At 35.5% G+C, this 134,437-nt stretch overlaps 6 protein-coding genes across 19 annotated transcripts; 3 read left to right on the forward strand and 3 right to left on the reverse strand.

The window, feature by feature from the left end:
* Positions 1-10,905: 10,905 nt before the first annotated feature.
* On the reverse strand, positions 10,906-24,664 carry LOC105229495 (mediator of RNA polymerase II transcription subunit 1). Of its 2 annotated transcripts, none has more exons than XM_011209823.4 (5): positions 24,111-24,664; positions 22,725-23,905; positions 20,976-21,108; positions 18,990-20,908; positions 10,906-17,086 (listed from the first exon to the last, which is right to left on the reverse strand). In XM_011209823.4, exons 1-5 carry the CDS (start codon positions 24,151-24,153, stop codon positions 15,848-15,850), a joined length of 4,515 nt encoding a protein of 1,504 aa, XP_011208125.2. In that variant the 5' UTR covers positions 24,154-24,664; the 3' UTR covers positions 10,906-15,847. The 2 variants fall into 2 exon arrangements, with proteins under 2 accessions (XP_011208125.2, XP_011208116.2); XM_011209814.4 differs by having other exon boundaries at positions 18,978-20,908.
* Positions 24,665-25,587: 923 nt separating this feature from the next.
* LOC105229484 (NADH dehydrogenase [ubiquinone] 1 alpha subcomplex subunit 9, mitochondrial) lies at positions 25,588-27,528 on the forward strand. The gene is made up of 4 exons (XM_049458849.1): positions 25,588-25,793; positions 25,921-26,359; positions 26,420-26,785; positions 26,855-27,528. The coding sequence occupies exons 1-4, from the start codon at positions 25,754-25,756 to the stop codon at positions 27,246-27,248; spliced, it is 1,239 nt and encodes a 412-aa protein (XP_049314806.1). The 5' UTR covers positions 25,588-25,753; the 3' UTR covers positions 27,249-27,528.
* Positions 27,529-27,909: 381 nt separating this feature from the next.
* LOC105224764 (uncharacterized) lies at positions 27,910-65,300 on the forward strand. 10 transcript variants are annotated; one of them, XM_049458811.1, is made up of 8 exons: positions 27,910-28,265; positions 28,491-28,626; positions 28,893-29,414; positions 52,165-53,094; positions 60,087-60,316; positions 60,394-60,609; positions 61,124-61,933; positions 63,581-65,300. In XM_049458811.1, the coding sequence occupies exons 3-8, from the start codon at positions 29,153-29,155 to the stop codon at positions 64,349-64,351; spliced, it is 3,219 nt and encodes a 1,072-aa protein (XP_049314768.1). In that variant the 5' UTR covers positions 27,910-28,265; positions 28,491-28,626; positions 28,893-29,152; the 3' UTR covers positions 64,352-65,300. The 10 variants fall into 10 exon arrangements, with proteins under 10 accessions (XP_049314768.1, XP_049314770.1, XP_049314769.1 ...); XM_049458813.1 differs by having other exon boundaries at positions 27,910-28,261; positions 28,488-28,626; XM_049458812.1 differs by having other exon boundaries at positions 27,910-28,242.
* A 3,182-nt stretch (positions 65,301-68,482) lies between these two features.
* LOC125778958 (uncharacterized) lies at positions 68,483-69,616 on the reverse strand. Its single transcript, XM_049458868.1, has 4 exons — positions 69,492-69,616; positions 69,322-69,428; positions 69,085-69,262; positions 68,483-69,024 (listed from the first exon to the last, which is right to left on the reverse strand). The coding sequence occupies exons 2-4, from the start codon at positions 69,343-69,345 to the stop codon at positions 68,534-68,536; spliced, it is 693 nt and encodes a 230-aa protein (XP_049314825.1). The 5' UTR covers positions 69,346-69,428; positions 69,492-69,616; the 3' UTR covers positions 68,483-68,533.
* Positions 69,617-74,954: 5,338 nt separating this feature from the next.
* Positions 74,955-121,675, forward strand: LOC105224763 (phosphatidylinositol 4-phosphate 3-kinase C2 domain-containing subunit beta). Of its 4 annotated transcripts, none has more exons than XM_049458803.1 (18): positions 74,955-75,621; positions 82,064-83,421; positions 83,498-83,553; positions 96,282-96,425; positions 96,501-97,121; positions 97,179-97,267; positions 97,503-97,746; positions 98,566-98,955; positions 99,020-100,230; positions 100,894-101,139; positions 101,198-101,483; positions 101,980-102,130; positions 102,208-102,600; positions 102,661-102,861; positions 114,520-114,716; positions 117,656-117,744; positions 119,398-119,547; positions 119,614-121,675. In XM_049458803.1, exons 2-18 carry the CDS (start codon positions 82,103-82,105, stop codon positions 119,791-119,793), a joined length of 5,967 nt encoding a protein of 1,988 aa, XP_049314760.1. In that variant the 5' UTR covers positions 74,955-75,621; positions 82,064-82,102; the 3' UTR covers positions 119,794-121,675. The 4 variants fall into 4 exon arrangements, with proteins under 4 accessions (XP_049314760.1, XP_049314763.1, XP_049314761.1 ...); XM_049458806.1 differs by lacking the exon at positions 74,955-75,621 and adding an exon at positions 75,700-75,930; XM_049458804.1 differs by lacking the exon at positions 74,955-75,621 and adding an exon at positions 81,607-81,864.
* LOC105224762 (uncharacterized) lies at positions 104,874-113,105 on the reverse strand. The gene is made up of 4 exons (XM_011202958.4): positions 112,344-113,105; positions 112,028-112,233; positions 108,615-108,699; positions 104,874-107,517 (listed from the first exon to the last, which is right to left on the reverse strand). The coding sequence occupies exons 1-4, from the start codon at positions 112,405-112,407 to the stop codon at positions 105,017-105,019; spliced, it is 2,856 nt and encodes a 951-aa protein (XP_011201260.2). The 5' UTR covers positions 112,408-113,105; the 3' UTR covers positions 104,874-105,016.
* Positions 121,676-134,437: the final 12,762 nt, after the last annotated feature.

Genomic DNA, 134,437 nt, shown 5'->3' on the forward strand with positions numbered 1-134,437 from the left:
TACTTGGAGGGATTCTAAAATTATGAACATAGTCTTTCTGTCTTTCTTTTTTTGCTCAGAGTATACAAGGAACAAAATTATGTGGATTTAAGGGATTAGGGGGTTACAATTAAATCAGATAATGGTAATGAACAATAACATTTTTATAATGTAAACATAAACAATGTTCATTAACATTTTCTGGTAAAACACAGAGAGCTACTCACCACCGTTAATAACCGCAACAGTGCGATTGAGAAAGAATGAGGCATTGGACGCTGTTAAAACATCGCGTGAGCATAAAAGCTCTCTTTTATTTGAGTCAGTTTAATGCTGAAATAGCAATACAAGGCATTGAGTTGAGTTGAGTGAAATTGAGTTTTTTTATATTTAAAGCTTAAAGTTTTCAAAATTTAAAAGATATTTTTATTGTAAAAATAAAGTTTTATAAATAGTTTAATTACAGTCATAGCAAAACTTCTTTGAGAATAAATGTTAAAAAATGAAAATTTCAATCCTAAATACCGCATGGAAAAAATTTAACCCCAAATTTTTAATTAAATGTTATAAAAAAATTGATCTTGAATTATTTTAATTTATTTTGCGCTTGCGTGCTTCGTGTTCTACCTTTTCAGTTAACTTTTGAAAATAAAATCGTATTGAATAATAACGAAGCGCTAAATTCGGGTGTAACTGAATATTTTATACTCTCTCAACTTGAAAGGATCAAAGGAAATACTTTCAAGTGCTTACAAAACTGTATATTAAAACATCTTGCGAAGGAATGCAACATTCAATATTCGACGAATTCGTCAGTGGATTAAATTAATTTAGGTATATTATTAGCTTACAAATATTGATGCTCATAAACTCACTTAATGTTATTACAATATTTAAGTTCGTGTCGAAGAAAATTATGCCTAAACCATCCTCCACTGAGACAGTGATTTCCGTCTTTCCAGCTGACTTCAAACTCTATGAAATTATGTGAACAAGACCCTTTGGTTGATGTTTTCCACATTAACATTTAACATTTAGCTTCTTCGATTGAGTTTATATCACATATGTATATCTCATTTCAAGAAGATGCTCTTCTAATTTTTGCTGACGCGAAGAAAAAATGTTAGCAATAAAATTCAAATTTGATTGAATGCCATACACGATTTCATCGAATATTTATACAATACATTTATGCTCTACCCCAGTCACACCTGCTACGAATAGCGAGAGAAGTGAGACAATAGAAACACGCAGACTGTGCATTTTCACTGCTTAAAAATAAATTAAATAGCAATAGAAAATGGCGTTTAATCGCCATAAGTCAAAATTAATATTGAGCAAGAAGGTATATGTTACATAACAAAGTGGTTTTTATGTAATAATATTGGGTTGTCAAAAAAGTCTATTTTTTTATATTTTATATTTTCGCTAGTTGGCGGTGAAAGCGCGTAGTTCTAGTTTTATTCGTCGCATCGGGTCATGCTATACCTTTTTGGAAAGCTCATTTCACGCGCTAACACGTTTTTGATTGATTGTCGTTTCCTTTAAGTCGTTCGTGAGTTATAGCGTCGCAAACATGGAGCAAAATAAAGAATAGAGAAAATACGGCATATTTTACAGTACTACTACGATAAAGGCAAAAATGCATCTCAAGCCGCCAATAAAATTTGTGCAGTTTTTGACCCGATACAGTTTCCATTTCCACCACACAACGATAGTTTCAACGTTTTCGTTCTGGTGTAGAGGTGGTCGAAGATGCGCCACGCTCCGGAAGGCCTGTCGTCGAAAATTGCGATAAAATCGCTGAATTGGTCGAAAGAGACCGGCATAGTAGCAGCCGTAGCATCGGTCAAGAGCTGGGCATGAGTCATCAAAAATTCATTTCAATTTCAATAAAAAAAATTCAATAAAAATACCGCAAGACTTTTTTGACAATATTTGTTTTTTGTTTTAAAAGTATTGTCCTACAAGTGACCTATTGAGTGGTATACTTTCCTTTACACATCGATTTTAATTATACAAAAAGTTGTGTTCCCTGTCTCGCCCACAAATGATTAAAGTTTGTTTTTATTAGTTAATGTTGTCTATGTTTCTGATTTCAGCAAAAAAGTAAGGCGAAGTTCGTAACTGGGCATAATCGGACCACTGCCATGTTCACAAAACGCCATTGGTCGAAAAGTAAGCACTAAATTGAGATATAGAACTGTAATTTGGCACAGGGGATCGGAGTAGTAAAAGCCACCTGTGGGAAACAAAATTTGGAAAAGTGGGAGTAACCCCGCTCAGTAATAAGTTTTATGTACTTGTCTCCTATATCACGTATGCTTCTTCTTTTGGCATGGACACCTTTTACACGGTTATAGACGAGTCTACAACACCGCGACAGTCGTTCTTCTTTTTCGCTTTTAGCACTAATTGGAGTTTCCCAGTATAGCCAGGTCCTTCTACACTTCGTCTTTCCAACGGAGTGGAGGTCTTCCTCTTCCCCTGCTTTCCGCGGCGGGTACTGCATCGAATACTCTCGGAGCTGTAGTGCTTTCATCTATTCAAACGATACGACCTAGCCAGAGTAGCCGCTGTCTATTATTTCGCTGAATCCTTGTCGTCGTATATCTCGTACAGCATCATCGATCAGCTAAGATATTCGCCGTTGCCAAAGTCCAAGCGACCATAAATCTTCCGCAAGTACTCTGAGCCCCGTTCACTTGGGAGTGGCCAGATACGATTATTTTGGCTGAAATAGCTCACTGGGTAGCCAAAAAAACATCCTTTTAAATGCGAGCTAAAGTAAGAATGCGAATCATCCCTCAGGGTGGAGAACTGTGTTTGAGGCCCACCACGTTAAAAACTCACCCAATAAAAAGATCAAAACAGCTTCGATTGAGGTTGCAAGCCAGCTAAGCTACAACAACCCATTTCGCCTACCGCAAATATTATAAGAACTCTTACCGACAGAGAGAAAATGAATAAAAACGGAAGATAACCCCTCTCAGCCCCCATTAATGGTACAGTTACAATCTACTAAAAAAATCCAAAACTGCATACAAATAATAACAAGCAGTATGTACCTCGACACCATAAAGTTTCTTCCCGACTTTGATCCTTTCTAGTTGAAAGAGTATGAAATGTTCGCTTACGCCCGAACTTTGCCCTTCCTCACTTGATTATTTTTGATTAAAATTTTTAATCCCGATTTTATGATTAAAAGTTCAATTTCTAAATTTTTGTAAGCAAAACTTCGGAACCTTTTTCAGAAGTTGCTTAAAAATTTTATATCTTTTGTTGTAGAATGCTAGGATACAAGGATAATTAGTAGTTGTTCAAAATATCCATTTTTTGAATATGACAATCAATCAGTTGTCTTCTAAAAAATAATAGTGTAGTGTATAATAGACAACTAACGGAATATATTAAATTAAGATTCAAACGCACCAGTCGCCAAATAGATGGCGCCACCAAGGGGCGCTAGATGGAACGCACTTTGTAGAGGTTACTTTGAAAGCGATAAAATAAATTTGGAGAATACGAAACGCTATTTCTAGCAGAATAATGACCCGAAACGTACGAGTCGGATAGTCAAAGGGTGGTTTCATGTTAAAGGGTTTGCCTTGGCCTTCTTAATCACTGAACCTGACTGTCACAGAGGACTTATAGAGTTACATATATTAAGAATGAACTCAGAAGAGTCAAATCAGGTAACAGTCGTGAACTTTAGGTAATAGTGAAGAATTCTTCGGAAAAAGCACCAGTGAATTATTGTTAGGCACTTTTAGATATGTGCTTATATTGGAACTCAATTTCAACACAGAAAATATGAAATAAACCTTTTACAAGAAATTCGAATATTGACTTCATATCACTATTATGTTATTATTTTGAACATAGCTGTCGCTTTCAAAGTTTTGAAACTGCATTTTTTAATGAAAGTCTAATTCAAACGATTTCATTCAGTAATATGAAAAATTAAGCTTTTGGGATCCATTTTACCAAAATGTATGGCGTTTGACACAAGCTAACATAAAATATTTCTCATCACTTTATACCAATTTAGGATTTTAGATTTGGTCAAATTACTAATCATCTAGTGCCATAATTCAGCCTGGCATACGAACATCTCGGCGTAAAGGCTATTTTCATCAATTTCTACCTGGTCACAGCACTTTGGTTTGAGCCTCGGAAGCATCAAAGATTTTTAGCGACCAAAACAGTATTCTCAGTAGTATCAAATAAGAAACAGCAATAACACAAAAAGAAACAAGACATAGCAAAATCCATACGAGCAAAAACTTCCTCAGTTTATGATTGGAGGTACGAGTAGTATACGATATGTAAATACAAAGTAATCCCATGGAAACATGTTCCTAAATTGAACCATTGCTAGTCTATGTCTACTTCCGTCATATAGGTTTCGTAGCCTCTCACATTAGGTCTCACCGAGCATACCAAAAAAATCGAGATTCTCCGTATTTTTTAGCAAAGTTTTTAAGGGGTCAGTAGGGTAATCTGGCCTGTTTTTTGACATTTTTTATAGAAATTTTTATTTTACAATAGAACTTTTTTCACGTATCATGAGGTATATCGTGGAGTGTATAAACACATTTTTTCGGAATTTTTTGATGACACCTGTCGGAAAAATGGATGGGTGAATGAGATACGTTTTTTCAGTTGCGGACACGATTTTTCATGCTTGGATCATCTGAAACACAAAAATCCAATTTAAAAACCCAAAAAACGCGTTTAAGGTTTGAGGTGTGCACTCCAAGCGCTCCGAGCGCCGAGCGGTATTACTACTTTTGGTCCTTTTTCGAAACCTTCCAATGGTAAAGTGGGTTTCTACATTAAATCTAAGGGTATTAGGGAACAGAAAATGCAAAGAAAAAAAATTGAAGAAAGATTTCCCCACTTACCCCTTAAGATAAAGTTTCCAAACGTAAAGACACTGCCAAATTTTAACAAATAATAACACTGCCATATCAAACTTCGGCAACTTAACAATATTGATTATTACGTTCTGCGAGATACATATAAGCATACCTACGTGATTGTTGTAACCAGCTGGACGAGCATAACATAATTGACATTTATGTGGCACGTACGCAGCTGTCGGTTTACTTGCTCGGCAACAATGTGCACTGAAGTAAAATTTCTGAAGAAAATTTCATTACAATTTCACATTTTACATTTCGTTTATTTCGGAGTAAAAAGTATGTTACAAATTTACAGTTCAAACTAGAATTTCTTTGTGTTGTTATTGAGTTCTGACAATGTTGCCTTGAGTATTTCAAATTTATCCTCCAACAGAGTTGATTCCATGAAAATACACGTTACATATTTTCTCTTGTACTCTTCTTTGACCTCCATTAATTGCGATTTCACTTTATACTACATACATACATATGTATGTATATCTCCAAATGATACGCAGTAATCAAAAGTTAGTATACTCAACAACTCATATAACGATCGTAAGGATCAGAAACATGACAACTGACAACCTCTAGAAGAAGCTTTCGTGGCTAGGAATATTTCACAGCTTCTCGGGTCGATTTCATTTTCCAATCAACATCAAAAACGTTGGTCTACCACCCATCACGGTATGGTATTTTTGTCATAAAAAGCACCTCATAAAATTTTTCAGTCTTTCGGAGGCGGCTCAAAACTAAAAAATCTATCGGACACCACAGTACGAATGAGAACTTTGATTATTTCTTTTTCATACCCTTAAAACTATCGATAAAGATATCTCAAATAGGTTTTGAGTTACAGCCTCCTTAGATTGTATACACTCAGTTCAAACAGCGCCCTCAGTTCATCCTTAAAAGCGCTTTTCTCAAAACTACATTTTATGAATTTGATAGAAGGTTAGGTTAAGTTGGGTATCACGCAATGTATAGACCTACTTAACCTTTAATTTAAGCTGAAGTAATCGTCATACAGGACGTCAACGCATTTTCCGAATTTGCACTGCTAAAATTTTATTTATGGAGGAAAATATCCAATTAGCATCTCAAGTAACTTGAAGCTTTTTTACACATGTACGCAATTATATGGTTAAAGGAAGTTGTATAAATATGTACCATATACGCTCAATACAACGGCGCCAAAAATACAACTGGTACAGGGTACAACATTTGGTATTTCGAATTAAAATTGTACTTATGAGTCATAAATTATAAAAAATTTCTTTTTTGAAGTATTGACTTTGGCGTTATGTGATGAATATTACTTTTTTTAATAACCGCTTGAGAACTGGTTGTTTAGTGAGTACTTTCGATCTAGAAATGAATGTCCAACGATATTTTGATAGCAAATTATGCTACATGAAATAATTCAAGCCTTTGTAGTAAGACTTGACCGTCGGATTAGTGTCCAGAGGTGATCCGAAAACTATGAACTGGAAGAAACAAATTCATGACGTATGAAACTTCATCTATTTAAGGAATCAAAGATTTCACGTTGACTCAATTACTTCTCTTGACTGCAAATCTTTACTAAATGGATACCTAAGGAACTTAGAAAATTATCAGGAATATTATACTAGCTCGTACAGTTATCCATTGGACAGAGATGTCAGTATGTAAGCCTTCATTCATAGATTTGAGGCAACCTATAAAAACTACCAAAATGAGTTACCCTTTTTAACATACGCGTGTATTTTAGGTGCGACCGCTATGTTTGCCACACGTGCCCACTTGAACTAACCAAAAATAAAATTGTTTACACACTTCTGTAAATGATATATCATTTTAATAGGTATGTAAACATGTGTGTCCCTTTTATTTACACACATGTAAACAAATACATGTGTAAGTGTCAGGACATGGATACAAGGTGTATGATGTCTCTAATACAACTGTCAATCTCGCTCGGGTAAGCTGTGGGCCATTTCCAGACGCGCCTGTGAAAGGGGTTAGCCCACATTACCAAAGTATGAACGTGTGTGTGTACCGTTTGACGTGACACATTTTTGTTGTCTCATTCAAATTGTGTTGATTTCAATTGTGGTTACATTTTTTTCTGCATTCTTCTAGTTTCGATTTCTTTTCGGCGCAAAAAGGTGAAGAGCTCAAAATCTCAGTGAACACTGTGACATTTCAAAGGTGTCATGGGTAAACGCACAAGCAATCTCTCGCATATGTGCGGACACCAGACGAAGGTAATTGAGTTAAAAGAGACTTCGGTGACGGAGTTGTGACAGCTACTAGGTGTCGATCACCTCTTCTCCTTCTTTACTGGCGTAGAAACCGCTTACGCGATTATAGCCGAGTTAACAACAGCGCGCCAGTCGTTTCTTCTTTTCGCTACGTGGCGCCAATTGGATATCCTAAGCGAAGCCAGGTCCTTCTCAACTTGGTCCTTCCAACGGAGTGGAGGTCTTCCTCTTCCTCTGCTTCCCCCGGCGGGTACTGCTTTGAATACTTTCAGAACTGCAGTGTTTTCGTCCATCCGGACGACATGATCTAGCCAGCGTAGCCGCTGTCTTTTAATTCGCTGAACTGAGTCAATGTCGTCATACATCTCATACAGCTCATCGTACCATCGAATGCAGTATTCGCCGTGGCCAACGCGCAAAGGGCCGTAAATCTTTCGCAGAACTTTTCTCTCGAAAACTCTCAACGTCGACTCAACAGTTGATGTCATCGTCCAAGCCTCTGCACCATATAGCAGGACGGGAATTATGAGCGACTTATAGAGTTTGGCTTTAGCTCGTCGAGAGAGGACTTCACTTTTCAATTGCCTACTCAGTCCGAAATAGCACCTGTTGGCAAGAGTAATCCTGCGTTGGATTTCCAGGCTGACATTGTTGGTGGTGTTTATGCTGGCTAATGAAAACGCTGCTGTTCAAGTGTTTGGTGGGTGTTATTGGATTGTTATTAAAATGGTTTCTTCTGGTTCTTGAATGAGAAAGATTTCTTAATATTAACCTCGAATTGTTTATTTGTAAGAAAATGTTAACATTTTGTTTGGTTACCTTAACTTAAATAACCCCCTGCAAGACGGAAGTAACAGATTGAGCAGACTCCGAGAGTTGGTAAGGCCCAGTTTACCGCCCTTGTATAGCATGACGATATTTGTCTCCTGGAGCGCAGGCAAACCTTTTGATTTCGGTCTTGATTTTAATAAAATCCAAAACGAGGACATAAGCACCACGGCTTGGAAGGTAGTCGGGAGCAGCGTTGAGGACGCCGGATGGAAACTCAACATCACCGTTGATCATTAGTCCTATAAATTTATTTGGCAGAAGGGACTTTGGCTGAACTACCGAGACATGGCGAACTTAAAATAGTTTTAGAATTAAAAGAGATGGGGAACACTATTAATTAGAGTACATACAGGGAGTAACTAAAACTAGAATCTGCAAATTTTAAAATGGTTTCACAGTTTACTTTAGAACCAATGCATTTATAAGACTGAAGCGTAATGAAGATATTATTTAAACTTCTTATTTTTAAGGGATATATTTCCGTAATGAATGAGAAGCTGCGGTATTTGGCACCAGGGGTAATGCAGTATCACCAGGAGATGAAGAGCCAGATTCCACAATCAATGACGATGGATCGGACATTCCATTGTCCGACCATGAAGAAGTTCGAAGAAATTATATCCATCTGATGAACAAAAAAGCGGCGGGGGCCGATAGGTTGCTATTCATTTAGATGAGAAGCACTCGATTTTAACACTATCGTCCACGTTTACATAAATACCGGATGCCGGGTAGTAATACAACAATTTATATTCGGGAAAACCCCAACACTACGCAGTATGTCTTATTTTCACCTTTAAATGTATGTGTTGCACTTGATATTTTCTTTGTGTCCTTTCACTAAATTCTACCTGTGGCATGTCTATGATTTATACTATATAACACACTATTGTCACTGTTTTATTTTCTTAAACTCGCGTTTATCCGCTAACTCGTGCGCTCCCTTCGGCTGTCCACAAACTACTGACGCCAGCGGATCAGTCTGTCTGAAAAGGAATCGATAGCTGAAATGACTGCTCCACGAAGACGAAAGGTTAAAAGACTCGCTGAAAGCGGAGAGTCCGCCACTTCCACGGTAGTGGATGATTCCACTTCGCGTAGAGAATCGACCGCGGCGTACGGCGCATATCGTAAAAGCGAAGTAGTGACCTCGAAGGAGCCGAGGGGCTTGCCTCAAAATATGAAGCACTCCTAATGGCATTACCGAGAATTTCCATCATCGCGAACAAGTCCACGCCCTTAGAGGAGGTGGTGGATGGCACTCCTTACCGCCGAACAGGTCAATGCCGGCGCCTGCGCCCCCAGCACCTGTGCTGGAAACGATTGCACCGATGAACATTGAAGAACTACTCCGATTGAACGTCTAGGATTTCAGCTCGGAAGCTGGCCCTTGATCAATCCACTATAACAACAACGCATTTGAGGGTAACCAGCTAGGCATCTTATGATGTCAACTACTATTGTTAAGCGCGCCCTTGCTAGAGACTGATGAGAAGGATAACAGTAAAATTGTCAAGGTTCTTGTATGACTGAGAGTGGTATCGGGGAGTATCGTGGTAGTTGTGGTTAATGAATGAAAAAGTGACACTTTGTAAGTTGAATGTGGTGTTTCATTGAAACTGGATGCCGCCCCCAAAATACGGCATAGCTTTTAGATGGGCCTCGAGCCCTACCAAGGAAGTTAGTGTGTCTATTCCTCACAGCCAACTGGTACTGAAAAATGCCTGGCATTTCCAGGGCGCCACACACACCGCACGTTGTAGATACTATACATTTGTGTACTTAAGGAAAACCAATTCTTACTATTTACGGAATCGATAACGAGCTGGCAAGAAAACACAGCGTAGTCTTGCTAGCAATAGAATGAGAATGGGTCACAGCTCCACTGTCTTCGTGCGTTCCACTACTGGCTAACTGGAGTTCTAGCTAGTCAACTAACTAGTCATTGCCTTATCTAAGTAAGGTTGAGAATCTTTAGGAAGTATTTTAAAAGGGCTGTTTAGAAGAAGATGTAGAAACAACAACACCTCCATCCAGATTGTCAGCCATCTTGCAAGGCTGGAACACCTCGGATATCACATTTTCAGTGGTCAGCAAATTGAAGAAATTTAAATCACCGACTGAATGGCTTAACCCCTAGATTTCGAATTAGAATGGAAAATAGAATCTAAAAAAGTAATTGTTTCAAACTCCTCCATCAATTTCCATTTATATTGAAGTGCTCACTTTGTTTAACAAAAATAATTTATTATACCCTGAACAGTGTATATTAAGTTTGTCACGAAGTTTGTAACACCCAGAAGGAAGCGTCGGAGACCCTATAAAGTATATATATAAATGATCAGTATGTTGAGCTGAGTCGATTTAGCCATGTCCGTCTGTCTCTATATATACGAACTAGTCCCTCAGTTTTTAAGATATCGTTTTGAAATTTTGCCAATGTCATTTTCTCTTCAAGAAGCTGCTCATTTGTCGGAACTGCCGATATCGGACCACTATAACATATAGCTGCCATACAAACTGAACGATCGGAAAAAAGTTCTTGTATGGAAAACTTTTGCATTTGACAAGATATATTCACAAAATTTGGTATAGATTATTTTCTAAGGCAATAATGTAATCTCCGAAGAAATTGTTCAGATCGGCTTACTATAGCATATAGCTGCCATATAAACTGAACACATAGTTACTAAAAGAAATGCACCTGTGAAGGGTATATTAGCTTCGGTGCAACCGAAGTTAACGTTTTCTTTTGTTTCTCTTGATTTTTGCAACAGCATCAACATACATACTGCAAACAAAGCTGAAAGGCATACAATTGAGAATTCGTCAAATCATTTCAATTCCACACAAAGTCAAAAATCTTCAAAGTACTCACCACTTTTAAAAACTTGTACGAGTATGCATAATTCCAGCAAACAGTTAGCAGAAACAGCAGCATGTGTTTTTGAAAAATTTTTCAATTCGTTTTTATTTTTTTTACAGTTATTGCCAGTAATAATTTGCTTTCGAACTTAACTAATATTTCAACAATGATGCTTTTTTTCTGTACACCCAACTCTTTTTTTACACGGTTTCTTTTTACACGGTTGAGAAAAATTTTTTATTTGTAAAAATCTAAAAATTGTAATCTACTACGGCTTTTAATCACTGTCTTGTAATTATGTTTGTTTTTACCACACTTAGCACCATTGCTGAAATGAACATACATAGTAGTAACTAGGAAATCCCCTTATTCTATAACTCTTATCTACACATTTTGTTCGCATGATATTTACATTGCTGAAATGGACTTTAGTCCAGTTCGTCACAAACAATGGCGCTTGTTATCAAATAATAATAATAATTATGTACCAATGTTAATAGTTTTTCCTTATTTCTATTCTAATTTTTCTGTTCTTAGTTCTGGATTACCAGATTTCTTTTGTTTTTTGCTTAATCTACCAATTTTTCACCTGTATGAATTATGTATTTTAAGTTTTAATGTTCAATAAAATGTCATATGAACATACAATTTGTATGCACGTCCGAAATTTTATAGTTTTCAACATTTTTTACACGGTTTTTCGAAGTAAATATAGCTCCTTATTTAATCTTACACGGTTTTCAGTTGACATGGAACGTATCCCCCCTTTTTCTATAGGAAACGCCTCTTTTTTTACACGGTTTTTTTACACGGATTTCTGAGGAACGTATCTACCGTGTAAAAAAAGAGTAGGGTGTATTATAACGGATGCGCAATATTTAAAATTTAATATAATTTCAATATTCTTAATAATAATATTGATTATATTTTACAATGTTTTGCATTTAAATGCGTATGTATAGTTGTGTAAGTGTGTTTTGGTATACAATTTACAAAAATCATATTTTTCGTTTAATTTTTGTACTCAATTTTGTTTCTAGCCCAGCCGTTTCAGTCCAAAATCTATCAGAAAATTTCAATTTTATTATTTAAATACAATTTTTATATAAATAGTAATATTTTAATAATATTTGTATCGCTTGTTAAGGCTAGATAGTAGAATGGTTATCGTTAAATAATAAACAGCAATTTAACAATTTGTGTGATGTTTTAGAAGGACAAATTTTCTGCGTTTTATTCTGAAATGGAAATTCTATATACGAAACGCAATAAAATTATTTTGTGTGCTAGTTTGCATACTTTTTTTTTAATAATTTAATCAAATTTGGAAAAACATTTTGGAGAATATGAGAAAGACTACACGAACTTTGTTAATTAATTAGTATGCTATCAAAAATTCACAAAATATTCAAAACCACTAACAATTTTTGGTTATATAATTATAGTACAAAATACTGATAATAAAATTAAGCGCCGTTTTCTGCATGTCTGATCAGGTGTCAGCTGTCAATTAAGTTCTGTTCAAAAAAAAAGGTTCTTTATCGAAAGAAGGAGTCTTGATTAAGTTTACCAGAACTTAACTGATAGATGACTGCTAAGAAAAAACAGATGGCAGACACAGAAAACGGTCCTACATAGATATATTAAAAACTGCTGGCTTAACAGCAACTATTTAAGCATTATTAGATCGATATAACACCATTCATCGCATAATAATCGTTTTTAATACGATTTTTTAGTACCAACATAAGATTCGGTAGAAAAAATGTAAGTCCATATATTTAAAAATCAATTGTTAATAGATAAAACACCAATCTGTTCAAAAACATAAATAAATTGTAATTAATATGTTTTGCGATAACAACTTATGTCGGGCAAAATTATCGACATACATTTTATTTATCACTAGTTAGTCGCAAACATATTGAAACTGACTGCATAAGAGCAAGTTTAAGACACTCTCAATAACCATATCGACATAACACCATTGAACGCAAAGAGTCGATTTTTGTTATCGATTTCTTTGTACAAGATATATTTCCATATAAAAAATGCGTATCGTATATACAAAAATCGTATTTTTCAGTATAACGGCTGTTCAAAAATATAAAACGCAGTCCCTTAAAGCGCTCTCGATAACTATATCGTCATTGAACGCAATTGATCGATTTTTGTCATCGATTTTTTTTGTTTAAAAAATATTTCTATTCATATTCGATTTAAAAATATTAAATTAAAAATAAAAATTGTCAATACATATTGCTTTGTCGCTTTAATTTTCATTAAGATCAAGCTTGCAATACCTAGTCACATTGGACAATAATCGCTACCACTTTCAGTCATAACAAATTTATCTAAAAAGGTTTATTAAAGTCAGTCAAGGTAAAAACTAATATTTTGTTTCTTCAGACTATCTTTAACACTTTAAATCTCTGAAAGGATTACAATTAATTCTTACGAGATACGGCGATAACACCAACATAAGCTTCCCCCGAATTTACGCAGCCCCTTCCTTAGTCCACTGCCGTGTTATAGGTTTTTGGGTTAAACGTCGCCTGCGTAAGAGATTATCCTTAAGATAAGGAAAAAGTACTAGTGTGTTTATCCAAAACAGATTGTCTTTAAGATATGCTAATATACCCAGAACATATAGTAATACAGCTGTGTAATGGGTTTAATGGGTGAACACTTTCTTAAATGTCACTTTAGTGACAGATATGACATAGGCAAAGAAGCAAGTATATACATACATTTCCAAAGACTAATTTTATTTATAGACCTTTGAACAATAGAAGGACATATACTACTACATTCTTGAAAGAATTCCTTTCATAACCGACTATTTGAAGGATGAACGCTTCAGAAAGTTCAATTTTCAGAGAGATCAGATTTCAACTCTGATTGTTCGAGGAATGCTTCTGAAATCGATACTCAAGTTCTGCCTGCAACAGAATATATTTTGTATGAATGCTTTCTTAATCGGTATTTTCACACGAAAGGACATTACTTATACAAGATGCATCTTACTGAAAATAGAGGTCAATAACCAGTAATTTTTAGCCTCAAAGAGCACTACGAAATACTCGAGACGGCTTGTATAGCCATTTTATTCAGTATTTTTTGAAGGTCACCTGCAATTTTTGGATGTTTTTGTGTATATTTTATTTCTAAGCGAACATTCAAATATGTTCCAATAAAGCGTTCCGTTGGTATCCCTTTTGTAGAAACCAAAATCAAAGGGAAAGGGATTAAACGTTGAGATTCGCCAAAAGTAAGGCATAAACGAAGCCAGAGGTTCTTTGTTACCTGACACGTGTAATCTTTGAGAAAGATCTTCATATATGTTAAGTAAGAACTCAAACAGTTATCTCTTACATGCCATTAAAAATATCAATTCTAAACTAAAATGTGAGCATTGTAAATACAATAGAGCAAGAAACAAGCGAAACGATATTTTTAAACTAACAATTTCTTGACAAATATTTTTCAAGAATGCTTGTGTGAGTGGTTGTTTTCTTGATGGTATACGAAAATAGATTAAATAATTATAATTTCAAGGTTATAATAATAATGATTGATATACATATACTATTTTGAAAAAAAAAAAACAAATTTTGAAAAAATATTGCATACTTTTAGGCATTCAAAATTCGCACTGAAAGATATGAATTTTTCTCAGTGCAGTTTTTATTATTTATAGTTAATGTTGGATAAAACATGTATCTTAATATATTATGCACATAACGGAGTGTTGCCTCACTTAATTAGATTCGTTGATTTTACTAATTTTCAAATTTTAAGTACCAACATGCATTTTGTTACTGGAAACTCGTTTCCGAAAAATATTTATGAAAGTTTTCAAGAAGTGATCGGTTTTATAAAGAACAATGTGTTTGGGTATTTAATTTGGATCTGAGAAAATATTGGATAACCCGATAACCCGATTTCCCAAAGTAATTAACTAAGAAATTAACCGTTCCACCCAACACTAGGGTCTACGTAACTGGAACGGAACCGGATTTTTATCCCACTAAGGACTGAAAACTCAGGAATATTTGTTTCCCGCTATAACAACAACAAGAGCTAAGAAGCTTTCAGATCCTATTTATAACTAACAAAGCTATCGTTCGGTCTTTAAAAACACTGCGCCACAATGATAGTTAACAGCATGCTTCTTTTTCTTTTTTTCTAGCGTCTAAACATCAAGTTCATGTCAATGCAGAAACGAATCAAGTTCCAAGGAGACCAACTATAACTGGACTGATGGAGGTGAGCCGTAGGTTAATCAAATGAATGGGGAGATCCAGAATATATTAACTGTTCTCAAAGAATAGTCGTATCTACATAACAGCAGCGGACCCAATTCATATTCGACTAGGATCTTTCTACTCAACAGCATTTCTCAAATCTCTAACAATTACAGATCAAAATCGACTTATAATCTGACTTTCTTTCCATACTATGGATTAATTTTAGAGCAAGTCCCAGACCAACAAAATCGAGCCCTCTACCTATGAGCCATCTTCGAGCAAAAACAATTTGAACTTAATAGTGTTACATTTTTGGAACAAAATTGTTGGTGTTAGATGCTTGTAGATTGTAAATGATATGCTAATTGCTGGCACAATAACAGCAATAAAGTCAAACTTTGCTTTCAGGGTTAGAAAGTCGAAAAACTAAGTCGTTTCGTTCGAATAAACGCTTCGAATGCTAAGAGTAAGAGCTAATTGCAAGCGTTTCTAAAACAGACGGTATCTCGAATAATTGAACAACATATGACTTGAATAGTTTTAACATAGAATTCAATTATCAGACCTACCTAGCGTTATGCCATACAAAACCAGACCGAATTTCCAGTAACAAATATGCTAATAATCTTTAAGTGGTGGCCAAGACTTTAACTTAACCTCATTGGACTCCAGCAACGAGGTGGATCGGTAAAATAATTATTACAATTTAAAATAATACACAAATACTTGGAACTTACAAATAAAAAATTTAAATGTAACTAAGTAATGTCATTTACCACCGTATCCAGCCGACGACGCGGCAGCAGCGTTCGGCATAAACGACGACTCGTCCATGGATTGAGCGACAGCCGACGCTTGATGATGGTAGTCAACTGTTAAGGCTGTCTGGTGCTGCGTAAGCTGATTATGCATTTGCGTGTGTTGTTGCTGTTGCTGCTGCTGTTGACGATGATGATTAGCGTAATGCATTTGTAAGCCTTCGGTTTTTTGTGCCAAATGGTAATTAGCGCTCAAATGCATTGTTGTAACATTTTGTTGCTGTTGTTGTTGTTGCGTATTGTGTAGCGATTGTAGGGCTTCGTTGGCAGGGTTATCAACCTTTGCACCCGTCGTGCTGTTAACACTACTCAAAGCAGGCGAGAGTGCAGTCGGCGTAGTCGGTGCCGATTGTGAGCCATTTGCGAGGTTGGCGGCGCGTTGCGATAATTTCGGTATTTGAAATTTACTATTGAAGCCCTTCATGAAACCCTCCATGTTGGCCGCCATTGCCGGTGAAGCATATTGTAGTATTTTCAACATGTCCGCTTGGTGGTCCAAGCGTGTGGCAGGTGCAGTAGTTGCGGTTGCATTGGCGTTCGTGTTTGCGGTCGACGTTGACGACGACGAAGCAGCAGATTTCTTGGTGGACTTACGTGCTGTGGCGCCACTAGCGCCCAGGTCGCCAAATGAATTTGTGCTGTAGCTTTTGGTCAAGCCACCAGTGGGATTGGTTGATTTTATTGACAAGCTTCCCGATGAGTTTGACTTTTGAAAGGGATGTTTAGATATGGAACCCTTCTTGGACGGTGACTTGGCTGACGCTAACTTCTTAGAGGCCGGTCCACTGCTAACGCCCGGTTTGAGACCCGTATGTTGTTTTTTAGTTGAACCGCTACCCGTTTTTAAACCCTTCCCAGCTGTTGTGGTGGCGTTGGCTGCAGTAGCCGTGTTAGCACTGCTACTACTGCTGTTGCTGTTACTGTTGGCGTTGTTGTTACTAATACTGGTTTTGCCAGCACCGCTCGTCTTGTTGATGGTCAGCTTCAAGCCCTCCTGGCTCGGTTTCACCATATATTCGGTTGAATTGAATTGCTGTGTTGACTCGGCACGTCCACCGCTCTTCGACTCACTGCTGCCAATGTCCGGCGGTGAGTGTTGGAGCGGTGCCGACACTGGCGCTCCCGGGAGCGCTTGCGTTGCTGTTGCTGTTGTTGACGCGACTGACATCGTTGACGCCGTCGAACTAACCTGACAAAAGAATTTCGTATCATAGAGAGTGTGTGTGTGGATAAATTACACGCGGAAAGCGTAAAAAATGAAGAAACGATTATAATGAGTGTGAGTGTTGAGAAGATGGTTTATATGGGCAAATTTGGGTTTAAGTAAATGTTTGATGAGGGAAAAATAGATGTGGGAAAGTGTTGAAAAAAATTATAGTGCATATAAAAATAATATAAGAGCAAGCAAAGTGTGTATAAAAAAGAGATAGAGAGAGAGAAAAAGTGAAGTATAAAATGTTAGTAAATATCGTTAAAAAATATTATTAAGTTTTGTGATATAATATATCATATTAATGTGTACAATTACTTCAAAATCAACAATTAAATTAATTTTAAAATGCTCACCACCAAAAAAAATATATTTTCATAAAAATAATAAGCACTAATTTCTTATTTATTAAATTTATAAACATTATTTATCAAGTTGTCTAGTAACCAGATCTGGTTGTTGGGGCTTGGTGAGTCCCTGTGAGTTAGGAGAGGGCACAATAGACCCAAGGTCGCAGTGCATACCTCGATTAATTCTATCTATCTATCCAGATCTCAATTATGCATTTGATAAACTTGTTGAGAATTATAGAACAACTATTAGAGGTTTGAGTGAATACTTTTTATTATTATTCCCTGCACAGGATGCATTAAGTTTGTCACGAAGGAAACGTCAGAGACCGTTTAAAATATAAAGAAAAAGAGATCAGCGTGACGAGCTGAGTCGATTGAGGCATGTACATCTGTCTGTCTGCTTGTATATACCCGAACTAGTCGCTTAGTTTCTTGTGTAAAAATCTTTTTGTTTGATGAGATATCTTCATGAACATATTGTTCGGATTGGACCACTATAGCATATAGCTGCCATTAAAGCTCACAGTATATGAGCTTCCGTTGGCTATTCCATCCTTCACAAATTTAAAGAAAATTAAGTGGAAGCAAGAAAAACTTTAATTTTTTTATAAAAAAAAAAATCAATAATTTTCATTAAAAAACTGTACCTAACATAACCTCAAAATTCAAAACCAAACGTAATACTTCCTGGAACTTAAAGTAAATGCAAATTAAAGTTAGCTTATTTTGCACAGTGGAAGTTTTTTTCGGTTTTGAATTTAATTTATTTTATTTTTATTTTTTTTAACCACACCTTTTCTAGAAATATATAATTTACCACACTAGCATGCATTTTAATCAAAAAATTAACCAAAAATTTAACGAAAAATCAACCAAAAATAACTTAAATATTAACCAGTATCATTTCCAAATCGCAAATTTAAAACTAAAATAATAAATAAAAATAAATAAGACAAACTACAAGTGTTAGCATGTTTAGACTTTTTATTTATTTTACTATTATTATTAATATTTTTTAATTTAAAAAACTAGAATACAAAGATTTGAAATTTTCAAATAAGAAAACACATACAGTTAGCATTGCAGGAAGAAAGTAAAAAAAAAACATTTTTTCTATGCAAAAATTTAATCGAAATACATTAAAAGCATTATTTTTAGAAAAAATTTATATTTTGTCATACGTGGCCTACGCCTAACGGTATTTAAAATTATTTTCGACAAGTGTTGCATTTTTTGTTAAATAAATTTAGCATAAACACGTTAGCTTGTTTGTTAATTCAATTTTTACATGCTCTGCTTGGTGTACTTTTCTTTTTTGAACTTTATAAGCTTTGAAACAACTTTTATCATTTTGGAAAATAATTTAAACCACTCGGAACAGCAAATGAACCTATAAACTAGACTTATACGCTATGAAAAATAATAAAAATTAAAAAAAATATATATATAAAAATAAAAAAATTTTCAAAAAGATGTGTACTTGCGAGTTGTGTCTACTGAAAATTGTATGAACTTACCGCGCCACTCACCACTTTGCGCATAGCTGCCACTTGTGATGCTGCAACAGCTGCCGCATTCATATCCATGCCACCCGGCGCACCATTACCACTCAATAGCTGGCCAACACCGCCACTAACACCACCAGCGCCACCGCCACTCATATTGTTCACGCCACTATAGCCACCAGCAGACGTATTCAACGCTGTTGGTGCCGCTAAATGATTGATAGACTTCATTTGTTGCATGCCACCAACCACACCTACACCCATAGCTGCTTTCACTGCATTAGCAGCCGCAACACCGGCCGCCGCATTGCCAACTAAACTGCTTGCGGCACCACAACCGCTTTTATCGCCTTTCGGACTTAGACTGGTCGCTGTGGCACTCTTCAGTGTCGACATACTCGGCTTACCCGAAGACCCATGCTTTGGCGAATGCGTGCCGAACGGTGACTTCGGACTATTGGAGGCGGTATTCGAATGCTTCGGACTGCTATAGACGGGCGAATGTTTCGGGCTGGGACGTGTCGAAAGCAGCGCAGCATTGCCGGCAGCGCCAGTGTTAGCGCCGCTTAGCATGCTGCTACCGCTGCCACCTTTTGGTGAGGAGGAAGGTGATGAGAATTTGCGCGCCGCCACTGTGGCAGCGGTCTCGTTGGTGGCAGCAGGTGAATTTTGACGCGAATATACTTTTTCCGGTGGACCCATGGGTGAATCATCGCGCTTCTTTTTACGTTTCTTCTCCTTTTGCGTATCATTGGTTGAAGTTACGTCCAATGGACGCTTGCCACTCACCGTAGACATATTCGGTCCGGTATTTAAACCGGCACTGCCCACAGCTGTCACGCCGCTCGATTTTTTATCTTTATTGGCATTAATATTCGTATTGGTCACGGTGTTAATGGGCGTTATAGTGATAGTGGATGAGGCGTTGACGCCGGTTTGCGGAACATTCGTGCCGCCGGGCAATGTGATTGAAGCGCCGCTTGCATTGGCGCCATTTGCTGCAGTCAATGGAATAATTTCTATGCCGACGGAGCGTTTCACATCTACGCCTTGTTGTTGTGTGGCGCCTCTGCTATTACTATCCGGTGAAATTGGTGTTATGCTGACGCAATTCTTCAAATTTGTTTTATCCATCCAAATGTTCTTGTACTTATCAGCTATTTCGATTTCCGTTTGATTGCCAATGGTATTTTGATCATGCGGTGATGCGGTTTGTTGTAGTTGTTGCTGTTGCTGCTGCGTTTGCTGTAGCTGATGTGCGCTGCCCAAAGAGCTGCTTTCAGCAGCAGCATGGAAAGCTAAATTATTTTGCATTTGACTCTTTGGGCTATCATGAAAATCCTCCTGCTTCACTTCGTTTTTATATTGCAGAAACCCTGCAATGCCGGCAGCGCTATTGCAAGCTGCATTCATACCAACGCCACCAGCACCACCACCCATGGTCGTCGTTGCGGAAGCCATATTGGACATTTGTTGTTGTTGTTGTCGTTGTTGTTGTTGTTCCATTTTAACGCCACTGCCACGCATGCCGGCACTACCGCCAACACCACCGCCCGAATCATTAGGTCCCATGACCATACTAAAATTTCCATAACCAGCATTGCCAGTGCTACCGCAAGGGCCCGTACCACCTAAACCGCCCATGCCGCCGCCAACGCCACCACCGATAGTGCGCTGAAACATGCTCATCGTTTCTTGATCCCAAAACTTGAGTAACGCACGTATGGTCACCGGTATGGACAAACACTTTTCCACAACTTTTGTAAGCTTCAACGACAGCAGATCGTAGTTGTGTGTTAGCGAGTAGAGTGCACACTTTACATTGCCGTCACGTAAATCGAACTCAAGAGTTGCCATTGTTTCCTCGAAGGTATGTTGCAGTGAAACACTGATTTGTTGAAAGGAAATGGCATTGACTTCGAGTATGGTGGTGGATTCCATATCTGAAATGAGCGAATTATAATTATTGTCGGCGGTGTAGTAGTTGTAATATTTAAAGCAATAACTTACCATTACCCATTTTGGACTGTGTACGTACACAACTAGCCAAGAGTGTGTAGAAAAGCGCCTGACGTTTTAGAAAATCTAAAATTTTCGGTACTTGCATAGGCTCCGTAAAAGGTATGGAGGAAACAAGGGTAGCCTAAAATAGTAAAAAATATAACAATTGATGGTATTAAAAAGGAAAAACATTAACTTCAGTTGGACTGAAACAACATATTGTAGAACACTCTTCTCAAACAAAGAAGTAAGGAACTTGATTTTAAGATATCAGTTTATATGGTAGCTATATGTCATGAACAATTTGTACCGTTGATGCAATAAAGTAATTAGTAATGAGCGGGGACTAATTCATTGGGTGGCAGTTAGTGAAAGTGTTAATAGATCCAATGTGAATGGCGTTTCAAGCTTGTCGAAAATTGGTCGCGTCCGTAATTTGGTCGGTATATTGTTTATGTCATCGACGTTTTGGAGGAGTATTCTTCTGATGTTCCTACAAGGCAGGAGGAGCCTCTTCAAGCAAGTGATTGCTTAGAGAGGAGGGTATTACGCTCCTTTAGCATGTAGCATGCGGGCCTCACCATGCAAGTGTTCAATGGGAGACATCAGAAAGTTTGTATCTTTCCCATCTGCGTCCTACAGCAGCAAGAGGACCATATATCGTCGGGGAATTTATAACCGACCGGAAGATTGCTTTGTTTGAAGGAGTACAGACTGTTGAACACACGCCATCAATTCCACTGCCCGACGTCATTGTCGAACAACCATCTATGTATGAAGTTATAGAGATTCCTTCGGGTGGTTGTGAGTGTTTCGAAATATAGTGATTAAATGGTAGTCATAATGTGTCGAAGGCTTTCGACAAGTCCAAAGCTACTAGGACAGTTCTCTCACAGGGCGGTTTAGGCTCATCTAATTGTGCGTTTATGACAATAGATACAATAGATACACACCACAATCAGCTCTTTACGGAATCCGTTCTGGTTTTAGCTAGGCTCAGGTTAACCTGGGAAAAGGAGAGAAAGACTCCCCTACGCTTCCCAGTTTCCACTAATAGTACCACCCTACCGATTTTACATACATCGGGTATGCGCAGATTGGGGCCTTAAGAGAAATAGCCTACACCCTTCGAGTCTAGAGGTTTAACATCATATCTATACCGCCTGAACCGATGGATTTAGATGCCTTTGATAGGTTGATAACTCTCATAACCTCTCCGTCGGTGAAACTAAGTAGTACGCAGTCTTTTTGCATTTTGTGCAGCCGTCGGGTAACACATTTTTTCGTCTTGTCCCCCGAGGGGTACAGTATAAATTGTCGTCTAAAGCACCTCATGCACTTCCTGGGATCCCAGGAGGCATGACCGTCGAATTGGATTTCGACTACATTATCGTCGCCCATGACTTCAGGTGTTCTACCCATTTCCTTCTCTTATGCTGATTTACCAGATGTGCAATCTCCAAGTTGAGATCCCTTATTCCGGAATAACAGGGATCCACCTGACGTAAGGAGACACGCTCATTTGCTAAAACTGCTGTTTCGGCTGGCAATCCTCAAGACAACGGATTCAATGATTGCAGAATTGATTCAGATTTTTTTCGGGGCGGGCCAATCTTTTCAACGATCTAACCTTCGTTGAATCGGTAGTCGATTTATTCGTTATGTCTAAGTCGATTTATCTCGTTACGTTGCCCCAGTTTGGGATATAATGAAAATATTCATAATTTATTATATTCTAACTTAATGAATAACACCCACCTGCAATTGTTTATTCTCCGTGAAGAAGTAGCAATGCGTCTGATCCGGCAAATTCACAAAGAGACCTTTCTGTGAGTTTTTTAACTGTTGCTCTGAAGCGGTTTGCACTACCAAATTCATAATCGACGATATGACAACGTCTTTTTTGTCTGGTGAATCCAAACCGGTTGCGCCGTCAGATGCAACGCCAAGTGGCAGGCCCAAAGCTCTCAAGGTGGCATGACACACAGGCAATGGTTTGTTTAGACGTAGCACAAATGTGGCGGGCAAGAGCATGGAGTTTTGCTGATTCAACGGAGCATATATTGGTATATCAATGCCGGTCTGTGGATCATTAGTTACGCTAACAATCGGTAATATTTGCAATTTATTCGCTGATGAAGCCTCCAGGTTCACTGTCACACTGAAGCCAACATCTTTGCTTGTAATCAAATCGGTAGTGAGCGGTTGCAACGACTTGGTATCCAGTGATAGAAGATCATAAGGTGATACGAAATAGATAAGCTTCATTGGATGACCACCACGTCGTTTAAGCACTAAACCTACTGAAGATGCTTTGACCAATTGCTGCGAATCTTTTGTGAAATTTTGCATTTGAAAAAGATTATATAAGTCGGTTTCCATTGCTTGTAAGGCAACAAAAGCCTTCGTTTTGACTTTGGGTTCTGCATTCAATTGATAGATGGATGATAAACCCTCCAACTGCACAGTGAAATCGGCAAAGTCTCCCCGATTCAAACAATTTACCAATTCACTGCATGACTGCTGTTCAATTTTGCATTCATGATGCACTTTGACATCGGTAAGTGCGCCGTTAGCGTCCAAAATTATTTCCAAAAAGAACATATCGGTTGAAATAAACAAACCCGATGTATCTTCCATGAACTTGAGGCCCAGCTGACGCGATAGACTCTCAAGTCTTTCAACCAGCCCTTGGCGTGATGTTACTTTAATGCAATGTTGCATGCTGTCAAGGCATTTTTGCAAATTAGCTTTCTCAACTGCATCGAGCGCATAACGTTTCTCCAACATGGACATACGCATAGCCTTCGCAAGTTCAGGAAATGATTTGTGTTGATTGGAGCGCGTACGTATGCGTTCCATAAGCAGTTCGCGTTGCCATTGTTTATTTTTCTCAGCAGCGCTTGGTGCAGAGCTGAGCAACTGAGCAGCAGTTGTTGCTGAAAAAGATATTATATTGTAAGTATTCTTCACAAAACAATAAAGTGCTCAATGTGTTATGAATATTGAATACATTTTGATAGTGATGTTATAGAAGAGCTTTTAACATAACATTTGTATGCATAAAATGCATATTATAACTTTATGCAATTAGAATATGTGTACTTAAATTAATAAAATACAATAATTATATTTAACACTCACTAGTTGTTCCGACCGCCGTCTTTGCTACAGTGGAGTTCATCATATTATTTAAAGCGTTTTCAACGTGTAACAAATGCGGTGAATTTAACCAAGAATGGGGCTCCGCTAGGCAAGCCGCCGTCGATAAACTTTCTCACACCAAACCACTTTACTTTTTTTATTTCTTTAGTTACTCATATAGATAACGTTAAATTTTTAAGACATATATTTGCATTACATATCTGTTCTTACAAATGCACAATATTACTTTTTCTATAGTTACTTTTTCAAAATTAAATAAATCCTTTCTTTGCAAAATCGTTGCTTTATTTTCTGCCTAGTTTCGAAAAACACCAGGAATGTGTGAAACTAATCGATATTATACAAATATTGGTAATCGCCTGATAGAAGATATCGATAATAAAAGGTTAGTTCAATCGTCATTTCATTGACTCCGTTGCAAGTTACGACTTCTGAAACCGTAGTCCTTTGAAAGAAAGCCCGTGACTTTATATCTATGTTCGGTCTTTGGGCCTTTAGGGATGAACATCTAGTGTTGTCAAATGACCTTAAGAAACTCAAAAGAAATGGGCAATTAACCGATGAGATAACTTACATATGGCACAAACGACTGAGAAATAGATAAAAAAATTTAGAAATGATATAATGATATTGGAGGATCGTCAAATGCACACTGAACCCAAATAGCAGAAAAATGTATTACAAAACGCCTAGCTCTAAGAATTGTATAGTTATGACGTCAGTTTATGTAATTAAAGGGAAGGCAAGGGTTCAACTTTGGCTCGATCAAATAGAAAACTTCTGGTTAAAAAAAAATTTAATGAACAAAGAACTCGTTAGGGCTGTGGCATCGAGGGTATACGTTTCTTAAGGCATCCGAAAATGTAGTATTTTTTTTAAATATTAGAATGCTTCTCCTGGTATTGATCCTCTGTATCAATGTCTTTATTTTTTATTGGACACAAGATATACTATAAAACATTGAAATTATTTCTTTGAAGTCAACAATTATTACTAAATACTAGAAAACCCTACAGAGATTTTTATCAAAGTTTGTAAGAATTTTTTGGGCCAAGTTGAGATAAATACTTGAAATTCTGGTGTGCATGTTGTGCAACTCGTTTTTACTCATAGGGTTAATAAAGTGCATCATAGGTATGAATAAGTTTCCACGAAGAATGATAAAAACTTCCCTATATTTTTCTGGGATTCCATGAAAACTTTTTCAATATTGCAGGAGTTTCGAGTACTCGTGACTTGCTGAATTTCCTTTATGATTTCTTCCTTTTGTAATTATTGAATAAATTAGAATTCATTGAATTTAAAGAATCGTAAATAACTTTCTTAAACTAAACGAATTAAATATTTTTTGAACTGCCAAACGCTTTAAATTGTGCGTAAATTACCACAAAATCCAAATCCAGCAAAGTCTCAGACACTGTCATTTTAACTCTATTTTCAACAAATTTGTGTACAAAAGAAAAACGTCAAAATTTGACGTTTCAAAATTAGACGTGTGTTGTTTTTTTCTTTTCTGTACGATTGAAATTTTTATTAGGGACTAGTGTTTGCAAATTTTCCTTGGGAGGATAAATAATAGATCGACTTGGATTTAATCCAATCAAACTACGAAATAACTAAACATGGCCTCATTAATATTGCTGCGTAATGGCCACATAGCAAGTAAGTTTAATCGTGCTCAGTCGCCCTAACAGGAGCACATAAATATTATGTAACTTTCATTTTGCATTAAAATGTATACAATAATTTATGTATTTTTTATTAAATATTTCACGTTTAATTAATTCAGAGCAACAGAGCAGCGCTGCATTGAGCGTACTCTTTGTGCGCCATGCTTCGAACTCCTCCGAAGGTCCTCGCCCACTAAAAAGCACCAATGTCAGCACCATGCGTCGTGGTACCGGTGGACGTAGCAGCTTTAATGGTATTGTTGCGACTATATTCGGTTGTACTGGTTTCGTAGGTCGCTATGTTTGCAACAAGCTGGGCAAAACTGGTACTCAAATGATAATGCCTTATCGTGGCGATCACGGAGAAGCTATTCGTCTTAAAGTGTGCGGCGATTTGGGTCAAGTGCTGTTCCAATTTTACGATTTAAGAGATGAAAAAGCGATACGCGATGCTGTGAAGTACTCAAATGTAGTTATCAACTTAGTTGGTCGTGAATTCGAGACTAAAAATTTTAAATTCAATGACGTGCATGTGGAAGGCGCACGTCGCATTGCTAGGTAAGCTAAAGTTAAACTTAATTCAAAGGATTTACCATGTAATTTTTAATTTTTTTATAGAATCAGCAAAGAAGCTGGAGTAGAACGTTTGATTCACCTGTCTGCTTTGAACGCTAGTCCTGAACCAATGAGCTTTGTGCTTGAGGGTGGCAGCAACTTTTTGAAGAGCAAATACTACGGTGAATGTGCTGTTCGTGATGAATTCCCAGAGGCCACCATTATTAGGCCAGCTGACATCTATGGCTCTGAAGATCGTTTCCTACGATACTACGCCCACATTTGGCGTCGCCAGTTCCGTGCCATGCCACTCTGGTTTGCGGGTGAACGCACTGTAAAACAACCAGTTTTTGTGTCGGATGTTGCACAAGCTATTGTCAATTGCGCTAAAGATCCCGATACTGCTGGTCAGGTTTATCAAGCTGTTGGGTAGGTTTTGAGCACTGTTGAATTTACATAATTTCAAATATGTTAAAACACCCAATTCCCATTTTGCAGACCAAAACGCTACCAGTTGAGCGAATTAGTTGACTGGTTCCATCGTGTTATGCGCAAAGATGAAAAATGGTGGGGATACCGTCGTTATGACATGCGTTGGGATCCAACCTTCCTATTGAAAGCCAAGTTCACTGAGCTTATCTGTCCTGGACAACCTATTGGTGAGCTACATATGGAACGTATCGAGCGCGAATGCATTACCGATGTTGTTCGTTCCGACATACCGTGCTTGGAGGATTTGGGTGTACAATTGACCTCCATGGAAGAGCAAATACCATGGGAATTGCGACCATACCGTGCTGCGCAATATTATGATGCCGAATTGGGAGAGTGGGAGGAACCAGCTCCTCCAAAACCGATAGAACATCGGGAAGAACTACGTTTGTTTGCATAAAACCACTATAATGGCAACAACGCTAACAACAGTCAACCAAATAATGAACAACACTCATCATATGAAAGTTGGTGGCGTTGGTGGCCAAACAGCGACTTGAAAAAGAAACATTTGCATCTACGCGAATTGCTCTTCGTTGTACTTGTTGTGCGTTCTTTGTGGTATGGAGTTACATCTAGTGAATTATGGTCGATTATGAATGGTGTAGAAGTTGAAAATGAAAATTTAAAAAACAAATAAAAGTAATTTGGTTAATGAACCGCTATTAAAAATTAAGAAATTTGAGTTGTATTTTTATTTTGGCAAAGAATTGTTATCGATTGGAAATATTTGCCCACAGAATATATTTCGAACAGCCGATGTATTTGTATAAACAATATAAAACTATTGCTTGCATAAAAATCTAATAATCATGTAGGTGTTAGTACTTTGTTAATTATTAAAGTATATAACCTATCGCACTTATTTATTGATTACTTTTGATTTAATTCTTGCATTAAGTTTAATTTATCGATATTTAGAAACATGGAGCAGTGAACATAGCCACTTCTTACCGGCTAACAGCTGTCAGTTGCAAACTAAAGCTGCCATATTAACGAAACGAAAATTTACCTTTCACACCTGAGCAGCTGATTAGTGCTCTCAAAATTGTAGTTGGTTATGTTTGATCATTGCGATTATTTTTACTTTAAACGTGCCGTAGGCCAATAAGAATTCGGCTGTAAAAACAAGTTTAAAAGCCGGTTGCTAAGTTTGGTAATTTGTATCTGAATGTGTACATGTATGTGTATGGCAACTCCTTTGGTTGTAAACTGTGACATCTAGAACCCGGAAAAAAGGCGAGGAAACATCAACGGTTTTTCTACATCGTGAGCCTTTCGTGTCGCTCTGCATTTGTATACACAATTGTTCGGTTTGGTGTGCATTTAACTTGTGAAATTTCTGGAAGTTCTGAAATAAATCCGCTGTTTATTTCTTAATACAATTCGTGTATGTTAATTCTATTTTAATGTGTGCGTAAAAATTGTATATAATTACAAAGTAAATAGTAGTGCTAAGTGCTAATTGTGCATGTGTAATCGTTTGATGCAGAAATATAAAAAAGGCATTTTGATTATGAAATAGTCCGAAAGTTTTGCATCCTAGCAGTGCAGCATAGCGCATATAGGTTTTTTTGTCATGTTGATGTGTTAAATTAAGTTTTTTTCAATAAATATTTAAGTGTCACACCCATTTCAGGAGCCAAAGGAAAAAAAAACAGCCTATCCGAAGTGTTTAGGAAAAATCGAAATCGTGCGAATTACAGAAGAGTGCTAAAACGACGCCCAAGAATAATTGCTGTCCACAGGAAGCTATTGCAAATTTCGCGTGTGGAGAGGTGAGAGCTTTGAAGCTACCGTCAATGTATGCATAAGTGCAGTGCAAAAACAAATTTTATTACAACTATCCCTGCGCAAAAATTGCTTACAGCTATTGCAAGCTTGACACTAACAACAAAAAAAAACGGCAGTTATACTGTTGTGAGTGTGTGCAATAAATAGTCTTGTGCTATTTTTAGAATATCTGCAGTCTCTTGAGCCCATCGCAATTTTCATTAAATTGAACGGCAATTGTAAAAAATAATTATTTTATTCGCGTTTTCAGTGTTACAACAACTAATCAGTTATCAGTACGCGTAACGTTATTGGATAACCCGTTGCTGAGCAGTGCTCACTCAAAAGCTAACCGGATTTTTCACGCGCATATACAATAGCAACTACAATAGTGGTTGCCCTTTTTAGCATATACCAAAAATTTATGCGCTCTACCGCAACGGCGGCGTCAAAGGTGTATAGCCGACGGAGTCGTTACAGTTACAGCAGCAGCAGCAGCTGAAGACAGGTGAAATCCAGCTACGCTTCAGAATGCTATTTGCAGCCTGCACCCCTGCAGCGCCGAATCCGCTGCAGCATACTGCTCATGTCGCCAACAATTTGGGGCAACAGCAGTTGACGTCTCTGCAACAGCTGAAGGATCAACATGCGATGTCCTTATCGTCATCGTCGTCGTCTTCGGCTATGCAAACGCCGGCGCAAATGTCGCCACAACATCAAATTGCAGCAACAGGAAATTCAGCTGCAGCGGTAGCAGCGGCAGTGGCTGCGCGTGCCAATGAGGAGGCTAAGGGTAAGTGCGAATATGTATTGGAAGGGGAAACAGATAAACTTGCAAATGCAGGCAGATGTACTAAATGTATACGCTTACCGTTAGATTTATGTATAATTTTTCCGATATATTTTATTCTACGGTTGAGTAATCTAGTGCATATTTACATTTACATATGTGATATAATATGTTATTTATAATATGTGTTACATGTGTAATGCAATTTTGAAGGAAAGTGACAATGGCCTTTGATTTTAGCTTTTTAATTTACATACCCATTTCACACTTTGTTATGGGCTTAATGCCTGCTTGTATAATTTTCTCATCGCTTTCTATTTGCGTGCACTTGCCGGTATTACCCGAGCGTGCTTTCAATTATGCAATCAGCGAATGGCATACACAAATGTTTGTGCGAGAACGAATCTTGCATATTTTGTTTGCACCCTACAGTTAAAATGTTATAAATTTGAGGTGATTATTTATACAAATCTTCTAGTGCTTTGAACGTTCTTTTATGCCTTCACCACTGTTGGGTCAAATGGCTCGTTAGTAATAGCCAATTATTTTCCATTTTTCTTCGCAAAACCAGTACTCTGTTCAATTGGGCTAATTCGCCAATTATATTATATATTTTTTGTATGTGTATAAGAATACCCACATCTGGTTATAAATATAACCAAAATAAAAACGATAATTTCACAGCGTGTTTACAAAAAAAAAAGAAAAAACAGCCAATTCTTTTCCATTTTTCTTCGCAAAACCAGTACTCTGTTCAATTGGGCTAATTCGCCAATTATATTATATATTTTTTGTATGTGTATAAGAATACCCACATCTGGTTATAAATATACCCAAAATAAAAACGATAATTTCACAGCGTGTTTACAAAAAAAAGAAAAAACAGCTGTGTATAACTGAATGATAGCGTCACGCATTCTTGACAACACAGATTTCTTAATACATACATATGTATGTATATTATATGCATATATAGTATGTAATTGTTTTGGCATTCTAGTTTTTGCTGTAGGTATTTGTAAAAAAACACATTTCTATGCATTATATACAATAATATTTTCTTTTTAGTTGAACTAAATAAAATTTGGCAAAAATAGAAACTTCTGCACACACTCTTGGCGTGTGTAGCTAATTTTTGACAATCATCAATTTATTTCAAAGGCTGTTGACATTTGTGAAACGCAATGTCATCTTATAAAGTTTATTTTACGCACATAAATAAAATCGTCAACATATAGCTTTAAGCCACTCATACATATGTAGGTTTTAAGGACTAAATTATTAATTATAAGTCAAAAAAATTGGCTGACAATTGTGGTATGCAAATAGATCTAATATTTGAATCAATGGTGCGAAAATTATAATATTTTACTATTTTTCAACTGTTTGTATTTAGTTTATTATAACTTCTGTTACAAAGTTTACAATGCATACAGTGATGATAAATTCACAAAAAAACGTGCAGTTGAAGGCATAAAGGGATGACTTCGTTCTCCAGGGGTTCGAACCAAATCAGCCATAAAATCTGTTCCCGAACGCATGCGGCAAATCCCCTTGAAAGGGTTTCGTCTAGCAAGAAGGGTCTATTTTCACTAATTCATTTTTTTAATAAATAATAATTATATAATTCTAACATTTTTTTTGTTCGAAAGAGATGTTTTTACAAAGATTTGGACATTTTTCAGAGGAAAATATTTAAAACACGGTCATTATGACGTCATTTCCGGCAGCCTCCGCGTGAACTGCAAAACTTCTAAATTAAAATACATTGTTTCTTTTCAAAAGTTTTTACAAAAATAATTAATATTTGGGGAAAATATTTCAACGTTTTTGTTTTAATAGTTGTAATTGAACAAAAAATGCTTAATTTAAGACTTTTGTAATTATACTTGTATATCAAAGATCTGTGTAAAATTTCATTTCATATCGCGAGTAATATTGAAAGGCCATTAAAGTATCCTTTTTACAGGTGAAAAATTTCACAGTGGAAATAGATTTTAATAAGTAAAATGACGTAATCTCCCAAAAATTGTAATCGTTTGAAGTATAGCCGTAGCTATTTCCTGTTGTGCATATTTCTTTCACCAGTGCACTTTTGGACCAGTACGCCTTTGAATTGCGTCAATCGTAATTTCGCTAATGTACATGTATAATGACTATGATTCATTGGGTAATACATATGTATATGTGCAAATTGTTATAAATTTAAAATGTGCCTATTGTAATTAGTTTTACTGTGTCTCTAGTATTTGTGTGACATATTGCAAAATAAGCCGAGTGCAGGCGTGTGCAATATAATTGCATTTATAGACATTTATTTATTAGCTGTAAATTTACGTACTCAAATATGTATGTATGTCTAGGCATTAATCAGTTGTTAGGTTGTCGATTTTGTATTCTCTACAATCTGTTCTATAGAAGATCATTTCGTTAAATATATTAATTATTCAACTGCGATATAAGTATTTCTAAGTGCGTATGTATGTGTTAAAGTTTGTACTATTGCATGCATACATCGGATGTTGTTTTCCTTTCGATTGATGTTTTTTTTGTTGTGTGCAACAGGCAAAAATGTATATTTTACTTAATATACGACAGGTACTGTATAATGGCGGATCATTGCTTATATTAATATCTTGTTTATATGTACTTTAGGTATATTAGACCACTTTATAAGGAAACAGTCTGAAATGTACTTTCTGAAGCCACCTATTTTTTTATGCCTCTAAAGATCAAAACTGTATGAGCTGATTATTGTTGGAGAAAATATTCAGTAGATATTGAAGGTCTTTTCGACGCATGGATCTATGCTGGAAGGGATAAAATCCATATACACTCAACAATGATCCTACTACGTTGTTCAGAATATATTGGGTAAATAAGTAAATTGCATCATTGACAATAAATATGGATCTGTTACGAATGTACTGTTTGTATATCTGATAGTCATCTAATCCGTAATCCGATTCCAGTTACGTTAAACCACCTGCCAAAAAAATGATGTATGATCAGGTTCATTTCCGCTACGTACTTATGTAAATACCTACAGGGTTTGTGCGGAAAAAAATGGGACTGAGTCGATTAAAAAAAAACGTAGCGGAAGCGTTGGGATGTCGGGGTTAGGGTGCTGTTCACAAGAAAGGCGGTGTTAGTCGGCCGCCACCGTGTGTAACGGTCTTTTTTGTAGACTTTTTTTTCGTCGCTCCACAAGATATTGCGCTCACTTTTTCTCACCACTTGGCCCGGACCAATTTGCATGATTTTTTGCGAATTGTAATCTTATATCAATTTTTTTTGTTTTTGCAATTATGGTATTCTTCTGGCTGTCCTGCCAGGTAAATTAGCTCGATGTAACCTTCGTAGGGCCATTCGGGAAGATATTTAATGTACCAATGTCGGCTGATATTATCCTTAAATATATCAATGGGGCCTTTTTACCAAGAGTGACGATACGGTTGTCCGTTGTTGTTAATGTCTTTTTCTGTCGACCGCGAGTTTCAACATTCTTTTTAATCCTTAGAGCATTCTGCACGAAATACAATGAACGTACTAATATTTTAGCGATATTCGTAAGACTTTGGCCCTCTTTGCTTAGGTTTAAGATGATACCCTTTTTCTCCGTACTGCAATGCCTTTTTCTACCCATCAGCAACCGAAAGAGCAAACCAATACAATAAATCGTCCGATTTCATTTCATTTATTTAACGCCAATCGGCACTATACATCTAATAACAATTATAATTATAAATAAGACAACAGGCTTAAACATATAAAATTAGAAATTAAACACGTAACCTAGTTCGTATGCTAGTATTTTAATAAAGCTTTTTTAACGATCTTTCTGAGGTTCTGTAGAGATCCGCTGAAGAAGTCGATGTCACCGTGCAGAGAGTTTACCAATCTACAGATTCTTTCCTTTAGGCCATTGATTACATAGTTTTTGTTCGATCTGCAAGGTTTCCTCATCTGTCTAAGGTTAAGCTCATTTGGTACGATTTCAAAGTCTGCGAGGATTTCTGGGGCATCAATTAATCCATTGAAGATTTTGAATAAGAAGATGAGGTCTGCTACCTGCCTTCGAGATTTCAGGTCATTTATTTTCAGGATTTTTCGGACGTCTTCTGTTGAATTGATTTCGTTTCTGTGTCTGTTATGAAATAGCAGCGCTTTGCAGAACTTGTACTGGGTTCTCTCTACTCTGTTGATCATTGAGTCCGTGAATGGGGACCAAATCACTGTTCCATATTCTAGAATAGGTAGCACTAATGCTGAGAATAGGCAGGTTAACGAGCAATTGTTCTCAAATTCCCTACACATCCGATTAATCAACCCTAATACTTTATATGCCTGCGAAGTAATTCTATCGATGTGTTTCTTGAAATTTAGTCTTCTGTCAATAGTTATATCCAGGTCTCTGATGTCTTCAACTTCCGTGACTCTTTGGTCGTTCAACGTGTAGGTTAAAGGTACCTGCATATGCGCACGGGTGAAGGACATCACTGCGCATTTTTTCACATTCAAAACAAGTTTATTTATCTTACACTAGTTATACAGCTCATCTATATCGTTTTGTAAGATGTGAATATCAGAAACGGTGGAAATTCTACGAAAATTGTTTAAATCGTCAGCGTATAATAAGTATTCAGACTGCAGTTTCCTCCCAATGTCATGCACAAATATGTTGAAGAGTATGAGTCCAAGGTGGGATCCCTGGGGAACACCAGATGTGACATCATACTCATCTGGTGTTCCCCAGAATCATCGATTCTTACTTGCAACCTTCTTCCTGTTAGGTACGATCTCATCCATCGTAGTGCATTGCAATTCACTGCATAATTTTTTAGCTTCACCATAAGAGTCTTATGGTCCACTTTGTCGAATGCCTTGCTAAAGTTCGTATATATTGAATGAACTGGAATACCACTGTCCATGGCCTTCAAGATGTAGTTGATAAAAACGTGATAAAAAGACTTACTGAATATATGCGTGATAGGTTCACAGAGCCCGACAGCACAGTTGCGTAGAAATATATTAGGCAGACTATCAGGTCCTGCTCCTTTTTTTTGGATTCAGGGCCAACAGCTGCTTAAAAACTTCAGTGTAGTTAGCATCAAATTCATTTAGCTCCACATTTCCTACAATGTCAGCAGATTGATGATGACCAACTCCGCTAGGGCTCATTGTATAGGTGTCTTTGAAGTAAGATACGAAGATATTACTAATCTCCGCACCCGAATGAGCGGTTAGGTCATTCCATGTCATGGTAGCTGGGACTCCCATGTCGGTATCTCTTTTGTTCTTGACAAACCTCCAGAATTCATTTTTGTCTGAAGAGACTAGATTTTCCACTTTATTAATGTATGATTTGTAGCATATTACACTTAATTTCTTGCTTTCGAGTCTCAGTTGGCTAAAACATCTATAATTTGACTTAATTTTATTCCTCCTATATTTGATATGTGCAGATTTCTTCAATTTAATTTTATTTATAAGTTCTTTAGAGAACCAGCAGGGAAATTTACTTGGTTTCCTCGAATATACAGAGACGTACTGAGAAATACCTTAATGTGCTTTATTATAAAACCAACTAACCATATCATCCACTTCTTTTATTTTGTATAGCTCAATCCAGTTAGATCTTAAAAAGAAAGCATTAAGACTCACATAGTCGGCGTTCTTAAACGAATAAGAAGGAGGATAGTTTGGTATTAGGCTAGGCTGAAAATCCAAGGAGATCTCCAGAGGCGGGTGATATTTATCCACAGTTGTGAAAGCAAGATTGAGAGATCCAAATTACTGAAACATAAATCCAACAGTTTATTATTTTTATTTTAGATGTTATTGAATTGTTGACACTCAATAAGGGCAGTGGTATCGTACAGCAGCTTCTCGCAATCAAAGCGCGGTGTACTGCTGGGCAAATTGTAGTCTCCCACTATCATGATCCTTGAATCCGGAATTTTTTCTCTCAAATGTATTAATGTTTCTGTATGGGCATAGTATATCTCATAATTAGATTGTGGTGGTAAATATACGCACCCAATGATGATACAAGCATTATCACCTTTGATCCTTATGAAGATCCGTTCTAGGTTATTGTTCCCAATGGATATAAGCTCAGCTTTAATTATCCGTTTAAAAGCAATCAGGACACCACCTCCTCTCTCGCATCCTGTCGTAGTATCCCTGTCCTTCCTTAGTGTGATATAAGACCTATCGATGAATTCGTTATTTTGAATAGATGAGTAAAGCCAGGACTCTGTGATACATATTACGTCGTGCGAACTACTTGCTGATGAGGTAGCTTAAAATCTTAAAATAATTAACAATGTACTTATTATTTTGACCACTTAGAAAACGAACATCAACAATCAATTGCCACGCCCACTTCAAAGAGTGGATTCAGCATTTTATTTTTGCTATAAAAGGTACTACCATATCAAATTTAATAAAATCAACCCGTAGTTGCATTTGTGTACTTCACCAAACATTCAAAATTCAATCATGACTGCAGCCTTAAGCAATGTACTTACTACATAAGTACATATGTATGTATGTACATATTTTGACCATATGTGTATATGCTTAGGCATACACATAACATATGCTCAGTCTTATTCAAATGGAATCAACTAGAACAAAATTTTCGAGTTCGTCATGTCGGTCTTACCACACCACGTTTCAAGCTGAAACATGCGTATCTAAAATACTTATTTGGCTAGACTCAAATTTTGTTTGCCAAAAACATGATTTTTAATTAGACACACTGATATACAACGACGAAAGCCAAAATTCTCACATAATGTCTAAGTTAATTAAGAAAATACATACATAAAACATATTTATGTATGTTTTCTCTCTCTCACTTCTTACTTTTTCTACCTATTTAACCGTCATTTCTTATAATTTATTTTTCTAAATATTCGATTATTTTGTTATTATAATATGTATGCTGGTTCTGCTTTTTAATACGCTTTTATTAGCTTCACTTGTATGTATGTATGTATGTATGTATGTAACTTTTTTAAGTGGTACTGAAACGTAGAATATTTGAGAGACACTGTAGGAAGGCGACAGTAAGTTTAAGCAGTACATATATAAGTATAACCGCGCACCGGAAGAAATAATATCAAATTAATAATTCAAAACATGTGACTTTTAGGTAATAAAAAAATTAATACAAATAATAAAATTTTTGTAGTAAAAAAAAATTCAGATACTAGTTTTCAAAATGCCTCCGAGAAGCAACTGTAGTAGAAAACTTCTTTTTTTAACTTTGGCTGTCACGTCGATGTGAGCTTTTTAAAAATTGTCCCCGAATCTAATGGCGGAGAATACGATTTAAGTTATATTCGTTTATATTTCACAATATTGGGAAATCTCATAGAAGAAAAACTAAAAAATTAAAAATAAATATAGTTTAAAAAACTAAAAAACACGCTTTTAAAGCATATCAAACTAAAAAGTGAAAAATAATTTTTTGTATAAACTAACAATAATAATGAAAGAAAAATTCCTGCATTATTGTGAGAAAAGCGTGGGGTGCTTTGTGACATATTTTTCATATATCGAGCATTCCACGCTATTTTCACAATAATGCAGGAATTTTTCCTTCATTATTATTGTTAGTTTATACAAAAAATTATTTTTCACTTTTTAGTTTGATATGCTTTAAAAGCGTGTTTTTTAGTTTTTTAAACTATATTTATTCTTGCTTTATTTAAGTCTATTACTCTCCGCATCGTCAATTCTCATGTGCTGAACACATAGAGTGCGACAGACTTCAAGCGACATCAGTCAAATATATAGTATTGGGTTGTCAAAAAAGTCGTGCGGTATTTTCGCTAGTTGGCGCTGAAAGCGCGTAGTTCTAGTTTTATTCGTCGCATCGGGTCATGCTATACCTTTTTGGAAAGCTCATTTCAAAGAGAAAATACGGCATATTTTACAGTACTACTACGATAAAGACAAAAATGCATCTCAAGCCGCCAATAAAATTTGTGCAGTTTTTGACTCGATACAGTTTCCATTTCCACCGCACAACGATGGTTTCAACGTTTTCGTTCTGGTGTAGAAGTGGTCGAAGATGCGCCACGCTCCGGAAGGCCTGCCGTCGAAAATGCGATAAAATCGCTGAATTGGTCGAAAGAGACCGGCATAGTAATCATCAAACTGTTATAAACCATTTGAAGAAGCTTGGAGTCACTAAGAAGCTCGATGTATGGGTGCCACACGAATTGATTCAATAAAAATACCGCAAGACTTTTTTGACAACCCAATATATTAAAATACGCACGTTCTTAAGGACAGTTATGTATGGTGTCGTGCAGCTGTCTACATAACTGTGTCCATAAGAACGTGTGTATTTTAATATTTGACAGATGCGCTTCCAGTCAGTCGCGCTCTATGTGTTCAGAGCGTCATTCAAAAAAAGTGAAAATTTTCCATTGCCATATCTGTTTTGTTACGGAAAAGGCAAAAAAGCAAAACTAAATGAGTATACATACATACATACCTATATGTATATCGTTGTATGCTTTGTTTGCTTGCCTCTAAGTAGCGCACATTGGGCACAAACAAAAAAGGTTTGTGGCTGCCAGCGTCATCGAAAGGAAAAAAATTGAAAAAACAAACATTAGTGATTGGTTTCACTGAGTTTTTCATACATATATTTGTATGTATATACATATACTACATATAAAGAAGAGAATTTGTTATAATTTTCACTACAGTCGGCCCTAACAAGTCAAAAAATACATTTAATTGCATAACACTTGACAATAACAGCTGTTTTGTTGAGGTTACATTAGCAAATGCTCATAAAATCAGAGAGAGCAATACGAATATAATACATACAGTGGCGGACAAAAGTCTACATACACTCCCTATTTCCATTGATATGAGAGTACAAAAAGTTTTTAGAAAAATGTGTTGATACAGTTTTATTCTAATATTTATTATAATAACAATTAACTAAAAAAATTCATTATTTAACATAAAACAACAAATTTATGGAAGAAAAACTCAAAAATTGCTTTGACAAAAGTCTACATACAGTTCAAATCTCCTACTTTGTACATTGTAATATTAACAGTAAGGTAACGTTAGCCTTTTTATTTTACTTCAATATGTTTATTGTTTGATATTTATTGAATTTAGTTGTGGTTTAAACATTTCAATAGCTATAATGGCTCCGCGAAATGAAATATCAATTGATGTAAGAAATTTGGTGATAAAAGAAAGAAAAAAAAAAATCATATGGTGAAATTTCTAAAATTTTTAACTTGAGTCGAGCAACAGTACAGACAATTCTAAAAAACTTTAAAAATAATGGTTCCAACGAAAATAAACCGCGCAGTGGACGCCCAAAAAAACAATCTCGTAGAGACGTCAGCCTGATTCCCAACGAGGTAGACCAAAATCCAAAAGTAAATGCTCCAAATATAGCCGAACGCATAGTAAGTACATCACAAATGAGTATCCAACCAAAAACAATAAAAAAAAACTCTAAACGATAACGGATTCCACAGTGGAACACCACGGAAGAAACCTTTTATTTCTGAAAAAACCGGAAACTTCGTTTAAAGTTCGCCAAAAAACACAAAGAAAAGGAAATGGATTTTTGGAAAAAAGTTTCATTTACAGATAATTCTAAATTCACCCTTTTTGGTAGTGATGAAAGGGCTAAAATTTGAAGGAAAACTAACGCCACGCATGAACCGAAGAACGTAGTATAAATTGTGAAGCTCGGTGGCGGCAGCGTAATGGTTTGGGGAGCTGTTGCGGCCTCTGGAGTTAGAAATTCGGACTTTATCGAAGGTGAAATGGACGGTTATAAGAATAAGTCTCTGTTGGAACATAATTTGAAGCCTTTGGTGGATAATTTAGGGCTCGGTTCCAGTTGGATATTTCAACAAGATAACGATCCGATGCATGCGGCGCAAATTGTTAAGGACTGGTTGCTTTATTATACTCCAAGTCCATTAAATACACCACCTCAAAGTCCAAATATGAATATTATTGAACATGTCTGGGAGATTTTGGAGCGTAGAATTAGAAAGCACCAAGTTTCTAGCTCTGCCATACTCTAAGAGCGCATATTGGGACCTTGGAACAGTATTACATCTGCAGCGTTGACAAATTTAGCAGAATCAATGCCACGGCGTCTTCAAGCAGTTATAGATGCCCATGGGGACCCAACTAAATACCAAAACGTCTTAATAACTAGCATTTTATAAAGTTTTTCGCACTGAATTAAGATATTTTTGTACTGTATGTAGACTTTTGTCAACACAATATTTGAGTTTTTATTCCATAAATTTGTAGTTTTATATTAATTAACGGATTTTTTAAGTTTGTTGTTATTAGAAAGAAGATTAGAATAAAACTGTATCAACACATTTTTCTAAAAAGTTTTTGTACTCTCACATCGAAGAAAACAGGGGGTGTATGTAGACTTTTGTCCGCCACTGTATGCAATGGTATAAAACAAGACATTGTGATACAGAACAGAAGAGGTCTACATACATATGTACATATATCCGTAGTATTCCACTTTTGATTAATAAAGTATGATCCTTTTAGATATATGTACAGTGGCGGACAAAAGTCTACATACACCCCCTGTTTTCTTCGATGTGAGAGTACAAAAAGTTTTTAGAAAAATGTATTTATACAGTTTTATTCTAATATTTATTATAATAGCAATTAACTAAAAAAATCCATTATTTAACATAAAACAACAAATTTATGGAAGAAAAACTCAAAAATTGCTTTGACAAAAGTCTACATACAGTTCAAATCTCATACTTTGTACATTGTTATATTAACAGTAAGGTAACGTTAGCTTTTTTCTTTTATTTCAATATGTTTATTGTTTGATATTTATTGAATTTAGTTGTGGTTTAAACACTTTAATAGCTATAATGGCTCCGTGAAATGAAATATCAATTGATGTAAGAAATTTGGTGATAAATGAAAGAAAAGAAAAAAAATCATATGGTGAAATTTCTAAAATTGTAAACTTGAGTCGAGCAACAGTACAGACAATTCTAAAAAACTTTAAAAATAATGGTTCTAACGAAAATAAACCGCGCAGTGGACCCCCAAAAAAACAATCTCGTAGATACGTCAGCCTGATTCTCAACGAAGTAGACCAAAATCCAAAAGTAAATGCTCCAAATATAGCCGAACGCATAGCGAGTACGTCACAAATGAGTATCCAACCAAGAACAATAAAAAAAAACTCTAATTGATAACGGATTCCACAGTAGAACACCACGGAAGAAACCTTTTATTTCTGAAAAAATCGGAAAATTCGTTTAAAGTTCGCCAAAAAACACAAAGAAAAGGAAATGGATTTTTGGAAAAAAGTTTCATTTACAGATGATTCTAAATTCACTCTTTTTGGTAGTGATGAAAGTGCTAAAATTTGATGGAAAACTAACGCCACGCTTGAACCGAAGAAAGTAGTATCAATTGTGAAGCTCGGTGGCGGCAGCGTAATGGTTTGGGGAGTTGTTGCGGCCTCTGGAGTTAGAAATTCGGACTTTATTGAAGGTGAAATGGACGGTTATAAGTATAAGTCTCTGTTGGAACATAATTTGAAGCCTTTGGTGGTTAATTTAGGGCTCGGTTCCGGTTGGATATTTCAACAAGATAACGATCCGATGCATGCGGCGCAAATTGTCAAGGATTGGTTGCTTTATTATACTCCAAGTCAATTAAATACACCACCTCAAAGTCCAAATATGAATATTATTGAACATGTCTGGGAGATTTTGGAGCGTAGAATTAGAAAGAACCAAATTTCTAGCTCTGCTCTACTCTAAGAGCGCATATTGGGACCTTGGAACAGCATTACATTTGCAGCGTTGACAAATTTAGCAGAATCAATGCCACGGCGTCTTCAAGCAGTTATAGATACCAATGGGGACCCAACTAAATACTAAAACGTCTTAATAACTAGCATTTTTTACAGTTTTTCGCACTGAACTAAGATATTTTTGTACTGTATGTAGACTTTTGTCAACACAATATTTGAGTTTTTATTCCATAAATTTGTAGTTTTATATTAATTAATGGATTTTTTAAGTTTGTTGTTATTAGAAAGAAGATTAGAATAAAACTGTATCAACACATTTTTCTAAAAAGTTTTTGTACTCTCACATCGAAGAAAACAGGGGGTGTATGTAGACTTTTGTCCGCCACTGTATATACTTGTATGGCGACGGGTTCATAACCTCTCAACTGGGTAACAGTTAAATTTAATATACATTGTTAAATTAAGCCCACCAAAGTGGTGCCGAAATATGTTAGGGCTTAATTTTATTCTGCTACTGTAGACCTGGTCCCAGATAGAAAACAATCGTTCTAGGTTATATCCATAAAATTTGTAAAGTTATATGGCGCTAGTAAGTAGGGTTTCATTTTGTTGTTATAACTAAATCAACAGTCCTCGGCCACGTGGGAATTATTCGATGGGTCAGTCTATGGCCGGATAAAGTCTGAGTCCGTTCCTGTCGCATACATACGATTGCTGTGAGTATGATTTTTAGAAAAGTTTTCAAGATATGAATATTCTTAATTTTTGGAAGAGATTTCTCATATCCTCATCGTTTCGATTGTCTTTCCAAAAGGCTTGTTTAAATCGAAGCTGAACCAACCAAGCCTGAACCTTCACTGGATAAAGATCCGAAACTGTTTGGTTAAGTCAAATCAGTAATCATGAACACTATACGGACGCAATTTGGCGTCAGAGAAGGTCTTGGAACACGCGAGGTATTGTTCTGTATATGTTATTGCTCTTGTTGTTACAGCGATGAATACAAAATCGGTTTGGTGTGAAAATAAATTGTATTATAAATGATCTAACGGTTTACGCAGATTCAAATTGTCGAATATGTGCCTCAGGAAGATGTGCCTCCGGCGATATTAAGACATCGATGGTCTTATCAATAACACACCATGTAAAATTACTGTGTTTCCTAAGGAACTAATTCTTTTAGTATTTCGATCTTTCTATTATATTATAAATATAGGCATATGTATGTATATATAATCCGATATTATGCATTTTTGAAGCAGAGTCAATGCCATATTCGGAAAACATTTAAAATTTCAAATGTCGAATATAATCAACTGTAGCGCACCGAATTGATTTCATGTTATGTATTGCTTTACAAAGCAAAAAAAAATCATTACTAATAAAATAAATAAAAACGCAACAAAAACCTAACCTACAAACTTACATACACAATAATAATTTATGATGTAAAGACTTTCGCTCTCTTCCTCTTTTCGTACTACGCTCTCAGGTGCTCATAAATTTTGCCGGGTCTTTTTGCTGGGTCTTATGTGCCAATTATAATATACATACATATACAATAATAAAGTATGTATGTATGCATATAGAAAAGTTTGTCGCTTGCGTTGTAATTTCCTATTGCTTATGACTACCCCATTGGTCTCATACTCGTAATACTAGATTTGCCTGGTAGATATATACTTATATGTAAGTATGTATATACCGTACTATGAATATATTGCGAATTCTCAAAAGAGCTCGAGATTATGCCATTGGCCTTCAATTACATGTCCACAAGATTGCGCTCATAACCCCAACTGTGACTTTTGTTGCGCTCTCTGTTGTTGGGTTTTTGGTTCTCCAACATTCATACATATAGCATAGTGACATACATATACTCAAATTATGATACTTATACTTATGTATATGTACATATTTTTATAGTTTTTGTTCTGTGTTTTGACCGTGCTTGTTTGTCAGCGTTATTGACATTGAAGAAACTTTTGCGAAACTTTGATTTTCGGCGCCTAATTATATACTTGTTTATATACATGTTTGTCAATATATGTACATATGGTATATGTATTTGTGGAACTTCGGCAATGCACTGGTAGACAGAAAATTCTTTATACATAAGTATGTATATTCCCTAATGTAGCGGCAAAATGCATTTTCTATAAATAATTATCATGAAATAAATTATATTTGAATGAATACGCTTTAGATTTGCGTAGAAATATGCGAAAATTTCAAAATTTTCCCAAAACAAATTTCTTCGACGCTTATTTCATTTAAAAATACCCTTCACAGTTGCATTTTTATAGCATAAAATGGTCTAAATATATCTTTAAATTTATTTTAATAAGTGATCATGTAGGCCAGCAAAATGCGTTGCCTTGAACAATAAACCATGACCGATTTCGGGAAGATATCCGGTCAAATTAAAAAGTTGTCTATACACGGGCTTGATTTAGATCGATGTTTGTTATAAACTATAGTGCTCCGATATCGGCGTTACCGACAAATGTGAAGTTTCTTAAAGAGAAGAGAACTTGTGCGACATTTCATATCGATATCTCTCCCGGAGAGAATTAATGCAAATTTTGAGATCCGCTTATATCAAATGAAAGCAAAATATTAATTAGAAACCATAATTAAGTCATAGTAGAGTTTACTTGCCTCGATTCCACTAACTTATAACTATAAGTAGCGTTTCACTGCTACGAAAGGAAATATTTCTGATGACGATATAAGATCGAGTTTACGACTTCGTATTTTTGATTCCTTTTAAGTTTTTAAGCTATACTGACTCGTTTTACTAGTTGATTTAGAACTGGTTTTGCGTTAAGAGCTAGAAAACAAGCTCATAGAAGAGGAAGGGTTCCTCGAATACATTAGAGAAATGTCGGATAATAATTAATGTAAATGTAATAGATTAATAGTTGTAAGGTTCATTTAGTGAATGATATAGAGCAGATGACTTCTCTCTCTATCTATATTTTTTGTCTGTCCTTATATTAATATAACATGATAGATAGAACACTTCTTTGAATCTGTAGAATTGTTCGATGTTTTTATGTTTTTGCCAAAAGGTCGTCTCTTCAACTGAACCGCAGCAGCTGTTTCCTAAGCATCTTTAAATACATTTTTCCACTCGTGTTTTTATATTCGTAGCACTATTCGTGAATATCTGTAATATTGCCAAATAATTAGAAAAAAAGTATTATTTCGTCATTAAATGTGGAATATAAAATATTTGCCCACGTAATTGATAAGCTTTCAGATGATGTACAAATGTACTGTAAACGCTACATGTTTTGCAAAGAACTGTACAAATTTTGTATTATGCAATCCTTGTTACCGTGTACTAAACGCCACTGAAATTATTTATTTTTAGTCCACTTCCACGCTTATGTATTATGTTCGGGTCTACTAAGCTTGATAACGTTTAAGTCTGAAATTGATATGAGACTCAACAGCTGGCTTTCGAACCACTAGTGGATTCACGTGATTCGCGCATTGGCAATATATTTCTGGTCAAACGAAAAATAATTGGAAAAACGAGAGCAGTTTGAAAAGCATATAGGAGTAATGACAAATGCAACACTGCAAAGTATTTTATTTTATATTATTAATTATAAAATCATATAATCGAAGTACAAGGTGCGTTTCAAAGAAAACAGGACTTGAAAAAACAGAACAATTGGTTTTTTTCGGCGAAATCAATTTATTTTATTTAAAATAGTCTACTTCTGTTTCAATACAGCTTTTTGCACGGTCCAAAACCATGTCCGGTGTAAGCATTTTGAATGGCCTCTACGTCTGCATAACACTTTCCTTCCATGGGCAAATGCATTTTTCTGAAAAGGAGAAGTCGCTCAGTGCCATATCAGCTGAATACGAGGAGTGATTAATGGTTAAAATATGATTTTTGGTCAAATAATCGTCATTCGATTGTTGGATTCTGAGCAATTTTTGGTCGTCAGTCAATTTGTGCGGAACAAACCGTGCACACATCTTTCGTAAGCCCAAACGATCGGACAAAATGCGATAAATCGATGTTTTGGAAATGTTCCATTTCCATGAATTTCAATGATGATTACGGCTAATTTTTGATGAAATCACGCACAGTTTCGATAGAATTTCCGGTGATCACGGATTTTGGTTGGCCCACATGTTGATCGTCATTTATGTCCTCACGACCACTTTGAAAATGTTGAAACCACTCGTGCACTGTGCTACGGGATAGGCAATCATCGCCATAAACTTGTTTTATCAATTGAAACGTTTCGCTAAAAGTTTTACCAATTTTATAATAAAATTTAATGTTGGCTCTTTGTTCGAAACTCATTTTCGCACCGATAACATAAACATACTGACACTTAAAAACGCAATAACTTAACTTCCAATCCATGAATTCTCACTGGACAATCGATAAAGATAGCAGATTCTAACGCACCAGTCGACATATACATAAATGGCGCCACCAGGGGTCGCTAGATACAAAAAGTCCTATATACTTTGGAATTCACCTTGTATAACTGATTTCTCGCACTGTTCTAGTTTCAAAGTTCGTTTTTATACTCCTGCAACATGTTTCCACTTAGTATAATGGTTTTCTTAACTAACGGTTGTATGTATCATCTAAGGCTAAGCGAGATAGATATAGGGTTATGTATATATACTATAAATGAACTGGTTGACGAGTTGAGTTTAAATACGGGTGACTGTCTTGATAAAACTTGACACAACTGTTCCTTGGCAAAAAAATAAGCGGAAGTTCGTAGATTCGCGTTATCGAACCACTGACACGTCCACAAATTGAACTTAAGCGAAAATCTACAAAATAATGAAGCAAAAAACTAAGATATGGGATTAGCACAGGGGATCGCAGTAGCAAGGGAACAAATTTTGAAAAAGTGGGCGTGGCCCCGACCTCTAATAAGTTTGTTGTACATATCTCCTAAACCAATAAAGCTACAATAACCAAATTCTATCGACAGTGTGAAAATGGATGAAGTTGGAAAATAACCCCGCTGACTCCTAGTATAACGGTACTGTTAAAAATTACTAATAAAATTAATAAATTATAACAATAAATAATAACATTCTTATATTACTGTGCTAAAATGGACAGAATCGGACTACATCCATATAACATTTTTAAACTAAATTTGATTAGTTCATTATCTAGTAAACAAATCAAGATGCAGTTAATATAAATATACAATACTTTGCACCATTAAACCCTTTGAAGTATGTCACCTTAATTCGAGAAACTATCCACATTAGGCCAAAACTATTCTAGCCCCTGGGTACCCCCAGTACTTATAGTTGACTTCTAACCGCAAATATCGGTCAATGTGTAAGATATATAATGGAAATGGAGATATAATCCTTCCCAAATAACAGTATGTCTGTGTGTCAAACATGGGTTGAATCGGGTCAATACTTCCCTTATCCTCCAAATACCTATTATAATATAAAGATTTTCGAACTTCCGGGTGACTTTATGCCACATATATCGGCCTATATGGAAATGAAAGAGCATAAAATGAATAAATTTGGGCAAAAAATTGACCTAGTCCCTGTATAACTATTATCGGGATTTTTGAACATCCACTCAATTTACTCCATATGAATGGCGATTGCATGTAAGGAAAATTGTTTAAACCTTCGGAGTACGCCCAACTCCGATGAACTAATTATAATGATTTTCATTATACCAGCAAGTTTTATGCCGAAGTGAAGAAGAGTGAGTGTTATTTTATATATAAAATTGCTTTAATATACATATATTATCGAGTATACCTGATCAATGTCAAAATAAATTATCTCGCACATTTCCTTGCTCCCAATATATCCGTTTTAAACCGTTCAAGTTGGTCACAATATGTGAAATTTTTGGTGAAACTTAAAGGAAAAGTTTTTAATTAAACTATGTTATTTATACTAAATTTAATATCTTCGAGTTTTTATATTTTTAATAAAATTTTAGCTAACGCTAACTAAAATAGCTATAGCAATAACACTATGTCTAAGCTAATGGCTGTTAATAAGTCACGAATATCCCAAAATTGACTGTAATCTACTCACAATTTCATTTAATAATGAATGTTCGATTCTTTCGCAATATTTTTTAATATAAAGTTTTGCCAGCACTTGAAGGAATATCCCGGGCTTTGATACTTATATTTCGCATGAGCATAAAATGTTCGGTTACATCCGAACTTACCCGTTCCTTACTTGTTTAAAAGCAGAATTAAAGTAACTGGGCCATCTTGATTATAAGCACAGCAACCTTGGCTAAAATTTAAAAATAAATAACTAACTGACGTCAATGGATTTCATAAAAAAAATAATATTTTTTAAAAAATTTTGTCATTCAAAGAAAAATATTTTTCAAAAAGAGCGGCGAAAGGCTAAAGTACCAGTTTGATTTATAAAACTACTAAAATTAACGCCATGACTTCTAAAAATCAATAGATAAAAATAAAATATTACCAAAATCTTAATTCTTAATTGTCAGGATCGTAGCATTTCCCAGGAAATTTTTTTTTAAGGCTAGACTTATAAAAGCCTTCTTTTAATTCCCTACGCCTTTGGCTAATCTGGCTTTAAAATTTCTTACATATTTAATACATATCGATATGAGAATGATATTTTTCGATAAATAATATGCTGATGATAATTTTTTAGGTTATTTTTTACAAATTGTTAACTCTTATAGTCAAAATTCGCAATACCGGAAACTTGTTGCTAACTACATGCATAAATTAACATCTATATTTAATCTGAAATCAGATTCACGAGGTCGCACGTTGAACTCAGAACCGTGATTCGGTCTGTCAGTTTGTCTTTTTTGCGCACCATTCAGAGAGATAGTGATAGCGCACAGAAACATTAGACTTGTAATAAAAAATAATATGTTTTAATTGGTTAAGAAGTCGCAACTAATATATATATATTCAAAGACTAGTTTTAATACTGATTAAACAGAAATTATACTTAAAAGACTTTGAAAATTATTAAAAAAAGATGAGTTTTTCCCGTTAATTTTTTTTTAATCATGAGTTCGCAATGTCTTTATTTTCACATTTATATAAAGTAGAAAGTGAGATAAGCCTGCCCGGAGACAACGTGCATCAGCTCGGTTGGAGCCTTTATCTACTCGCTTAAATAAGTGCCGAGTGACGCCGGTAGAGGTTGTAGGTCATTATAATTTAGATGGAGAATGAGACGCAGACAAATTCAATGTGGAATCAGATGTAATCACGCCTTTGGAATGGTTTTAATCTTACTTTGTGTTAAGGTTTAATAAAGCAAGGTTCGATCACCAAAATAACAGCTCTTGAGCGGATAAAGCCCAAGTCCATCGCGGTAACGTAGAACCGGCTGTTGCCAAAATTGTTTTTAGTCGTTTTTATTGCACACACTTCCTTAATTCTGCCTGTCGTTCACTCGGATACTATGTATTATAATTCTTATAGATGTTATGAATTATAGTAAGTATATCCGCTAAGGATCTTTTTAGTTTATTGTGTGTAGACATGAGCGTTTCTATAATACTTTTTAAGCATATTGGATGTAATTGTAAACTCTTACAACAAAAGCCTTATTTTTTATTTATTTAAAGTAAGCACGTGTTGACTTGTGTTCATGTGATTGATAAGATTTAGTCTATATATTTTAATAAGTTGGCAGATAATACAAATATTGACAAATAGGAGATTTGTACTTTGAAATTTACTCGTGTAGAACTGTGTCATCAGCTTGCCGGTTATTTCCCTCATTTTTTATTTAGAATTGTATAATATTTGTAAGAGCGTGTTACGAAGAGATAGGTTATCTGGGGTTCAAAAAATGTTTCGGCTGATTTCAGTTTAAATTGTAAGGATTTAAGTGTCTCAACTTTCTTTAATGCTTCATTCTAATGCTGCAATGTTTCGAATTTCGCAAACCTACCTTTTTGGCGGTTCATTGTCTATTTAAACTCTTAATCACCAATAAAGAATCACTCTCAGTTCCTCGCATTCATGTTTCCTCCTTATTAAATCACCGTTATCAATAAATTTGAAATTATCTATCAGTTTACTTTTATTTTATATAAGATCCCATAGTTGTACCTCATAATTTGCATTAGTTCCAATGTGTGTTAGATATTTCTGTTGTTGCGCTTTCGGTTTTGCTCTCTCAACAAATTTTAGTGTTTGTTCCCATGCGCAAGCGGTTGATCCGTTTCGCGCTCATTTTACAATTGCACAGTGTGACTTACTTGAGAAATGCATAGCTGGATATACTTTTCACAAAGTTTACGGGAAATATGTACTATGTTAAAGCTGCTGTGAAAACAAAGCAAAGTCTGTAAAGAATGTTTTAAGGAGTTTTGTACACTTGTTTATTAAAACAAACACGATTTACTTTAAATTATAAAACTAAATTTTAGCTAATATATTTAATATGCATATGTTATATATCCAACATTTGCCTCAAAATTTTAACTGCCTTTTTCTCTAAACGCTGTTCTCAGAGTCGGTGATGAAAATGTCTTCCAAGCGGCTGGAACGATCGAGTTGTTATTTTCACACGAGCTTCCTAAATATATGTATATGTAAGGCGACAATGATCGAAGACAAAAGATTTTTAATCATAATTTCGAATGTTTAGTCTCAGAATTGTAAAATTTGTTTTCAAAAAACTACTTTTTAAGGGGTATTTGGGCTTCCTAGGGTAAAAAACAGCATTTTTTCAACAATTTTTCCACCATATCAAAAATGAAATATTTTATTAGAATTTTTTATTGTTACAAACATACACTATTAACAAAAAATCTGAAATTTTTTGAAAAAAAAAAATATTTTTAACTTGGACATTACGACGCCATTTCCGGTGACTCCTCGGAAAAAAGTTGCGCCAGCGTTAGCAGGATAACTCCTTACAGGATCATCTAAAGTGAAAAATAGATGTTTTAATGAAAACCTTAACTTAGAACTTGGGCGAAGAAAAAAGTCTAAAATTGGATTTTTGTTGGTAGACATTTTGAAAAAAAAAAAGAAAATTTCAGTGAAAATTTCGCGACATTTTTTTTAAAATAGGTGTAATCGATAAAAAAAATCCTTCGTTCAAGTCTTTAAGAGTTGTATCTCAAAGACCTGTGCAGAATTTCATGAAGATCGGTTGAGTAGTTCTTGAGAACTCTGTAAACCAACTTCAAAAACACAGTTTCGAGAAAAACGCGTTTTAGGTGGCGTACTTAGCTAGCTTCAAGCACACATGTTCTCAAGGCTCTATCTTCGAAACTATTACTCGGATCAAAATTTGAAAATTTAGGAGAATATTCTAGAGGTGTTGGAGAATTTATGTATTTGTAGAATTTAATAATACAATAAAAAATTTGATTTTTTGAAAACCGTCTGCCCATGGTAACCCCTTAAAAAGCTGTCATTTAGTCTAAAATCGCAATTGTCACTACCCGTTCGTTCATTACCCGTATTCATATAATATACAGTAAAAATTCGCATTTTGCTTATAGGATTTGAGATAATTGTAAGCTGAAAAATCTTTCTCGCCGCCATATACCTTTTATCGGTTGTCCTACTGGAGATCGCCCACAAGATTGAGGGTATTCAAAATTGTTCAAACTGAATTTAAATTATTAAAGAACATAAAATTTGGTAAATGTATATTATTTTTATTTATTTATTAGATAAAGTGCGTTTCCGAAAATTTTTCTCTGTTATTAAAGTAATGCGCATTGAGCTCATAAGGGACCAATAAAGTTTTTTGGATGATTGACTTCAGATTTCTCCGAAGAAGAACTGAATTTACCAGGCGCTTACTGATTTTCCTGTTGAAAGACGAAATTAAGAATTATGTATAATCTTTACAAATTTCCTAGAACATCTAAATTAATCATTTCATTTACCGGCAACAAACCAAAAACGTTAAAAACATATTGGTGTTGCGCACATCATGTGCGGTCAACGAATTTCGAATTTTTTGGTTTACCTTCTTGTTATCTGGAACATAAAACGCCCAGTATAATCGCCCTCTCCTTTTAAAGACGTCATAAAACTTGTTCAGTTGTTTAACTACACTTCATGTTTTTAACCGCTATCGCACCTCCTCTGCCCCACTGTGGATCTGTGTGTGCGTGCTCTTTGTTGTGCTCTCTTCGTGAGCGTTTTCTTTATTTACTTGTTTTGTATAATCATGCCGCACAAATGTGCTCCAATCTATTAACCGATAACGCCAAAGCGGAAAAAAGCGGTGGGGCACCATGCTCATCAATTCGATTTAAATAGCTTCACAGCCGGCAAAAACCTCATTCTACTCAACGGTTGCGGCCAAAGCAGTACTCGTATCGATCACTTAAGCCCGCGCACACACGCACACACACACACGCATCTACAAGCAGACGTTTTGCTTTTGGCTATTTAGAAAAAGAAAATAAAATAATTTATTGCTAATTCTAGTGACTTCTAAAGAATCGCTTGGGAAAGCAGATTACCAAATTTTTTTACAATTAAAATGGGTAAATTGTGTTTATATTTAACTTGTGATTAGAAAAATTATTTACCAGAAAAAGTGTTCAAGTGCAATATTTCATTATATAATTTTAATGGAAAAATTCTAAGTTTTTCTTTCATGTGTTTGTACTTGCATTTATAATTTCTTTTGTTGTGACTCAATAAATGAAATCTTTGGACTTTCAAGAAAAAATAAAAATGAATTTAGCGGAGAATTATAATTGAAAAATATATACATATAAAATAATATCATTAAAAAGGAAAAAAAATAAAAATTTAATTATAAAAAATATTTGTTTTAAGATTTATATACACTAAACAATTAATATAGAATAAGATTTATGCCACCTTTTAATTATAATTAAGCACTTCGCATTCATTTATTAATTTCTCTCATCTTTTCCCTTCTTATTTACAGAAGCAATGCGTAAACTCGACGCCACATTGGTCGCCTACTTGGCCGGCGAGACCAAGTTGCAATCGAAGCAATTGGAGCCGGAGCTGGAGCTGGAGCTGGATTTGAATTCGCAGAATGAGTCGAACGTCGACGACAACGATGAATATGTTCTGGAAGAATTCGCCGATCCTGTCGTTGAAACGGTTGAGAATATCACACGTGAAGAATTGCAGCTTTTCAGGCGCATCAAAAGCATGAAACTGCAATTGGAAGCGCTTACACTAGAGCCAGAGGGCACTAAACGTATGGAGCTGCTACAAAATGATACACGTCCGATATTCACCGTTGAGTGTCAGCTATCGCATGAATTGATCCAAAATTTGCCACGCTACGAAATGTTCCACATTATGCAATTCGAATCGGAGAAATTCCAAAGCCTAACGCAGTGCACCCGTTTCGGTCAGGAGGCTCAACGCGACATCAACCTAACGCCACTTATCGATGAACTCGATAATACTTTGAATGGCAATGGCAACGGCAACGCTGCAGCGGCTGGAGATGTGCCCAACTTTGGACGCATACACTTTGCCGTCTGGTGGCGCGAACCGGGCACTTGCCTCAATGAAATGCTCGGCATGGGCGTATTCGAATTACGCGAACTCTACGATGCCGCGCTGTTGGAGCAGTGCAAACGCATTACGATTCAGCGACGTGGCGTGCCGCTGGCCAATATTTATTTGAAAATCAATCTGCTTTTGTGCACTTTGGCTGACACCAACAACAACAACAATGCCGCCGATTTGAGCTATGAGGCAGCCTTGCAAGCCATGAAACAACAGCCGGGCGGTGGTAATAAGAGAAAGGGTGGCAGCGGCAAGGGTGCCGCAAAATCTTCGGCATCTGGCGCGGCGGCTGCCGCCAATACCTCCGCCACTTCCTCGAATACTACAGGTGAATATCAGGTTGAGCGTTTGGTGTACTTGAAAGATACCGATATTCAATGACTATAACACTCAATTCCCACGACAGCCGGTTCTACGCACCGGAATTGACTCGGATTTTATCCGACCAAGGGCTGTCCTTTCGGCGATCTAACCCCGTTTGGATCGGTAAGCATTAATATGTGTTTGTCGTCATTAGAGCAACGCCTTGCAGCAGGGTTGCTCCGTATCCTCCTGACTCGTGCTGGCATTGAGTCCAACCCGGGCCCGGAGGAATTTTTCTGCTGCGTCTGCGCTAAAAGGCTCCATCCAAACTCCACCTCGGTCAGGTGCAATACATGCAATGGATGGAGCCATCTTAAGACCTGCTCAGGCCTTAAGACCCACAGGGAGTGGACCACGCGTTACGTGGCCCCGTGTTGTCTGCGCAATACTGCGACACAAGCCTCCACGGCTGTGCAACCTGCACACTGTTCGCGCGCCGCGCCGCCACTCAATCAGAGTGGCCAACAAAGGACCTCTACGGTCAGGAGCTCAAACAGGCAACACAGCTCCCACTCTGACTTGTCCCCCCCCCAACCTTCATCCCGCTCCAATCCTCGTGCGAGAACCAATCAGCAACTCTTGGTTCCTCGCACAGTCTGCTCCGTGTGTCAGGCTGTCATACGTCGGAACGTCGCATCAGTTAAGTGCAATTCCTGCACTGGCTGGTGCCACTTCCCGACGTGTTCCGGCCTGCGCACCACACGTGAGTGGAGTGTCACCTACGTTGCCCCATGCTGCAGGAGTCTGCCCCCGCAACTCACAACAGTGGCGTCGCCAACCAACACCCCAGTGCGACAACCGCCCCCGCGGGTTCTGCAGCTGCAACAAATACCACCAACACGTCACTCCCTCACCCCCAGGATCACCCACGGACACCCGCGACAAACCCGACTCCTTCAATTTAACTGCAACGGACTCCAGAGCAAGATCGAGGAGATAGTTGCACTTATGAATCGGGAACGTGTATCGATAGCTGCGGTCCAAGAAACCAAGCTAAACAGCCGCTCAGATCTTCTGAGTTGTGCAGGTTTCAACGTTTTACGTAAAGATCGCGAGCGAGATGGTGGTGGTGGCCTAGCCTTCATATTGCACAACACCGTGCAGTATCGTTTAATCGAAGAAGACATCGACCCCAGGGATACTACCCTAGAATGTCAGGGCATAGCTATCCGGTCAGGCGATGTCGAGCTCGAAATATTTAATATATACATCCCCCCAGTTACATGTTGCCCTACAGGATATCACCCGAATATAGGTGCGCTACTTCGTGATGAAAACCGTCTCGTACTAGGTGACTTTAATGTGCACCACCACAGTCTTTGTCATTCCTGCCTGTCAAATGATCGTAGGGGGATGGAGCTGGCGGAACAGATTGACGATTCGACATTCTGCACAATGAATGACGAAGCCCCCACCAGAGTTATGGGCACCTGTAATAGCTCGCCGGATATTACCATTGCTAGCGGTGGCCTGATAAACAGCATAACCTGGCGACCTATGCTAACTCTTGCATCAGACCATCTGCCCATAATTATCTCGATCGAGAAGCCTCCCGATTTCGTTTCTGTGGACAACCGTACCTTCATTAACTTCAAAAAAGCTAATTGGGTCGGCTTCACAGAATTCACTGAGAGCACCTTCAACGCTCTACCCATTCCTACGGACGTATGCGTTGGCGAACGTCAATTCCGCAAGGTGATCGCAGCAGCTACTGCTCGCTTCATCCCGGCTGGAAGAATAGCGGAAATCCGCCCCAATTTCCCAGCCGAAGCAGCTGTCTTAGCTAATGAGCGCGACACCTTACGCCATGCCGATCCCGGGGATCCCCGAATAAGGGATCTCAATTTGGAGATTCGGCGAGTGGTAAATCAACATAAGCGGACGAAATGGATAGAGCACCTGAAGTCCTGCAACCTCTCCACCGGTGTGAGTAAGCTTTGGGCTACTGTCAAAGCTTTGTCTAATCCGAAGAGACACGACGACCGAGTTGAAGTTCAATTCAATGGTCGTGCCTCTTCGGACCCGAAGAAGTGCGCGAGCTATTTTAGCCGGCAGTTTACACTGCACCCTTCGGTAGACAAAGCTAAGAGATGTGTTAACCGGCGGCTGCGCAAAATGCCAAACAACTGCGCGCCACTTACTTTCACCGGCGAGGAGGTTCAGAGTGTCATCACAAAAGCTAAATCATCCAAATCCATTGGCCCTGATGGAATCAACATGCTAATGCTAAAGCATCTAGGCTCGGCGGGAGTAGGTTATCTCACCAGTGTCCTCAACTTGTCACTAACCACCCTTCAAATACCCGATGTGTGGAAAATCGGAAGGGTGGTGCCACTACTGAAACCTGGGAAACCCGCCAACAAAGGGGAATCTTATCGCCCGATAACTCTCCTCTCCCCAGTAGTGAAGACACTTGAGGCCCTGCTACTCCCGACTTTCACTCACCACCTGAGCCTAGCCAGCCACCAGCATGGATTCCGAAAAGTGCACAGCACCACCACAGCACTTAGCGTCATAAACACCCAGATAGTTCGTGGCCTCAACCAGAAGCCACCCTGTGAGAGAACGATCCTCGTAGCGTTGGACTTGTCAAAAGCCTTTGACACAGTCAACCACACAACGCTATTGCAGGACATAGAAAAAACAACGCTTCCTCCAGGGTTAAAGAGGTGGACCATGAACTACCTGAGTGGTCGCCAGTCATCCGTACTATTTCGAGGCGAAACATCTAAACTGAGAAGAATTAAACAGGGGGTTCCGCAGGGTGGTGTCCTCTCCCCACTACTGTTTAACTTCTATATCTCGAAACTCCCACAACCACCAGAGGGGGTCTCCATAACCTCATACGCTGATGACTGCACGATATTGACGTCGGGCAATGGAATCGATGGCATGTGTTCGAAAGTGAACAGCTACCTCTCCGACCTTTCTCGTTTCCTCACTGCACGGAATCTCCAACTTTCCCCCACCAAATCCACAGCGACTATATTTACAAACTGGACGAAGGAGTATAGACTTGAGCTTGATATTGCAGTCGATGGCGTCAAAATTCCGACTGTCAATAACCCTAAAATTTTAGGCGTAACCTTTGATAGTCTATGCTCCTTCACTCCCCATACGACCGCGATTATCGCCAAAGTACAGAGCCGCAACAAGATCCTCAAGTCGCTAGCCGGCAGCACATGGGGAAAAGACAAAGAAACGTTGTTGGCAACTTACAAGGCAATCGGCCGGCCGGTCCTCAACTACGCAGCACCGATATGGTCGCCTGGATGCAGTGGCACGCAGATGAGGAAACTACAGACCTGCCAGAACACAGCACTCCGGACTACGACGGGATGTCTCTTGATGTCTCCCATCGAACACCTCCATAGTGAGACGCGCATGCTTCCTGTAAAGGAGCATAATGAACTTCTCTCCAGGCAGTTCCTGCTGGGATGTTTCCGTAGGAATCACCCTTGCAGCCATCTGCTTGGAGCGGAGCCGCCTCCTAGGAGCATCAAGAGGTCATTCCTCGACTACGTCGACGACGTCGTACAGTACGCCGACCGAACTTCGGACGCTACAGACTTCAGACAGGTACTGACCGCCATTCACAGTGGAGCCATTAACACCTTCACCGACTCCCTTCCCGTGAATGGCGTTCTTGGAGTCAAAGCACCACCTATTGCAGATGAAGAGCTCCAGTTGCCGCGAGAAACGCGAGTGACCCTAGCGCAACTTCGTTCTGGGTATTGTAGCAGGTTAAACTCCTACTTATCCAGAATCGACCCCGACATATCCAATATATGTCCTGCATGCAACGAGTCTCCGCATGACACTGGCCACCTCTTTGCATGCCCCACAAACCCAACTCATCTAACACCTTCCTCCCTTTGGTCCGACCCCGTCGAAACAGCGCGTTTCCTGGGCCTACCGTTAGATGACCTCGACGACAACACAGATGACCCTTACCACCCTAACGGGGATTAGCATATCCGTTAAAACAACAACAACTAAGAACACTGTGTGTGCGCGTGTGCGCGAATCCGCCACTCGTTGGTGAATCAAAACAACAACAACAACGTAGTGGGTCTAATAACAATAGTACCCACATCATAGATTCTTCTAATTACACCACATTACAAAAATCTAATTTCATCATTATTACAAATCATTGCGTCGATGATTTTGTATATGTTTTAGTATTTGTTATTAATAGTTACGATTTTAGGGTTGCATTTTTTGAACAAGACAAATTCTTATTTGTAATTTTCTTAGATTGGTTTACTTTAGAGTTTATTATAAATATCTTGAATATAATGGAAAAGAGCGAACAAGAAAAAGAAACAAAAAAAACAACAAAAAAAAACAAAAACAAACAAAAAAACAAATTTCGTTGTATTTCTATTTATTTTTTGTATCTATATATTCTATTTGTATGTATGTATGTATGTATTTTATGATTTATTTTGCCATATATTACGACATTGCTCACACCCATAACGTTAATTTGGCGATGTCACCTTAGCAAATGGTTTTGTCTAGTCTTCCGCACGCCTGATATTGCGCGCGTTGTTAACTAATTGCGTTGAGTCATCGATGGTCGCAGATATTTCTTTTTTAATTTGTATTGTATTCGTTTGTTAGGTTTCTATGGCAGATTACATCTTCGAAACTATTTTCGAAAACCAAATTAATCTTCGTTTAACAGTAGTCCCTGCATAATTTCATAACGGGGAGTGCAGCAGACTTGTCACCTCACCAATATTTCTCAAGGCTATTTGTGATATTTTATTTCAATACAATTATAGTTAGATCCTCGAAATATGGTATGGCTCCAGCGCCGCTTCGTTCTAGATACTGTAGCAGCTGAAACTCCAACCTATCCAGAATAGACCCCAACATACAAAACATATGTACATACATATACCATGCGTACAAAGAGTTCTTGTATGACCCTTACTTACATGTTCCGCTAGACTTAAACTCACTTAATACCCCTCTCCCTTTGCTCCGACCACATCGAAACAGTCCGTTTCCTGGACCTACCCCTGAGTGATTTCGATGACAGTTGATGACAACTTCTGTTTGTGGTATAATTTAGTTTAGTACTACGGCATGATAGTGGGTGCGTTCGAGCTACGCAATAATTACAGCAGTACAGCAACTGTATAGCAGAATTGCTGATACTCAGATGTGCAGACAAAAATTGACTGTTGCCGATTTTTTTTACATAAATTGCGCCTGAAAAGAGACGCTAGAACGAGATGCTGTTACAAGTGTTGCCGAAAATGATGTGTTAACAAATTTGCGCCAATGCAGTCGTGATCGCCATCTCGAATGCACGCAGGCCTTGTTTTAAAATCTGGGGCCATAGGACCAAATGCCGTTGAAATAGACACGGTAACTTCGAGAGCCAGGTGTTCAATATTATTCATAGAGAATTTATCATATCTGCGATTCGCAGTCTTTCCGTGAATAATATTATATGGCTAAGTACTTCACCAATAATAAAAAAAGTACGAGAGTTATCATGTCCGTTCAAAAGGCAGACGGATCAACGTTACAGGAAGGGACTCCGATTTTTTTCCGGCTAAGGACTGTTGATTCGGTAGCATTCCTCCGGTCATGTTAATTATCATGTATATTTTTCAAAATCGCGTCTTGGACGTTGAAATTTGAATACTATCCAGAGACATACAACACTCATCTCTCAATTTTGACGGGTAAAGTTAAAAATTTCACGTCTACTTTCCGTTATGTTCTTCAGGGTCTGTCTTGTAAATGATTATTGCGTAGGCTACCTCTTTATGGTGATTCTTGCAACGAAGTTTGGTCGATTATTTTCAAATGATGTTGATAGCTTCTCTATATTTTTGATATTCTTATATTTTGGTATTTTAAGGGAAGAAGTTGATTAAAGTTCATTGTGAATTTATTAATTTTTACGATAGATTTGCTTCCTTTGTATATGTATGGTTATCTGAAGCTTGGTTATATAAATTTTTGACGAAGAACGTGAAGTAACTACTGTACTTATTCATACTTCAATAAATTCGGTCTTAATCTCAGATTTTATAGAAGAGATCTTAGTGTAATACCGTCTACTAAATAGCGTATTTCCCGGTAAGTCCCAGAAAGTTTTATTTTCCTATACAATTTTCGTAGGAACTCTCTCATTCTCATCCAATTAAATTTTTGAAAACGAAATCCTTATTATGCTTCTAAAACATACTTATTTTCAATCAATAAAAACAAGCTAAGCGTGGATAAGACCTAATCAGAGTAAGATTTCTTGTGCCAAACAAATTTCCCTAAAATGTACTTTGTTTTGGGATTTGTTGTCAGGCTCTAGCTATCCCAACCATTTCTAACTATAACCTTTTCAAAATAGGAGGAGCTATAACTTTATATTTGTTGTTGGCGTGGTGGAGATAGAACATATAAGTACGGATCCGAGGACAGAGTAAACCTTAAAGTAAATAGATAATGCATTAATTATAAAAGCAAATGCGAATGCGACTGATTTGGAAAATTTTAATATTGGACGAAAGGTTTACGACTTCGGTATTTTAAAACTGATTCTCAACTGCGACAACAACAAAAGAAATGTAACTTAAGGCATAAATATACATAAGTATATAGAGTATAATTTTTCTAGGTTTCAAAAGCATAAAAAATAAATGAATACTAAAAATTCAGTTTTAAATTATTTTAAATTGGCTGAGACTTTTGGTGAACTTGATGCTTAAAAATTGTTTGACGGGAAAACCACTAAAGTAGCAAATATACTCGAATGGCATTTATACGTATGTACATGCAGATACAAATAAATATAATATATGTACTAAAAAGTTTTTTGTTGTAATATCGCTTAAAACTATGCATCAAAGGTATTCTTTCAGTACGCTGTAAAATAATTTTTTTAAATTTCGTATATCATATTAATCTAAAATATTTGTATTCTCATCAAAGCTAAACAAGCCAACACCAAAGACAACAATAACGAAAAAGTCGGCACAAGCACCGGCTTTAAGAATGAAACGCTGAAAATACGCCTATTAACGGGTTTGATCTGCGCCACTAAGGTGAAGTATTTGGAAGACACGACGGATAAGCAATTTGACCTAATGTGTGAGCGTTTTTGGAGAGCAGAACCCTCCGCAGCAAATGCCAAAGGTGCCAGCCAGTTCCATTACCAAGAGGTGAGCGAGTTTATTAAAAGCATACAGCTTATTTTTTTTCAAATTTATATTATTATAATCTTGTACTCTACTTTTAGCAATTCTCCATTTTACGTGACACGAACTTCTTGAATCTTGCCAGAAGTAAACATTTACGTATACTGATTTACCAACATCTACTAAGCACCGATGGAAATGGTAATATGGAAGAATTGGCAAAATTAGATCCTTGGGGTTTAGTCTTATTGCCGTTGCAAAAATTCTACATAGCATTCAGTAACGATGATATGGCAAATCGTATGATTAAAGAGAAGGTGATTATATATATATTTATTACTTACAGGTATTTCCCAAGTTGACTTTTTTTGGTCTAAAAAACGGACTATATTTAATTTAATATTTTACTTCTCCCATACGTTTTACACGGGACTTTTTGATATTTTGCAATAAATTATTTATCTTCAACGAAAATAAAACTTCAACTTTAGAAACCTGATATTCTAATTCAAAATTATCCGCTCTATGAAAAATGTTTGAATACTAAAATATTATTTTTAAAGTTTTTATGCTAAAATCAAAAAAAATCAAAAAAAAAAACCCATGTTATATATATATATACATATATATATTATTTACACATTGTTTAAATTTAAAATAAACAGCTTGTTAACGTTGGTTCCGTTTTTTAGCAAAAACTGAAACTTCAGCGGACGTTTGCATATAAAAAAATTCAACTTGAGTAATGAGGATCACCCCAATATACATACATATATATGTATTCTTTTATTATTGGCAGTAAATATTTATACCTTTTTTCTAATCTTTTAGATGCCTGTTATATCTTTTGACGCTTGGGCACCCATTTATGGTTCGGATGGACAGGCGAAGGGCGAAATCAAATGCCTATTAGCAATGGGTAGTGAACAGCAGATAAATGAGCTTAAAAAGCAACGCGATATCAGACCTATACACTCCGACATATTTAACAATCTGGGTGCAAATTGTGATAATCCACTATTTGGCACACTTCGTATGCCGACCAAGAACTGTAAGCATGCTCTACCACACACTGACAAACAAAATAGTATTCGCGCAACAGTAGAGTTGATGGAAATGTTACAGGAGACATTGAAACATAAAACTAAGGAAAGCGATGAAACATCAGATACGTCACCGTCACCGCCACCGGCGACAAAAACGTCAAAACTAAGTACAGTAACATCTCCAAGTTGCATTGCGGATGACACGCCATCTACATCACAGGCCGCTGCTGGGTTATCACAACCTTCATCAGCTACTTGTACAACCGATGCTGCGGTGGCCGAGAGCAATGAACCCATGAAAAAGTCATTCAAATTTGAGCTGACATTAAATTGTGCCGTTGGATTGACACTAAATCCTGGCGATCGTTGTAAGCCTGGATCAAAAGAATGTAAACGTTCGATTTCGAAACGTTTTCCTCCAGGTGAACCGCCATCTACGTACGTCACATTCCAGGCGAACGACTGCGTAGGTAGTAGTGGATGCTATAATTCCCATGAGGGGAACGTATATGCCACGAAGGTTGTGGTACGCTCTCTAGTGCCGCATTGGTTACAAACATTTACGGTCACTCTGGACTCGGAATATTTGACAAATGTGAGTACATTGATGTGCTTTATGCATATACATACAAATTGTAGGGTTGCAAATAATGAATTAAAAGTTTAATTGAATTAATACTTTAATTAATTTTTTTATATTTTTTTTGTAATGTTAATTAAAATAACTTTTAAAATTTTAATCCCAAATACGGAATTAAAAATTAATCGGAAATCCGGGAAATAAAGAAATTTAGGTAATTCCTAAAAACGGTTTATGATTTTATTACTAATGTTTTTTTTTATTTTTAATTTTTAAAACCAAAAACGGATTGAACAAAATTAAATCGCAAGTATATAATTAAAAAAAAACAAGGCCTTATTTTAGAATTTACATTTTTTCGCGCTTGCGTACTTCGTGTTCTACCTTTTGGAATTGGGGCTCGCATAGAGCCATAATCTTCAATATTCTAGAGCAGAGAGATTTATATTTTAATCAATTTAATTTTTTGAGATATCGATCTGCACTCGTCCTTTTCTCCCCAAGAAGCTGCCGGCGACATCGCACCACTATGTTGTTGTTGTTATAACGGGTAAATAGTCCCCGTTTAGGTGGTAAGGATAGAATGGATTGTTGTCGACGTCATCATCTAACGGAAGACCCAGGATACGTGCCGTGGAAGGAAAAAGGATGTTAGATGAGTGGGGCTAGTAGGGCATGCAAAGAGGTGGTCAGTGTCATGCGGAGACACATTGCATACAGGACATATATTGGATATGTCACAGTCTATCCTGGATAATTAGGAGTTTAACCTACTACAGTATCCAGAACGAAGCTGCGCAAGGGTCACCCTCGTTTCTAGCGGCAATTCGAGCTCTTCGTCTGCTATGGGTGGTGGTCTGACTCTTAATACGCCATTCGCTGCGAGGTAGTCAGTGAAGGTGTTGATAGCTACACTGTGAATGGCGGTCTGTGCTTGTAGGAAGTTAGTTGCGTCCGAAGTTTGGTCGACGTATTGTCTAATGTCGTCGACGTAGTTAAGGAATGATCTCTTGATGTTCCTAGAAACCGGTTCCACTCCAAGCAGGTGCCTGTAAGGGTGATTTCTGCGAAATCCTGACTATGTAGGTGTTCGATTGTCTGAAGTTTCCTCATTTGCGTTTCACTTCATCCAGGCGACTATATACATAGGTGCGGCGTAGTTTAAGTTGCCAACAACGTTTCTTTGTCCTTTCTCCATGTACTGCCGGTTCGGGGATTTTGTTGCGGCTCTGTACCTTGGCAATAATCGCGGTCATATCCAACCAATAAAACGTATAGCTGCCATACAAACTGACCGATCATAATCAAGTTCTTGTGTGAAAGCTGTTTTATTTGTGAAGGGTGTTATGGCTTTGCGGTCACCCAAGCCAACATTTCTTGTAAATTCTGATTTTGGGATTAAAAAGAAAACTAAAGTTTTTTCCCTTTAAAATAAAAAACAAATTTGTGAATTTTTAGACAAAAACAACTTGGAATTAAAAAAAAGAAAAACAGTTGAAAATCTTATTTTTAGTCTAATATGTTGGGATTAAAAGATTATACTCTAATTTTTGTTTTAAAAAATTTGAAATCTGGTCTATATATGTAGATATCTCATAAATTTTTAAGATATTTCAATAATATAATCTAATTGCTACATGTTTAATTACGTTTATCCTCCAGCTCCGGAAAAGTTTCGTTTTGAAGTTATGGAAGAAGGCGAATGTGCCATCAGCTAATGACAGCGACACAAGTACCACCACAGAATTGGTACCCACTCCGAACGACGATGCCATCATCGGTTATACAACTTTGAACTTGAATATTTTCAAGCAGGGCTTGCAATTAGCTGGAGTTTTCAATGTGTTCGATTTTAATGGACGCATTTCGGGAAGGTTAGAGTTACAAGCTAAACCAGCGGATGACTGGTATGTGGAGTATATGACGGATCAACTTTGGCAGACAACACAAAAACAACAACCAAATATGGTAAATAAAACAATAACTCCGGCTGGTGCTGCTCCAACATCTAATACTGATGCTGCTACTATTACTCTTCCTGATGCTGCTGCCGCTCATGATTCGCAAGTTGATGCTGAAATTTACGAAATGGGAAAATCGCTCAAAATCAGTCATCTAAATCTTAATGAAGCTGTCAATATTCAATACAAAGATTTGACACAAATATCTAAACGTTTACGCGCGCGTCTTACTGATGTAACTGGTACAGATTTGCCAGATGTGTTTAATATGGATACTCTAAATGATTATCAAGCGCTAAATGAATTAGATGAAGATGTAGGAATGGATTGTGATTTCTATGAATTTGAGCGCGATATTAACGATCCGTCAGCAGCTGCAACCGACATTGATATAAGTGAAAAAAGTGATAAGAATGAAAAAAATGATCTCATAAAGACGGTGCCAGGCGCAACCGGTCCCGCTATTGATTAGTGGCAACGTAAACGCAGGGATACAACTAAGTCAGCGTTAAAATCAAGAGCTATTAACATTACAACTAATATAAAATATATCACACTCTAGCGCATTTGCTCCAAATAATAGCACATTTAGCATCACTACTAACATTTTTGGCACCATCACCACCGACCGACCGTAATTGCATTACTACCACAGGCTAGCTCCTTCATCATTAAACCGCCTACATACATACATTTATAATAAAAGCTCAATAGTACTTAATGAGCTGTATGCGACAGCTGAAACGAAGTCTGCATGTTTTTTTGCCAATTTTTATTATTAATAATAAAATTATGTGTGTACCAGTATGATATATATAGCTATTACTATTATTAATTATAATTATAAAGGAAGTTTTAAACGGCCTGCAAATCTTATATATAGCTAAGCGAAATTGTTATTACTTTCTTCTTCCCTTTTTATCATTATAAATCTTAAGGCGTATTCATAGACGAGATAAAGGAAATAAAAAATACTTGCAGCTTTCTTCACAGTTATACTATTGAAAACTACATACATATATACAAAAGCTGCTGTCTTTATTACGTCTATATATATGCCACCAAGTATTTCACTAAATTAGCATTAATTGTTTATTATATATATGTATATAATTGCGTATATACATATATAGCGATAAGTATTGAATTGTTTATTAAATTACGAATGAAAGAGAACTTGTATTCATAAATGAAGTATTTATTTGCTCTAAACTACTATTATTATTTTTATTAATTAATATAATATTTGAAAAAGTCCAATTTGAAACTATTGGGAAATTGCAACAAATTTAAATAAGTGAACATAAATGTATTTCAAGTCTTATCTAAATAAGTCTAGCAACAAAATCTTTGTGTATGAATTTAAAAATGAAAATCAAAAGAAATTCAATAAAATGTTACCGGTTTTATGTGAAATTAAATGGACCTTTTTTAATATCTTTACAAAAACAAATTGTATGGTACTAGTTTCAAGTACGCGTTTAGTTGCAGGAAGTAAATTTGTTAATAATTACATTCGCCACGAAGTTTGTAATAATGAAAGATATTATGATTTAGTCATGACCGCCTATTTGTATTGGGTTGTCAAAAAAGTCTTGCGGTATTTTCGCTAGTTGGCCGATTGGGTAGGTAGGCCTAGGACACGTGGATTTTCGATGGGGTCAGACCATAAGGATGGGGTGTTAGTTGAGTGAGGTTTGCTGGGCATGCAAAGAGAGAGCTAAAGTCATTAGTTCCTTAGTATTTGAGTTAGTATAGTCATTAGGGTGGGTAGATTCCGGAATTTTTTCGATGGGGGATTTGTAATAGTGCGGAAAAGTTGCCTTAGTACTTCCTGATTCCAATGCAACTTTTTGTTTTGAGATCGGATTGCATCTTCAACCCCAACTCCGGCCTTGAAATTTCGGAAATTCGCCTAAAATCGTGAAATTGTCTACCTAGCGCCTGAAATACGCATCTCATGGCAAAATGTATAAAACAAAAGTTATTTGTCACGTCATTTGCTACCGAAATAGTATATGTGATCATGGCCGTAGGACGAACCGTTCCCGAGATACGAGCGAAAAGGCGGCGCGCCACAGCGCAAGGTGAAAGTTGTTGCAGCTCTCAGCTAATCTGTTTTGGTCACCCAGAACCCACCGCGTGGAGGTGGCTGCTCTTCGGGTTCCTCCCAAGCCCAACCCAACCAACCAACCATATGTCAGGCTTGTTTTAGTCTGAATCTGTGTCAAATTTATTGATAAAATCAGATTTTGTACTAAACTTTGGCACTTGTTGCCTAGATTTCATTATAGAGCGTATAAAACGATCACGAGATTGGGAGCCAATAACTTTAGAAGATGCCTCTGCCACCAGTTTGACGTTCGCTCGACTGGCACGGTGTGAGAGGGGAATTCACTAAATTTCCATACCTCTGCAGTGTCTCCCGACAGCCCTTTTATGAGTTCTTCGTTAGAAACTGAACAAAGAACTGGTGGAACAGTCAAGGTAATAGTCTTCCAGTTAATCATATCGTAATAATTATTAGCTTTGAAATTCAGCTTTGACACTTTATTACATCTAACCCTTCCATTTACAGTGTCAGACTCTGCTTCTCTGGCTACCAGAAGGCGGTCAAGGGCCAACTTTCTGACTTCTATCCGTTCATCAGTCATCATACTAAGGAGAATGTTTTCTGGAAGAGCAAAGAAAGCATTCTGTTGAATGGATGAATCGACAACCTTGCGCAGTTTAGCAGGTAAGTATCTCGACCTTTGAATTGCAGCATAGAGATGGCGCGAGCCATCTTTGATTGAACTGTTGAATCTTATTGAGAACCACAAAGGTGAGTAAACTGTAAGTATGTACTTGACCAAAATCTTTATTTCCTTTGTTGGTTTGTCAGTAGAAATGTATAATCTCAGAATTCTATTTGCACAGGTGAGCCAGCGAGATTTGCACATGTTACCTGGATGCATCGACGCTAAATCTGAGGAACATTGACCGGAAATAACAGCTTCTGATATTTTATAGAGATAAGCTTGGTCTGTGCCAAGTTGGGTCGGATTAATAACCTCAGAAGGTAATTGGCAGGATGGAAAACTTTCAAATTTGACAACAGGCAACTTCTCACAATCAGAGAGCAGTTTACCTATGTCGACAGAGAATGTATTTGGACTCTTTGAGACACCATCTATATGTTCGAAAAGAGCACGAAATGGAAGTTCGTTGAAATGTAGAAGACAAACAACCCACTGTAATGGCCTACCTATTCTTTCTTCTAGTTTCCGAATGATTCCACCTTTCCAACCTGTGTTCGTGTTGGTGCCATCAGCACCGACAACTTCTAGATGTTCCACATCAACTGAATTGTCTTCTAAATGTTGCCATATAGCTTGCGTCTCATCCTCAGCTGACCCAGAAGGAGAGGTGACGTGGCCAAAGTAATGACAACCAGGTTCCACTATAAGAGAAATATGTTCAGTGTCGCGGTAGTACTTTTCACCTTCGCTGACTTGTGTAAGTGTATTGTCTTTGCGGCCGTCAAAATACAGCCCATATACAGAGTAAATACTTTCGGTGTTTTGGAGCTTAACTCCAACACTTTTTTTTGCCCGACTAATCTTGCATTTGTCAGTGACAAAGCTAGCCTGATCCTCTGTTATCAAACCTGCTTTTTTGGCATCCAGAAAAGCAAGGCCGCTGCTCTATCACTTACTCCAAATCTTTGGGCAGCTAAAGCAGTGTGTTCTAATACTAGTGTGTTTTGTTTGGTTTTAGAGGATGGAAGAGAAAATTCATCATCAGCATCGTTTTTGGAAGAATCCATGTGCGACGCACCTACATTGTTGTCGTCTGTATGAGAGTCTGGCTGATCTGAATTGTCACGTGTTCTAGCTGATACTTTTCTGGTAAGTGTTGATGTGACGTTTGTTGAATGACGTTTTGTGTTTGTGTGTTGAATGACGTTTTGAAAGCTTTTCTTTAGCGATGTCAAATAATTTTCCGGCAGAAGAGACAAAGTCGTCTCTTTTAGAGCTCAAACCTATTGGGTTTCTTAAAAACATTTGTTTAATAGTCAGACATTTCTTATGGTATGTGGTGAGCATTTGTACAACTCTGGTGTGTGAAACTATCGGAATAGATGACTTTCTGAAAGTATTTTCAACCTTTTTTGCAACTATTTCTGTAACCTCTTTACTCCTAGGTTCATAGTTGTCGCTACGAAATCTTTCAAACTGATAACACAAAAGAACATCCTGGTAAGTAGGTAACTGGTAACTCAGAGAGATTGTACGGATATATGCCAAACACAGGACATTTCTGTCTAAATTTAAATTTAGATACAGACATTTTGAGTTCTGTGTTCTGTCTTAAAAGAAAAGTATTGTAGTTTGAAACAAATGCGGATACAAATAAAAGACCGGGAGAGTCAAACATTTTTTAATAAATGGGTACTTGTCTGCTGTGTGCTGCACAACATACTCTTGAAAGGGCGAGATTCTTCACACTTTGAAAGGCAAAGTGTCGAAGCCCATGGATACCAATATGATGGAGATGCTATTGTTGCACCTACCCCCGAACTAAAAAGACAAGCACTATACAATTTAATTTTTCAATAAAAATTCATATTTTTGTTTTAATAACAAGTAAGAAAAATTATTTATTTATTTGTTTATTGGTTATTTATATTATTAATTTTATACTTGATTTCAATTTCTAATTTCCTTATTCTCTCATTCTGCTCCAACTCCATTTTTTTGAGTTGGAAATCGTTTTCGATCTTCTTCTTTTCATTTTCATGTTTATTTGCTTCAACTTGCTTCATCCAATTGAATTTTTCTTTTTCAAATTGAAGCTGTTTTTCGCGAAAGCTCATTCTTTCAGATTCTAATGTTGCCAGTATATCTATGGCAGTGTATTGCTGTTTGGCCTTAATTTTTTTTACAAAAGGGCTGGCCGCAGATGAGCCAGATGACAATTCAGATACGAGTATGTCATTTTCTTCCTGCGCTTCGGGTTCGGGGTCTTCCAAATCATCCACAACATTTTCTTCAGAGTCGAGTTCCATTGCAGAGGAACTCATTACCATCACCTCAGCTTCCCTCTCCGTAGCAAAAATGTCCGCTAATTGCTTGTAATGCGGACAACTTTTAAGCACTTTATCTGTAATAAAGCAAATCAATTTAATTCCAAAGTTGACATTAAAATATATATAAAATCTACCCATCACAGTCAGCTCCACATCGCCATCCTCTACTCCAGCACCCGTGGAATTTAGCCAGTGTTCTGCCGATTTCATTTGGCTTTTTAAATAGCGAATCTTACATTTTAAGATGTTCCACGTTGCTTCAATTTTTGTCACTGCAAGCAACTTAGTGTAGTAGATTCTGGCTGTTGGTTTCTGAAATTAAAGGAGATGTAATTAAATCAAAATAAATAACTAATGTGTCGCAAACTAACCTCGACGTTTCGGTGATCCTGCATATAGGACAGCACGGTTTTGATTTCGGCTTCCGTCCATTTTTTCACCTCCTTTTCTCGCCGGCGCTTTCGTATTTCTGTAGACACTAAAATTAGAGTATAAATAAATGACAAACAATGAATATTTATTTTGTACTTTATCTTTTTACCTACTTTGATGATTTTTGTTGATATTTGATTCTTTTGGATGCTTTTTGTTCCGGTTTTAATTTGCTGATTGTAAACAAAAACAGCTGTTAATAGCAGAAAATCTAAATGGAAATGCCATTCGCTTAGTTTTATTTATTTTTTGTGTTGCCATTTAGTAAAATTGCAACGACTTTCTAACACTGGAAATAAGCAAACAACCACATAATCTGTAAACAAGGGTCTAGGTTGGTCAACTTTGGTTATTTTGTCATACCGCATTTTGTTGTTGTTTACTTATAGCGGGATTCTGTAACCAGTCTCTAGTCTCTATTTGAGACATTTTGAGGTAAAGTCTCAATTTGAGACTAGTTACTATTCACTAAACTGTCTCTAGCGTTAGTCTCAAAATATTGAGACCTGATAGTTAGCAGGTTACAAAACTAAAAAAACTCTTGTCTGCCATTTTGAATATACTCAATAGAGATCATCATAGATATTAATCGATTATCGCTTTTTTTTAATTTGTAAGCAACTCAAACACGAAAAGGTTAAGAATAAATCAATTTTACATACAATTCGTAAATATTATCACACAAACTGAACATATATTTTCATTTTTAATGATAATTATGTTTTTTGACTATGTTGTAGAAAATTTAATATTTGTTATCGACAAATTTATTTTCATTCAAGTGTAAAAACATCTCTGAATGATGAAATGTAATAGATTTTGTGACTGTCACTTACAGAATAGCAAAATCGTCTCAAGTCTCAAAAATTGTCTCTAACTCAAAATCTCAAATTTAGAGACTTGAGACTGTCTCACGTTACAGAATCGCACGGTTAGGGCTTCCTAAATATTCTACTACTAAAACGGCCAAATATCTCAAAAAAGGCAAGTGTGTGCTGCCGTGTCATGCTATACAATTTTTTATTTTAGGTACGTGTTTTGTTCAATTTTGAAATGTATTTCGATTATTCAAATTCATAAAGATTAAATTTACCAAGTTATGATTAAAATTTTATTTATTGTATTGTTACGATTTTTACTGCTTGCTAGTTCACTTTGTTAGGTTCGTATCTCTGGATTGACAAATAAAACCAAAACTGTTTAATTTAATTCAACAACTCTTTATTTCACAACTCGTCTACACTATAGCAGTTTACTCTTAGCACTGATTCATTACGTTGGCGCTGCGACGGCTTATATAGCCACGCACTTCTCGCTGATGCCGACGGGTCCTTCTAGAATATTGCGTATGGAAATTACCAGAACATACGGCTATAGCCACGCACTTCTCGCTGATGCCGACGTGTCCTTCTAGAATATCCCGTCTGGAAATTACCAGAACATACGGCTATACGGCGCCAGACGCAAGCAGACAGTCGCGGCACCAGACTCAGCAATTGTTTAACTAGACAAGCAGACAGTGCGGCGCCAGATGTCTATCGTTTCGACAAGCAGACAGCCGTGGCGCCAGATGTCTACAACAAGACAAATGCTATTCCATATACCTACAGCTATTGTTCATAATCAGGGATGCATATAGTAATACAAATACAACTTAATACTACTTTTTGTAACACTGCCCTCCACTAAAGCCTAATCGTCCCGATTAGGCACAAATCCTCTTGAACCAAATGGGGCGAGCCTCTCCAAATGTACTACTTTCATTTTACATCGTGCTTTCCCATTTCTTTGTATGCGGTATACCACGTCATTAAGTCGTTTCATCACCATATAGGGTCCTTCCCAGGCTGTCTGCAATTTCGGGGACAAGCCTTTCTTTCGAAGTGGATTGTACAACAGGACCAGATCACCTTCTTCAAAACCTTTTGAATTTGCCGCTTGATCGAACCGGTCCTTCATCTTATTGCTCATCAGATGCGTGTGCTGTCTTACCATTAGATGCAATTCATTCATTTCTTCCTTTAAGGCAGAACAATAATCTCCATCATTTCTTACAGCTGTAGGATTCGTACCAAACTTAAGATCAGCAGGGAGTCGCAGATCAGATCCGAAAATAATCTTTGCTGGCGTGTAACCAGTTGTCTCGTGCTTTGCTGAACGATACGCCAGCAGGAACATCTGGATGCACTTGTCTCAATTCCGTTGATCTTTATTAACGATTTTCCGCAGATGTTCTTCGAGCGTTCGGTTGAATCTCTCTACCATCCCATCTGATTGTGGGTGTAACGCTGTTGTCCGTGTCTTGTGGATGCCCAATAATGTACAGACTTCTTGGAAAATGGAAGATTCGAAATTCCTGCCTTGATCTGAGTGTAATTCGACGGGCACTCCGAACCTTGTTATCCAATTTTCTACAAACGCTTCGGCTACTGTCTTCGCTTCTTGGTTTGGTAAGGCATATACTTCTGGTCATTTACTGAAATAGTCCATGACAACCAGTAGATATTTGTTTCCGGCCGTACTGGTTGGGAACGGACCTGCAACATCCATTGCGACTCGTTCAAATGGTGATCCCACGTTGTACTGTTGTAGCCTACCGCGACTTTTGGCTTTAGGACCTTTAGCTGCCATGCACTCTACGCAATTACTTATCCATTCTGCTATGGAATCTCGACAACCGATCCAGTAGAACCGTTGTTTAATCTTCTCTATAGTTTTTGTTATTCCAAGGTGCCCTCCACTAGGTCCATTGTGATATTCTTTCAATACTTTTGGGATCATGGACTTCGGTACTATGATCAGCAGACGAGAATGTTTGCCATCTTCGCTTTCCCAGGTACGATGAAGGTATCCATTAACGAGGTTTATGCTGTTCCATTGGGCCCAATATGCTTTTGCAGTTGGACTCTCGGTACTTATTTGTTCCTTTGGTGGCCGTACCCCATTTTCTTTGGCCATTACCAGCTTTGCAAGATCAGGGTCCTCCAGCTGATTGATTCTGATGCGGTGAGGAGTCCAATCATCTTCAGGTTCTATATTCAGTAATCGCACGTCGATTATACCTTCTTTTCCCTCTGATTTGGAGCAATGTTTACGTTCCAGTGGACAAGGGCGACGCGATAATGCATCCGCATTTTTGTGGTGAATCCTCTTTCGGTGTTCTGTTGGTTGATTCCGTTTTGATGGGTTTACCTTTATATTGCAATTACGGGCAAAGTGACCCGCTTTTCCACAGTTGAAACATCTGCCTGTTGTATTTACTCGCTGTGCAGCAATTGTCTTCAGAGTCTTCAATATTTCCTCCATCAGCGCCGGTTGTTCCATTTCAACCCTTTGTACTTTGGGTGCTGGTTTACTTAGTAGGGAAGCTGTTTCCTGTGTGAGGGCGTGCGAAACCGTTTCAGCAAACGTTCTTTTTGGCATTGCATATGTGGCGCGTTTGGTGTCCACATCACGAATTCCATTTATGAAACATTGAATTTTTACCCTCTCAATGTAATCCACAGGTGCATCTGCATTTGCCAAATGAGCCAGTCGTTCTATTTCAGTTGCGAACTCTTGCAATGACTCGTTCATCTTCTGACCCCTATTTTGCAGTTCGATCTGGTATATTTGTTTCCGGTGCTCACTACCATAACGTCTTTCTATCGCACTCATCAATGCCTCATAGTTGTCCCGTTCACAGTCTGGAATAGTCTGAAGGATTTCTGCTGCCGGTCCTTTCAATGATACAAACAAGGACGCCACTTTGTCCGCTGCATTCCAGTTATTGGCCGTTGCTGTCTTTTCAAACTGAAGTTTGAAAATTTGAAATGGAATACTTCCATCGAATGTGGGTGCCTTCAATCTTTGATTTTAGTTGATGGTTCAGGGCCATGCAGTTGCAGTTCTCGCATCCGATTACTCAAATGAAGAACTTCTGATTTCAAATTTTCTTCGTCATTTTTTAAAGTGCTTAATTCGTCTTCAAATTTTGAAAATTTCTCTTGCACTTGTGTATTATTTTCTGTAATCTGTTGTACCAAACGCTTTTCTAACTGGGTATTATTTTCAGTCATTTGTTGTGTAAGGCGAGACTCTAACTGTGATGTATTTTCAGCTATTTGCGTTATTTGTTGTGCCAGACGATTTTCTGCCTGCACTGCATTTTTTGCATTTTCGGCTATTTGCTGTGCCAGACGATTTTCTGTTTGCACTGCATTTTCTGTTATTTGTGATATATTTTCAGCTATTATTTGCTTAAAAGCCACTAACAGCATGTTCATGTCTGCACTTGATGATGTTCGTTGTTCTTCTACTTTTTCTTCTACCTTTGTAGAAGTTTCTGGCCCATCAAATTCGAACTCGTCCACATTAATTCCATCCGCTTCCATTGCTTCACGTAATCGTGCCTGCAGATCCGCCTTTTGCCCGCTTATCGGCAATTTACGCTCCTCCAGTTCCTTTTTCAATTGCTGAATTCTCAATTCTCCGAATTTAACCATCTTGAATTTGGATTATTTGACAATCCCACTTCTGACACCAATTGTTACGAATTTACTCTTGCTAGTTTACTTTGTTAGGTTCGTATCTCTGGATTGACAAATAAAATCAACACTGTTTAATTTAATTCAACAACTCTTTATTTCACAACTCGTCTACACTATAGCAGTTTACTCTTAGCACTGATTGATTACGTTGGCGCTGCCACGGCTTATATAGCCACGCACTTCTCGCTGATGCCGACGTGTCCTTCTAGAATATCGCGTCTGGAAATTACCAGAACATACGGCTATAGCCACGCACTTCTCGCTGATGCCGACGTGTCCTTCTAGAATATCCCGTCTGGAAATTACCAGAACATACGGCTATACGGCGCCAGACGCAAGCAGACAGTCGCGGCACCAGACTCAGCAATTGTTTAACTAGACAAGCAGACAGTGCGGCGCCAGATGTCTATCGTTTCGACAAGCAGACAGCCGTGGCGCCAGATGTCTACAACAAGACAAATGCTATTCCATATACCTACAGCTATTGTTCATAATCAGGGATGCATATAGTAATACAAATACAACTTAATACTACTTTTTGTAACAATAACATAAAACCATGGTACAGGGATAAAACTTCTCGTTTTTTGGTTGAAAACTTGGAAAACAGCTGTCAGTGTTGCTTGTTTTTCATTCACAATAGATTAAAATTGGCCATTTTTAACAATGTTGCCAATGAAATGAAGACAACTCTCTAAAATTTTAAGGATTTGATGGGAGTTAGCAAACGGAGTTGTCCTCACTAACTGCTGCATTAATCTCGGTTTAATCGGTTTACTTATCGTTCTGACAAAATAACATGTAAAACTTTACTCTATACATACTAAATAAAAAATGAAAGTATATATTTTATATATGACGAGAAATCATTTAATTTTATAAAAATTTCTAATTGTTAAATAAATATTTAGAATTGGAATACTAAAATGACTTGAAAACTTTTAGTAGGGCGAAAATTTCTCTATCACGAAGAGTGTTATACAAAATTGGTGATAGCTGTCAATTGGTTTTTGACATTTCTTCTATACTTTCTGTTCGTTTCAAAATTTTTCTTACATTCAGTCAGAAACGTCAATCGGTGACGAGTTGATTATTTTTGTAATTTCTGTTAAAGTTTGTTGCGATTTTTTATTAACTTATTTTTTTACATGACCCCCACTCACTAGTGACCAAATTGGGCATAAAGCCGTGGTATGCTTCGACACAAAACGCCGAGAAAGAATTGAACAAGTGCAGATAGTTTTCATAAAGCAAGCTTAAAATATAATTTGTTATTGGGCTTAAGAAAAATACTAAGTGGATTCCGAACGGAAAACTAACATCTCAAAGCTGTGGGATAGTATGCATTCGGTGAAAACTGTAAGATAAGTTAAAATAAAAGGAAATACCGTAGGGCAGTAAAAAAATTCTGTAACAGTAGTAACATAACTAGTGAAGTATTATGACGTAGGACAGTGAAAATTAATTGCAAACGTACCTTTATCTATAAGCGTTGTGAAACAAAAGACTGTAAATACTTCATCAAAGAAAGAGTTGAATCACAAAGCGGCGCACGCCATCAAGTATAGCAAATTACGCTGGACAGGAGGACTCTACAAACGCGGCCAACTAACTACTTGCATATATTTTGCAACCATTTACATATGTCTACATACATGTTCATACTTATGAACAAAGCGGCCGTCGTATACATTTCCAAAATTTAAGTAGGTAAGTTATTGCTGCATTAGCCAAGCCGTTTGGGAATTATCGCACTTATGAATATCACATACATATATATATGTATATATATTTCTTGATTACTCGTAGATATTGCAGTAGTGTCGTTGATCGCTTCAATTTACCTGCATGCATATTATATCTGTCAGTTTTTCGTTTCCATTTTATAGAAGGTAATCGGATATTTGCAGAACTTGCAAGCCGGTTGATATAATCGCACTTTCTTTGCTTACACATGTGTGTATGTACATATATACATATGTATGTATATATGCGCATGCCGATGACGCCTTTTAGTCAGTAAGTACCTGAGTGATTGTCTTAAATGTCACGCACCTATCCACATGCCATTGACTTGGCGTAGTTATAATAAGCATACAACTATACAATATACATAAATATACATATAAGAATGTAAGCAAGCGCTATTAGTTCCACTAAAATGTTGTTGTTTTTGATGTGTTAGCCATCAGCGTGCAACAATCGACCAATATAAATTTATGTTTGCCATGTTAGTTAGTTAGTACATGCTCTGCTCTAACGATTTCAAACACATGCTTGGTTTCTAACTCGTTAAAGCTTTGACATACTTTGCTAATGTCTTATTTGTATGAAGTTTTCCACCTTTACTTATATTTGCTTTCTGTCTACTTTTGATGAAATTAAGTTACTTTTCTAACGTTTACAGTCTCTTAGCTTGGATATCACACTTTAGACTTTTCAGTTGATTTTGGGAAAAATGAAATTTGAGTTTTACGTTCAAAATATACCGATATAAGTACATATAGTATAGTTTTGAGTCAATTGAATACGTTAAATGTGAATCGCTACGCGCATTGAACAACTGTTTCGAGGATTAGAGTCGATTTGGAGGGGACCACATAGATTTTGAAGAATAAATTATGAATTTTGAAGTTATGAACAAAGTCTTACTACCACCATCATCCACAAGTACTCACTTCGAGTACTAGAAGTTATAATTAAAACATAAGTTTTCAGAGAGCTGTGAAATATAGATTTATATGTATTGTTATTTATTTACTTCGCCTAAATTTTTTTGCTTATGTACATAAAACATGTATTCTGTAATTTTTGGCTGAACATTTATTTATTGCTTGTCTGTTTTAGTGAAAAGAGATTCTAATCTGTTCAGTGCTACTCACTAGATTGTCAGGGGTATCAATATTCGTATTTAAATAGGAATTGAAAATTGCAAAGTAATGCGTTATATTATTTTTGAAAGGCAGTTGAATAATTTCTTCTTCAGAATCCTCAACGTTTTTCATGGCGCTAGAAGTCATATTCATTAGGTCTGCAATATTCGGTTCTACAATACCCGGCTGACCAAATCCATTGCCCACCTTAATATAATCCGTAATAGTATCATTTGAAATGCTAAATACACGCTGCAACTTCTACGTGAGCAGCTGTTTACAGTGGGATTTCCAGATTTCGGGGTGTTAGAAATTTCGACCCGTTCTTAACTTAATGTTCAGGGTATAAAAACCAAATACGTTGCAAAATGAGCAAAACGCCTTATCAACCGCTGTACAATAAACCTCATTTTATATTCAATATTTCCTGCCTCCACACATCATACGCGTTTGATTTAAGCTTTGACCAGCCTTAGTCGTCATATGCAATACAAATCTACAGAGATTGTATGAATTCTCACAAAACCAGTTTGTTATCAGCTATAATAACAACAACAGTAATAATAATAAACAAACAGCCGCTTACGTTTCGTTCAAATTTAGCAAATCGTAAGCAATGATTTTGATTTCAAATATATGTATGTACGTATCTGTATACTATTTAATTTTCTTATTGCTTATATATGTACAAACATATTATTGGCTTAATTTTGTTTACAAATACATTCAAGGTCTTAAATACTTTCACATAGACCACCTGTACCATCTCATCGCAAAGAAATGCTTCGCGGCTGACTGTTCTTTTATAATTCTATTATTACGTCTACGTTGTTTCTATTAGTGCAGTGTTGTGCCACACCGATTTCATTGATATCTTCTCCCTGTTTGTGCAACGTCTGTTTAACGTCAATGTTTGACCTAAAAATAGACCTAAAGTCTTATGTACCCGCCTTCAAATCAATTTCTTTCAATTCAATACGATTAATTGAATTCGATTGTGAAGTAAAAGTAAATAGAGAAATTGTTTTTGTAAGTAAAATGGAAGGAGATAGAAGTAGAAATATCGTCAGAATAAAATCAATTATGAGTGCATACTTAAGAGATTTGATATGCATATGCTTACAACTGCATTTATGCAGTCAGAAGAGCCAGATATTTGAGAATAATTGTTTTGCATGAAATAACATTTTATTTTTGTTATATGTATTAATTTAAATATTTTTTCTTTTTACTAACCGTATTATTTATATTAATAAATATGATTTTTTTCTTTTAATTTTTGTAATTTTATTTGTTTTTATTTTAACTAAATTTTAATAAAACTTTTTTATCTTAACAAGCCATTTTAAAGTAAGTTTTGTGCCTCAAAACCTATTTAGTTCAAGACTTATCAGTTTCTTCTCCCTTGTGGCTTAATCTGGTTTTTGGGTATTTACGCAAAAGCGTGCTGCAGCGATAAGTCTTTTTTTTACTTAAATGTAGTGCTACTTAAACAGCTGATAACGTGCTTAGATGTGACTTGTATTTTATAAAGTAAATAAATTAACAATAATTTTTATAATGTATGTATGTATGAATGCCGATGTTTTTTTTTTTGGATACAATGAGCTGATAAAATTCGTTTAGCATTAACTATAACTTACATATGTATGTATTTGTATGCACATACATATCGCTCATTTGCTGCAAGAGCGGCATAATTCAAAAAACGTGATTTTTGAGTTAATGCTGCAGAATTGTTCGTTATATCATACTTAAGTTTGAGTTAAAAAATAATATGAATACCTCTTATATGCTCCGCTTAAGAAGAGGTGTAAGGTTGGAGTCACCGTGTAAGGTTGTAGTAAGTTGAAAACTTTAAACGCGTTTTCTGGCGAATCGATTTTTTTGACTTATGCCGGTCTTGCAGCAAATGAGCGATATGTATATCTGTGCTTAGTATTAAGTTCAGTAAATAAAGTTGAAGAAGGCGAACCCGATTCGCCTGACGATGGAGCAGACGTTCCATTACCCGGCCATGAAGAAGTTCGAATAGCAGTTGCCCGCCTGAAGAACAACAAAGCGGCAGGGGCCGACGGATTGCCGGCCGAGCTATTCAAACACGGCGGCGAAGAACTGATAAGGAGCATGCATCAGCTTCTTTGCAAAATATGGTCGGATGAAAGCATGCCCAACGATTGGAATTTAAGTGTGCTATGCCCAATCCATAAAAAAAGAGACCCCACAATCTGCGCCAACTACCGTGGGTTAAGCCTCCTCAACATCGCATATACGGTTCAATCAAGCGCATTGTGTGAAAGATTAAAGCCCACCGTCAACAAACTGATTGGACCTTATCAGTGTGGCTTTAGACCTGGAAAATCAACCACCGACCAGATATTCACCATGCGCCAAATCTTGGAAAAGACCCGTGAAAGGAGAATCGACACTCACCACCTATTCGTCGATTTCAAAGCTGCTTTCGACAGCACGAAAAGGAGCTGCCTTTATGCCGCGATGTCTGAATTTGGTATCCCCGCAAAACTAATACGGCTGTGTAAACTGACGTTGAGCAACACGAAAAGCTCCGTCAGGATCGGGAAGGACCTCTCCGAGCCGTTCGATACCAAACGAGGTTTCAGACAAGGCGACTCCCTATCGTGCGACTTTTTCAATCTGCTGCTAGAGAAAATTATTCGAGCTGCAGAACTTAATCGAGCAGGTACAATCTTTTATAAGAGTGTACAGCTGCTGGCGTATGCCGATGATATTGATATCATCGGTCTCAACACCCGCGCCGTTAGTTCTGCTTTCTCCAGACTGAACAAGGAAGCAACGCAAATGGGTCTGGCAGTGAACGAGGGCAAGACGAAATATCTCCTGTCATCAAACAAACAGTCGTCGCACTCGCGACTTGGCTCTCACGTCACTGTTGACAGTCTTAACTTTGAAGTTGTAGATAATTTCGTCTATCTTGGAACCAGCGTAAACACCACCAACAATGTCAGCCTGGAAATCCAACGCAGGATTACTCTTGCCAACAGGTGCTACTTCGGACTGAGTAGGCAATTGAAAAGTAAAGTCCTCTCTCGACGAACAAAATCCAAATTCTATAAGTCGCTCATAATACCCGTTGTTGTTGTTGTAGCGGCAGAGTTCTGCCGAGTTGGCAGTCCTTGGCCGGATAAAATCCGGGTCCGTTCCGGTTACTTAGACCCGAGTGTCATGGGAACGGCTCATAATTCCCGTCCTGCTATATGGTGCAGAGGCTTGGACGATGACAACAACCGATGAGTCGATGTTGCGAGTTTTCGAGAGAAAAGTTCTGCAAAAGATTTATGGTCCTTTGCGCGTTGGCCACGGCGAATATCGCATTCGATGGAACGATGAGCTGTACGAGATATACGAAGACATTGACGTAGTTCAGCGAATTAAAAGACAGCGGCTACGCTGGCTAGGTCATGTTGTCCGGATGGATGAAAACACTCCAGTTCTGAAAGTATTCGACGCAGTACCCGCCGCGGGAAGCAGAGGAAGAGGAAGACCTTCACTCTGGTGGAGGGACCAAGTGGAGAAGGACCTGGCCTCGCTTGGAATATCCAATTGGCGCCACGTAGCGAAGAGAAGAAACGACTGGCGCGCTGTTGTTGACTCGGCTATAATCGCGTAAGCGGTGTCTGCGCCAGTAAAGAAGAAGAAGAAATAAAGTTGAAAAAGTGGTATTTCAGTGTAAAATCTAGTAAGAAATATTTTTTTTTAAGATAAACATATTAATTCCTACTGAATGGATGTGATGATCGATTTATATTCTTAGGATTGCACCGCGACCTAAGATCTATTGTCTCCTAAGTCACAACGACTCACTTCTCACTCACTTCTGACCTCCGCTCACTGATAAATATTGATAAAAATTGACAGTTAAATGTGTATTTAACAACAACCAATCTGTTGAGATATCGATCTCCAATTTTCACACGTCTTTTACTCCCCAAGAAGCTACTCATTTGTTGGAGCTGCATATGAAAATCAAGTTCTTGTATGGAAAAGTGTTTTATTTAAAAAGATATTTTCACAAAATTTGGCAGAGACTATTGTTTACAGCAGGTCTAACTCTTTGGGCGTATTGTTCAGATTGGTATACTATAGCATATAGCTGCCTGAACGACTTAAATCAGGTTCTTTTATGAACAAATATTTTATTTGGAAAAAGCTTCATGAAAGTTAAAAAGATGATTGTCCAAGGCAACGCAACAATATCCGAACAAATGGTTAAGAAGGGGCCACTATAACTTATAGCTGGCATACAAACCGACCGATCCAAATCAAGATAAATAACCTTTTATGATGTAAGAAACTTTTTTATAAACTTCTATGATATAAAATCGTCCTGTGAAGGGTATTATAGCTTCCGTACTGTCGAAATTAACTCTGTTTCTTATTTGACGTGAATTGCAATATTATCCATATTAATTTTCCCGCATAAAAAGCACTCTAATTATTATTTACGCTTCATTAAACCAACACCGACTGATTATCAATTATATTTACTACAAATTTTCTAGTTTTTTCTGCATATAGAACCCATTAGTGAACATTATGTAGTATTGCCACAGACAGTTATTATTTATTCACCTGTACTTACGGTGCTTTATCTGTTCCCAGCGGTAATTAACATTTTACATTTATTCCTATCACATTTATCAGTCCAAGCATTTTAACATTTCATACTTTACTATGCATTTTATGATAATAAACATACATATGTATATGGTATAATTATACATGAATGTATGTATATGAGTGAATTTGCGTTTGTATGTATCTGGCTTTATATGTATTACGTTTTTATAGCTTCAATTAGATAAAAGCAGCGACGAATATTATCAAAAGTAATCGCTACAAACTGATTAAATGTTGTTGGCTATATGACCGCATGTTGTTGCTATTATTGCATATGCCTTTTATTGGGGTTCTTGTTGGAATTTTAGCTGCAGTTTGTATTTTGTGCGAAAAACCACAGTTGTGGTGTATTGGGGACCCAACACAACATTTGGCAAGCAGAGGTGTTGTTGGAAGGAATTTCAAAAACAGACGTTAATTGGTAATCAAACACTTAAATGCGCAATACGCAGGCATTTTGCATATGCAGAATAAAAAAAATAACTTTAATACAGATTAGAATAAAAATAGAGAATTTTTTGTTTAATATTTCCCAGAAGCTGTTGTGAGTTTAGAGCTGTAGTGCAAAACTTAGTGTTCATAATTTACTTTATTTATGACTTTCCTTTGTTATCTTACAGATTTCGCCACAACCAATACAGCCGACTGACTGTTTGAACATGTCCAATCAATCGGAAGTCGATTACGATAAACAATTTCAGGATGATTTGGCCAAAGCCACCGCTTTGAGTTTGGAGCAACAAGCGCTCGACGATTATCGTCGTGCTAAGAAGTATGGCACTGCCGCACATTATTACAGCGAACGCGCACAAACGCAATCGCCTACCTTTCAACCTACACATTCCTTGCCGCAGCGACAGCAATCTACCGAATCGGCGAAGGCTTTCTATGCGCAATTGCGCACGCGTTACCAACAGTCGCGTGGCAATTCAAATGACATTGGCACATCAGGAGCGCCGCCAATACCGCCCAGTCGTCGTCACTCGGAGGCCAATAATAATGTGTCATTGAATGTGGCCGCTGTAACGGCGGCATCACGAGAACGCTCCAAAACGCCACCCGCAACACTGCTCGAAAGTGATCTCATTTCATTCTCCAGCCCCACCTCCAAAGAGGCGCAATCCAATACACTTGAGAAATTAATTGAAGATTTACAGAAGTTGCAAACAACGACGCCACAAACTGCTTTGGTGCCATTCGGCCCCGTTGCGGCAGCGCCCATTGCACCAATGCACGCTGCAGCGGGTTACCGGCATGCTGGCACACCTACACACAACGCCGCATTTTTGCAGCACTATGCCGCGTCAGCAGGTGGGGTGGCTCCGGGTGCTGTTGCTGTTGGTGGCGCTGGTGCTGGCAACAGCATGCAAATGGTGCCTTTTACGCCCACGCCGGCACAACAGAAAGTGCCGCTCACCAGCGAAGAGTTGCAGAAACTCTACAATATGCCGCTACAGCAACAGCAGCAGCAACAGCAGTATTATCAACAACAACAACAACAGCAGCAACAACAATATATGGCAGCCATTATGCCGGCCGGTGTGGCATATCCACCAGCGCGTGCTGGCTATGTGCCCTCAGTGGGCGGTTTTGCTGCGCCAACGCATGCCGCCAACTATACGCAGAGCGCGCCAGCTACTGCCGCCGCAGCAGCCGCTTTTACGCCACCACAATTTCCGCCAACGGTTTCACACTATGGTTTTCAATATGGCGCGTTACCCGGGAGCTCTACGCCCTACTACGGCGCACCACATATAACAGCTGCTGCAGCTGGCAATGCCGCAGCCGCAGCGGCGTCTATGCCGCTCAGCAAGTCGCAGTCAGCTGCGGCCGCAATTTTATCCAACGGCAGCAATGGCGGCAACTATACGCAAAGCGCGGCTGGTAGTGGTGCCGCTGGCCTACGCCGACAGACGCCGCCTGCACGCAAACCGCCACGCACCGGCAGCGATTTGATTGACCTTAGTCAGGAGGATGAGTATGTTTGCGCATCATGCGCTTGCATATATTTGTATAAAAATGTATTTTAATCCTTTATTCTCATTTTATTGCAGTTCGCGCGTCAGCGTGCTGGAGGCGTTCGATCCCTTGCTCAATGCGGACGAAGAAGGTAAGCAATGCTCTTAGCATTTCCTTAACTCTGTTATGCTCCTATATTCAGCAGCTTAGCGTTACGTATGCAGTAGATACTGCAGCTAGTTTATTTAATTGAGTTTTTAATAGATATTTGACAGCTAGCGTAACACTAAATTCCACGCCGTGTTGTTTGGAATGCATTTTAATGTTCTGTATTTACGCTTACAACGTTTTATATATTAGTTGCAGTTTATTTATTGTATGGGTTATATCCATGTACTTTAATAATCGTCGATGTGCTTTTAAAAATTTTACAATTCCTTGACCCCGTTGCCATTCTTCGGGAGAAGTTCCGAAAAAAGTATCTGGCTGTGAGAAAGATTTTTTATTTTATTAAAATTTTTATTTAAATTAACCCAAATCCAAGAACTAAAAAAAATAATATCGTTAACATTGATGAATAAGAAATGTGATCGGTTTAGTCCTTTGGATAACTTTTCCTCACTCACTCTGAAAACAACGTTTCGTGATGAACGTGGTTAAAGTTTTGGGAGCCCATTACACTATGTTATAAAATTCTTACTAATACGCTCATATCTCCGAAAATATTTGCCGGATCGACTTCAAAATTTGTGGAGAATGTTCGTTAATGTACGAACATATTTACAAAAAAATTCATTTCTCAAGTGGATATAACCCCTTAATTAGAAATTTAATTTTTTTTACCCGTTAAATTTTTCCTAAAAATATAACCTATTAAAATTTCCTTATGTAAAAGTTACGGTTTTTAGCCTGAAATCGCACTGATTAGAACTAAAAGTAGTTATTTTTTACAAAAATTGTAATTAACATTGTTTTTAGTTCATATTATCTTCACTTTTCACTTTTCTTCACTTAAAATTTTTAAGGTTACTTCAAGCGTCATAGATAATATTCCTTGTTAAAAGATATAATTTGATAACCAATTTCCAAAAAAAATCGTTTATTTAATAAATTTTATTTTATCAAAATTTTGAAAACGTTGGCAACTCATTTACAAAATATTTCAGCTTGCGTTTTCTTAAACTGCTTTATTTAATTAGAACTAGCAATGTTTTTTCCTAAGCTTTGGGTTGGCAACCTTCAAAAAATTTGTTTTATACGATATCAATTCTTTGTAGACTTTCTTATCTAGAAAAGTCCAAAAATGTATTTAATTTTAGTTTGGCAGAGTTTATTTTCTATTCTTAAATATACAGTACTTGTCCAATAAATTACGAAGGAGAACAAAAATAATATATAAAATATTGAATATGATTCATTACAAAAATATAATAATTTAAGTTTAATGTATATAGCATATAAAAAATAATTTTTTTCTAAAACACGCCAAATATTTATTTTTATTAATGATTAAAGTTAGAACTCTGCATATTTTTTTCTTCGCTCGTAATTTATTGGACAAGTACTGTATACATTATCCATCCATCCAAAGCATGTTTGTTTTTTGATTTCCTTCATCGGTTTTGTGGTCGCTTGTCCTATGAAATTAGTCGGTATTTAGTTTACTTAGTTTCTGCTTTAGTGAGCTAGTTATTTTTTATGGTAAAATTATTTTTATGATTTTTAATGCTTTAATATATTTAAATTATTACTATTTTTAATTTTAAAAAAATTTAAATTTATTTTTTAGTTTTTTATCTATTTGTAATTATTTATTCTTTTTTTGCTGCTCTATTTTGCAATTGTTTAGTTATTGCATTTGCTTAAATTGTTAAAAAAATAACAATATATTTTGTATTTTTTAACTAATTCATTTCCATTTATTTCAATTATAGTTTTTCTTTTTTTTTTAATATTTTTAATTTTTTGTGATTATTTATATTTCTATTTTAGTTTACTTATGTTAATTTGGCAACTATTTAATTAATAATAATTATTAAACAAATTTTCTTATATTGTAATATTATTTTATATTTTTTATTTTTTTTTTCAACCTTTTATTTTAATTTCTTAAATTCTTTTTATGATTTTAATATTACTTGTTAAATTTTATTATTTTTTATTGTTTTAATTTTTTCTAAATAAATTTTATGGTTTTTGCAATTTAAATTAGTTAATTTATTTTTTATTTGTTTATTTTTTATTAAAATTTTTCTTTTTCAAATTTTTTAACAATTAAAAAAAAAATAAAAAAAATAAATTATTATAAATGTTTTAATTTCTCGAATGATTTTAATTGGAATTGAATTGTTTTTTTTTTACTTTTTCTTATTTTTTGCAGTTTTTTTTTATGTTTTTGAATAGTCATATTACTTGTTAAATTTTATTATTTTTTATTGTTTTATTTTTTTTATTTAAAATTTATGGTTTTTAAAATTTAAATTAGTTGATTTATTTTTTGTTTATTAAAATTAAAATTTTTCTCTTTTTAAATTTCCAAATTATTATTATTTTTAATTTGTATTGACTTATTTACTTTTCTTGTTTTTTGTAGTTCTTTTTTATATTTTTGAATATTAATATTACTTTTTAAATTCTTTAATTTTTTTATTGTTTTTATTTTAATATATGTATGTATGTATATAAATTTTATGATTTGTAAGGTTTTAAGCGTTTTTATAATTTTAATTTGTTTATTTAAATTTTTCTTTTTTAATTTTTTTTTAAATTTTTTTTTTGATTTTTTTTTTAATTTTTTTTTTGATTTTTTTTTTTAAAATTTTTTTTTTTTTTAATTTTTTTTTAATTTTTTTTTTAATATTTTAAAATTTTTTATTGGCATTTAATTTTTTTGCTTTTTCTTATTTTGTGGCAATTCTTTTTTTATATTTTTGAATGTTTTAAATTTTGTTTGTTATATACATATATACATATTTCGTCATTCTGTTTTGTTAATTTTGTTTTTAGTTATTATTATTTTTAATATTTTTTATTACCCAAAATATTATATTGTCGCACATTCAACGCTCAAGAATGCATTCTCAATTAACAGTAGCCTTTCATATGTATGTGAATAAACCATTTTGATTTAATTTTCCTCACACACTTGTTACGTACTCTCCACACTTACTATTCTCTCCACATTTTTCATTTTTCGTTATTTCTATTAACAATTTTGTATGCTCCATATGTACCTATGCATGAAAATAATTTAACTTTCTTGTATGCACGTATGTATGTATGTATGTTTATAAAAAGAGTTTTTATTTCATTCTAAAATATTGTATATTGTATATTTTATTATTTTTATTAATTTCTCTATCTTCCAGTATGGAAAAAATAACCAACACATTTTGTTGCAAGCAAAACGCTTTTCTACTACCACACATACCCATACTTAAAAACGACTAATGAGAAAAAATATACAATTACAAAATTATTAATATTATTAAATGCATTCAAGGGGTAACAAGGAAGCTTGTATGAATATGAATATATATATATATAGTTAAGTAATAAAGAAAGGAAAAGTGCAACTACCAAAAAATTACGAGTATATATGTAACTCTTAAGTAGAAAAAGTCCTTAAAAACAAACACTGATAATTATATAACTTAAAGAAAATTTATAAACGTAAAAAAAACGAAATCAAATTTCATAATAATGTGCTCAATCGTCATTGTGACAAAAAAGACAGAAACAACAGTAATGCCAGGCACCCAACAGCTTGTACGTTCTTCGTCTGCTTCGTTGCTGTTGTAAATTATATTTTATATATGTACATTTACGAGTATATGTAATAGCACTTGCACTTTTACATATATTTTTAGATTTCCCGTAATTCTATTACATTTTTTATTCCATTTTGCATAAGGTTTTTTCTTTTTAAAGTTTTCACGATTTTGTTTTTATCATTTCAAACATGTTCCAACAGGTTCATTTATTTATCGAAATTCATAAAACAAATATTGTATTGTATTTTGTGAAATAATTGGCAGCTGAAAGTATGCATAAAAGTTTTTCATGAAAAAATATAGAAATAAGAAAATTTTACGATTGTTGTGTTGAAGTTTTTTAATGTAAAAATTAAACAAGCGCCTGCGCCTAAAAGCGGCAATGTGACGTTAGAAAGTATTTGTGCATTGAAACATGTGAGATATACATTTAGGCGCGCAACAATTCAATCTATGTTATTGTATATATCAGCGTTCGCAAATACTTCGACACATTTTGTATAGAAATGGGGTATTCACGCGAAGATTTTGACTTAAATTTTTAACTCATTAATCACTATCATTAATTATTTATTATACAAATACCAACTATTTTTTATAATTTTTTATGCTTTATATTTAGAGTTTAATTTATACATTTTCTAAATTTCTCTTTAAATATTAGATGTTAGAAAATCAGGCGATTCGTATCATTCTTCTCTGATCTTCTCATTCTTAGTATTATTAACATGTTTAACCCTAGCCCTGTACGCTGCATTTTACTTAAGTATTTTCCCACTATAAAGTTCATTCGTAATAATTAAAAATTTAATCGCTCACATTTCATTTTTCATATATTCGAAAACTCTAACATAAATATTTAACCTACAAATTACTTGATTGATCATTATTGAATTTAGAGAGTTTAATTTATTTATTTTTAAATAAATTTTTTTTTATTTTTAAATACATTTTTTTAATTTATTTATTTATTTTTAAATAATTTTTTTTTTATTTATTTATTTAATTTTATTTCTTTTAATTTGAATTTTTAAAAAATTTTTGTTTCATTCAATAATTTTTATTTTTCTTTATTTATTTTTTTTTTTTAATTTGCATTCTTTATTTTTAATTATAAACAATATTTTTTTATTATTTATAAATATTTTTTCTATAAATATCTCAATGAATCGTTTACAATATAAATTTTTTTAATATCTTCAATACTTTTGTTTCTTAAAAAATTAGATTTCATTTTAGTCTCTCTTTTAAAAAAATTTAAATTTTCTATTTAAAAAATTTAGTTCAAAAAGAAGGCGTATTGTAATTGTTAAAAATAAGAAAAAACTTTATCAATCAAATTTACATAAACTAAATTATTTACATACATATGTATGTGTATCATTTTTTAAATAAAAAATACTAAACTAAAAACACTAAATTAAAATTTAAATTATAAATATACATACATACATACTTTCATATACCAAAAAAAAAAACAAAAAAAATTTAATTTTAAATTTGTTTTTTCTTTTAACATTAAAAATCTTCAAATTATAAATAAAAAATTACTAATTAAAAAATGTTAAATTTAATTAATTAGAAATTTTCAAATTAAAATAGAAATATTTCAGTATTTTTTTTTTAATTTAAAACGTAATTAATTTTTAATTGCTAGAATTTTTTAATTTATTTTTTTTTAATTTTAATTTATTTTAATTTAATTTTTTTTTATTTAATATTATAATTAATTTTTTTTATAATTTATTTTCGCCTTATTTTTTACTCAGAATTCATCATATAGTTGCTCTTCGTGAATACCCCCAATAAAATGAGCGTTTACATCGACTTTATCGTATTATTTCCACAAGTATTAGTCACTTCTTCTCGTCACAAATATACATATGTACAAATATGAAATGATAAATCAATTCATCCAAATCATTGAGTTTATAAAATTCTTTGCTTTTGTTTAATTTATTGAAGCGTTAATTGCCTCAACCCAAAGAGTTTGCAGCATTGCCACACATTGTAAACTTGCGCTTGAGTTTTGCATATTCCAAGAACAAATTATATTAAATTTAAAAAACAAACAAATTATGCAATTATTTCATTTAAATTAACTGATTTACAGCAAATCGTATTGTTAGACGATTTTATTTATTGAAACAGAAAATTATAAGATTTATAAAGAATGTTGCAACAACAAATTATGTATGTTAACGAAAACTAAAAACAACAACAAAAATGTGATTGTTTACTTTGCTTTGCTTTTAATGCGAATTTGTCAATAAAGAGGCATTTATGAAAAGCGCTGTCACGCCCGCATCCGCCGGCCTCCTGTGGGAGCAAGTGACTGCCCCGTCTTTTTCGGTTACAAGTCACACTGTGTGCTGTGATGACGTGTGGGTGCAGACGTGCGCAGCGTTTTCAATTATGCGAAAATATATAAAACCGAAAATTGTTGTTTCATTTCACATTGTGTACACTGTGTGTGTCTGTTCATGTGTGTAGGTGTGTTATTTTTTGCCAACAAGTTAAATACCATTCTTTTGTGGTAAATTTTTATGCATACTTTTTGTCGTTAAATTATCAATTATTTTGTTTTTAACATTTGTTTATAATTTTTTCGCCTGTCTTTGTTTTTATTCTGTACATTGCTGTAAGTTTTATCATTTTTATTGTTTTATGACAAACGAAATTGGAATTTATTTTATGCAAATGTGTGTCTGTATATATATTTGTATTTTTTTATTCATTATGCCGTTAACATGGTGTATTAAGTTTGGCACAAAATTTGTTGTATTCAGAGGAAATGTTGGACACCCTATAAAATATATGACGAGCTTAGTCGAATGAGTGAGTTCCGTTTGTATATACACGAACTAGTTGCTCGGTTTTTCACCATCCTAACGGGGATTAGGTACCCGTTGCAACAACGTTCAGAATCAATTTCTTATATGGAAATTTTTTTATTTGACGAGATATCTTTACGAAACTCGCTAAATATTCTTGTTCAAGACAATGTTACAAACTCCAAACTAATTGTTCCAATCGAACCACTATATAATACAATTGCCAAGCAAACTTCAAAATCATAATTTTTAAAATCAGTATTTAATTATTTTTATTTTAATAATTTTTTTTTATTTTCTTCAAACCATTTATTCATTTTCTTTATTTTTCCCCTCCTGCATTTGTTGGCTCTTTTTCATTCCAAGTAATTCGTAAATACATTTTTTATCGTTTCCAGTTTAAAATTTATGATATTTTCGTTTTGAGTAATATTTGTCTTTGTTTGACAGCAATAAAGTGGGTATTTGAGTATTTTATTGTTTCTACGTATGTACATATGTTTGTTAACATACACAATGGTAATTGTCAGCTATAGAGCTATAGATTTGATAAGCCTAAGATATGCAAAGAAAGAAAATTTGTTTCTTACTAAAAAAATATTTATTTATTAGTACGCTTACCTTTATCAGCCTATATGAGCTCTAATCGACTCTATTTAACGCTATAAATAGATTTCCAGTTGATATCAGTTGTATTTTTAGTACAAAGGGTTGATGTTGTGGTTATAAGGGTATAGAAAACATTTCTTAAACGATTTTTAGGACAGCTGTCGGGTTGACAGTTCTCTTGACAGGATCGGCATGCAAGCATAAACTACTACATATGTGCAAAAAATACTAAGATTTTGTTCAAAATTCTTAATTTATTCTGCAAAATCTATGTTGTCTCCTCAAAGTAATCTTCCTTGGCTCCAATACACTAGTGCCACCGCTTTTTATTTCAAAACAGTGGTTAAAGTAAATTTCCGGAATAGCTTTCAATGCGCGTAGCGATTCACGTCTAATTTTTTCAATTGACTCAAAAGGATTTCCCCGGAACTGGCTGAACAGCCAGAAGTCCCACGAAGCTAAATCAGGCGAATACGATGTTCGGGGCACGATACTGGTTGAAAATTCACGAAGAATCAATGCAGTATACGACGGTGCGTTATTATGGTGCAAAAATCAAGTGTTCTTAATCCATAATTCCAACCTCCTTTTACGAATTCGACGCATTGTTTCACAGACATTAATGCGTTGCTATTTCTCTAGAAAATTTAGTGGTTTTGAACCCAGTTCAATTTTCTTAGGCCTAAATGACCTTTCAAAATGGTTTTTAGTGATTCATATTCCACATTCCAACGATGTCAGTAACGTCTACATCTCTTTTAAACCAATATAACCATAAGTAAGGTTATCAATTTTATAAGCCTATCTGAAATTTTGTGCCGATGATCCTTACTCCATTTGCTTTCTTGTACGCATGTTTGTATGACATGACTATAATAAAAATTTAATTTATTGTATTTCTTTTGGTTCAACGGGCTCACAAACAGCCCCCAACTTCTCATATTGAATGATTTAATTGAATTAGATTTCGATGTTAAGAGTATTTTTGAACAATGCCACGCCCACTTGGAATTTATTTTATATTCTTTTTTAATTTTTATTTTTTACTTATTTTTTCACTTTTCTCATTTAAAGTTTTTTTATTTCACTAATTCGTTTTCCCCATAATTCCTGGTACCTGTAGAAGTCATAATTTTGAAATCAGGTATTCGAAACGCTTTTGATTTCTGGAATATCGAATTTTTCAAAAACAAATTAGAGTTACTTGTTTAAATTACAAATTTCTTTATGGATATTTCTCTCAAAAATCGATTAAATTTCTAGTATTTAGACACACTAACAACAAACGACTCACAACTCGAAAACTGACAAATATTCAGGAGGCAGAGGACGCCATCACCACACAAGTATACTTAACGGTGATTTTCTAGTTAAGGAAGATAGTGCTGACACTGAAATTTCTAGGGTAGGTGGTTAAGAGTATTACGAATTGATTCAGTATATTGCAAAAAAAAAAAAAAATGATTTTGATAATTTTTGAGTTCTGACGCTTTTGTTTTTAGTGTGCTACATATATGTTGAATAAATTTTAAAAAGGAAACTTATGACCTCAATTTTAAGCATCAGTCATTTATGCTTTATCGCCTCCTTGACTAAAAACAGTTTCTTCTATAATTCGGACGTAAAAGATAGCTGTAAAGAAAAAAATGGTTCTGAATTTTTTTTTAACAAACTTTTAAATCAGTCGATGTATGATTGCTCATAGATTATCGCAAAGTATGATAACTGGTATTCGTATAACCTTTGCATTCTAATTCATATTCTATTCTTATGTCACCAGCAAGAATTGGATGATATCGGAACGGACTCAGTGATCTTCAAACCTCTGCTGAATGCCTAAATATAAAAAAACAGTTAATAATTAAAATAAATAAAATAAAATAATAAAAGTTAATTCCAGACTGCCTAAAAGTTGACACCATTTTCTCTAACTATTATTTTTAAGAAAGAAAAATGTTTCTTACTATAAAAAATTAGTAAATCTCAATTTCTTTTATAATTAATATAAATTTTGAAAAATAAAAATTAAAAAATCTGAAATAAGTCAAAAATTATCTGAATGTTAGAATAATATCATGGCGCCTAAAAGTACACTCTATTATGTATTATTGATTTGTGCGCGTTTTTCGAAAACGAAAGTCTCAAAACACATACTATATAATATAAAAACCAGAAAAGTGAAAGTGGTTGTGACATGTGAGAAATTTTCCAACAATTGCCACGTTCTAATGCCGTACAAATTCGACTGTCAAATTGTCTTGTTGTGCGTATTAACTTTTGTGTACGCAGATCTGCGAGCCAATTCTGCGGCCACTTCTTAATCCATTAGCCAGTCAATAAGTCCCAGTAATTGGCAGCTGTATCAACACACTCACCGCTCGACTACACGTTTAGCACTGATATGCTATAATTAACGGGCGTCCGGTGTGTGCTATTTCCAACAAATCTGCTACAAGTACTATATATGTACATATGTATATACATATGTATATGTAATTGTATGTATATATGAATCTGTCTCTCTGTTTTGCTTAAAATAGTTGCAATGTTTCTTATGTGTGCATATACAAGTTTAAGTAGCGATGTATATTTTTTTCTGATTTAGCAACTGGCTAATTTTATTGTTATCGTTTCTAGATTAGTACGCTGGAACAGTTGGCTATAAATCTTGGTTAGTTTTTAATTTTTTGTTTAACAGATCTAGTATGGTGTTTTGCGGTTGGTTCAATTAATTTTTTTACAATTAAAATTTTATAATTTATTAACTTTATTTAAATTTTTATTTCTTTTTAGTTCGTCAAAAAATTAGTTTTATTTGAAATTTTTATATTTTTCTAAATTATTCATTTAATTATAATCCTTAGTGAGTCGTTTAATTAACAGTTACAATATTTATACCAGTTAATTATTATTATTAATTTTATTTACATTTTTTTATTTGGTTGTAAACTACAAAAAAGTAAAAAATAAAAATGTAAATAAAAAAGTCAGATTTATATTTTATTTATATTTTATATACACATATATGTATGCATTTTAATTTTATTCTTTATTTCCGTTTAATTAATTAACAAGTTTATGACATTAAAATTTTTACTGAATTTAATTTTTTTATTATATTTATATAACATATTATAATAATTTATTTGACATAAGATAATTTTCTTTGCAGTATAATTTTGCATACTTACTATTAGATTTTTTATACAAATAAAAGATAACGGTATAATATATTAATTTAATTATTATTAAAAAAATGGTAATAAATTATAAAACTTTTTTTTTTTTTTGTAAAATCGTTTAAAACAAATAATTAAATGAAGATAACGGTATAATTAATATAATATAATCTAATTAATTTAATTATTATTAAAAAGAAAAAAAATTAAAAACCTTTGTTTGTAAAATCGTTTAAAACAAATATTTAAAATTATATTATTTTTCATGTTCTCACTTTCAAATAAATTCTATTTTCGATATTTAATCGAATTTACATTTATATGATATCTTAAGGCCCGAAGTTTGAAGAAGAAAGTAACGTCAGAGACTATACATACATATATATAAATAATCATCATGACGAACTGAGTCGATTTAGCCATGTCTGTCTGTCTGTCCGTCCACCTATTCGTCTATAGGTGTGCGGAATAGTCCCTCCGGGATATCGATCTGAAATTTTGCAAACGTTCCTTTCTCCCTAAGGAGCTGCCTTTTTGTCGAAACCACCGATATCGGCCCACTATATCATATATGTTCATATCGCTCATTTGCTGCAAGACAAATGACAAAGATCAAAAAAATCGATTTTCCAGAAAACGCGTTTAAAGTTTTCAACTGACTACAACCTTACACGGTGACTCCAACCTTACACCTCTTCTCAAGCGGAGCATATAAGAGGTATTCATATGAATTTTACACTCAACATGAAGTATGATATAACGAACAATTCTGCAGCATTAACTCAAAAATCACGTTTTTTGATTATGCCGGTCTTGCAGCAAATGAGCGATATGTGGGTGTCATACAAACTTTTATTTGCAAAGAGTATTATAGCTGTGGTGAAAATATTTTTTTTTTTTACTTTTTAATAATTAAATTTTTTATTCTTCTTTTTTTTAATTTATTTTTTTAGTTTTTATAATATTTACTTTTATATCATATATTTTATTAAATAATTTATATTATATGTTAAAAAAAAAATTTATTTTTAATTTTAAATTATTTGCTATAATTAAATTCTTTAGTTCTTTTTGTTTGACTAATTCCTAAATAATTTCATTTTATTTTAAATATTTTTCTAAGTAATATTTTATATATACGTATGTACATTTTGTTAAACGTTTTTTATACATATTTTAATTTTTTTTGTTTTAAGTTATTTCTAAAAAATTTCTTTATTTTTTATTTTATTTTATTTATATTTAATTTTAACTATCCTTATTTTATATATGGTATTAAATAAAATATTAAAAAAAAACTGTTTCTTTTTTCAGTTCAATTTTATTTTTAATTTTAAATTATTTGTAATATTTAAATTCTTTAGCTTCATTCGTTTTATATTAAATATATTTGTAAGTAGTTTATTGATATGTAAACATATTTTATAAGTTTTTATTGTTTTAAATTATTTATAAAATAATATTTTATTTGTGCAATTCACAAGTCTCATAAAGTTGTAAGTTATAACGATTCGAAAACATAGCATTGAAAATTGTAAATGTGTAAACTCATTTTTGTATGAAATCCAACAACAATTTTTTTAAACAAGTGTAAAAATTTATAATTTTACGATTTTACGATGCTTTACGACAGGTTGTGAGTACCCCAATTATTTATTTTTTTTTTTAATTCTTGCTAATTTTATTTTTTTTTATTGAATAATTGCACATTTTATTTTATTCCATTTTTGATTTGAGTACTGACGAAATACTAAAAAAATGTAATTAATTTTTTTTTTGGAGTAAGTAAAAAAATATTAAAAAAAAAAATTGTATAATTTTAATTTAATTTTGACTCAGTTTTAATTTTATTGTATCTAATTTTTTGTTTTGTTGTACCCACCATTCACTTTCACATTAATTTTTTGCATTTCGTCCGCAGTTCTAAAGTTTTAATCGACCCATTAGTTGTCGCTGAAGTCTGCAAATGTTCTGCTGTTGTGTTGTTGTTATTTTAGGTGATTTTAAATGTAGAAATTTGTCTGTGGCAGCGTTGTAAACACCGCCGATCGCTTTACTTATCGACACCGCATATGTGTTTCTTCGTTGTAATTGCTTTTTCGACATTTTATTATTAAAAATATTTAATTTTCGATTTTTTTTGTAGATGTAGTTGTAGTTTTTGTATGTCTGGCAGGTCATTGTTGTTGTCGTCGCTGTCTCCCGGCCAAGCGCAATATTTTGTATTATATTTGAACACTTCGTTTTTATAGCATTCAGCTGGTTTTTAGTAGGACAAATGCAACAACAAAATATGATTTGTTAAACCGCTGGCGGCTCTTTATTATAATTAATTTACGCCAATGTGATTCGCGGCAATTTTTGCGTCATTTTCTTGTTTTTGTTTTTGATATTTCGCTCACAGTTGCGAAAGTGAAAATTTCCCGTATAACAAGTTAGTGTCTAATTTGTGCGAATATAAAACGATGCATTCACTGCTTACAGGTTGCGACGATGACTCGGATTGTACTTCCTACTATGCGGAATACGATCCATTTGATTATCTCTACAGTGGCGGTGGTACACAGTATTCGGATCCCGTCTACGATGCGGTCAATAAGTTGGAAAAGAGCGCCGTAAGCCCAAATGGTGAGTGACTAAATAAATATTATTAAATTAAAATACAAATTAATTAATAAATTGTATTTTTCCACCTTTCGACAGTCTCCTCCATTGGTTGGCGCTCGGACTATCTCAATCGCGATGAAGTGCTTAACAATTTTCCACGTTCCCCCGCCGCCTCCAGCCCTACACCTTCGCAATCTAATGATGCAACGCTAAGCGGTTCGCGTTCACCACCACCGCCGTTGCCACCACGCAATAGTGGCTCACGTTCACCACCATTTCTGCCTGGTCTCTATCCTACGCTCAAGCGCGACAATAGTTTCGGCAGTAGCAGCAGTATAGGTGTTAGCAATGCTGCCGCGCCGTCCACTTCTCACGCCACTGCCAACTTCTACGAGCGTCCGGGTGGCACGCTGGATCGTCGAAAAACCACCAGCACGCGCTTATACGAGGTGGTTACCGAACGTCGTACCGTTGATCCGGAACTTTTGGAATTCTATTACATGGTCAAGGAGTTGCGTATGCGTTACTTGTATAATGATAAGCACACCAATCCGGGTCACATAATTGCATCGGAATTCAATTATCATTACCCCTTGGAGACGAGCATTAAGATTTTAGTGCATCCCGCTTTAAAAGCTATGCTGCCCGGCGCTGAAGTGACGCGCACACAGGGCCAGGTGAAGGGCTATGGCGTGCCAGTAGTGTTCACATGTGATAGTGAGTGGGATTTTTTTATATTTGCAATATTTTTTTAATCACTAAACTTCTTTTCAGTTAATACGGTTGTGGAATTGGTCATTGATCAGGCGTTTTGCTCATTGGAAGGTCAAATAAGTGGCACACCCAGTGATTATGTGGTGAAGGTGAGTGAAGTAACAACAACATAAATGTGGAGTATACTTTTGAGCTGAAAGTATTAGTATTCTAGTTTCGATCTGTTTGGCTCACGTAGACCCTATTATTATAGAAATGAAATGCTAATCGGTTTATGTTCCACTAAATTGTTGGCTCTTGTCCTTATTCTCCGAACGTTTTTTCATCTGCACATCACCAATACGCATAATATTTATTTATATAACCTTATTTCCTTTCTTCCAGCCGATCGGTGTATCGGAATGGCTCTCGCCAACCTCGAAGCTTAGTCAATTGGAATGTGTGCATAATAGCTTGAAACTGGAACAGGATGTACAGCTGGGTCTGTGCGTTAAGTCCGATGAGAACATGCAGGTCATAGCGCGTACGCAACGTGATGATTTACGCGACGCTGAGTTACGTGCCGATGATATTGTGCCTAATGAAATGGCTACCACGATCAATTACGATGATATGATGATATTGATAGGTATGTACACATTAGTTGTTAAAATCACTAATATTGTGTACTATTGTAAAAGAAATTCAAACATTTTGAACCGTTATATTTAAAATGTTTCTTACTTTGAAAAAAAAAAACTTTAAAAAACGATGTTCCATATTTTGTATTTTATGATTTTTTTATTATAATTTTAGTAGTCACAGCTTGTGACTCTTTAGTAATTGTATAATAATTCAATAATATTGCCTTTTTGGAAATGTTTATAAAATATAAATTTTTAAAGTAATTTTTATAAATTATTATATATATTTTTTAATTTCTGATCTTTCAATTTTTATTTCAAATTAGTAATCGAAACAGTTTTTAAAATAATTAGAAGAATTCACTTATTTAATTTTTCGAAAATTGGATAAAATAATATGTGTAAGCAGTTTTACTTAAGACTTTGAAATGTTTGCAATTAAAACAAAAGCTGTTAAAAAAAGCTATTTAATAATACAATCATTGATAAATATTTGTCATTTAAAAAATGATATTTTTGAAAACGTGTTCATCTCCCATTTTTTATTTGACAACTAATTTTGCGATTAATTAAAATATCAAGAGAACAAAATGCAACGCGAGAGCTCTCTGGTTTAAGAATATTGAAACAAATTTGTTACAAATTTGGAGAAAGCAATATTTTAGAGATGTGAATAAAAAACAATGCATTCAAAAATCTAAAAATCTTAAAATTTCAGAGTTTCGCATGAAAGTATGCAACATTTATTCAAGCTATGAATATGACTTTATTTTAGTATACGTATGTCCATTATATATGAAATAAATTGTACCTTCTTTCCACAGAAACCCTGGAAACCGAAATAGATAAGCTGGAGAGCGCCGACCCAAACTCGCGGCAAATCCTCTCCTGCTCGGGCGTTGTGCAGGCCGTCAAAGCCATATGCGCGCTGCTCGGCTCCATTGACACGCTCGAAATCTCGGCTTGCATAGCCGATCTCAAACGCATTTGCGAAGAAGGACAAGTGAAGTACGCCTCACACTCCAACGACACAAATCCGGAGATTGTTAGCGAACGCGGCGATTATGCGGAGGTGCGTTTAGTGCCGCGCCCCATGCTGGATCAGATCAAATTGAAATGCAATCAGCTGCGTGATGCCGTGCAAGAGCTGATTGAGCTCTATTCCAATGTGTTTCGCGTGGGCTTCTCGGTGAAGTCGCTGGATTACTCGACAAGTGAGCAAAATATATATATATGAGTATGCAGAAATTATTTTATAAATATTTATCTATTTTACAGCACCCATGCCTATTTCGTGTGTACTCAAACCGATTGTGGTCAGCGTAAATTGTTTGCATCGTCCGCCGCCCGTTTGGCGTTACGACGACTACTCGTTGGGTGTACAAATCAACTATGGTACACGCTTTATCTCCGATCCCATTGTTACGAAGTGTTCGAACGATATGAGCGGCGGTCTATTTCCGCGTCTCAACTTCTCCTCATGGCTTACATTCGATAAGAATGCGATCTGTACGCTGCCACGTGAATCGCGTCTGATATTTGTGCTTTACGGCACACAAACGGCGGAGAATGAACAAAACACTGATGCAAATGGTGAACGTCGACAAGTGCCCACGGAATTAGGTTGGTGCGCCATACAATTGTTCGATCATAAGCGTGAAATGATTTGTGGCTCCTACTTGCTGTCGATGTGGCCGCCCACCACCGATAAGTTCCTGGGTCCGGCGCCGGCGCGTGGCTGCCATCCACAACCGGATCTATGTCCGGTACTGAGCATAGAAATACCACCTTATGGTGGACGCATAATGTTCCCGGAACCCTTGCAACAGCCGCAGCCGGCGCCGCGTTGCGATTTCAATTCGTTGGATGCGAATTTACAGCAAGAGCTGCTAGATACAGCCGAGCAGGGCTATTCGGGCGCTAAGGATAAGCGTGAGGTATTTTGGGAGAAACGTTTGTATTTGCAAAGTTTTCCCTACGCATTGCCAAAAGTGTTGCATGCCGCGCATAGTTGGGACTATGCTAGTCTTATGGATCTGCACTCGCTGTTGCATTCGTGGGCGCCGCTTTCACCTCTGCAAGCGCTCGAATTGTTGCTGCCGCGATATCCAGATGCTAAGGTGCGTCAGAAGGCGGTCGAGTGGATATCACAGTTGCCCAACGATCAGTTGGTGGATTATCTGCCACAATTGTTGCAAGCGCTCAAGCATGACACCTACGAGGCATCCGATATGGCCAACTTTTTGCTTTGCAAGTGCTTGGAATCACCGCGCATTGCACATCATATGTATTGGTTACTCGTACACAGTTTACCGGGTGATGATCCGCAGAACTCAATTGATGCTTCGTCTGTAGCGAATGAATTCGACGACTCGCTGATAACGCAAGCGCGCTACTACCGACGGAACAAGATGATGCTGCGCGCGCTGCTGGCGGTGTGCGGTGAGCGACTATTGGCGCGTTTCCTCAGTCAGAATATAATGTGCAAGGTGAGCGGGAGATGAATTTATAAAGAGAGCGACTGATGTAAAGAATGGAATATAAATATAGAGACAGTTGGAAAAAGTTATATATTGAGAAAGAGATATACATCAAGCGGAAGAAATCGGGGAACTGAGAGAGATATTTATAGATCTCGAGAGAGTGTTATAGTTCGAGGCACTGAGAGCAAGGGATATAGATCTTGAGAAAAAATTTGTTATAGGTCAAGGGAAAGTACACAGGTTTAGGGATGAGAGAAGAGAGAGGAATATAGATCGAAAGAAAGAAATCGGGATACTGAGGGGGGATATTTATATTTCGATAAATAGGGAGTTATAGATCGTGATAGTGGGAATAAAAAAGATAGACATCGAGAGAGATATTGTTATAGATAAAGAGGAAAAAATATTTATAAAAATTGTTATTTACAAATATTTACAGAGTCTAGATAGAGACTTACATCGAGGGGCTAAGAGAAAAAGATATACATCCAGTGAGAGATATATAGATCTAGTAAGAGAATTCGGGGTATGGAGATAGGTTTGTGTAGATCGATAGTGAGAGTAAGAGATCGAAAGAGTTAGAAAAGGAAATATGCATCTTGGGAGAGAGTCTTAAATATAAAAAAATTAAAATTTCTAAAAATTAAAATTTATTTTCGCTTTCCACAGAGTCTGGCAAGCCTAGCTGATTCCGTAAAGCAGGCTAAGGAATCGCTGCGCCAGAAAACACTTTGTTTCGGTATGGAAATCGTGCATCAACAGCTGAATGACAAACCCACATCATTGCCACTGGGTCCCGAATTGGAAGTGACCGGTGTAAATGTACGTAGTTGCAGTTATTTCAACTCCAATACGCTGCCATTGAAAATTTCCTACATCAACTCTGATGGTGAAGTATTGCCGGCTATTTTCAAGGTCTGTAAATTTGTTATAAATTAAAACAATATATATTAAATAAATCTTGCACTTTCAGTCCGGTGATGACCTACAGCAGGATATGCTTACCATACAACTCATACGTGTGATGAACAAAATGTGGTTGGCCGAGGGTTTGGATTTGAAAATGGTCACTTTTAATTGTGTACCAACGGGCTTTAAGAAGGGCATGATTGAGCTGGTCTCCGATGCAGAAACCTTACGTAAAATACAAGTCGAATATGGCTTAACGGGTTCGTTCAAGGATCGTCCGATTGCTGAATGGTTGGCCAAACAGAATCCTAGTCAGTTGGAGTATCAACGTGCGGTGAAGAATTTCACAGGTGAGTATTTGAAGGTAGAGTTTGTCGTAATTGGGGCATTTTAATGAAACGGGGAAAAAGAGACTAGAATTAAGACAAATGCAATCTTGTGTTTTTTTATGGATTTTAGTAAGGCTTTTTTTGAGATTAGAATAGAGAACTGACATATTAAGAGGATTATCGAATGAAGGCAGAAATCGCTCGTTCCAAAATTATGTTGAGAAAAGCTGTTAAGTGGACAATCCTTTCCCGGTATAAATATGGTTCGTTCCGATAGGGAAGACCAGACTCGTCGTGTTGTCTATAATTTTATCTAATTCAAAAACCACTTTCGATATCGTTATTATATACAATATTATATACTTCATACTCAATAGTATCTAAATTTAATTTTGCCTTCATGTTTTTCATTAAAAATATGGGTAAATATCTGAAATTTTTTCAAGACCATTAAATTTTTATTAAATATTCGATTCTTCCCATAATCAAACCTTCCTTAAATAATATATTTTTTCAGTTTCTTGCGCCGGCTATAGCGTGGCCACTTATATACTCGGCATCTGTGATCGTCACAACGACAATATTATGTTAAAGACCTCGGGTCATCTGTTTCATATAGATTTCGGCAAATTTCTGGGCGATGCACAAATGTTCGGCAATTTCAAAAGGTATAAGCTCATCATTTCTTACTCTAATATTTTTTATTCCACAATTTACATTCTCACTCTCTCTCTTTAACGCACAGAGACCGCACACCGTTCGTACTCACCTCAGACATGGCGTATGTGATCAATGGCGGCGACAAACCCTCCACGGACTTTCATTATTTTGTCGACTTGTGTTGTCGTGCCTTCAATATCATACGCAAACACGGTGATCTCATCCTACACATGCTTGCTCTGATGGCCACTGCCGGCATACCGGGTGTGACAGCGGATGCCGTGACTTATGTGCGTGGCGCTCTACTGCCCGAGCAGTCGAATCCCGAGGCGGCGGCTTCTTTTGCCAAAATGATACAATTCTCGCTCAAGAGCTGGTTCACACAATTCAATTTCTTCTTGCACAATTTGGCGCAAATGCGCTTCAGCAATGACGAGGGCAGTGGTGAACTGCTCTCCTTTGTGCCGCGCAAATACACGTAAGTCTTGCTCTATGTTGGTTGGAGTTTGAATTTATTGTCCTTTATATTCATTCACAGCATGCAACAGGATGGGCGTCTGAGGAGCGTTATGGTTGTGCGCTGTCAAAAACATTATGATATGGAAAAGTATTACACCTATATTTTACGTGTGACGCGTCACGGTCAAACCGATCCGACGCATTTGTTTCGTTCATATAAGGAATTCACGGAGTTTCATCAGAAATTATGCTTGCACTTTCCGCTGGCTAAATTGCACAGGTGAGTCGTGTTGTGGTTTCCTAGAAACAACTTTCAAGCTATAACTGGAGCCCGTTTTTTTTTTCAAAAATAATATTTTTTTTTTTAGTTATTTTGCTAAAAGAAAAGTTTGAAGTTAATCTCTAACCGCTGAATAATTATGGAAATAACATTTGTTGGCTTTTTAGAGATTCCTGCATCGACTATACCTTGCCACCAAGATAATTATCTAGAATTGGTTTCCTTTGTTTTGAGTTCCTAATTAAAATTTTCATTGCAAACTAGAGCCGTTAGTGTTTGACAACTGATTCCCTGGTACATGAAATTCATTTTATGATCTTTGTTGAAAACGATTTCTAAACGTCAGCTCGAATTACAAAACCTAACCTCAAATCTTTTTAAAAAATATTGTATAATTAGGGTGAGAGTGCAGTCGAAAAGTGTATGCAGTTCTAAATCCTTGTGATGTTTTAGTACATTGGATCCTATTTTAATTATAAATGCCAAATCTTGATTAGCCGTGAGGACCAAGAACAGGGATGACTTTCGAAAGTAATGATTTCCTGTGTTTTTTTTTCTGTCTTCTATAAGCTTGACATTTTTATATCGTCAGCGGTACCATACCTCAGATTTAAAAAAGGTCTTATATGGAAAATTTTTTCATTTTACAAGATGTCTTCACGAAATTGGGCATATATAATATTATTTTTTAGGTCAATTGTACAATCTCCGAACATATTGTTCAGAGCAAATCAAGATTGATCATACCCTTTTAAGCTATAGGAAATGCACTTGAAATTTGACAAAAAAGGTAAATAGAATAATTTTTGCCGGATAAAGTCCTAGGGACTTCAAGGGACTGCTAAAATCAGAACCCTTGTAGGCAGTGTCTTTGAAAGAATTGTAAATATTTGCTTCGAAATAAATTTTAAGCCTATTTACTGAGTGTGAAGCTCTTAGTACTTATTTATCTTGCATTCCTTGCTTTTGAGAAGCGGATTTTTTCGAAACATTTCGGAGTCAATGAACTAAGTTTTAAACCCTCAATAGTAGCTTTTATTTAGTAGAGGATTGCACCGCGACCTTAGGTCTATTGTGCCCTCTCTTAAGTCACAACGACCCACCAAGCCTCAGCATTTTGATAAATTCCAATATACTGCTAGGTGCAAGAGAGGCGATGGGATCCTTATTGTAGAAACATGGATCCAAGTGTATTTATCCTGCGTCTGCAGACTGCTATGCATTATTATTAATTAGGAGGTGTTCTGCAGTTTTACGCTTGCTGTTGCAGAACCGGAAATTTACACTACACAAGAAGCTAGGCCCATGTATATCCATAAGTGCTACTTGAGCTTACAGTTGCCAATGTAGAATGCGACAAGTAGCCTGTGTTTATCCCTAGGGAGGGGATTTCATATTAAATCTTTCTGAGATTCCCCATTAGCAACTTGGCATGGAGTTGTTGCCAATACCTCTCTCTGCTTACTTTATGGTATGAGGACCCACCGCGATTAAGGGTCCTACCATGTTAGAGAATGCTGCGGAGTCGGCGAGCCATTCTCGGCTGTACCTTTGTGGCCGGGCACCTAGAGGAGGTGCACTTGGTTACATTCCGATAGACTATTCAGTCCTTCTCTACACTCCTGCACCAGTAGAGCTTGCTTTAAGGGCCGCTTGACTGTCGCTAAGTAAGCCCTATCCGAGGGTCCAGAGTTTCTGGGTTTTACAAACTTCGTGGCAAACTTAAAATACGCTATTCAGGCTATATTAGGTTTTAGGAGACCTAATTTCGTTCTGTTAGCAGATCAATTTGTTGTTTTAGCGTTTTCTCTACCAAAATGGAATATATTTTAATACAATATTTTCAGCTGTTCGCATAAACCTAACCTAACTGAGAAGTTTTGTTTTAGTAGATTACCTTGAATGATTCGACCCTTCGAGAATCTCACTTATCAAATATTATTGCAGAGAAGCATCTTCATATTATTTTTCTCATAAATTTATGAATTTTATTTTACTTAAACGTTTGTAAATATATGTATTTTTGGCACATTATATGTATGTATTTCTAAAACCTAACTTTGGTTTAACTACATTTAATACTTTTCAGTGCTAAGTAAGCCCCTATTTCATTTTCCATTATCTTCTTGTTCTTCTAAATCTATTCCGCTCGCTTCTAAGCCTCCGTTGAATTGTAATAACTCTGCTCAAAGTATTGATGACGCGCCGCCGCATGCGGTTGGAATGTACTCATTTGTTGCTGCGTCACGACACGTTCCTCCATCAGCGTCACGCTTTGTACCGTTGATGCTTGCGCGTATGGATTTCGGTAGGCCGGTTTTGGAGGCTCGTCCGCATTTATAAGTATCGGTTTTAACGTTTGCTGCGGCGATGTTGTAGTGATTTGTCGGCGCTGCCGTATCGCAGTCCAGCTATCGTTTATTTCGGTCTCTGCTTGCTCAAGCGAAACCTGTGTGCCGAAAAGCAACGGCACTGGCGTTGGTGAGATGGTGCGGGCTAACGCTTCATCTTGTGTAATGTTACCACTATCGTTAACCGACTCGCCAATGTAATGGATTTTTGTAATGCGCTGCATTGGTTTTGGAAAATTACGTGCCGCTGTTTCGTCTTCGTCTGTGTTGTCGCTATCGTTACCGGCGAACTTTGTTGTTGAAAAGCTCGTTAACGCTTGCTGTTCCTCCCTGTCAGGCGGTGTTTGAAAGTACTCTGTGTTACTGAAATCGAAGGTGACTTTTTGACGCGTACGTGGGCGCACAGGCGCTTCGGTTTGTACGGTTAGTGGCTCTTCGACAGGCTCGAAAATGCTGTCTTTATTGTGCTCATGCACATAATCCTCATCCAAATCAGATATTTGTGGGCGCACATAGCCCGTTGGGCGACGCTCATTGAGTGATTTAGTAGCGCTTTCATTGGCCTCATCCACGAATTCAACTGTACTCGTCTGGTAGTGCGGTGTTGTGGCTGCCTGCTCGTTTTCGTCTTCGTCGTCGATGTTCGACAGTTCACGTTGTATTTGCTCGGTATTGCGCACAAAAGCGGTTGGACGTCGCTCTGTACGTAGTACTGATTCTTTATCGTAAGCGTCCTCTAAGTCTGATAATTTGAATTGTACGACTTGCTTGCCGGCTTCCTTTCCGGCATCCCTTTTAGATTTGTCATCACTCAAGTTTTCAAAACTCGCCCAATCTTCGTCGATGCTTTTTCCAAAGCCTTCGGGTTCGGGTGTCGTTATCAGCACCTGTTTGGGTACGCGTTTCAAGCTGTTATTGCCCTCCAAGAACGCTGCCTCGTTTTCCTCGTACGAATGTCTTATTTTGTCGAATTCTTCCTCAATATTGTTTGCGAAATCTCGATTGAGATTGACATCTTTTTCGATTTCAAGCCAGAGATGTTTTTCTCGTTCATCTTGTTTTATATTGGCTTCCATCTCGTCCCATAACTCTTCGGGTTTCACTGTGCGCACATAACCTGTTGGCCGTCGCATTTTCAAAGTATCTTTTTCTTCTTCCAAAGTGTGTGAGAGCAGCGTCTCATGCTCACCTAACTCTGCGTTCGCAAATTTCACCACACGCGTAGGCGCGTACGCCACTTCCGGCGTCTGTGGTCGCACTTGCTCCACACTTTCGTAACCATTGGAAGTAGAGTCAGCTACGGTGGCGGATTTCATTATCGTTTGTGGCTTAAAACCATCGAGCTCCTCGGCATACTCTTCGTCGCTGGTGAAATCGATGCTGGCCTGCGATTCGGGCCTCACTTGTTTCTTCGTCAAATATTCATCCGTTTGCCAGCTCAAACGCGCTGCTGTGTATGCGTCGCGCCCCACAACTTTGAAAGTGGCAGGCACGCTATCGGCAACCGTACTTAACTCACCTGCACTCACACGATTACGGTGATCGTAATTGTGCCCGTGCATGGTTTCAAAGATTGTACGATCAGAGCTTTCATTAGATATGGGACTTTCTGCGCCTAAGTTCGTTTGCAATGCATCCCATTTATTGCGGAAATCATCCAAGCCATCCGTATCGATCTCCTCGTACTTGATGTAACCGGTTGGTCGACGTTCGCCGAACTCTTCTACGCTGTGCGCTCGCATTGCCTTCAAATCGCGCACTTCAGCAAGCCCCACATTAATATCGACCTCGTCGGGCCTTAGGTAGCCCGTCGCACGCCGTTCACTCAAATTTTGTAGCGTTCCTACTGTGTCTAACGATGGTGACTTGGCCTTCACGAACTTATGCATACCCACAGCCGGCGCATTGCTTGCTTCCTTGCTTGAGTTACGATAGAGGCGTTTCGGTGGTAGTGGTGGTGATTCACGCACGCGTAGTATACTCTCATCACCACCTTCGGTATTCAATTCGTTTGCTTTCGCTTCATTCAGCTCCATTTGTCTGTACTTTTCCTCCAGTTCATCGAAGGTGGGCATTTCTTCGACCAGACTTATGGTGGGTGTGTGTTGCAGTGGTGGTGAATCGATTTGGGTGCGTGGCGGTTCACGCGTTGGTGGTGGTGGTGAGTCGATCGGTGGGCGTGGCGGCTCACGTGTAGGTGGCTCATATTCTTCGAAGATGGCACTGCGAACACGCTCTTGCCGGCGTGTTGGGGGGAGTGGAAAAAGTGAGGGTGTGCTTTGAGAGAGGTTCCGTATGCGAACGGCTGCGAAAGAAATTAAATGAGATTGAATAAGTTTTACATTGTATTGCATTTAAAGGAATGTTAAATGGAAAACAAAATCGAATTAAATATAAAAACAAATAATAACAAATATAAAAACAAATAATATAAATAAAATAAAAAGAGATAAAATATCAAAAAAATCAAAATAAAATAAGGATGAAAATGGGAAGGAAAAAAGTGAAAGTAAACATAAAACATAAAATAAAATATAAAACATAAATGAAAATCAAATAAAATTAATGAATTAAAAAAAAAATGAAATAAAAACAAAATAAAATATTGAATGAAATAAATATAATTAAAGTTAATGTAAAAAGGATATATACAAAATTAAATAATGTTAAATAAAAAAAAAAAATAAGTAAATGCCAAAAACAAAAACAATAATGTAACAAAATGAAAAATAATAAAAACTGCTATTAAAAATTCGTAAAAAAATAAAACTAAAAAATTATGAAAAAACACAGTATAATTAAATCTTAAAATAAATTTTGCAAACTATAAAAAGAAATGTAATATAAAACACTTTTAGTTAGAAATTTTGTTAAAATTATTTTATTATAATATAATAGTATTTAAAATTTGTGTTAGATTTTATTGATACGAAAGACACAAAATTAATAGTTTAAAATAATTTAATAAACGTTAAAAATTTAAATTTGGTTTAATTAAAATTTTATTGTATAAATATTGTTTTTTATTAATTTTTTTTTTGGATACTCGTACAATTTTTAGTTTCATTACCATTTTTTTGTATAAAATTTATTTATATATATAAATTTACATTTTTTAGTACTTATAACGTTTTCAAAAGTAAAGTTGAAAATTACAAACATTTATTTATAATTTATATTCAAGATTTGGTTTATTAAAAAAAAACATTAATTGTTATTTAAAAGTAATAAAAAATATAATTGCATAAAAAATTTGATAATAGAAAATTTAAGCTCGTTTGAATATATGTTTGTCATATTCGAAAATATCACAAAACACAAAACAACTACACACTCATACATATAAACATATGTAAAGAAATATCTACACACGCACATTTACACTGGATAAATAATACATACGCGGCAATTGTTTTGTTGGCACAATGTCCAAATCATCCTCTTGTCGGCGCCGAAAAACACCGTGCACCTCAACGGGCTCACGTATCTGCAGAAGAACAAAAGCAAATTGTCATTCGATTATTGTTTATATTTATATACATAGTGTATAGCAAGTGTATGTACATTAGGGTGCTTCAAAAATTAATTTTATTTTTATTTTTTTCAACACTTCAAAAATATACATTTGTTAAAAAAAAATCATTACAATTTTATTTGTGGCACCCTAATATACATATATACTTATACATATATCTCATATATACATACATATATGCACTAATTGCTGCGTTATAAATATTCAACAAATGTCAAAAAGGCAAACGAAATAAATTATTTTGCGAAAATCTGACTAATGCACACTCTATTTGCATAATTAAAAACATAGAAGACAATAGCAACAACAATAAAAACTATGAAAATATATCTGCAAAGCGATAAAACGCTTGCAAAGCGACGCCGCCGCCGCCGCCGCTGATAAACGAAACCAATCAGCGTAATAGGCAGATACTTTTGCTTCTCCTTTTTTGTTGCATTTTTTGCTTGTACACACATGTACTTACATACACATACACATGTATGTTCGTTGCATTTACGAAATACAATACACACACAGGCGCACATCAATTAACTTGTGTTATCAAAATCAAAGTGCGACGAAGCTTTAATTTCCCCAACACGCACTTCTGTGACTGAAAGCACCAATTGCCTGTCTGTCCGTCCGTTTATAAATAGATGAGTATCATAAATATCGCATATAACTAGTCATATGTTGATCGGCAAAAGAAAACATCCAATAAAGTCTGTTTTGCTTAGCTTTGCCTTACAGCCGTTGGCAAGTGGCAGGCACGGCGTGGAAGGAAGCTTCTGTCGCACAGTTGGGTGTGTGTGTGTTATGAGGAATATGTGTTTGGAGCTATGCGTCACAGAGCTGGAGAATTACTTATATGGCATATAAGTGCGGAACTATTTACAAATCATATACACGTATATACTATGTACATATGTATGTATGTATGTGTATTATACTTCCAAATATACAATACCCTCCTCAAAATTAAAAAAAAAATATGTTTTTCCAATTTTTAACCCATTTGCCACTCCACCTTTTTCACATTTTTTATCGATATTTCTTATCACCATACAATTGATGCAGATTTATAAGCTTTTTACAATCGTAAAATGTTAATCAGTTCTGCTAATACAGTCTAAGTGGATTGTTTGAACATATGCCTTTCTATTATTTTGAAGTAGTTTGAATTCTCATTAATTTTTTTTTTGTTTTTAGTAAAACAGTAACTGTATATATATATATATATATATATATACATATATATATATATATTATACATATATATATATTATATTATATACATATACATATATATATTATGCGTGTATGTATATGCGTTTTCCTATATCTTTTTATATAGTTTCTATTATATATATTTTTTTTGAGATCATATTTATAATTTGTGTACATTTCAATTTTGAGGTTATATTTTTATATACTTTAAAAAATTTTTTTTGAGTAATTTTTTAATACTTTTTCTAAATATTGTTTTTCTAAAACCCAAAGTCGTTGTAAACTGTATTCTCTCGTTTTCTAAATTAATTGTCATTTTGTTCCGAGTTTTTTTTTGTACGCTTAGCTAATATTCTCCAAATATTTTTGACTCGTGTTTTTTTCATTTTCCCTTCGCCTTAAGTCTACCTTGGTGTCTGCTGATTGTAAATAGGCCTTTTCCTCGCTTCAAACTGGTATGAACTTCCCAAACCTTAAGCATTTCAGAGACAATTAGAGTTTCATCAATTTAAAACAAAGAGTTTCACCACCTTATGGCTTAATCTTTACACAAATCTTTAGGATTTAAGAATAATAGCTGTTTATATTAGCATCTCCTTTGTAAGCATTCTCCTTGCATGATTGTTTAAAAAAATATTCAAGTCTTCATTTTACATCTACAAACTTACATCCTCACTAGTTTTGATTCAGATTATATCTACAATTTAAAGTCTGTTGAACCCGAGCTACGCTATAAGCATTATCAAGCTGGTCGAGGACTCAGACTTTACAAATGTCAATACCACAATCATTATATTTTCATATTCATAGCATATTATATATCTGTCATATTTCAAAAGCATTTTAGGAACACGTTCTTCAAAACTTATACATATATATTAAACAAATCTTATGCTGTTCCTTTTTCGATTTTTTTCTTCTTTCTTTTTTTATTATCACAAAGCCATTAATTCGCCAAACACTTTATTGTTTATCGATGCAAATTCGTAATTGTCCATTATCTAACAGTTGAAAATTCAGCTTGTGATTTTCTGAAATTTCCAATGATGCACTATAAAACACCGAACTTATTCGAAGAGTTGTTGATTGAGACGATGTTGGCGGTGTATTGTTTTCGTAAAAAATTTCCGACGGCTGCATAAGAGGAGAGAATCGATAAGTAGATAGAATTGTGCTTTGCAGTGCAAGCTAAAATGAATGAGGTAACTAAATTTGTGTCCATTTGGCGAGATAAACACGTTTTGAAATTTCATATGATCCCAAAAGCTTCTCGTATAACTTCCGAAAAGTAGCATACAATTTTTGAAATATTGGTTAGAAATGTAATTTGTTTATATTATATATGAGATATATGTACATATTTACTTCGAATTGCGCCAGTTTCTTTGGCTAGGACGACATTAATGTCAACTTTCCATTCCACTATATCAGACAAAATGATAAACAATGTATTTGATTTCAATAAACTTAGAAAAAACAGTTGATATACTGCTTTTGCAAGTGTTTTAGATATAGATCAACCTAACTGATGAGAAGTTGATTTGATTTAACATGCACGAGCTTAGTAATATTGAAAATATTTCTTTAAAACGAACATTATAACAACAAAACCAATGCACCGCATTTGCCAGAAATAGTCTAAACTAATGAATTTATAAGTAGTAATTTAAATATAGTTGAAGAAATGTGCTTGCAAATTAACCTTAATTAATTAGATCCAAATTCTTAAATTTGTTATAAACTTCGAAACAACGTCTAGCACTTCGAAAAGACTGCAAAAAATTATACAAAACTTTTGCGAAAAATAATTTAGCCATAAAAGTACAAATCTCTGTTGCTTCCCATTTGATTACTCAACTATCAACTTCGTAAAGTTTATCGCCAATTTTAGATTTCGTTCAAAACTCGTGCGTAAACTGCTAAAAGTTCCTTAAAATAATTAAAATCTTGTAAGTCTAAAGCAGCTGCCTGAAAACAACCTCGAGAGCCCAACTGCAGTGACCTTTCGCTTTTCTACTTGTATATTAAAAACTTTCGTTTGCGCTCTTCAGCATTTGTTTCATTGTTTTACCTCTTGTGACTTGCGTTTCTCCCGACTGCTACGCGTACGTAACGGCAAAGTAGGCGTGGCACCACCCGCCGCACCATTGCTCGTACGACTATGGTCGAATGTTAGTCGATGCTTGAACCACCAAATTTTTATGCCTACCAATGTTGAGATCATGCAAATGAAGACGCCAACACATGCCAGCATGGCAAAGAGACCGTCATCATGACCTGTTATTATTGAAATTTTTTTGGTATGTTTTGTAGAACAAATTGATAATTTAGTTTGATTTTGTAGCAGAAAACAAAAATGTTTGTTGTACTTGTTGTTAATAGCCCACCTGCGCTACTGCCGCTGACGCCGCCAATACCAGTTGTATCGATATTATTGCCGAGTTTTGCCATAATTTTGCTATAATTTCAAAACTTTTGTTTCTAATTGAATTTTTGTTGCTAAATAATTTTGATATTTCACATTGCGTTTTGAAGTTTCGTCAGAGCATTTTTGAGCACTACACTACACCCGCACACATGCATACATTTGTGTGTTTTTATGTTGTATGTGTGTAATTTTGAACACTTTCGCCTTGTCGAACGCAACGAATTTTTTCGATTTTGTGATTCTTTGCTTTTAATTTTTTTAATAATTGCTATCACATTTGCTAAGTGTGGCGCATTCTGTTACCGCTACTTTGCTTATCACAGCTTTTATTTTAATTATTTTTGTTTCTTTGACGCCCTGATATCTAAGAAATCAATTAAAATTTGTTCTTGCACTTTTTTATGCTTAGTTGGTATTTTTTGTTTTTGTCATTTACTTTTATTTTTTTTTATATCATTTCTGTTACTGTTACTCGATTTTGCCGCTCGCTCGGCGTGTCTGCCTCGTACGCGTTTATCAAATCGAATGACAAAAGCTTCGGAGTTGCTGGGTTGCTGGCTCGTTGGCTGCTTGCTTGGTTTGTTGGCTGTTAACTGCTGTTTTGGCAACAACAACAAGAGCAACAACTACAGCGCACTACTCAACGTCAATTGTTTTGACTTTAACCAGTACCACGAATTGTTAATAAAAACTTTTGCACTTGTATTTTTGTGCTTTACTCTTTAGCAACAAATTCTCATTACCATTCACCCATTGACGTTAATGCTTCGGGTAGGTTTTTTGCCTCCTTTGAGCGATTTTTTAACAATTTTGTTTTAAATAAAGTATTAGTTTAACGTTTTTAATAGTGATACTTTTTTACGTTTTTATTTACTTTTAATTAAATTTTATGTAAATTTTTTTTTTAATTTTATTAAATGTTTTTTTTTTTAATTAATTTTTGAAATTAACTTCAATTTTTGTTTATTTTGTTTTTTATTCGAAATGTATTTAATTTAAAATTGTTTTAAAGAAAATATTTCATTTGTTTGTTATTTTTTATTCAATTGTTTAATTTTCCTTCTTTTTTGAGTTATTTTAACTAATTTAATTAGTTCCAATTATATTATATATAAATTTTCTTCAAATAATGATTTTTTAGAATTAATTTTTGAAATTAATTTTAATTTAAATTTTTATTTATTTGTTTAATATTCAAAATATTTTATTATATTCATAAATTCATTCATTCATTTAAGTTTTTAAAATTAATTTTGTTTTGAAATAAAATTAAAAATTTAATTTATTTTTTATTTTTAATATTATTTGATTGATTTAATTTAATTAAATTTTTTCACTAAAATTCTCTTTGTATTAATTTTGTATTTATTCTATTTTTTTTCTATTTTTCAACGTTTTTATTAATTTAATTCATTTTTATTTAATTTGTTTTTTTTTTTTGTATTTTATTCATTTTACTTTTTTATTTAATTTGTTTTTTTTTTTTAGTATTTTATTCATTTTACTTTTTTATTTAATTTACGTTTTTATTTAATTTACGTTTTTATTTACTTTAATTTTTTAGCCTGTACTCTTAGTTTTGATAATTTTTATTTTTCTAAATTTTTTTCACCGAAGTGGTCATATCTTCAGAAATAACCTTCAATTTTAGCCCATATAGATATTCATATTATCTACTCGTGTTAACCGTTACTGTTCATTAACAGTTATGTACATGTCACAGGTGCCCTTCACTTATCAATCTCACCAAAAAGACTCTTATTTACCGCTATTTCAGTTCACAAACGATCTTTTATGATGAGTCCTCCTTCGAACTATGGTATATAATACATTTAATTCAATATTTTTTTCCAACAAGTTCGCATGAAATGTGTTTTCACTCTAATTTTTTATATTAATTTCGCTTTTTGCATTTAACTTGCTCTCACCGCACACCACTCACTTTTATGCCGGCCCAACTTTATTAGCCCAGTTATTACATTTTACTCAACCGCCAACTAATTAATTTCCATGCAGCTCTAATTTACTCGTTCTATTTGATTTTCTCTTTATTCTTTTTTCAATTATCTTTTATTATTTATTTTCATACATTTGTACTATATTATTGTTGTTTTATTTATATATTTTTCTTTTAGTTTACCAAGTGGCATGCATGTTGGCCGCTCAAATGTGAAGTCAGTCGCAGAGCGCCGCCTCCCACAAATACAACGTTTTCTCATCTCACTCTTCAATTCAGCGGATGAGATTGCGCACTCGGATTTGGTGTATACATTCTTCCATCCCTTGTTGCGCGATCAGCAGGAGGCTAAGTTGACGGTGTCTAAAGTTAGAGGTAAGTAACTAACTTCTGATAAGCGTGTGACACGTGAAGTAGTCAAGAAATAATAAAAACTAAAACAAACATAAAAAAACTAAAACAAAAAAGTAAGGAATACTGAAGTTCGGTCGGCACCAAAAATTGTGTATTCAGTGCTTTTAAAGAAGGAGTTCGTAAAATCAATAGCAGTAAATTAGAAGAATTTAGGCATTATATATCGTCTGCCATATTCGTCTTTGTTGAGGCGGTAGTTATTATTTATATTTACGCATGGTCAATACATATAGTATATCGTCCATTGCAGATTTGCCTGGTCTACAGCGACGCTGATATGCTAATAAGGTCCTATGAACTCGTTGATGGTTTTTTTATCTTTCACACAACTAATCGGCTAGTTTCATGCTAGTTTACTCAATTTGTGTCATTACTCCTCTTTTCAGCTGACTTTCACTGCTTTGTTAGCTTTGTTAGCGTAGTCGTATTCGCTCTAGTCCTCAATAGCCGTGCACTTTTCCGATGCAGTATTGACCTTTTAATTATCGGATGTGTTTTAGGAAACCAATCACCGAACTCCAGCATTATGGATACTTAGTTTTATATAATAAATTTTTATATAGTCGGCTGTAATTTTCATTGAGATGACTCAAATATTGGCGTATATATCCAGCATAAAGTGACTTAGAAGTTCTAAAATCTTTATATTAGGTATATGGGGGCTCAGAAAAGTGTTGACCCGATTGAAATACTATTGCCAGAAAAGGACTCTGTGTGAATTTCAATTACAATTTTCAAACATATCTCACACATTGAACGATATTTTCGTTCAAAAGTCAACTATTGGTATCGGGTCCACATATTCGGTACCTAGGACCTTGAACAGTTTTGGTTGGATTTGGACAATTATTGGTGAAAAGGTGGTTTACTTTAAGGGAATTATTACCGCAAAATTTTATTCCGTTATATTAATTAATTCTTTATTTGTGTACTGGAAAGTGGAAGAATCAAATGGAATTTTAAATTGTGTTACATGGGAAGTAGGCGTGATTCTAGTCCGATTTCGCTCATTTTAACAGAGTGACATAAGAATATGTAAAGAATGTTACGTTCCAAATTTAGTCGAAATCGGCCAGTCGGCCCCGAGATATGTGATTTCATCAGAAAAAAGCTTTATGCTCGCATTGAGACCGGGTACAAAAATTTCAGAAACAAAACACACCCCAAGTTCCACTTTCAGCCGGCTTGTACTATTTCGCTTGTGAGTTTAAATAGTCACGATTAGTGGGCTAAAGCTTACGCAACTGTTTGAATCTGTTTTTCTGGACATTTGTGTTATCGGTATTTCGTAATATAACCGCAGCAGAGGCAGTTTTTTTTATTCTTGCTAATATTTGCTTTCGATAAGAATAAACGAATATATACATATGTTTATATGCGCAATATATGTTAGTAGGTCGACAAATATTTGAACTTACGTAAGTTATACTCGTAAAGTTAAGGCTAAGTATAAAATAATATTCGTCAGTGAGAATAGAACAGCTGATGTTGACTTGTAAGACATGTTCTAACTAGCATATTTTAAGGCATAACTTTGCTTTGTTTTACTTTAAAGATCTTGAAGATAGATGTTAGAGTTGGAACAAAATTTGAAGGGTATTGAATGTGATGAAAGAATTTTATACCAGACGAGGTGATTTAGACCATAAATAAGAACAGGAACTCACATGTTGTACATGTCTTAAAACAGAGAACATAGTATGAAACATATCGCTCACTTTCTCTCTCTCTCTTTAACTCTCTATTTTACTCTCTATTTCTCTAATTCATATTAACGAGTGATCCGAGTAGAAGTACTTTTTTCAATAGCCTTTTTTTGGCAGATGACGTAAGCCGTGTCCAATTGTTATGTTATTTTTTGTTCAGCATTGTTTTGCATTTCATCTTGGAAAGATGCTTGAACAACGTTTACAAATCGTTCAACTTTATTACGAAAATTCACGTTCTGTAAAGAACGTGTTTCGCGCGCTTCGATCAATTTATGGTCAACATAATCGGCCTACTGAGGGAGACCCAGCATTTATTATAGGATAATATTTGACCGAATAGACCAAGTCCAGCACGCAGCGAAGAAAATATAGGAACCGTAGCTGAGAGTGTACACGAACACCGTGCAGAGTCGATTTGGCGCCGTTCGCACCAACTCGAGATCTTAAATTGAAAGCGTACAAAATATAGCTTGTGCTCGAGCTTCCCAAGCGACATCGGTTCTATGGGCTCTTGAAAAGTTCCAAGAAGATTCGACGTTTTCGAGTCAAATTTCGTTCAGCCCCTTTTCTGGCTTAATGGGTATGCAAGCAAACAAAATTGCCCTATTTGAGCTGCCATTTCATCCAGAAAAACAACGGTTTGGTGTGGTTTGTGGGCCTGTGAAATCATCGGTCCATATTTCTCGAAAAATGATTTCGGTGAGAACGTCACCGTCAATGGTCTCCGTTATAGCGCCATGATAACCGACTATTTGATGCCTGAATTTGAAGCTTGCGATCTCAGCGAGATTTGGTTTCAACAAGACGACGCCATTTTCCACAAATAGCATCAATCAATAGTTTTATTAAGAGAACACATCGGTCGATTAGCCACCAAGATGCTGTGATATCACACCGTTAGACTTTTTCCGGTGGCGATAAGTAAAGTCTAAAGTCTATGCGGACTATCTCGCTCCGATTTAAGCCTTGGAGCAAAACATCACGCGTGTTATTCGCCAGTTACCAGTTGAAATGCTCGAACGAGTAATCAAAAATTTATAAATTTAAATGAGCTTTGCGGGGTTTCGAAACAATACCAAACATATTAAAAATAAATGCTCGAGTATAAAATGAATCTAATAATCTATTAAATAGTATAGCATTTTCCAATTTCCTTTATGATAATAATAATACATTTATTTTTTATTACAGAAGTCAAGCAGCAAACGCGTGAGAACCCCTATGAAGTTGGTCAGATAAAATTATCATTACAATATCGCCGTGGTGTCTTAACAGTGATGGTGAGTGAAATAAATATGTAAATAGATATTTACTATTTTTTTGAATTTGTAAAAAAATACCGCTAGCCATTGGCGAGCAAGATTTTATAATAAATTGTTTAAAGGTTATGGTTGAGGAAAAATATATGATTCTATTATACAGAAAATATTAATTTTTGTATCACACATTTTTTTTTTGAAAATTTTGTTTTTAATTGCCTTGTGCTATTATTATTTTTTGTTTTTATACCCTGAGCAGGGTATATTAAGTTTGTCACGATGTTTGTAACACCCAGAAGGAAGCGTCGGAGACCCTATAAAGTATATAACTAAATGATCAGTATGTTGATCTGAGTCGTTTTAGTCATGTCCGTCTGTCTGTCCGTCCGTACGTCTGTCTGTTTGTCTGTCTGTCTGTATATATACGAACTAGTCCCTTAGTTTTTAAGATATCCTTTTGAAATTTTACAAACGTCATTTTCTCTTCAAGAAGCTGCTCATTTGTCGGAACGGCCGATATCGGACCACTATAACATATAGCTGCCATATAAACTGCATTATCGGAATCAAGTTATTGTATGGAAAACTTTGACATTTGACAAGATATATTCACCAAATTTGGTATAGATTATTTTCTAGGGCAACTATGCAATTTCCTAAGAAATTGTTCAGATCGGTTAACTATAGCATATAGCTACCATACAAACTGAGCGATCGGAGTCAAGGGCTTGTATGGAAAACTTTCGCATTTGACGTGCTATCTTCACGAAATTTGGCATGGATTACTGCTTAAGGTAACAATATAATCTCCGAAGAAATTGTTCAGATCGGTTAACTATAGCATATAGCTGTCATGCAAACTGAACGATCGGAATCAAGTTCTTGTATGGAAAACTTTCATATTTGACAAGATACATTCACGAAATTTGGTATAGATTATTTTTTAAGGCAACAATGTAATTTCCGAAGAAATTGTTCAGATCGAATTACTATAGCATATAGCTGCCATACAAACTGAACAGATAGTTACTAACAGAAATGCACCTGTGAAGGGAAGTTAAAGTTTTTTCTTGTTATTTCTACTTCACTTGTAAAATAATTTTAATTTTAATTTTTCTAATTGAATTAGTTTTTTTTTTTAATTTTATTAAATATTATTTATTTTATTTTAGCTTTATTTTTTTCCTATTTCCCTTATAAATCAAATTTCAATTTAATTTTATCATATTTGATTGAAAATATTTAATTTATTTAAAGGTTATGTATTATGGCAAAAAATATATGAATTTATTTACAGAAAATATTAGTTTTTGTATAAAAGGTTTTGTTTTTGAAAATTGTATTTTTAATTATTTATAATATTGTGTTATTATTTTTTATAGGTGTTTTATTGGATTTTATTTTTTTGATTTCCTTATAAATTAATTTTGTATTCAATTTTCTAATTGTTTTTTTTTTATATTTTTATTAAATATTATTAATATTTATTTTTGTTTTATATTTTTTCTATTTCCTTAATAAATTAATTTTAAAATACATTTTTTTATTAATAGACATTTTTCATAGGATGTCATTTAATTTTATTTTTAGTATTTTTGTTTTAGTAAATTTTTTTAATGCTTTATTTGGTTTTGTTTTAATAATTTTTTTTTAAATAACTCCTTACATTTACAGATTCATCACGCCAAGGGCCTGCCAATGCTGCAAGGTGGTCAAGAGCCCAATACCTATGTCAAATGCTATCTCAAACCAGATGCCACCAAAGTGACGAAACGTAAAACGAAAGTGGTGCGAAAGACCTGTGTGCCCAGTTTTATGGAAACGGTAAATAAGAAACATAAATTAATAAAAATAAAAGTGAAGAAATTTTGTAATCTACTCCTAATGTAGCTCGAGTACCGCATGCCCTTGGAGCACATACAAAACCGCTTTCTGCACGTGACCGTCTGGTCACATGATACACTACAAGAGAACGAACTGCTGGGCGGTTTTCAAATTGATCTATGTAAATACGATCTGCGTAAAGAACTGATCGATTGGTTTCGACTTGGTCCGATGAGCAGGAATTGAGGCACACAAAGTATACACAATGTCAAATGAAAGTAAAAGTGTTACTGTAACTGTACATTCAACGCTCGGCAACTATGCAGTTCGCCGCCTCAGCAGAAATATGCAAAGAGTTTTGTGAAAACTAATTGCAAGGCAACAGTATTTCTTCCGCACACGCATACATACATATAAGCACTACTCTACAGGGATGCCCATTAGGGATAGAGCGAAAGTTACTCATATTTATATGCGAACTTTTTGAAATAAATACAAACATATATACATACGTAGTATAAATACAAAGCAGCTTGGCAGCCAGTAAGCAGTAATCAGTAATCGGGTTCTAAAAGAAACGGCATTACATAAAAGCATACATACATATACATAAATATATTTTTATAAATAACTTTACTTAAATGCGTTGACTGCTCGACGTTTTTCTCTCTGCGCAACAGCACTTATGAAATGAACATTCCAAACTAAGCATGTAGTAATGAGAAAGAAATAAAAAAAACAAAAACAAAAACAAAAATTGAATAAAGCGAACAACACCATATACAAAGCTGATTAGGTTTAAGAAGATAAATCTACTAAATGTAAGCGCATTTCACAAATTTATACGCTAGCCACGAGTTTTCGAAATTCGAAATTATTGCATTTAGACGTCTAATTTTGCATTTTCTATTGAAAACCCTTTTCGAGGCAAAACTTTTAAAAACTGAGCATAAACATAAAATTTTATGATTTAGATGTCTACTTTTAGGCTCAAAACTTGTTTTGTTTAGTGGATTTCTTATTTACAAATTCGAAAATGATAAAACTAAATTTGAAAACTGTTCTTATAAATTTAAGAAAAAATATTTTTCGATCGATTGCTATCTCAAATTGTGAATATGAAAATATAACTTTAAGTTTGCATAATTTTAGGCAACTTAAGAAAAAGTAAAATCTTCTATTCAAAATTGTATTTATATCTGAAAAATATTTTTTCGAGCTACAGATTTCTGTAGTTAAGAATCCTCGCCTATTTTATTTAGTAATTTCTCTTATAAAATTTAGAAAATAGTAAAACTAAATGTCGGAATTTTATTTTCTTTTAAATAATTATTTTTCCAAACAATTTATATTTCTATTTCAAATTGTGAATACGAGTATGAGCTAACACGGCATACTGTTAGGTAATTGTTCTCATACAATTTCGAAAATTTAAAAAATTTTATTCTAAATTATGTTTGTATATGAAAATAATTTTTCGAAGAATTGTTTGCTAAGTAAAGAATTCTCATCTCTTGAGAAATTTAGAAAATTCTTAAATTAAATTACGAAATTTAATTTTTATGTAAAAGATTTCTCATCTCATAGGAAATTTAGAAAATTCTTAAATTAAATTTTTTTTATTTTTATGTAATTAATTTAAATAATTTTTTCTATCAATAGTTTTCGAAATATTCAAATATGTATAGTGTGATATTTAGTTAATGCTCAAAACTAGTTTTTTTTATTATTTCGACCAATTGCCAAAAATCAAGGAAATGTTTTTTTATAAAACTTTAAGCTCAAAATTTCTTTATTTATATATATTATATTTTATAATTTCGAAAATAGTAAAAATCAAAAATCGAAAATTGTAAAAATTAAATTTCGAAATAGTTTTTCTTTTATAAGAAATTATTTTTCAAGCAATTTTTCCTGAAATTGGCCTCAAATCATGTTATTTTAATCCCGAAATTGTATCAAATTGTTTTTTCATTTAACAATTTTTATATTTCGAATTTCATAAACTCGTTGCAACTACGTGCCTGTGGCAGCAGCTCAAAAACTTAATTATGTATTTTTTACTAGTTGTAATTACCGTAATTTCCACACACTTATGCTCTTTCCACTCACAAGTCTATTTTCTCATATTATTATTGTTGTAGTATAATTTTGCTCATTTAATTTAAACAAAAAAAAAAACAAATCATTACTGTCCTTTAACTTATTACATTTACGCATATTATATAACAAAAGAAAATGCTCTTTATTGTTAATATTTTTCGATAATTATTTAAAAATCGGCAATAAACGTATTTTTGCGTTTTTTGTTGGTAATTTACTGTAATGCTTCTTCTATACTATAATAAATTAAATAAATTGCTTATAAATAAATAAAATAGTATTAAATGATATGATATTCACTTATAAATTGCATACAAATAAACATGCATTATGCTTAGCTTTAAAAAAAAATTGTAAATAGTAATAATATTAAATAAAAGTAATAAATAATTTAAAGAAACATATAATTATTATTTACTCTTGTTTTGTTTATTTTGAAAGAAAAAAATTTAGAAAAGAAAAAATGTATTAAACAAAGCGGAAACTGAAAATACGTAGGCTGTCTTTAATATTTCAGGATTTGGCAACTCTAGTGTTGCAATCTCAGGATTTTATCGTAAAGTTTGACATTTTTGATGTTATACATACTCAGAACGTTTTGACATACGAGCGCTATTTGTGTTGTTTACAGTAACTTAAAATATTCATCTCAGTAAAAATTGGATTTAAACTAAAAAAAAATTTCGCGCGATTATTTTTTACAATCGGTAAACTTAGTACAACTTTTGGAACACCATCGCGGACCGGGGTTTATCGCTGAAACGATGAATGCAATCGAGATCGTAAATTACTCCAAGACGAATTTCCTGAAGGTCGTTACAGAAGAAAAATTTATTTATGTGGGATCCCGCCAAAAAGGAGATTGTTGATCGCTCCAAAAAGGCGCGTGTCGATTGGTCGAAAGAAATGTAAAAAAAAAAAAATACGACAACGGTTCTTCGAAATACGTCTAGGACAACGTGACAAATGACGAATTATGGATTTATACGAATGAAACCGAAAAAAAACAGTCGTTTTTATGCGTGTTTCAAGATGAGCCAAAACCAATAAAAGTTGTTCGCGACCGAAGCACTTCCAAGCAAATGGCTTCCTGTTTTTTTTTTTAGAAAAACTGAACATGTCGCCACCATAGCTTTAGAAAAAAGCAGCATACTAAATTATGAGTTGTACATAATCATTTTTATGCAAATTGTCTTACAAGAATTCAGGAAAACCAACCGCCGAAGACGGACCACTCTTCACCACGAAAATGTGTGTTTTCACACATCGATTGAATGAATCGTATTTGCTGAATAATCCACCGTAAAGTGTTGACTTGGCTCCGAATGTCTTCTTTTTATTTCCATTCTTACAAAATAAACTACCATAATAGATCAACGTTTTTTGATTCCTGAAGAGGCAGTTTTAGCGTTCAAAACGCATGTTTTGGATATATCTCACTCAGAATGGCAAAAGTGCTTGGAGAATTTGTTCAAACACATATAAAAGTGTGTGTGTTTCTTAATGGAGAATATTTGGAAAAACAATAATGTAATTTTCGCTTATTAGTATTTGTTTTTGTTCTCTAATCCCGAAATACTCGTATAAAAGGCAACCTACGCATATGCAGTTAAAGACTGTTAGCTAGGCAGCATGTTTAAAAACTATTGACTAACAAAAACAAAGTACTCGCATTTTGTTCTTTAATGCTATCATAAATCATCAACATTGGAAAAGAAGTAATGATAGTTTTGTTATTTTCAGACAATAACATAAAGAAATAATTAATTATGAGAATTAAGGGGTCAGTAGGGTAATCTTTTTTCAAAAAATATTTATTTTTTTTCTTACTTTTTAAGAATAAATTGGATTTTTGTGTTTCAGATGATCCAAGCATGAAAAATCGTGTCCGCCACTGAAAAAACGCATCTCATTCACCCATCCATTTCTCCGATAGGTGTCATTAAAAAATTCCGAAAAAATTTGTTTACATATACCCTCCACGATATACCTCATGATATGTGAAAAAAGTTCTATTGTAGAATAAAAATTTTTATGAAAAAAAATAATAAATTAAAAACTCAATTGCAAACAAAAATAAATACGAGCTTATTCCGTTTTTATTTACGATAAAGAAACTGATAAATAAACTGCTACAGCAATACAATTATGTATATTATAAAGAGTGATCCCTTGAAACACAATTCGAAAGAACATTATTTGGCATTCATTTCTTTAAGATTATCTTTATCAAATGTTGGCGGCGGCTACATCTCAGATGGTCCAACTGTTGAGTTCAATTTTCGATGACTTGTTCGACCATTTCGACCAGATCGAGCGGCTTTAATTCTTGCACAAACTATATTTTGTACGCTTTCAATTCAAGAACTCGACGTAAAAGCGCCAAGTCGTTCCATACGTCAGTCCGTGTTGCAGCGAACGGCGCCGAATTGACTAGCTACGGTCTTCGTGTTCACTCTCAGCTATGGCTGCTATATTTTCTTCTCTAGACGTGGTCAATTCGGCCGAATAATAAGCTCAGTAGGCCGATTAGGTTGACCATAAGTTGAGCGCAGCGCGCGAAACACACTCTTTACAGGTTTTCGTAATAAAATTGATTAAATCGATTTGTACACGTTGTTCGTGAGTAAGTCTTTCCATCCGCCGCGCAAAATTAATTGCTTGTAGTTGGAAGAGTAAAATATCCTAGAGTATTTAAAGATTTTAACTGCCCAGTGGAGTACTAAAGTACAAAGTTAGCCTGGATGTCATCAACTCATTTCAAAAATTTCGACATGCCCTTGTCTAATATAAGCATACTAAATAATATACAAGTTGGGTTCTAAAGTAAACAGGACTTAAAAATAGAACAAATGGTTTTTCCGGCAAAATCAATTTATTTTATTCAAAATAGTCTCCTTCTCCTTCAATACAGATTTTTGCACGGTCCAAAACTATGTCGAACGAGTGTTATAGCTCGTCGGCCGGTATGGCCGCCAGTATGCCGGTGCAAGCCTTTTGAATGGCCTGTATGACTACATAACGCTTTCCTTTCATGGGCAAATGCATTTTTCCGAAAATGAAAAAGTAGCACGGTGCCATATCAGGTAAATACGGGAAGTGGTTATTAGTTAAAAATATGATTTTTGTTCAAATAATTGGTCACAAGCGCCGATCGATGAGAGCAGGTTTTTGTCGTCAGTCAATTTGTGCGGAACAAACCGTGCATACATCTTTCGTAAGCCCAAATGTTCGGTCAAAATGCGATAAATCGATATTTTGGAGATGTTCAATTCCATTTCCATGAATTTCAATGATGATTTCGTCTGATTTTTGATGAATTCACGCACAGTTTCGATGGAATTTCCGGTGATCACGGATTTTGATTGGCCCACATGTTGATCGTCATTTATGTCCTCACGACCACTTTGAAAACGTTGAAACCACTCGTGCACTCTGCTACGGGATAGGCAATCATCGCCATAAACTTGTTTCATCAATTGAAACGTTTTGGTAAAAGTTTTACCAATTTTAAAACAAAATTTAATGTTGGCTCTTTGTTCGAAGCTCATTTTCGCACCGATAACACAAACATACTGACACTTATATCGGTATTCTGCTTGAGACGATTGTCTCATGTCTCTAATTGTCACGATCTTCATTTAGTGACTCTGCTAGTCAGGAGCCTCATTTTGGTATTCTGGAAGATACAGTAAAGTAGTATAGTGTATAGTAGTAACTATACTGTATCTGCCAGAATACTAAAATGAGACTCCTGACTAGCAGAGTCACTAAATGAAGATTGTGAAATATCATGAAATTTTTACTGGACAATATATAAAGATATCAGATTCTAACGCACTAGTCGACATATGGATGGCGCCAACAAGGAGCGCTAGATTAAAAAAGTCCTTGGAAACCACCTTGTATATCTGATGTTAGGTTAAAAAAGATACGACTGATAAGATGTTTCAACCTCAGTTACGCAAAAAAGGCGCACTAATGGAGAAGAGTCTTGATGTTTCTACCTTACCATCCTTCGTACAACTTTGAACACTTTAGCCTTACCACCGGTAAGCCTTTTAGAGAATGTTCTTTAAGAACTCTTACAATTCCGGCAATTTATTATAGGCCAGAAGGGTTTCGCAGTCGTACAGGGCTTGCTTACTAAGATCATAAGATATCATTAGGACCAGCGCTATACCGCAAGAAGACAATAGAGACTGAGCTCTCTTTCAATCCAATTTAGTCAGGGCAAGAATGCCATTACTGGCGCGCTTATCGGCATTGTCGTTTTCAACGATTGCTCTATGAACAGGTACCCAAATGAGTCTGATAATAGCGAATCATGGTGGTATTGATAGTGAGGACAGACACTCCTTAACTAACTTTGAGTGTACTGTGAACGAGCTGAAAGTTTGCTTGGTGTTGTAGAACTTAAACTGGTAAATAACTCAGTACGTCTCCTTCTGATTTTTTGACAAAGACGAAATTCACTTCAATTCAATTGATCTAAATGTTCAAAAGCTAATTTTGATTCAAATCAAGCCTACTTTTGATTCAAATAAACTATAAACCTGCATCGATCGGTCGTTCTTGGAATATTTTTTAGTTTTGGTTAATGCTAAAAACAATTTTTGTTCAGTCACTTTTTTCTTGCATCATCGTCATTGATAGCGTTCATTTTCGTTTCAGTGGACCAGTCCGGCTCAACCTTTTGTCGGATACCTTACCATAGCACTCCTTAATTATGTTAAGGCTGATGGGTGTCAAAACTGCGAAATACATTTCAAAAGTTTATAACTAAGAGATCGTCTGTGAATAGAGTAATTAACTAAAAAGGTTAAGTGAATGATCGAGTTCGTATATAAAAAGAAGAAGAGCTTCATCATATTAAAAAAATAGTTATTGTTTATTTACTGTAACTTTGAGATGATTTCCGGAATGCATAGGTTCGACGCCTGGATGGAGCTATTGATAAAGACTTTGTCACAGTTTTTATTAATAAAAATATTTTTTAAATGTATATGTACAAATATATTATGGATTATATTAGGACTTTAAGAGATTCCTTATCATAGCATATAATCAATTGATAAGATTTGCCATTAGTTAACGGCGAAAAGTTAAGCGTAGCTAATACACTATAATAGCGGTATTTAAAAATAGCCCCTACATTTTAATAAAATCTTATGCTTATCAATCAAGCGTCAGTAAACTGCATTGATAAGAGAGTGTGCTAACACATGCATGCTAGCGCCAATACACTTACACACTCACACATACATACAGAGTAATAAAATGTGGGGGTTTCCCCACACTTCGGTGATACCACCGTGACTCGAGGGAGTTTATCGCTTTCTAATCACGAACTATTAAGCACTTTGTGCATTGGAGGGGGAGGAGTTGGAGCTCCTACTAATACACAGCGACATAAATATTCTATAGTTGTAATTAAAGTATAACTCAAACGTCCTAAGAATGACCGGCGCAACATTTGTAAGGCAAATTGAGCGATCGTTATCGTGTTTGGAATGGTCTCGCTGGCTAACAGTACGTCGTTTAGATTGAATAATACCCTGAAAGATTTGCACAAAGCACAAGGGAGCAAGCAAGCACGGGCTGCAATTAGTTGTGTATAGATCCGATGCATATTGCAAGTCTGAAGTTCGAGGACGGCGAAGGATAGTTTCGAGACCACTTCAATCCGTTGCTGCATTTTACGTTGTATGCAAATTATTGATTTTTTATTTTTTCAATTTTATATTTTTATTTCGTTTGCATTTTTATGGCGGTCATAAAGTGCATACCATTGATAATTGCAAAATGCAAGCCAATATATTTAATCGTAGTCGTTAAAACGTGATCGTGAGTCACTTGGAGATGATCCGCTTATATGAAGCTCATTCGAATAGTTTAACGACACGCATATGAAACCAACGATGACCGACTGACATTATCAAATATTCTTGTATATCTTATTTACTTAAAGTACATCAATAATTATTTAGGATATTTGAAGGCTTCAGGTAATCAAACTCGTTATGGGAGTGTAAACCTTTTTATTTGACGCGATATCTTTACGAATTTTGTGTGATCTATTGTCTAAGGCAATAATGTAAATCTTCAACTCCGGCTGCACCCTTCACAAATATAAAAGATGCCTACAAAAACTTGGTTCCGATCGCTCAGTTTGTATGGCAGCTATACGGTATAGTGGTCCGATCTGAAAAACTTCTTCGCAGATTTCATCATTACTTTAGGCAATAGCCAATACCAAATTTCTTAAAGATATTACGACAAATGAAAAAGCTTTTTATACAAGCACTTGCTTCCAGTCGTTCAGTTTGTATAGTACGAGTACTATGGTATGAGCATAAAAAAGTAAGATTTTGTGCATTTTCAAAATCTATGTTGTTTCCCTCAAAGTGATCCCCCTTGGTCCCACAGTACACATCGGTGCATTAGAGTGGTGCAAAAAGCAAGAATGTTCGCGCAAACGACGCGTAACACTCAAATACAAGGAGTGTTCCAAAGTAAAGAGGACTTAAAAAAACAAATAGAACCAATGGTTTTTCGGCAAAATCAATTTATTTTATTCAAAATAATCTTCTTCTGCTTCAATACAGCTTTTTGCACGGTCCAAAAGCATGTCGAACGAGTGTTTTAGCTCGTTGGCCGGTATGGCCGCCAGTATGCCGGTGCAAGCCTTTTAAAGGGCCTCTACGTCTGCATAACGCTTTCCTTTCATGGGAAGAAGTCGCACGGTGTCATATCAGGTGCATACGGGGAGTGGTTAATGGTTAAAATGTGATTTTTGGTGAAATAATCGGTCACAAGCGTCGATCGATGAGACGGCGCATTATCATGCAACAAACGCTAACTTTCATCTTCGCGATATTCGGGCCGAACACGTCGAATATGACCCACCAAACGCTTTAAAACTCCAAGGTAGAATACCGCTTTATTGCTTTGGCCGGGTGGAAAAAATTCTTTGTGGACAATACCCTTGGAATCATAAAAACAAATCAGCATTGTCTTCACTTTTGACTTTTCAATCCGCGATTTTTTGTGTTGCGGCTCGTCCGGTGCCTTCCATTCAGCACTCTGGCGTTTCGTTCCGGGATCATATTGGAAACACCACCTTTCGTCACCAGTCACACCTTTTTGACTTTTTTAATGATGTCCTTCGAATGTTGGATTCTGCGCAATTTTTGGTCGTCAGTCAATTTGTGCGGAACAAACCGTGCACACACCTTTCGTAAGCCCAAACGTTCGGACAAAATGCGATAAATTGATGGCGCCACAAGAAGGCGCTAAATTCAATCGTCAAAATCGCCGAATGCATTTTATGTACTTCAGAAAGACAAGACGGGTGAAGTAGAAAATGATCTCGGCAAAGAAGAGATCAAGCTACTTCATTTGTTCTACAGGAGGTGGAGAAAGAACCCAGTCAGCGGGCTGATGGTCCAGAATGAAGAATTGTAAAAGTAAAAGTAAGATCGCCTCTGACAAACTTCTTCTCAATTCAGAGGAGGGGACTACGACATGGCTTTAGTTCAAGAACCATGGACTGCATCGGATAACGTGGTCGCTGGGCTGAAGTCACAAAACCACATAACCTACACCCCAAGCGTAATTAACAAGATTAGATCAGCGATATTAGTGAAGAAAAGCCTATCTTCCTATTTAAGTCTTTCCACAGATGATCTGACGGCGAAAGGTGCCAAAAGTGAGTCTTCACTCCTTACATGCTGGTATATGCCACACGATTGCGAGATCCTACGGTAGAGCTTCAAACGCTGATGGCTACATCCAGCAGAAGAAAACAAACGTTGCTGGTTGACGCAGATGCTAACGCCCATTATACAGTTTGGGGCAGTCCCGATATCAATCAATGCGATTGGAAAAACCCCACTTTTCAACGGGGAAAGAAGGCACAAAGGTCCATAGAAAGAGATGGCTGGCGTAAAGTTATATTAGCTGCGCGCAACCCTCTAAACATCTATATTGATGACTCGATGTTGCGTGAATATATTGTCCAGAGTTAGGCATAAGGTAACCTTTTAAGGTATCGGACCACTGCACTATATTTCAAGCTGAGGCCTTTGCGAAAGCAGCGGAGCTGGCCTCTATTGCACCATGCATTCTAAAGGATGACTACTTCTCTTAGAATTAATAAGTAAACTACATCTGGTATCGCAAAAGGCAAAAACTGGTATATGCGTGGCTTATTGGCCTACCAGTTTAGCCTAACGTAAAAACGGTTTGCTCAATAACAAATCGAACAAAATTAGTCTCAATTATTTTCAAATTTGGAAGTAATTCACGGGGCTATTCTTACATCTGTGATATTTTTATTTCCCGGTATTAATACAACTTTACGGTACTGAATAGTTAATAATTTTATTTGCCAGAACAAAGCGTAGTCCGAGTTCTCTAGTAACATACAAAAGTCATAGTCTCATATTTACGCATTATAATAAAAATTATAGCCAGCGTAGCCGCAATACTTTCAGACTGGAGTGTTTTCGTCCATTCGGACGATATGACCTAGCCAGCGTAGCCGCTATCTTCGCTGAACTATGTCAATGTCATTGTACATTGTTCCATCGACGTGATATTCCATAAATCTTTCGCAGAACCTTCCTCTCGAAAACTCGTAACGTCGACTCATCATCGTCCATGCCTCTGCACCATATAGCAGGACGGGAATAATGAGTGACTTATAGAGTTTTGTTTTTGTTCGCCGAGAGAAGACTTTAATTCTCAACGGCCTACTTAGTCCGAAGTAGCTCCTGTTGGCAAGAGTGATTCTGTTTTTGATTTCGAGGCTAACGCTGTTGTTGGTGTTGCTGCAGCTTCCAAGACAGACAAAATATCTAGGACTTCGAAGTTATGACTATCAACAGTAACGTGGTTGCCTCGTCGCGAGTGCGACGACTGTTTGTTTGGTGACAGGAGATATCTCGTCTTGCCCTCGTTCACCATCAGACCCATTTACTTTGCTGCCTTATCCATTCTGGAAAATGCAGAACTATTGGCGCGGGTGTTAAGACCAATGATATCATTATCATCGACGTACGTCAGCAGTTATACACTGTCGCCTTGTCTGAAAACTCGTTTAGTATCGAACGGCTCTGAGAGGTCCTTCCCTATCATGATGGAGATTTTGGTGTTCCTTTACCAAATTCAGACATCGCAGCATAACTGCAGCTCCTTTTCGTGCTCTCAAAAGCAGGTCAAATCAGTTTGTTGACGGTGGGCTTTAAACTTTCACAGGAACGTCTGCTCCATAGTCATCGATTGGCGAATCGGGTTCGCCTTCTCCTGGCGTTATACTTTCACTGCCATTCAGCAGGCTGGAGAAGTGTTCCCTCCATAATTTTAGTATGCTCTAGGCATCAGCCACTGCGTCTCGCTTCCCTCTTCAAGTTTCGGTATCTATCCCATCATGCACGTCTGGTGGTCTATTGAATTTTTATTTAATAATGTTAAAAAAATTAGAACTATCCAGCACGTAGTGAAAAAATATAGCAGCCGTAGCTGAGTGTGTACATGAAGACCGTGAAGAGTCGATTTGGCGACTTTCGTGCAACTCGGACGGACATATTGAACAATATGGCGCATTTTATGCGAGAACTTGAACCGAAAGAATACAAAACATGGCTTCGATCTTCCCAAGCGACATTGCTTTCTTCTATGGGCTCTTGAAAAGTTTAAAGATTTTAAAGGTTTGTTCAGTCATGAGGCAAATTTCTTTCTCAATGGGTATGTAAACCAGCAAAATTGACGCATTTGTGACGAAGAGCAACCTGAATAGATTCAAGAGCTGCCGGTGAGAACGTCAATGATCGTTATCACGCCATGATACCCGTCTATTTGATGCCTGAAATTGAATCGTATCGGTCAATGGATTTATTGAGAGAACACTTCAGTGAGCAGATAATTTTACGTTTTGGTCTGGCCGATTGGCCGCCAAGATCGTGGGATATTAAGCTGTTAGACTTTATCCTATAGGGATATGTCTAAAGGCTATGCGGACAGCCTCGCTTCAATTAAGGCCCTGGAGGCCAACACCCGTGTCATTCGTCAGTTACTAGTCGAAATGGTCGAATGAGTCATCGAAAATTGGACTGAACGAATGGACCATCCGAGATGTAGCCGTGTTCAATATTTGAAAGAGATAATACTCAAAAAATTAATGCCGCAAAATGAAATAGACCAGAATACCCCCTTAAACTTCAAATTTAATGGGGAATGTTCATTATCTTTCGAAAGAACATTTTGCGGCATTTATTTTTTGAATATTATATATGACCTTGGAAGGATTTTTAAAAATTTGACTTATTTTCGGAGATACAGCCGATTTTGAGACGTGGCATCCTAAACTTTATACGCGTTTCTCGAAACTTCTTTTTTTGAGGTGGTTGACATGATATCTCAAGTTCTACTGAACCGATTCCTTTGAATTTGGTATATATTTTCTTTATACAATGCTCTATCGTGTCTGCCTTGGATTTCTAAAAATTTTGATTTGAAGTATATTTAAAAAATTCGAAAAGGTCGAAAAAATTGGGTAAAAAAAATTTTTTTTTCAAGCCGACGCCATATGTTTTTTTTTTTTTTTTGAAAATGGTCAACCCGATAACGACATCCTTATTAATGAAGAATCTTCTTGTTTTCTGTGTTTTAGATCGCCACAAGGGCTCAAATCACGTCAACCAGGACGCACCGTTTTTTTTTGAAGCCCCCACTCCACCGGCCCGTATCTCGACGAATTTTAGTTTTTTTTCTTGCATTTTTTTTATTTTTATTAAATTGTCAATAAAAAAAACATATAAAAAAATGCATAATAAAGATGTTTTTCATTTTTTTTTATCTCAGTTTTAAAAATGCCTAAAATTCACGCGTCTAGATCAGAATACCCCCTTAAGTGTTTTCGTTCTAAAAAATAGGGAACCTCGAAGTACAGGTTATTGGCAGAAAGAATTGCTCATTACAGTACACGACGTGTAGTCGTTTATAATTAATTTTTTTTAATAAATGTCTGTTAAAGTCTTGTCAAACTTCAACTTTTTATGGTGTTACGGTTTTCAACGCAATGCCAAAGGAATTTACTTATGTAAGAAACAGTTTCAACAACTATCATGCAGTTGTATTTGAACATTACTGCGTTTATTTAAGAAAAATATTAAATAAAAAACGGAAAATGGTTAAAAGAAGGAATTTTATAAAGTTAAACTATTTAAAAAGTTTTTTTTTGTACAAATTCATGGAAAGGTACAACATTTGTTGAGCCTCTAGAGAAAAATCCCGAAGCTCGACGAGGCAAGTGGCATTTTGGTAACAGCAAATATAATATTAAGGGGCTATGTGAAGTATATTGAACATAAAGAGTCGCTATAATCTAGTATTGGAATATACTTTTTGAGTGAAACTTAATTTTTGAAACGTTTTACTCCTCTTCAATCATTTGTGTTATAAACACTATGTACAAGAATAGTGCTCATAATATTTAAACATCTTAACAGTCATAGATGTTGTAGTTTGCGCCAGCCCAAAGGTAAAATTTTCAAAAATAGAATCTTTATATCTTCCAACATCAAGGAAACGAGGAGTTAGTTGTAAAGTCCCTCCATCTAATTTAGAAAACAAAATCTGTCGTTTTTTAAAGAGAAATAACTTAATAATACTTTGCATGCAACTAAACTTACTCAAAACCACCTAATTGTAAGTAAACCTTTGACTTACTTACTTACTTGTAGTGTGTGAATTCAAATGGATCTTACTGACTGGTTTTCCTTAGGCGCAATACATTAATTTTGACACAAACATTTTCGTCATCGTAATATAAAATTATTCATCTTTTCGTGAGCAATAACTGATTTGAATTTTTTAAAATTTAAATGAATAAAATTTGCAGATTTATTTTGGTAAGTTGGTAGAACTGTTCTTAATTACTATGCTAAATATGAGCGCAATCTGTCAACCAGTTTGTTCACAACGGCTGCATAACTCGGTCAAAGACGGTCGAGAGATCTTTAAATAATTCCGATTCCACATTCAGGGAGAGCATTATGCTGTTGAGACACGGGTTTATGACTTTGAAATGCAAACAAGGCAACAATTATCGAAATGGAAGGGAACAAACCAAACGAAACCAACAAAACCACGCCAAAACCGCTAAAAAATAAAGGTGATGTTCGTTGTTTTTTTCGTTATTCATGGTTTGGTGCATCATGAATTTGTTTCGGAGGGACAGAGGTCAATAAGGATTTGTATTTGGCAGTATTGAGACGTTTGCGTGAGAACATCCGTCGAAAACGGTCGGAATTGTGGAAGAACAATTTATGGATTTTACACGATGATAATACACTATTACATCGAGCCCCGATTGAGACTAAATTTAAAGCCAAAAACGCAATGAATGCCATTGATCAACCACCGTATTCCCCAGACTTGATCCGGTGTGATTTTTTCTTGTTCTCCTAACTGAAACTGCGCTCGAGGGACTTCGCATTCAGTCGATGAAAGAGATAAATTCAATGTATAGTATGTTAAATCTTTAGAATAGGAGTGGTTAATTTTAATAAAATTACCTTAATAATTTTCAAAAGTCATAAATTTTGTTGTTAAGACAAAATAAGTTTAGAAGAGATGCCCAATGGCGTTTACCTAGGTTTGTAATTGTCTCGCGCCGGCTCTGATTCTGATCATTTAATTATGTACTTTACAGGGTTTTTTGGGTGTTACAAACTTCGTGGCCCACTGAATATTTCCTGCTCAGGTTATAATTGTTGAATAA

This window comes from Bactrocera dorsalis, chromosome 5 (assembly GCF_023373825.1).
Source record: "Bactrocera dorsalis isolate Fly_Bdor chromosome 5, ASM2337382v1, whole genome shotgun sequence".
NCBI classification, from domain to species: Eukaryota; Metazoa; Arthropoda; class Insecta; order Diptera; family Tephritidae; genus Bactrocera; species Bactrocera dorsalis.

Coding starts and splice junctions, on each gene's coding strand:
- LOC105229495 (XM_011209814.4), bottom strand. CDS start 24,153: ATGATGAACTCCACTGTAGCAAAGACGGCGGTCGGAACAACTA. Junction 21,109..22,724: donor CGGAGAATAAACAATTGCAG/GTGGGTGTTATT, acceptor TTACTATTTTAG/GCTACCCTTGTTTCCTCCAT. Junction 20,909..20,975: donor ACAGTCCAAAATGGGTAATG/GTAAGTTATTGC, acceptor CGCTCATTTCAG/ATATGGAATCCACCACCATA.
- LOC105229484 (XM_049458849.1), top strand. CDS start 25,754: ATGGCCTCATTAATATTGCTGCGTAATGGCCACATAGCAA. Junction 26,360..26,419: donor GGCGCACGTCGCATTGCTAG/GTAAGCTAAAGT, acceptor ATTTTTTTATAG/AATCAGCAAAGAAGCTGGAG. Junction 26,786..26,854: donor CAGGTTTATCAAGCTGTTGG/GTAGGTTTTGAG, acceptor CCCATTTTGCAG/ACCAAAACGCTACCAGTTGA.
- LOC105224764 (XM_049458810.1), top strand. CDS start 29,153: ATGCTATTTGCAGCCTGCACCCCTGCAGCGCCGAATCCGCTGCAGCAT. Junction 29,415..52,164: donor TGCCAATGAGGAGGCTAAGG/GTAAGTGCGAAT, acceptor TCTTATTTACAG/AAGCAATGCGTAAACTCGAC. Junction 60,317..60,393: donor GCCAGTTCCATTACCAAGAG/GTGAGCGAGTTT, acceptor CTCTACTTTTAG/CAATTCTCCATTTTACGTGA.
- LOC125778958 (XM_049458868.1), bottom strand. CDS start 69,345: ATGCAGGATCACCGAAACGTCGAG. Junction 69,263..69,321: donor AGGATCACCGAAACGTCGAG/GTTAGTTTGCGA, acceptor CTTTAATTTCAG/AAACCAACAGCCAGAATCTA. Junction 69,025..69,084: donor TGTGGAGCTGACTGTGATGG/GTAGATTTTATA, acceptor GCTTTATTACAG/ATAAAGTGCTTAAAAGTTGT.
- LOC105224763 (XM_049458803.1), top strand. CDS start 82,103: ATGTCCAATCAATCGGAAGTCGATTACGATAAACAATTTCAGGATGAT. Junction 102,131..102,207: donor ATGTTCGGCAATTTCAAAAG/GTATAAGCTCAT, acceptor TTTAACGCACAG/AGACCGCACACCGTTCGTAC. Junction 102,601..102,660: donor TTTGTGCCGCGCAAATACAC/GTAAGTCTTGCT, acceptor ATTCATTCACAG/CATGCAACAGGATGGGCGTC.
- LOC105224762 (XM_011202958.4), bottom strand. CDS start 112,407: ATGGCAAAACTCGGCAATAATATCGATACAACTGGTATTGGCGGCGTC. Junction 112,234..112,343: donor CGTCAGCGGCAGTAGCGCAG/GTGGGCTATTAA, acceptor CAATAATAACAG/GTCATGATGACGGTCTCTTT. Junction 108,700..112,027: donor AGAAACGCAAGTCACAAGAG/GTAAAACAATGA, acceptor GTTCTTCTGCAG/ATACGTGAGCCCGTTGAGGT.